This window comes from Rhinatrema bivittatum, chromosome 18 (genome assembly GCF_901001135.1).
Source record: "Rhinatrema bivittatum chromosome 18, aRhiBiv1.1, whole genome shotgun sequence".
In the NCBI taxonomy this organism is placed as follows: domain Eukaryota; kingdom Metazoa; phylum Chordata; class Amphibia; order Gymnophiona; family Rhinatrematidae; genus Rhinatrema; species Rhinatrema bivittatum.
The window spans coordinates 34,890,093-35,011,988 of record NC_042632.1 but is presented as its reverse complement, the minus strand read 5'-3'; the positions used below and the strand labels follow the sequence as shown (position 1 = coordinate 35,011,988).

Below are 121,896 nucleotides of genomic sequence, written 5' to 3'. Positions count from 1 at the left end.
TGAAGAGAAGAGCCATGGGGTGGCTTCTACCTGGTGATTACTACCCTTACTCAATAAGCCTTCATACGGTTAATGCAACTCCAACATTGCTCTCTGCTTCAACGGCAACGGGAAATGTGGAAAAGTGGATTTGCATTCAGACAACAACCAACAAGGACTGAACTACACAGTCTGGGTAAACAAATAAGAGTGGGGGTAGCTTGCTTATTGCGGCGGTTACTACCCTAAACCAATTAAGCCTGATACTTCACTTTGAATGCATATAGAGCGTTGTTCTCTGCTTCAAAGGCAGGGGGAAATGTGGAAAAGAGGATTTATATTTAGACAACATCCAACAAGGCACTGATCTGTGCAGTCTGGGTAAACAAGCATCAGGGTAACTTGCTTGATGCAGCAGTTACTCCCCTTAACCATTAAGCCTTATGCTTCACCTTTGATGCAACTCCAACATTACTCTCTGCATCAATGGCAGGGGGTAGCAGGAATTTCGAATCAAACAGTTACCAACAAGGGCCCTGAACTTGGTGGTCAGTGAAACAGATAAGTATGGGAAAACAAGTGTGGAAGCTTGCTGGGCAGACTGGATGGGCCATTTGGTATTTTTCTGCCATCATTTCTATGTTTCTATATATTATTGCCAAGTGGCTCCAATATTTAACTCTTGTACCAAACCCTGTGTTTCACTAAGGACTAAGCCTAAAATAGTTTCCCCTCTTGTTGGTCCTTGTACTAGCTGCTCCATGAATCAGTCATTTATTTCATCTAGGAACTTTACTTCTTTAGAATGTCATGATGTAACATTCACCCAGTCAATACTGGGGGTAATTGAGATCACAATTACTGTTCTGCTGATTTTGTTAGCTTCCCTAATTTCTTTCTAGCGTTTCATTGCCTGTTTGTTCATTCTGGCCAGGTGGATGTTAAAACACCCCCCACTGCTATTTTATTCCTTTTTTCACCTGGAATTTTAATTTTGCATTTTGTTTTCTGCTGAATTTTTACTCTATTTGACTCAATGCCCTCTTTCACATTTAGTGTCACCCTTCCACCAATTTGATTCATCCTATCATTTTGATATAATTTGTCGATTGGTATCACAGTGTCCCATTGGTTATTCTCCTTCCACCAGGTTTCTGATATGCCAGTTATATCTGCCTCTTCATCCAATGCTATACACTCTAATTTCCCATCTTATTTTTTTAGACTTCTAACATTTGTATATAGACATTTCAAAGTATGTTTTTGTTTGTATTAACAACCTGCTCATCAGTTGACAGGGGTAATTTGGAATGTTTCTGCTCTTTTCTTAAAAAGACACCTGGCCCACTTTGGCATTTATTGAAACCTCTCTACTGGGATGCCCTAATTTCCCTGTTCTCTTAGTATCCTTCAAAAATACTTCATTCTGAACCATGCGCTTCTGAACAACTGTTGGCTTTCCCCATCATCAAGTTTAAAAGTTGCGCTATTTCCTTTTTAAAGATTAGTGCCAGCAGCCTGAGTCCAATCTGGTTTAGGTGGAGCCCCTCCTTTCGGAAAAGGCCCCCCTTCCCCAAAATGATATGCAGTTCCTAGCAAACCTAAAACCCTCTTCCCTGCACCATTGTCTCATCCACACATTGAGACTCTGGAGCTCTTCCTGCCTCTGAGGTTCTGCCCTTGGAACAGGTAGCACTTCTGAGAATGCTACCCAGGAGGTTTGGATTTCAACTTTCTACCTAAAATCGGCTTCCAGAACCTCCCTCCTACACTTTCCTTTGTCATTGGTTCCCATATGCACACCAAGGCAGCCGGCTTCTCCCCAGCACTATCTAAAATCCTATCTATGTGATGCATGAGGTCTGCCACCTTTGCACCAGGCAGGCAAGTTACCAAGTGATCCTCACATCTACCAGCCTCCCAGCTATCAACCTTTCTAAAAATCAAATCACCATCTACAATGGTCATGCTAACCCTTCCCTTCTGGACATGTGCCCTAGAGAACTATCCTCTGTACAAGAGGATACTACAGCACCTTGAGGGCAGGTCCTAGCTACAAAATTGCTTCCTGCCTCATTAAGGTGATGCTCTCCTTCCAGGTGACCTTTCTCCTCTAAGGCAGCCCAGGGGCTACCAGATTGGAGGTGGGACTTCACTACTATGTCCCTGGATATCTCCCTCTTCTTTATCCCTGTCTCCTTTAGCTCCTCCAGGTCTGCCAATCTAGCCTCCAGAGATCAGACTCATTCTCTGAGGGCTAGGAGCTCTTTGCACCTAGTGCAAATCTATCCTGCCTGATAGATGTGCCAAAAAAACAAAAGGTTATTCTGAAACACAATCTTGTGCTACACTCCAAACGTGGACTTTTTCAACCTTTTTCTTTTTTTTTAGCTCATCAGCATAGACAACAATTGCTCCAGCTTGGAGATTCTGACTTCTTCCAACCAAAGTATATTATGTAACTGTATAGTTACCAGCTGTCCCAAAGAAAGAACGACAGCATGAGGGTACCAAATGCTCTTTTTCCTTTTTTAGACTCATCATCTTGTCATGTTCTCAAATGCTCATCGGCCAGAAGCAGTTTTCATACAAAGGAAGATACCAAACATAATTTATTAATTTTTTTTTTCTTTTACCTGCATGAAAAGAATAAAGATTTTTTTTAAATAAATTAATATCGCTGGCGACAGAAATAAAACAATCTCAAAGAGATAAAAATCAAACAGCAGGATCTGTTACAGCATGTGCATTTTCTCAGAACAGCAAAAATATTTTTACATTACATAGGATATTTTCCTTCACAGAAGGGAAACTTTCATGTTCATCGGAGACGCCAACTGTAAACCTTCCCCACTCCAATGCAAGACTACCACCTTCCCGACACAAAAAGCAAGTAGAAACTCTACTATGCTATCCGTCTCTTTTCTCGATACCTAATTTGCAACCATCTGTGTCTATCACAAACAAGTGATCACCTGACACAAGACAATGCACAGTGGACATAGGATATGCTTCGGCGACAACTTCATTTAGTTGAAAGAGTTGCAGGAACTCAGATACGACATGATGCTGAAGGACAGAATGGCAGACAAGTGCACAGCCTGTGCATATCTGTGCGTCTCCTGCTATTCATTTTCTGGCATGGCACGGACTGTCAGGTTCTGAAAAGAGTGATTGTCTAATGCTCATGGCTGAAGGAACGGGATTTTGCTGTTGTAGATGAGGTTCTCCAGTGTCTGATGCTCTGCTATGACACAAGGACACAAACAGAGCCACAGCAAAATGAACCCACAGAAAATGTTAAATAGAAGCTATTTCAACAGACCAGAAGAATGGCTCCCCTTCAATGTACAGCATAATCCTACCACTCTGAATGTAGTGCAATGGTTCACAAGCACTCAAGAAGCCAGACAAGGGCAGTTTTGAATGGTCAAACAAGATAAAACTTGAGTACATCAACATCTTTTTGCATTCCGCCATTATCTATCTCCAAACAGTAACCTCCCCTCAACATGCTCAGTAACTGCATTCAGGGCAAGCTCATTCAGTAACTGCATGGTGGCAACCTAGTCTCAGGACACTAATACAACTGCAGAGGGTCATTACAGTAGTGAATGGGCAGCACTGAGAGTTAACTTCCAGCGTATAATTGCTCAAGCTCTGTCACAATGAAGAGAGGAAACAGTGTTTAATTTAATGGTGTAGCATCTGAGAACTGAATCTTATTATATTAGCAGATATGAGATGTATTTAGGACCAATTACACTCAGCCTGAAAGCATGTATGATGGACAATGGAACATGGCAAAGAGGCAGTCACCTCCAGATACCTTAGATACTAAGTCTCCTGTATCCTGTAGGAGCCCACAGAGCACAAACACTGCTAATAAATGTCACAGATCAAGTATCAAAGAGGATTCAACAGCTGTTCCATCACTTCTTCCTCACCCTCATCCTCTTCTGGGCTGTCTTCAGTTTCAGTCTTGATCTGGGCAACTCCCAGGCGGTACAAAGTGTCACGGATCACAACCTCTCCTGGCTGGCAGCTCTGCACAATCTCATGGATTTGACAGTTGACAATATCCCGGCTGGTGAGGAAGTCAATTAGCCGGTTATAGAGGTAGTAGTGTGTGGCATTATCAAAGGTCACTCCTCTCTGCCGGACGTTGCTGATTTTACTGTCACTGATGGCGGTCAAAATGGCACTATATGGCTCCAGTTCCCGACATAGGGAGAGGGCATGGTGCCGAGCAGTCAGATCACTCTGGGCACTCTGTTCTGTCCCAGCATGAACAATTCTCCTGGAAGCGGATTTGGTGATGGGATGCTGGATAGAGAACTCGGTAACTGTCATGTCCACACTATAGTGTCGATCGAGCAGCTCTGGGCAGGACACGTACTGGAAGAGAGGAAAGCACACGTCACAGGTACCATTATGTTCGTCCGAAAAAGTTTTGACAAATCTAGGCCATGGTTTTCTCTTGCTAATCATAATAAATATATTATAAATACATAATTATCATTGCATAACAAGAGTCTACCCCCATCACTCATTTTATCAGAATGAAGTAGGAAGGAAATAAACTAAGAAAAGGAAACCTACTGAGTTACTGCACATTATAGAACCAAATGCATCACAGCTTTTCCTTCTAAGCACACAATGGAAAACTCATTGATAAATTTGGCCCAAACTCTTAAAAACTTGTGTCATTGTGAAGTGCATTTGCCATGTGTGATTAATGTTACTGCATTTATAAAAGGTGAAAAGCACCGTGTCTTAACATGCGGGAATACATATTCTAAACTACACCATACAGTTTCAGTGTATAGACACATACCATTTATCCACAGCTTTCTGAATGCCAGTAGTTTAGAAAGGAATTCAGCAAGCCTTCTGAAATACTTTTTGCAAGAAAGTTAGGACGAATTTGCCTTATAGATTTCAGATTTCCCCATTCCTTGTTTCTGAGAAATGTCACCAAAAATGTACACACCTTGGGTGATTCTGAGGGGTTAGAAAAACATCCCTGGTTCTTTCCCCACATTTGAGCAGTTAGCTCAGGGTAGGAAACATCGGCACACAGTGCCACCTGTGTGGCCATATCCACTACATAGACTGGAGGCCAATGATGGGAAGAAACCAACAAGTCCACGTGATCCCGGGCACTTTCTCCTCTTACTATGTACTTTGAGCCACATACAACCTGGAGGAGGAACAGCGAAGAGAGAAAACGGCAGACAATAAGTCCTGCACAGTGCACCAGAAAGTAAGTAACCAGTGATTTCAAGAGCCATTATTTTCAAAGGGACTTCAGCAGTAAATGGCCCTTTAGCAAACTGCACAACTGACGTGCACATGTACTGTTATGCACACAGAGCAGAGGGGTTCCAGAGTATGTTGTCTGTGCAGGGTTGGAACTTACATGCACACCTTTTGGATTTTAAAAAGTACGGAGAAATTACTACTTACCTGATAATTTCCTTTCGTATAAGGAAGGCAGGTCAATCCTCACAAGTGGGTTATGCACCTCTACCAGCAAATGGAGACAGAATAAAAGCTAACGACACGGATATATAGCCCCACCCTGATATCAGCCCGCCATTGTTCTCTTGAAAATCCAAATTGTGGACAAACTAGATATACAAGAACATGATTATTAACAGTCAACAGTCATGTTTCCACTCAATCGGGAACACAGAGTTCAGCCAAAAACATTAACATGCATTTATCTCAGGGGCTGGTTATGTCACTTACCGGTCCTTCAATGAATGAACAGAACAATCTGCATTGTCCGCAAGAAAGGGCGAACGAAAAGCAAGTAGGCAGCCAAGGGTAGGTTGTGGATTGATCTGCCTTTCTTAGAGGAAAGTAAATTATCAGGAAAGTAGTAATTTCTCCTTCCTCTGCACTCAGGCAGGTCAATCCACACAAGTGAGATGTACCAAAGCTACTCCTGAACAGAGCGGCAGGCTGCCCTCAGTGCAGACAACACTGCACATGCGAAGGCTGTGCCTTTCGGAGTCTGATCATCCAAGCCACAATGCTTGGGAAGGTGTGCAAGGAATATCCTGTCGCTGCCTGGGAAATCTTAGCAGGAGAAAATAACCAACCCTCCGCACACAATACCGCCAGAGCTCTAGCGGAACGTGCTCTAAGTTACTTAGAGAAAGAAATATCGGCATCCGAGCTATAGCTGCTCGCTTTGTGGACCCCTTTGTTTATCTCCACTATGAAGCATAAACAATCAATCAATCTGACTACCTGAAAGAGCCAGAAAACTGCAAATACCTCATCCGAGGCCACTTGACATACAAAGGCATGCAAAAAATTAGACTCACTCTCATCACTAACCCCCTCCAGCATAGGAAGGGGAATAGAGCAAGTCAACAAACTTCCAAAACCACTGTCATCTAGATGGAAAGCACAGCCTTAAACTGTATCACCTTGGAGTTACACACAAGCCAGCTTATGGCAAAAAGATCTCACAGCTGAACAGATTGCCACAAGCAAAAAAAACTGCCTGTAAAGATAAGTAGCTGCAAGGAACGTCCACACAGAAGAAAGGTGGGACTTGCCAAAGTCAAAACCAGATTAAAGTTTCACAGTGGCACCGGTAGCTGCAAGGGAGGCCAAAAATGGTTAACTCCCTTCGAGAACTAGGATACCTCCGGTTCAGTAAAGATTCGCCCTCTGTCAAAGCAAGAGTTGCTCCCTGAACCTTCAGGTTGGTAAAGACCAAGCCTTTAAAGCCAACCTTCCGGCAGAAAATTCCAAAAGGAAAATAATTTCTCTCTGAGGACACAAGTCAGAGAGATAGAATACTCTGCAGCCCAGAGCAAAGTGGAAATCACTGCAGAAGAATAACCACACTTCATCAACCGAACCCTCTCAAGGGCCAAACCATAAGGCAAAATCAATCCGGATTATTGAGTGGAAGGGTCCCTGGAGCAACCAATCTGTCCTGAATGACAAGCTGAGAGCATTGCTCACTAGCAGCCTCTGGTAGATCAGCAAACACAGCCTCCAGAGCCAATCTGTAGATAACAGAAGTACAATTGTGGTCTGGATAGCAATCTTGTGAAAGATGCTGTCTAAATTATGTTCCTGGTGGGAAGGCTTATAATATCCTACTCCGTGGCCACACCTGAACAGGAGCACCAAAAGTCTGCACTCTCGGTCCACTGACCGAAGAATCACAGTACCTTTGCAAGACTGGATGACCTCAACGTGTGAACAAGAGTGGAAAGGCTTCTGTTCCGCCTAGATGAATGGTATAGCTTCCGGACTGGAAATGCTCAAATGAAGGAGGGTCCTACCTACTAGTGTCACCTCAGGAGCTCAAGCCGCGTTCAAAAATTCTTCCAGCTTCTCTTTTTCTTTCGTTACTTTTTTTTTTTTTTTTTTAACCACAGGCAATCCCCAGTACAGAGATGCATGTCCACCATCTGCTGGAGATGCAGAAATACTGGCGGGCTGATGTCGGAGCGGGGCTATATGTCCATGATGTCCTATTTTACTCCGTTTCCATCTGCTGGTAGAGGTTCATGACCCACTTGTGTGGATTGACCTGCCTGAGTGCAGAGGAAGCATAAACTCTTTTGGCAAAACTTAGCATACCAAATAACAGGTGCCCATAGGACTTATGTCCATATTTACTAACAACTGCAATGTTACAAAATTACACCACTTAAATAAAACTTAAGGTGCCTATCAGAGATTTTTTAAATTTGTTCTCTCATCAGACAGGGATTGCTGAAATGTAATTAAACTTTTCTCATACCACAAAGAGTGGACAATTTGCTCAGAGGACCATGCATGCTAAGAGGTTACTCCAATTTTTTTTTTTTGACTATGGGAAAAATGATTAGTACATTATTATTACATTATTAGTATTTATCTTTTTTACATTATAAACTGATATGATGGTGGTATCCGAATACCGGTATAGAAAATATTTTTAAATAAATAAATACATCTGACAAAAAGCATTAAATAATGGAGTATGGAAAGTTTTGTAACCATATTTTTCAAAAGTACCATGAAACTCTTAATACTTTGGTGCCTGTAACTGAATTAGAATTCAGATCTCAAGGAGAAAGGCTGCTACGGTATACTAACCCATAGTCCATCATCCTCCAGAAAATCCAGTGCCACTGTTGCTCTAGGTGACATATGGCAGGTGTACAGAAACCAAGCTGTGAACCCATTCAACATGATAAGCATCTCTCTCTTTGTACTTATCCAATCCTCTCTAGACTGTGGTCAACTCCGAGCAAGGTTCCCCAAATCAAAGCACTCAACTTTCTATTGACGCTTAGAAAGGAAATGCATGTCACTGAGATAAATCAGGGATCTTATTACTGTGCCATATATAACTGTAGAAAGTATGTGTGTGATAGCTATCTATACCTGGTGTGGGCACACTTTGTAGATTTTTCCTCCCGTAAGATGAGTAGGTGGCTGCTTGGACCCAGTTCCATTCTGTACAAACTCATAAAGGGCTAGAAGGGAGTAACACAGCTCATCCTGCAAGTGGGGTGGTATTGGGAGGGGAGGGGGGAAGGGAAGGGAAGAAGAGAAGGAAGGTGAGAGAAAAAATGCAAAGGACAGAAAAATTAAAAACATACAGAGATCCAGATTCAAAGGCTTTATTTTGGGTAACTTTTCGAGTTTCCTGGACAAAAGCTGAGATTTGAATACTTACTCCCTCTAATTGGCTGAAAAGTTGTTACCTGCACAAAACTTACTTGGATAAAAAAAAAAAAAGGTGGTGTTGGGGATGTTTAAAGTGCAAAACTTAACTTTAGTCAGCTAAAGTTAGTTATGTAAGTCTGGTTGAAAAAAATTGCCGTCCTAAAATTAACCAAGGAATCTTTCCTGGGAATATTCAATAAAACATGTATGTATGTTCCGCTGAATATCCAGGTAAAATTACCCGGGTAGCTTTCAAGTCACAGCCTGGTAAAAAAAAAAAAAAATCATATTCTAAGAATACAAAGTATGGCGATAACAGTTCAAAGAATGCATCTCTGAATCTAGTGTTCATTGCATCTGCCTTAGTTCTCTGATGGAGTCACTGAAGACAGCAGGTAAGCAGAGTCAGAGGGGGCTGAAGATAAAGCTGAAAGAGCACAGACAGTAGCCAAAGTCAGAGCAGGGGTGCTTGCTGCAATAGCACAGACAGAAGGGAACGCAGGCTGCAGAGAGACTGCAATAGCGCAGACAGAAGCCAGGATCCAAAGGGACCAAAGGAGATATTGTAGCAGAAATAATCCAAGAATTCCAGGCTGAAGATCCGGATTTACAGCGAGCTATCATCTGCTGTGACGTACAATACTTTATTCCTTGTGCTAGAGAGATGCCCAAATCCATTTCTCAAGGGCCACAAGCTAATCAGATTTTCAAGGCTTCAGCAATGAATATGCATGAGATATATTTGCATAAAACGGGAGGCAGTGCATGCATGTTAATGAATCTCGTATATGGCTCAATATGAAAACCCTGAAAACCAGACTTGGTTTATGGCACTCAAAGACTGGATTTGGGGACCTCGGAGGGAAAAGACTACCTTTCCTGGCAGAGTTTACCTTTGTGTCTGCTGCACACCAGTGAATGCCGCACAGTGTCAGTAAATGTTGCAGCTCTTCCTTACTGCACAAGTTGATATCTTCCAGCTTGAACAGACCTTCCTGGAGTAGCCTCACCAGGGCACTACCATTCCCTAAAACAAAGTTAGTTACACCATGAAATCCTCATCATAGACAGCTACAAGTGTTTCACTGTAACAAGGATACCAAGCCAAGTAAAGATATCTATGCATAGATCGGTGGTGTGAACTCTGCCTCTTTTCATTGTGAGATTATGAGTTCAAAGTGTATCTTAGGGGTAAGAGTACAGAGCTGTAACGCCTACAGATAAAGCCTACCTGTAATGGGGGTTCTCCATAGACAGCAGGATAAAATCAGACACACTAGTGGGTGATGTCATCCAACAGTGCAGAAACGGACCCAGCTCTCTCAGGAGTGCATCACACCAGTTTATTTCAAAACGTATGAGCCAGCTCCCTGGGATGGGGGACAGATGTGTGTCTGATTTACCCTGCTAGCTACGAAGAATCCCGATTACAGGTAAGTAACTTGCTTTCTCTGTTGACAAGCAAGATGAAATCAGCCACATTTGTGGAATTCCCAATCCATGGATTGTCTCCTTGTTGTTACGATTTATGCTACTGTGAGACACTCTGGAGTTTATATGGTTATAGGGGGAAGTGACTCTTAACCGAACAGATTTTTAGGGGCCGCCTGTCCAAAAGTCATGACCCCTCACAAAATCTTGTCCAGATGTGAAAGTATGAATGGATGACCATGATGCCGCTCTTTCTGCAATTAGGATCTTGCAGAGATATGCCACTACCGTCGCCCTGGATCTCAATTGATGTGCTTCACTGATTCACAGAGTTGCATATCTGCTAGGTTATAGCAGTATGAAACGCAGTCCACCAGCCAGTTAGATAATGCCCTTTTACTTATTGCAACTCCGGGTATGTTGGAGTAGAATAGCTCAGTGGTTGTGTCCTATTTAAGACCACCATGACCTTGGTGAAAGTGTGCGGCGCCGTGGATAGACCGAATGGAGTGCTCAAAACTGGAAATGTTGGCCCAGTATCTCCAACCAAAGGTATCGCTGATGGTCGTAGTGAATCGGAATGTGCAAGTAGGCCTCCGTCAGGTCGAGCAATGCCAGGAATTCCCCTGAGCGAACCGCCGCTATTACGGCCCTCAAGGTTTCCATTCGAAAATGGGGAACCTTGAGAGCTCGGTTGACACGCTTGAGGTCCAAGATTGGACGGAAGGAGCCCTCCTTTTTGGGGACCACGAAGTAGATGAAATATTGCCCGGATCCTTGTTCCTCCACCGGAACTGGAATTATGGCACCCAGTTCCAGCAGTCTGCTTAGGGTCTGGTCGACCGCAGGTTTCTTCCGACTTCCGCAGGGGGAGCTTAGGTGAAGGTCCGGGAGATCTCGAACAAATTCTAACGCGTAGCCTTTTTCTATTACCTCTAGGACCCACTGGTCCGTTGTTATCTTGGCCCATTCCTCGAGAAACAGGGACAGTTGTCCACCTAAGTTTAGACCGGAGGAATGGGCCGGCCATATTTCACTATGAGGAGAACTTTGCGGCCGAGTGTTGTAGGCTATTATCCCAGAAAGGTCGCCGTCCACAAAAGGAATGAGACCAGGATTGGGATCTGGAAGCATTGCCTCTCGGAAAGGAACCCCGTGCTCTGGTTTTATACCTACGTTGACCTCTGAAGCGAGAGCGAGAGGGAAAGAACACCCTAGACTGTTTCGGACTGTCCTCCAGCAGCTTGTGAACTTTATTCTCCCCCAGAGATTTAATAAGCTGCTCTAGGTCCTCCCCAAAAAGCAAATGACTCTTGAAGGGGAGAGCGCCTAACTGTGCCTTAGAAGAAGAATCCATAGACCAATTTCTCAGCCAGAGGAGACGCCTGGCCAAGACCACGGAGACCATGGCTCTGGCTTGCACCCAGAGGAGATCGTAGAGGGCATCAGCCCCATACGCAATTGTGCCTTCCAGCCGGGTGAAGTGTGTGACATGTCCTGTTATCACCATGTTTCCTAATAGCACCATCAGTGAATGAGCTCTTTATTGTTTGCGCTTTTTGACTTAGGAAGAATGCCCTTCCCACTTGGATGTCTGTTAGGGCTGTTATAAAATGAATAGCCTGGGCTGGGGTTATATTGGATTTATGAAAGTTTGTGATGCAGCCCACTGACTGCAAAATGTTTCACCATCTGTACCAACTGTAGGGTTTTCTCGGGAGTTGCACTCTTTGTTAGCCAGTCATTCAGGTATAAAAAAAAATATCACCCATTTCCGGAGATGCACAGCTAACAGTGCCAGGCATGTCTGCAGCACAAAAGAACAATTTTAAAGATGCAACTCAGAAAAATTCACCCATAGTTCAAGTAGGCCACTTGCCAATGGCCCTAAAGTGCTACTCTAACTTTCGAGGGTTGTTCCCTCAAGATATACAGCATTATCTCTGTTTTGCTCCCAGCCCCATAAACCTAAGGAATGAATTACCAAGACCTTCAGAATTACCTGACGCTGGTTCTGCATGGGGGTTCTTGTCTCTCTCTGTGTTGACAACAGCCGCTCCCCTCATCAGTGGGGCAAAGAAGGGAGCAATGATGGAGGCATCAAACTTTGTGATGGGGATGCTGGACGGAAAAGCAGCCTGCTCTATCACTTCTGACTCCATGGTGGACCAGAAATCCTCCATATTCACCTCACTGGATGCCAGAAATTCCGGCCAGGTAAACTATAAGGGAGAGAGAGAGAGGATCTCATTTTTACTAATAAAAACGGGAAAGAAAGAACAGCAAAAGTATTCAACCTTAATATATACTAATTAGGTGGCTCTTTTTTTCCTTTTCTGCCTATCTATTGCCTACAAACTTTAACGTAAGTTTTAGTTTTACATTTGTTTTCACTTCCTAGTGAGTTTAGTACCATTGAAAATCCTCCATATACTGACTATTCAGGTGTAGCACAGAGAACAGAGGTATATACACTCTTTACACTATCAATGTAACCCAGTCCTTATTTAGAGGAATCATCACTAGAGATCACTGAAATCTCAGGACTTTAACTTTGTAGGCTGTGCTACCTTTCACCATTTGCAATTTGAATTTAAGGTCTCTCTGAAGCTGAACTGAGGGCACTAGCCATTCTGCATCCTGTTTTCCATGTTTATGTATTTTTACAGTCTTTTGAAATGTCTGTCATTCTATTGAGAGAGATGGGGAGCTGATACAAATTCTGAATATTCAAAAAAGACATCTTTCTTGACTTTTCAAGAGGTATCTGTAGTATCCAGTTAAGTGACTAAGTCTCCCTGGCTGTATGCCAAATAATAAAGCAAGAGTTTTCCAGCAAACTGAAACAATTGTCCAGCTCAACTGCTGGGAGCATCCTTCTTCTGCTTAGCAGCAAAAGCAGTCTCTGACATCATCTCAACCTCCACTGAACCGAATGTTCTAGATCAGTGGTTTTCAAACCTGGGGTTGCAACCCAGTACTGAGTTGCAGCCTTGTTCCCAATGGAAGCCGGATGTACACTGCCTGTACTCTTAATCATGCTCAGAATACAGGTACCACAGCATTCAAACTTCCTGAAAGCCACGTGGTACCTGTACACTCGGCACTGCTCTTGTGATAGAAACATAGAAACATATGTTTCTATGTTTCTATCTATGTTATGAGGGCCAAGAAGACCAGCATTGCATGGCTCAGTTGCTTTAAGACATGCGGAGCAGAAGTATCAGAGAAAGTGAGAAATAGCAGCTGGTGGGGCAGAAATGGGGTGGGAGGAATGCATAAGGTGGTAAAAATGAGCAAAGGGGGCTGGAAGATGTGAGAAAGAGCTGGGGAGAAAGGAGGTGATGAAAGTAAGCAGTGGATACTGTGGGGGTGAACGTGAGTAACGGAGGTTGGGGAAAATTTGAAAATCACTGGACTGGACAAGCTGATATCAATGCTCTCTACTCGGCACAATTTGAATCCATCCAGCAGCTCAGGAGCAGGTGTTTTTTGCTGGTTTTACCAGAAAACTTTTTTTAACTAACTAACATCTCAGCTTTTTCAGTGGGTTGGAAGTTATTGCTGTCTCCTGAAAGGCCATGCAAACTGTCCTTCTAGCAAGGTGGAAAGCTTCTGGATTTCTTCACATTTCAATAAAGTAATGTGGTTGCCGTACAAGAAACAAAACATTACAAAGTGATACATTTTTACTGAGCTAATATACCGGGTGTTGCATAACCTTTGCCTCTCCCCTCAGCGCCCCATTAGGTTATCATGCTAATATAATTTTTGTACCATTTTGTAGGCCATTCAATTTGGAATTTAACAGTACCTTACACATTACTTAAATGTATTATTTACAGCATCAGATTGACCATATTAAATGTTTTGCATTTCATGAGGAGTGTGTTGCTGGAGCAACCTTTATTACGAAAAAGTGGATTGCCGAAAAATTAGGTCGAACTGAAAGCTGGGTTCAGAGGGCATTGGGCAAGACTGCCAATGAGCATTTTACAGAATTTGGCAAGTCAACCGCTAAAATTGTCTCAAGAAAGCCAAAACAATTATTGAAAATTCCAGCAACAAGCAGAAGAAAAGCTGTTACCAGGTGGTATGAACGATTTTGGATGAGAGGAGGAAATAAGAGGAACAGCTTATATTTATCGAATCAGGGCTGGTATCCAGGCATTTCATGTTATTTTGAAACCATTGGAAATTGAAATACATATCCAAGACGGGCTCTGGCTGACGAATTGTTACGAAATTGGGATGAAGAGGATTTTCTTCATTTAGTGCCTTCTGATGAATTTTTCATTTGGTCAATTCGAAAAACAAAATTTTCAAAATGATCAAGTTTGGTCAAAAACTTTGAATGAAATTAACAATGAGGAACAATATCACCAAATTGTCAGAAACCCTGCTTGCATTGATCTTGTCACGTTCTCAGAGAAGAAAATATTGTGGGTAATCAAAGAACGTGGGGAACCTTGGGATGGTGCCTATTTTCAGAATATGATTTTAGCCAAAAATTTTCTCCCATTTTTTGGAGTGATCCGGAAAACATTCTGGTAGTAGGTGAAGCTATTTTTGTCCTTGATAAAGCACCATGCTTGTGAACCAATGCCTTGCAAGAGCTGCTTAAAGAAAATGGCATTGATTTTTGGGGTAACGATGTTTAGCCAGAGAACTCTCAGATCCCTGGGCAAGACTCTCTCTATTTGGCTTTCTGCCTTGAAAGGACTGTCTCCAGGATTGTTGCCTCCTAACTCCTTGTCTCTGGGCTCCCGTTGGGAGCCTACTCTCACAAAACCTTCTATTCGACTGGAAACAAGAACGCCCCCCCCCAAAAGAACCCTTGCTTCCTTTTGGCTTATCCTCTAGCAACTATGCCCACGATGCTTTTCGAGCTCTTCCAAGTACTCTCCAAATAGAAGCTTTCCTTTGAAAAGCAATGCTCCTAAGCATGACTTCAACCAAACATCCGCCGACCAGTTTCTTAACCAAAGGAGGTACCTGGCTGAGACTGCTGACATCATAATACTTGAAGAAGTTCTGATGAGATCATACAAGGCATCCACGACATAAGCCCACTGCCAAAAGCTTGCGTATCTTCAGGCAACGGATGCAATTTTGCCATTGCTTGGCCTACCTTCAGGCCTGTCTCTGGAGTATCCCACTCCCTGACCACCAACTTCTTCACAGATTTGTGAAAAGGGAAGACTTTCACTGGACCCCTTAGGCCATCCATGATTGAGTCCACCCCTTCATGATCACACTCTTCCTGGGAAACCTTGATCTCTAACTCTTCAAGAACATGGGGAATCAAGGGCCACAGGTCATCCTTATGGAAGATACACACTAGTTTAGTATCATCCCCTTCAGTGACAGGGACCCAGTCTTCATCCGGACTACCAGGACTGTGAGCCCGCCTACGAATCTGATCCCTGGAACTCCTAGGTGTTACCAGGATGCGGTCCAAAGGATCCCCGAGCCTGATCTGACTGCTTCGCAGCTGCTTTCCTTGCCAAGTATGCCTCATGCATAAGCAACACAAATTTGGAGGAAAACACTGTGGGTCCTCAGACTCATCGCTGAAGAGGTCCCACTCTTCATCTGAATCAAGCTCCCTCCTGTTTGCGGAGCTCTGCACTGCTGAAGACAATGGGGGAGGAAGATCCCCTGACCCCTTGAAAGGTAGAGAAGCCCCTTCATTTGAAGAAAACATGGCCGCTATTCCTGCGCCCGGCGGAAGGTATTTGCGGCCTTCAAAGGTGCTCCCACACCTGTCTTCTGCTTGCCCTGTCACTTCAATGCAGCCTCTGCCTGCCTCAATCTTACTTCATTTCATATATATATTTGGCATTGCTTATATTTATATTTATTGATACGTTAAACAGTTAAACTGCTTTATATAAAATATTATATTTCTTTATTTATTGCCAGTTAAACAATTATTACTTTATTTAGCACTATGTTAAATTGTCAACCAGTTAAATTGTCAACCAGTTATACTTTTTCATATGTTCCTCGGTTCCATGTAAAGCTCCGCCCTCTGTTGAGCAGTTCTTCTTTTTATGTAAACCGGATTGATTTGTAGTCCCTACAAGAACTTCGGTATATAAAAATAAATAAATAAATTAATAAATAAATAAATAAATCTGCCTTCTCAACCAGAGAAGCATCGGGAGCAGAGCCCATTGTGCGAGAGTAATGCATGCGCATCGCCGCATGAGCGGCAGGAACTGCTGCATGCCATCAGCCGGACAAGAAGAAGCCATGTAATGCCAGACAAGTAGGCGTGACCGCATGGCTGACTAGCCCTGCCGCCCGAAAACTCCTGCGCCAACAAAACAAAACGTAGCCAGTACCACCCGCAATCTTCCCGGCTGCTGTAACATTTCCTCTCTGCCTGTCGCTTGCTTTCGCTTTCCTTTACCCATTTTTTTTTTTTTTTAATAACTTTTTTTTTTTTAATTTTAAACAGAGAAGAGCAGAATGGGGGAAAAAAAAGGAGGGTACTTCCCTGTGCGGTAGAAGAGCTGCAGGATGCCAAGGGTTCTCCTGGGAGGGAGGGAACTGGCACCACCAGATATCCACCCCTGGCGGCGAAAGGACCAAGCCAAGCAAGGGTCCCCAAGCCCCCTGCTCATCCACCTCAGTAAAAGGAGGTATAGCCCCACCAGGGCCTAGCAACTGCCTGGGAGGAATCCTACAAAACCATTTTTTTTTGGAAGACTGCAGGATTTGCACCTCTACCATCTGCTGGAGACAGAGAAATACTGAGGGACTGCAGGTGGCCCACCAGGTTATGTGGCAGTATCAGTGAAACTTTCTCTGTCTCCATCTGCTGGAAGGGAGGCAAAACCCAGGAGTCTGGACTGATCCCACGTATGAACAGGAAGGAGAGTTTAATTTTGAATGAAAGTGGTCAGGGACATTATTATTATTATGCAACACCCAGCAGGTGGCACCCCGGGTTATATGGGTGGTGCCTTTCAGTTTTATCTCTGACTCCATCTGCTGGAAGGGAGGCATAACCCAGCAGTCTGGACTGATCCTGGTACGTACAGGGAATGAGCAAGTATTTATTTATTTATTTATTTTATTTAACTGTTTTTTTATACCGACCTTCATAGTAAATTACCATATCGGATCGGTTTACAATTTAACAAAAGGGAAAAAATTAGAGTAACAGATTCACGTAAACGAAAGATAACAATAAGTAGGAATAAGTCAAAGTTACAATCAACAGGGGGAGAGAACTTGGAAGCTTGCAACAAGCTGGAAAGAAGATAGGCCGGTAAAAGAAATTTTACCATAGAGTGTACAAGTTAAAAACTTAAGGACGGTGCTTTAACCTGAATGTCTCACAGGATGATATTACCTGACTGTCTCAGAGGATGATGTTACCTGACTATGCAATTGAATTACAAATTTCATTTATTTGCATGAATCACGCTGATAAATTATACCTCCACGTTTTTTAAGGCCAGAACATTATCTGCGTTCCTCTGGGCTATTTCCACCTTGGGCGCAATACCACAGATTCCACAGATCATGTCGTTGTAGTCTCGGATGGTGAGGCACTCGAAGGCCCAGTACCCGCTGCAGAGGAGATCCTGCAGCAGCAGCCGCTCCTCCGAACTCAGCGGCTTTTCTGGAACAGAGAAAGCAAGGAGAGAAGATAAAACGGGGCCAAGCAGCAGAGGTTTCCCTGTGTAAGAGGGAACACAGAGCTGCAATATGTAAAGAAAAGAGAAAGAAAAGGTCAGGTCATGACAAAAATGAAAGAACAACTGAGTGAGTTAGAAAAGGGCAAGGATTTTTTTTAGTATTGCACACTGCACACCTCAACGCAACCCGCAAACGAGCCATAACAATAGCGGGACCCACCCTATGGAACACCCTCCCCACCTGTCTCAGAAATGAACCATCACTGCAAACCTTCAAAAAACACCTAAAAACATGGCTGTTTTTAAAAGCCTTCCCACCCGACCCTTAACCTGCCCGAACGCAACACACCTCATCCCATACTCAGTCTTCTCACCCCCCCTGAATCCCTCACTCCACTACTTCCTCCCACCCCACCTTCCCCCCTCCCTTCCCTCATCCCCCCCACCTCTATTCCTAAATTACCTTACCAACAAGTCCCTAATCCTAAATTTATTTTATCAACAACACATTCATGTACATATGTTATTTTCTATAACCTTTTGTTATATCCTATAACCTTTTGTTCCATGTACCACTGTTATAATATGTTATAATTGTTGTTTTGTTTTGTTTTGGTTACCATGTTATAATGTAAAATAGGGCGGACTACGCCCTATTCTCTTGGTTATCTGGAAACCGATGTGATATCTCGATTGAATGTCGGTATATAAAAGAAATAAATAATAATAATAATAATAAGGATTACTTCAGCTATCAACAAATACACTTCAATATTTTTTTATTGTTAATATTTCCAGAGAAAACAATTACGGTAAGTCGAATCATATAACCAATTCTAAAACTTTCCAGTGATCTGGACAAAACATTCTCATTAATCATTGTATCAAACACAGCCCAAACCCATCCACATAAAAATCTTAATAAGCATTTCTTCTCTCTCCCTCGGGAGCCCATTTAAGATAAATGTGGAATAAATAGTAATTACCTGCATACTTTGGACCCTTTTCACTAAGTATTTATCCCCACAGACACACAACAGGAGAAAACCTTTAATAAATAGGCCCCTTTGTTATAATTCATATTGTGTTTTTTGATGTAGACATCCATACAGTAAAGTAGATCTTCTGATTTCTCTAGCTCAATTATTTTTAATGCATTGTGTGTTGCTGATTTGTTCTCTTATTACCACAAGCCTAAAATGTTCATCTGCCCCGGAGCCCACCATTTTCTATCCTGGTACCTCAGAAAACTTTCACTTTAATTGCTTGTATTTGCCAACCAATGTAACACAATTTATCTATATGTTTAAAAAAAAAACCTATTCTGCTCATATATAGTAAAACCTGTTCAAGGCTGACTGCAAGGATAAAGCGTACATAATCGGTCATAAAACAGAGGGCCAAAATAAACACCATAAAATAATCACACCACAAAATAAAACAGCACGCCATGGGGACATGGGACACAGACCATGCGTATTTTTCACCAGCGGGCTTTGCAGCAAGTTTTAGAGTCACAGCATGAGCACACTTTGGTTTTGAAACTTGCTTTTTTTTTTTTTGAGGATAGGATTTTGCTGAAAAAGTACACATAAAGACTGGAAAAGCTCATTTTTATGCATGCTTTTTCCTTCCTGATCTGAACCACAGGCCCTTGGGAGTGTTTAACTGCACTGGGGGGAGTAATTTGTAGATAGCTGATTAGCGCAGGCAAAAGGCTTTTCACCCATGTAAATCGCCTTGAAAATTGACCTCAGTATTCACAGTGCTCTCTTCTCAATTATGGACAGGTCACCCAAGCAGACTGGATGGGTCTGTCATGTATTCCGTGTGCTACTGAAATATATCTCTGAAAACACAGCTATCAGCAAAGGGATTGATATTGATATAAAGATATTTGATATATTCACCTTTTACTATTTCTTTGATGTTTTCTTTCTCCCTATTATGACTGCTACAAGACAGAAATGTGATTGCAGACTACCCTCTACATGGTCTGCCTAGTTACCAAAAGAATACTAACAGCTCTTAGGGCATGGTTTACTAAGCTTTTCTCGCATAGACACAGAACGGGAGAAAAGCTTTGGAGAGTCTGCTCTTACACTAACCTGTTTGATATAAACCAAATTGAGACAGTCCAGCTACTAAAATGGTCAACAGTCTTCATATTAAAATCATGTGGAGACAGACAAAGAGAGAGTTGCTTACCTGTAACAGGTGTTCTCAGAGGACGGCAGGATGTCACACATGAGTGACATCATCAGATGAAGCCCCAATGCGGAAAACATGTCAAATTTTCTAGAACTTTAACTAGGCACCTTGAGCATGCCCAGCATGCCCTATACCACGCGAGGTCCCTCTTCAGTCTCGTAACATAGAATTCATATTAAAATTAAAAAAAAAAATAGGCGAAACCCAACTCCGCAGGGTGGCAGATGGGTTTCATGAGGACTAACATCCTGCTGACCTCGGAGAACACCTGTTTCAGGTAAGCAACTCTGTTTTCTCCAAGGACAAGCAGGATGGTAGTCCTCACACCTGGGGGAATCCCTAGCTACAGGCTGCTCCCCAACAAAAGAGGGGACCAACAGACACCCAACAGGCACAACACCACCGGTGGTGTTGGTAACAGAGGGAGAGACAGCCTGAACTTAAACAATGGGCCCTAGATGGGAGAGAGGGATTCTACACCTCAAACAGGTTCCAAAGGACAGATTGGCCAAACCTACTGTCACGTCTGCCATCCCTATCCAGACAGTAATAAGATGTAAATGTGTGGAGAGAACCATGTCACAGCCTTGCAGATCTCCTTCATGGGAACTGCTCACAAGTGGACCACCGATGCTGCCATGGCTCTGACAGAATAAGCCTTGACATGACCTCAAGATGCAGTCCCGCCTGGGCATATCAGAAGGAGATGCAATCTGCTACCTAACTGGGACCACTACGGGGAGGCACCAAGAGGGACCTGGTGGTGGAACGATACTGAAAACCGAAAAACCGCAATGAAACACCATGAGAAAAAAAGTTTTCCTCTAGTCCATAAACAGCCAAAGTGAGCTCAAACTATGAGGCTTACAGTTTCGTGGAAAAGAAGAGACTGAAGAGGGATGCCATATGGATGCATGGTTTAGGGCGTGCTCGGTGTGTGTGCCTAGTCAAAGTTCTAGAAACTTTGACATAAACTTTCCGCATCGGGGCTCCATCTGATGATGTCACCCATGTGTGAGGACTACCATCCTGCTTGTGCTCGGAGAACTAAAGATGCATGCCATGAAGGAAAGGGGAGATATGATAAATAGCCCCAAGGGATAAATGCGTAGGAGATTGCCCTGTTTCAACAGAAAGAGGGTTTTAGAACAAGGAGTCATGGGATGAGGATGAAAGAAGCAATCTAAGGAAATATTTCTTTAAAGAAAGGATCCTCCCAGTGTAGAGACAAGGACAGTATTAGAATTCAAAAGAGCATGGGACAAGCACAGAGGATCTTTGAGGGAGTGGAAGGGACAAAGCGGAGCAGGATATGTGGATGGGCTCCATGGTTTTTATCAACCATCATGTACTGTGTTTCAAATTAGGAACATAAAAAATACTGTATTTACATACAGAATGTCATATTTCCCCATTAGCTGCCGGGGCCCATCACAAAACAACAGACATGGCCACTACGTTTGTACACTGTAGCCCCAACTCCTGCCCCATCCCTACTTCTGGCTGTTGTGCAGCATATAGCTCCCTGGCGTTGCTCTCTACTATACTGTACAACTCCACTGCTGCTTGCCTTATCACTAAACTTTCTTGCCATGTCTTGTTCGTCACACTCTCTATATGGCCTCCAGGACTCACTATGCACTAAATATTGGCTGCACATGCAGTGTTCAAGGCTGGGACACGGACAAATTTGAACCGCACAATCTTCCTTTTATATATAGGACAGGATGCAGTTATTACTAACCCAAGAAATGTATTACCTGCCTGCTCCTGTACAGATTCCAAGACACTGCTGACAGACACTTTAGGGTCTTCTCCCATCTTAATATGGTTTCGGATTGCGAAAAGCAGGTCCAGGCTCACCAACAGTTTGTTTCCCACGTTAAAAAGACCTGCAACCCAGATTAATAATTTGTTTATACAGTACTGATAATATATGGGGTGCTGTACATTGTAAAGATAATACGTGTTCTCCATGGACAGCAGGACAAATCAGCCAAACAAGTGGTTGACATTACCTGATGGCACCAAGATAGAAAAGTTCTCTTGGTCTTTCTGAGCATGCTTGGAGGTTTCCCCATGCAGCTGCTACTACACAAGTCTTCTCAGTCTTTATAGCAAGCTAACCTTCCACAGGAGAGGAGGGTGGGATTGTGAGGCTGATTTGTCCTGTTGTCTATGGAGAATGCCTGTTACAGGTAAGTACTGTAATTGCTTTCTCCATGGAGAAGTAGGACAATAATCAGCCACACAAGTGGGAATGCCCAAGCTGAGGGCTGCAAATAAGTATTCATTATATTTTATATTAACAGTGGAACATACAACCCCTGTTTTATTACAATCTAGCAGGAGAGCTGAAGGAATAGGTTAAATAAGCTGTTAAATCCTGCTTGGCCAAAACTACTACCTTGATAGGAAGCATTTTCTAGGTAGCAATGAGCAGTGAAGATATGGACAAAAGATCAGGTGGAAGCTTTGCACATTTCGTCTATGGAAGAAGAGTGAAGATGGGCTAAAGATGCTACCATAGTTCTAAAGTTGACGTGCTTTTATTTTACTTTGATGCTGCTGCCCTGACTGAGTGTAACAGTAAGAAATACAATTAGAAATCCATGTGGATAGAGTTCATTTTGTAACTGAAAGCCCTTGCTTGACTGGGTTGAAAAAGATGAACAGTTGATATGATTTCCTGTAGGCCTCTGTTCTTTCCAAACAGAACAATAAAGTTCTCTTGCAGTCCAAGATATGAAAAGCCTGGTCACCTTTATTAGAATTTGATCTCGGGAAAAGTTTTGGTAGTATAATGGACTGATTCAAGTGGCTGAGTATTCAAAACATAATGTTTATCATCTGGGATACTGATATGCAGATAGGGGACAAAAACGACTGCTTTCTCAGCAAAGTCCAAAAGTAAAGCATATTCAAGCAATATTTTTTTGAATCAAGAAGGCTGCTCACCCAGTAAAACTTTTGCTAGCAATAATTTTGTTATGGGTGACAGTTGCTTGGTTTTGAATGTAAATATTGCTACTCTTAACATAAGGCTTGGGGGGTAACCGGCATGGAGTGGCAGTTACTACCTTTAGCAGAAACATGGGGGTAACCTGCACGGAGCAACAGTTACTTCCATAAGAAACTTGCTGGGCAGACTGGATGGACCATTTGGTCTTTTTCTGCAGTCATTACAATGTTACTTTTAACTTGTTTAATCTGTGTGCAGAGGTTACAGCTATCAAAAATAAAACTTTGTAAGAGAGAAGTTTTAGTTCTGTTATGGCCGGAGGCTCAAAATATGATTTCATTTAGATCCCATGGAGGATCTCTAATTGTAGAATGACGACAATTTAGGTCTCCCATGAATCTGGCAATAATAGGTTGCTGAAAAAGTTCTTTGGCTACCTGTTGGTCCAACGACAATTTATGTGATTTAGCCAGCAACTTGTCAGCTATCTGATTTTGGTTTCCAAGTACATAGACAGCTATCAGATCTATGGTTTTTATAAACTGCTTATCAACCCACTGTCTAGACTGATCTGGGTACGTATAGGGAACTATGGTTTTTATAAACTGCTCATTTCTATATCTTGCAGGCCTCTTGACATAGCTTGAAAAATCCTGTTCCTGCTTCTTTGTTAATGTAGTACATATTAGGTGCTACAACCCAAGAAAGAGATCTAGGTGACATAGTGGATAACACATTGAAATCGTCGGTTCAGTGTGCTGCGGCAGTCAAAAAAGCAAACAGAATGTTGGGAATTATTAGAAAGGGAATGGTGAATAAAACGGAAAATGTCATAATGCCTCTGTATCGCTGCATGGTGAGACCGCACCTTGAATACTGTGTACAATTCTGGTCGCCGCATCTCAAAAAAGATATAATTGCGATGGAGAAGGTACAGAGAAGGGCTACCAAAATGATAAGGGGAATGGAACAACTCCCCTATGAGGAAAGACTAAAGAGGTTAGGACTTTTCAGCTTGGAGAAGAGACGACTGAGGGGGGATATGATAGAGGTGTTTAAAATCATGAGAGGTTTAGAACGGGTAGACGTGAATCGGTTATTTACTCTTTCAGATAGTAGAAAGACTAGGGGGCACTCCATGAAGTTAGCATGGGGCACATTTAAAACTAATCTGAGAAAGTTCTTTTTTACTCAACACACAATTAAACTCTGAAATTTGTTGCCAGAGGATGTGGTTAGAGCAGTTAGTATAGCTGAGTTTAAAAAAGGATTGGATAAGTTCTTGGAGGAGAAGTCCATTTACTGCTATTAAGTTCACTTAGAGAATAGCCACTGCCATTAACAATGGTAACATGGAATAGACTTCGTTTTTGGGTACTTGCCAGGTTCTTATGGCCTGGATTGGCCACTGTTGGAAACAGGATGCTGGGCTTGATGGACCCTTGGTCTGACCCAGTATGGCTTTTTCTTATGTTCTTACATTACTAGGCCTGAATTATGATCACCTTCCTTTTTAGGGAGGGATTGAATAATTTTAAAGCTCTGACAATTGCTCTCAGTTCCAACCAGTTAATGTGGAGCAGTCTTTCCTGTGGAGCAGTTTCTTGTGAATGAAGGTCATTTAAATGGGCTCTCCATCCTTGATTGGAAGCATCTGTAGTTATTGTTATTTGAAATTGAAGTTGGTGAAAGAATTTGAAAGATTCACCCACCATTTTAGAGAATACATGAGGGAGCTGGAGATATAGATTTTATGTGATGACAGTTGAAGGTACTGGTTCCACTGGAATTTCAAATGCAACTGAGCTCGTCTCATGTGGAGACGTGTAAATGGTTTAACATGAACTATTGCTGACATAGAACCTAGAATTTCATAAAGATGTGGATCAAAATGTTCCTTTGCTTGGACAGAGTTGGAATTTTCATTAGATCTTGTATTCTCTGTTGAGGGAGCAATGCCTTGCCCTGTATTCAGGCAAGCCCCTATGAAAGCTACTACATGTGTCAGGATTCATCATCAATTTCCTGAAATCCAATATGCATCTATGAACTGAAGAATTCTATTAGAGAGAAAGTGGATACAATGACTTCCTCAAAGGCATTGCTAGATATGAGCCAATTGATGATGAATCCTGACACATGTAGTAGCTTTCATAGGGGCTTGCCTGAATACAGGGCAAGGCATTGCTCCCTCAACAGAGAATACAAGATCTAATGAAAATTCCAACTCTGTCCAAGCAAAGGAACATTTTGATCCACATCTTTATGAAATTCTAGGTCCTATGTCAGCAATAGTTCATGTTAAACCATTTACACGTCTCCACATGAGACGAGCTCAGTTGCATTTGAAGTTCCAGTGGAACCAGTACCTTCAACTGTCATCACATAAAATCTATATCTCCAGCTCCCTCATGTATTCTCTAAAATGGTGGGTGAATCTTTCAAATTCTTTCACCAACTTCAATTTCAAATAACAATAACTACAGATGCTTCCAATCAAGGATGGAGAGCCCATTTAAATGACCTTCATTCACAAGAAACTGCTCCTTTAGTAGGGATTCCAATGGGGCTCTACATTAGAGCCCCATTGGAATCCCTACTAAAGGAGTATGGCCTAGGGATGTGCATTCTTTACATCTGTTTTGGCGAGTATGCGTGTACTTTACCGACTTTCTAGTACTCGTGGGAAATGGAAAGTATGCGTGTATTTTTAATAAGATACATGCATACTATAAGTTTTCCCACGTGTACTACAAAGTCAGAGAGGTATGTGTGTACCCACTGAAACAGATGTAATGAATGTACATCCCTTGTATGACCTAGTAGTTAAGTCAGGGCGGTGTAGAGTAGCCCCACTAGAGGCCACTGTACTGGTTTATTCCTGTTTGCACGAAAGCAAGTGATCGCTAATTTCCGTGTGGATTTTAGTTTGGATTTCAAGAGAGAAGGAGTCTTTCCTTTCAGTTTTTCCAGAGTAAATGCCCAAGGCCTTGGCTTAGCAGTCTTGGAAGGTGGAAAGAGTACTTTTCTGCTCACATCCAGTGGTTGATGAGACGTCTCTTGTGAGTTTTGCAGTTAAAGTATTCTTAAGTGGATTTTTGTTCCGGAGGAAATTTTGTCCACTCTTCCTGCCCACTCAGAGAGAAAATAAGGGATGTTTCTTGGTCAATCTGATATCACTTAATCTAAAGTCATTCCCTTGCCCATGCACCAAATGTGAAGGAAGGAGGAGAAAGGTTACTCATTCAATATCCACCCGAGGGAGAGGAAGTAAGGGGAGAAAAGAAGTGGTATCCATAACAGTGTTTAACCACAACAGACACCATTCCGATATACAGAGGAGAATCAAGAAGGTACCTAACTGGTAAAGCAGAGAAATACTGCTTTCTGTAATGTTGAGGTTGATTTTTTGTAATTGCAGATGGTTGCGCTTCTGATAGGGTAAGAAGAATAGAGCAGTTATCTTTAATGAAATCTACTGTTTCTTTCATCTCTAAAGAGATTATCTCCTGTGCATGGAGCATCAGCTAATTTTTTGTGATCATCCTTATGAAGGCCTGAAGCTGAAAGCCATGCTAGCCTTCTAGCTCCTATGGCTATGTAGAAGTCCTGGAGGAAATACTGTATGTATCCTAAGCTGATCAAATCAGATGCTTTCCACATTCCACTGTTTCCTGTAATACTGGTGTAAAATGAGCCATAGCATCTGTAGGAAGCTGTTGGTTCATGTCCTAAAGCTTTTGCAATGAATTAAATCTATATTTGACCATGTACAGTGGCCTATGTTGGGGATAAAAATCTTTGTAAAAAATGTGGTTGACTGTATCAGATGACAAACAGGGGTTAAATATTTGGTTGACTGCATCATATAACAAACATTTCTAGAAAGAACTTTATGTTAATTATTCAATTTGGATAAGAGTAATAATACCATTAGATTGCTTATAATTGCTTTCATATGATTTTAAATTGAGTGTACATGCATGGGTGTGATGTATGATCGATATATGGTTGAGAGTTGTTTTTACTGTATCATTATCTAATATTTCCATAGGGTTAGAAAGTATTTTGGGGGTACATTTTCAGGGTTTATTTGTATATTGTAATCAAATGCATAAACTGGTTCCTTAAACTTTATTTTTGAGTTTATAATAAAAGATTGTTTTAATTTTATTATTGTTTCCTTTTCCTATATTTAGTATGGAAAAACCTTTTGCCATATTGTCTAGTAATTTCTAATAGGATTTGCTTTTTTTTTTCAGAGCCGATTCAACCACTGCCGATTCATGTGGGAGTTGCACTTTTTGATGGCCAGGAAATGGTTGTACCTTGAACTTAAGGTATAGCTTTCTTGCTACAGGTAGTGACGATAATGCTATTTGCTACATTCTTATCTGGAGTCCCTACAATACTCTATGCACTGATACTGCCAGCATCTACTTAGGAACTTGGTTCTCCAAATAAATCTTCCCTAGGCTCTGTCTCTTCCTGCAAAGTAAATGGGACGCGTTTTCCCATTTTCTGCAGAAAAGCTGGATAAGACATGTGCTCTGATGGAGATGTACTTCTGGGAGGTAGCGATGAGGGGGTCTGAAGAAAGGCCAGTCAATTTGTCAGAATGGTATGAGAAAGAATCTTCCGATGAATGCAACTCTTGACAGTCCGAAAGTATTTGGTGGCCTATCTTTGGAATATTAACTTGGAGACTTGAAATGTGGGTCAAGGTACAGGATATCATGTTTGGCTTGATATGGCAGAATGATAAAATTAAGTTTCAGAATTTGGGCCCCAAAGATTCCAAAATAGGAGCTTCCAACTGAGATGGAGGAGGAGGAGAATCAGAGATGATGGTGAAACAGTGTTTTACAAAGTCAAGTCACATCTTTCTAACAAAGGGATGGCCCACTGCTGGAGGAAGAGGGATCCCTGTGGAAGAGCTACCGGATTCTAAAACTAGAACTGGCATACATTTCATTGATTCTGAGGGACTAAGATTTTTCATTGATTGGCGCTGACATCTGAGTCTTAGCACCAACAAGTCAATGGCGACAACAAGAACAAGGGTTTTTTGCTTGTTGATGGCACTGGAAAGGCCTTAGTGCCTGAGTCATTGGCATGGACCAGGCCTGTCTCGATACCTACTTTCCTTTGGCACAGAGAGGCACAGTTTCTCTCTGTCTAACAGAGGAAGAATAATGTTTGAGCAAAGACGTCTGCAAGTCATGATGCTTAGCATGAAGGGACTCGGACCTTTTCACTTCAAGCACTGGTCCTCAGCTGGTTGCTTCTTCGCTGTCGTAGAAGTTTGAGGAGAACTTAAATGTTCTTTAAGTGTCAAACTTCTGAATTTTAAAGCCCTGAGTAATATTTGGGCACAGGCAGTACAATTAGGGACATCATGTTTTGGCCTCAAACAACATAGGTAGCAGTCATGAAGTGACATTTTGTAGATACATTTTGAGCACCTCTTGAAGTCTGATTTTTTTGTCCATCATTGCAATGAGGATTGATGCTAAGTCAAACTCAAATTTTTTTGGGAGATTTCTAGAACAAAAATGAAACGGGAACAAAAATTTAACAAAGAAAATAATAAAACAATATCGTCAAGTGGCTTAGAGGAGAGAGATCAATAACTTATCCCTTCACCAGAAGGAAGTAAAGCCTGACTGCATGGAAACCCCCACACATACTCAGAAAGTATTTCTAAGCTCTGCAAGAGCACCATTAGATTACATCACCCACTTGTGTGGCTAATTACTGTCCTGCTTGTGCAGAGAAAACAGTGTTTTACTCACAGAAATAGCCTTTTGAAAAATTGCCTGCCTGATATGCAGGTAAATTTTCATGCATATGTCACATCCATGCATAAGTTTAACCGGACTGAGCAAAGATGTTCCAGGGAGGGGGAAAGTGAGTGGAGGGGCAGAGTGGCTTGTACTTATGTGCATATTTTTGCATTTTCAAATGTATGTGTGTAAAGTTTCCAAAAAGGTCTGCATGCAGTTTAGCAGGTGTAATTGTGTGTGTTGTTTCAGTGGTATAATTTTTAAAGGGAAAACACTTTGAAAACCGGTGCAACATGATGCATGTATTTGCTGTCTGATTTATATGGGCTGTTACAAAATTACCCCCTTAATTGAGAAGTCCTATGGCTTTCTGTACAAGTTATTTTCCTTACCTGTGTAGATATCAGTAAAGCTGTGCAGGGCGAGACACTGGCGATTCAGGCACACCTTCATTTGAGCTGTGACCATCTGCAAGCGGCTCGCTGTCAGGAGCCAGCAATCCTGTGGACTTGCAAGTGAACTGAAAAAAAAGAACTGTATTATCATCTGCTTGCATCTGTATAACTTGCTTTCAGTAATCCAAGCTCCTGCAGTGCCATGTTTCCCAAACATATAACACGGTCCAAGTCTTTAAAAAGGGCAAAAGTCAACACTGAATAGGCACACATGAAGGGAACAGGTCATTCCAAGAAACTTGCTTTTTTTGAGTACTTTGTTGATTCTTTTATTGCCATAAAGTATTTGATTTTTCACTGGAATAAACACTGTTTTTTTTTTACATTGCTCTTGAACTCCTTGTCACTTCTTTAGCAAAGTGAAAGAAAAAAATCTTAAATCATAATTAAATAACCAAGAAAAAATATTTAAGATTGATAAAAGTCGGCATCAAACATAAGTTTCAGTGACAATGAAAACTGAAAACATAAAAAGCTGTCATCATATGCCAGTTCTTAATTCCAAAACAACTTATTTTAGTGTTGCCAGCACTAAAATAAGATGCATCATTGACAGTACATATGTTCTGTGTTTACTTTTCAGTTATATTTTGCTTATGCGACTTTTGAATTATGTATGTTTTTAAATGCACACTGACCCAAACTTTTTTTTTTTAGAGGGATGGGTAAAGAATATTTTAAATAAATAAATTTATCAAAAAAGTGTTAAGTGTTCAAAAAGTGATAAATAAACTTAATTTGAACTATACCATCTTAAACCAAAGTGTCAGTCAATAAACATTCATAATTGTAATATGTCTAAAAACGTTTATATCAGATGAAATCTGTTGCAACAATGGGTTCTTACACCAGTGCTTTGTTGGTGCTTCATGGGATCTGTTCAAAACGGAACTGACATACAGGTCTCATGAAGTGGCGTGTCGAGACTCATTGCAACAAATTTCATCTGAGACAAACATTTTTGGACACTTTGGTTTAAGAAGATGGTATTGTTTGCATGGGAGATGGTGGTTGACATATATAAAGTTGTTTGGGATTTAAGAACTAGCATATGTAGACAGGTGTTTAAGTTTTCAGCGTTCACTGTCACTGAAGCTTGTTTGATGCCATCCTTTATCAACTTAAATTATTTTTCTTGGTCATTTAAAGGAAAATTGGTTCTTACTTGCACAATTTTGTTCCTGTAGTACCACAGATCATTCCAGACTCCTAGGTTTTGCTTCCCTTCCAGCAGATGGAGACAGAGAAAGTTTTGCTGACACTGCCACATAACATAGTCTGCCACCTGCAGTCCCCTCAGTATTCACCTGTACCCAAGCCAAGATATTAACGAGCATAACTATAAGAAAACATGATCACGTCCCACTGAACGAGTAGTAGGAAGTGGAACCTTATAATGGGAACAAACCTTTCCAACCTTAACAACGTGAGAAAACTAACACAACCTGTGCCATTTTTCAGACCAATTACCATAATAGAGCGAGTGGACTCTCCAATTCTTCCCAAATCGACTGGGCGGGACTCTAGACTGATCTGTGGTACAAAAGGAACGAAAATTAGCAGGTAAGAACCAATTTTCCTTTCCCTGTACGTACTCAGGTCAGTCCAGACTCCTGGGTTGTACCCAAGCTTCCCTAACTAGGGTGGGACCGTGAGAATCCTGCTCGAAGTACACCAAAGCCCATGTCCTCCAGAACCTGGATATCTAAATGATAATGCATAGCAAAAGTGTGCAATGGCTTCCAAGAAGCTGCTCTACAAATCTCTTGTGGTGATACTTGCTGACATTTGGCCCAAGATGCCACCTGAGATCAGAGTAGAGTGAGCCTTTAAAACCTCATGGATAGAACAGCCCTGACAAATGTACACCGAACCTATTGCTTCTTTCAACCACCACGCTATGGTGGACTCTGAAGCTTTATGTCCCTTTTTTTGCACCACCTCATAGCACAAAAAGATGATCTGATAGCCAAAAGCTATTATTGACTTTGAGATACTGCAACAAGGCTCACTTTACATCCAAGAGCCGCAACTCTATCGCGTGAGGTGCTGCTGCATCCAGGTTTGGGAAGGCCATACGTTCTACCGATTGACTCAAGTGAAATGACAAGAACACCTTCGGAAGAAAGGAAGGAACTGTAGGCAAAGAGACATCGGAATCTGTAATTCTCAAAAAAAAGGATCCCTACATGACAGAGCCTGAAGTTCCAAAATCCTTCTAGAGAAACAAATTGTCACCAAAAAAAACAACCTTCAAATTGAGATCTTTCATAGTTGCCTTCTAAGCGGAGCCACACACATCCCCTTGAGCACCAAGTTAATGCTCCAGGGGGGACACAACTTCTACACCGGAGGTCGCAAATGCTTCTCCCCCTGGAGAAAATGCACCACATCTGGTTGTGCAGCTAGGGCTGCTCCCTGCACCCTGCCTCTAAGACAGCCCAACACCGTCACCTAAACTCTGAGGGAATTAAAAGCCAAACCCTTCATTAACCCTCATTGTAAGAAGGTGAAAATGTGCGCCACATACGCCTGAGTAAGATCAAACCCCTCCTCTGCGCACCAAGTCTCAAAAACTCTCCAGTCCCTCACATAGGCTAAGGATGTTGAAGTCTTCCTAGCTTGCAGCAGAGTGGAAAAAACATCCTTGGGATACCCTTTCCACCTTAAACGTTTCCTCTCAAAAGCCAAGCTGAGCTTGCTTTTGAGAGCTTGCTGCCTGCTCTGAAAATATGGGACCTCGGTGCAGCTGCTTCGGAAGATGGGCGAGAAACAGTGGCCCCTCCACCACTAGATTGACCAAGTCCACAAACCATGGTCGCCAAGGCCACTCTGGCACCATTAGAATCACCTTTCCCGGATGAATCTCTATTCGCCTCAACACTTTGCCCAACAGCAGCCATGGCGGAAAAAAGTACAGGAGAACACCTTATGGCTATGGAAGCACTATGGCATCGACCCCCTCTGCTCTGTGTTCCCTTCTGCAACTGAAGAAGCGTGGAGCCTTGGCATTTCGATGAGTTGCTATCGGTCCATGTGGGGCATGCCCCATATGCAACAGATAAGCCACATTGCTTCCTCCAACAACTCTCACTCCCCGGGATCTAGCTGTTGACGGCTGAGAAAATACGCTTGCACATTGTCTATCCCGGTTATTTGAGAAGCCACCAATAATTCCAGATGTTGTTTTGTCCAGCAAATTAACTCCTGGGCCTCTTGAGCCACCGCTCAACTCTTGGTACCACCCTGTCAGTTGATGTAAGCCACCATCGTCGCACTGTCTGACAAAATCCTTACTGGCTGGTGTGGACTTAGCAGCTAAGTCCACACCAGCTGAAAACCAGCTACTGGACCAAGGCACTCATCAGAAGGACCAAGGAAATCACCTCAGGAATTCTCAACTGTGGGAGGGACCATTTGGTATCACCACAGGAGAGTGGGGCAAATTTATTTTCTTAATTCTCCTTTCTCAAAATGAAGCAAACCCCAGTGGGGAGATGCACATCCACCATCTCCTGAAGACGGAGAATCCTGGAGACGGAGAATACTGGCAGACTGATGTCACTGCTGGGGTATGTATACTGTGTCGTCAGTTTGCTCCGTCTCCAGGATTCTCCGTCTTCAGGAGATGGTGGATGTGCATCTCCCCACTGGGGATTGCTTCATTTTGGTAGAAGTGCATAACCCACTTGTTCTGGATTCATCTCTGCTGGAGACAGAGAAATAATGAAGGATCGCATGTGGCAAACCAGGCTAAGAGGAGGTGCCTTTCAAGTTTTATCTCTGTCTCCATCTGCTGGAAGGGAGGCATAACCCAGTGGTCTGGACTGTTCCAGGTACGTACAGGTTAAAGGTGGTTTGGGGTTTATTGGTGACTGAGTGTGTACCTAGCAGGCCACAGATCAGGCCCAGATTTAGCCAAATCTAATAGGTGCTGGAGTATTGCCACTGCTGCATACCTCTGTCCAGGTCTGCTTCTGAATCTCTTACCCTCAGTGGAGCTGTTCCAATCCTGTGGCAACAAATTCAGCAATGGGCCCTTCAGCCGGCTGCTGCACGCTCAGGACCCTGCCTCTCACTCAGGTTTGCATATAACAGGCAGCCTGTGCGGGAATAGGGGGCAGGGACTTGAGCGTAGAGCAGCCGGCTGAAGGCCCCAACCTGAACTTCATCTTTAAGTTGCTGCCGCCACCACAGGATTGGAACAGCTCCACTGTAGGTAAGCAGTTGGGAATGGACATTCCCCACCCCCGCATCTTACACACAAAAAGTTGCATTCTGGTATTCACACTTATGGTTCTGTAAATGCAACACAGGACTACATAAACACCAGAGTGTATTAGGATGGCCCTTGATCTGTGCCAGTGTGCCCAAAGCCTCGTGCCCCCATTCCGTTATAATAAAAGTGTGTGGAAACTTGGTACCTAAATGGGTCCTTACTTTTCCATTCCCTTGAAAAGGGGGCTGCTACAGAGAAGGCAATGCATGGCCGGCGACTCATAGTAGTTTGACCAAGAGGTCTGCTCAATGGTAACAGTCTCCTCGCTCACATTGGACAAAATAAGCCTCGAGCTGTTCAGGTCGTGGATCAACGCGAAGACCTCGGCCAGCTCTGACTCATTCTCTGGGATCTGCACCGTCTTACGCAGCAGCTGCAGAGTGGACTGGCGCTGAGTCTCCTTTTCGGACTGGCTCAGGGGGCTGGTGGGATTCAGCAGCTCAGGAGAAGTGGCGAGAGAATCCTGGAAGAACCACACAGAATGGGTTATTTATTTATTTATTTTTTAAGTTAAAACATCCTTTATTGAATTATCCAATTGTAACAGTCCCTCCCCTCCTCCCACACCTTCCCAGTACAGGGAAGAATTGGGACACAAGTCTTTGTTATGGGGTTGTGAAGATGTTGGCTGGGTCCCTTGTCAGAGAGGAATCTCCATGCAGAAATACCAATTCACACCACGTGCCAAGCTGGGGTTCCCATGGACTTGCATTTACTTAAGGTTGTTAGTAGTGAATCCAAACCATCCCTGGATCTACTCCTCACTGAAGTAAAAATAAATGTTGCACTTTCAAATTTCCTGTTTCTAGTATCAAGTAATTATGTGCAGTATAGTCCTCCTCGTTATTCTTAGTTGGACACAATTCCGAAGTTACTTGAAATCATTTTTAGATAAATCACCCCTTCTTCTTTAAAGGCTAAATGTTACTCCATCACCTTACAGGTTTTAATGCTATTCTCCCAATTCGGGTATTCTTGCTGCTTCAGGTAACATCAAGAGATTCCATTTCTTCCGCATTCACTGAGTGGAATCCATTAGAATTTCACTGTCAGACAATCGGCCTATTATTACACCGGCATCCACCTTCTGCCCATCGCAATACAACCTGGATTACCTTTCTCCTCCCAAAACCAATATTTCCTTTCCCCATTATTCCCAGACCTCTCGGGCAAACAACTTTCTGTAGGCAAAATCCTCAGGCAATTCTCCTATTTCTGGTTCACTGCTTAATGACACAATTCAGATGGAGGTCTCTATAACCCAGAGGTTGTCATCAGCCCAGTCCTTGAGACATAGCTAGTCAGTCAGGTTTTCAGGACATCCACAATGAATATGCATGAGATAGAGATGCATACAATGGAGAAAGGGTAAACCTACCTCATGCATAATCATTGTGGATATCCTGAAAACCTGACAGGGTGGGTGTGTCCCGAAGAATGAACTGAGAACCCCCGAGATAGAGAGGCCTCCACCTGAACTGTGTCTAAGCAGCAGACTGCTGGATTCCATCAGGAAAAAGGTGGTCCCCAGTATCTTCCACTCCCACCTAACTTTTCAGGCATCCTGCAAACCACTGCAAGAGGCTCTCTCTCTCTGGAGATCAATTTTTCTTATGCTCGACTAAATTTTCTCTCTCTCTCTCTCTCTCTCCCCCCCCCCCCCCCTCTATTCATCCAGCCCTACCCCCTACTAGAGTGAGTGTTTTTTGAGGGAGGAGGGCTGGGATCCGGTGCCATGAGATTTCATTCACAACAACCCAGGTATTGTTTTCCTTATTTTATATCCCTTTATTTTAATATATGGCATTGCAGTGACAGTCCTCAGCTGGGGGGGGGGGGGAGAGGGGCATGCATGCTGGAGGTCCTTCTGAAGCCTTTTAATCAAGAGCCCTAGATTCTGCCACTAGCTGTCGCCATTGCATGATTACTGTGCTTCCCCCCTCCGGGGCCTGTGAATGCTGCCTTCGCAGCACCCCCAGCCCTGGCCGACCTAGAAAGTGGGAACACCTGAATCTCCAGATCCGCCTGACTTTCTTTATCCTTAGGGTTACAGGTCTTGTTCGGGGCAACTTGGAGACTTGTCTGCGGTGCAGGTCTGCAAGCTAATTTTCAAAGCAAACTCCACGTGGTATTTCTTTTTGAAAATCCGGGCCGTGAGGAGAAGGTGGGTGCTCTGCACCTGTGCTGAAGCAAACGCCACAAAAGTACACGTGTGGAAGTGCAAAGAGGGGTTTCAAACTGAGATCCCTGTGCATTCTCTCCCTACCCTGACCTAACCCCATCCTTTCCCCTTCCCACCAGGGCAGGGGAGTGGCAGATGGGGAAGGCAATTTTCAAACAAGCACCTGTTCCCCCATGTGAAAAGTTTTATTAGATTATATATATTTTGTGCCAGTAACTGAGTGAAAAAAGTGTATGCATACTGCTCTAACAGCAAATACTGGATTGTGCCATTTCAATTGTATCTATCTCTTCAGATATCGATGCAGTACTGCCACCCATGTGTTATTGCTTTGTGCTGGTTCTGAATAAGAACAGGTTCCAGCATTGAAAATGCTGTGTGGTGAAACATTAGGTGACAGCCAACAAAAGACATCCTTAGCAAAAGCCTGCAGCAAGAAAAGTCTGGAAACAAGGTAAATCTGCAGCCTTCCAGGTCTCAAATATTCTGGGAACACGCAGATTTCACATGGTCGGCCCTAGGTGACCGAGCATTAAATCTTGAAGGCATAAGAACTGCCAAACTGGGTCAGACCAAAAGGTCCACTTAGCCCAGTATCGTGTCTCTGACTGTGACAAGCGGCGGGTGCTTGCAGAAAGCGTTAAGTAAAGGGGCGTGCATGGAGCGATGCATCCTCGCAGCTTACAGTAGTGCTGAAAAGGCTGACATTCCTATTGTGTTACACAAGCTGTGATTGATTGATCTTTCATAAACATGTCTAATCCATTTTTTAACCCAGTTATTCTAGTTGCCTCCAGACAGGCCTGTTCAGTAGAGTTCCAAAGGTTAAATGTGCCTGACAGTTTCCATGGGTATCTCCTGGGTCTTTCTATTATTACACCTAGAAGTGAATATTCGCTCTCCATTTACTGTCTCCAGTCCTTTCATGATTTTATAATCACGCTCATCTCTTTTTCACACCGCAGATTCCAAGTTTTTTGAGCCTCTCCTAATAGAAGTTGTTTTATAAGCCTAATCCTCTTTGCTGATCGTCTCTTTTGAGATTTGATAGTCACGTTCTGGGCTAGATTTACAACTTGAATCAAAGCCCCACACCTCTGTTTGAACATCCTTTAGCCTTTGCACAGTTTAGTGATGCAAGTTGTGGCCTTGTGGCAAATTAATGCCGTAAGGCAAAACCTGTACCATTTCAAAATTGCCCAGTTGCAACAGTTTTGTACAAATGTGTTCAAATATCCTCATGCAGAGTAATTTTGGTGGTAATTTTCACAAGGAATTATGCACAAACTCCAGTGCAGTAAATGGCCTTTTAAAAATGACCGGGGGGAGGAGAGGCTGTGCATATAAAATTTCACACTAAAGCAATTTCACATGTACGTTTACATGCACTATAAAAAAAAGAGGCATTCCAGGGGATGGATCGGGATTTACGCACACATTTCCATTTGTCTAAAACATGCGCATAAATGTATATGCACAATGTTACACCTGCTTCCGACAAGTGCAACTGTGTGTGTGTGTAAAACCAGTGCCAACATACACGCACAGACACCCCCACATATAGCACCTATAGCCTATATGGCTATCTGCAATTTACCCTCTAAGTTGGATGTAAGTAGTATGGTAATTAAAAGGTGCATCTATTAGCATAAACATTTAAATAAGATTTAAACTTTGGACAAAGACCTAGAAAAAAAATGCAATTTCTCAGCAAATTTGTACATTTTTCAATTATTCTATGTCATCACATCTCAGAAAAACGAATCATTTCTCAGATACCATTTGTGTGCAAAACTTTAAGCACACCTGAGAATTTATCAATGTTTATTACAAGAACAAAAATGATACTTACCTGGAAAAATGAGGAATCCTTTTCTTCCACTGATCTCTCCCAGTTTTGTTCCTGTTGTAATAAACACTGATAAATTTCAGTTATTGGGACCTCTTCGGGATCAGTCTGATCAACATCCAGCGTGAGATCTACTGGGTCATCCTGATCCACCCCCAGACCATCCCCCAAGACCATCTTCCGGGTCATCCAGGTCCAAATCATCTGAGCCGCCAGGCCCATCCGGTGAAGGAGGTCCCCTGACCCCCAGCCAAGGAACCCTCTGCTTCTTTGCAGCTGGACAACACGGCTGACAGAAATGCCCTTTTATAGCCAGTGGGTTTTTTCATTAAAAAGGCCTTATGCATAAGCAAGACAAATTCTGAGGAAAACTCCACTTCATCCTCTCCCCTGTCTGGCCCAGAGCTCACATCTCCTCCCCCTGACAGGATCGCCAGAGACCACAGGGGAGGGGAGTCCCTGGGCCCCCGGGAATCCGTCGCCTTCCAAGCTGCAGCCCCTCTCCTGCGTTACAGGCTGTTTAAGCTACCAGTATTTATCCTGACAGGGCCTTGGGAAGCTGTGGCTCTCCTACCAGCCTCGTTGTCCGTCCCCCCCACCCCACCGGAGAGCCCCTTCCCTCCAGAAACGTATTGTGGCATATAGTGCCGCTGCATTCAGCTGTCCCCGAGCCAGGCTAGCGGCCTGACAAGCTTTCCTGCACTGGGAACGCCATCTTGTCTCCACGCTGCCAGAGGAACAGAAGCCGTGTGATCGTGGCACGCGGGAGAAGAGGGGGAACATGGCCCAACGCAGCAGCCCAAAGCTGCGAAGAGAAGAAGAGCTACACTGTTCCCTTCCCCGGCCTGGGCTTGCCCAGACGATCAAACCAGAAACAGCCCGAGCGGTTGCGGCTGAAAGAAAAATGTAACACTTTTTTTTTTTTTTAATTGTTCATTTATTTTTAATTAACAGCAGCCACAGCAAAAGAAGAAATTCAAGGGAAAAAAAAAGAATATTTCCCTGCTGCTGGTCACACCTCTGGGAAGGAGCTTGCAAGAGATAAAGAGGGAACCAGGACCCCTGGCTGTCAGACCCCCTGGATCTGCTGCAGGTTACAGCTGATCAGGGATTACCAACCCCCTGCTTACCCGGCTCAACCTGAGGGACGGCCCACGAAGGCACCTAACACCTCAAGGAGCGATTTCTAACTTCTCTTCTTCTGTCCCTTCTTTCTTAACTGCAGGTTTGCACCTCCACCACCTGCTGGAGACAGAGAAATACTGAGGGTCTGCAGGGGGCGCTCTCCGTTATGTAGCGGTGCCTCACAGTTTTTAGTTCTCTGCCTCCATCTGCTGGTAGGGAAGCAAACCCCCTTTGTCAGGGGTACGAACAGGAACTGCTAATGCAATGGCTGAGCTAGACAGAAGATAAAGAGGGTTAAAGTTGTCAAAGAAGGCTCACGGCATTATAACCCTTTTAGAATCTGGCTCTGATCGAACTGAATACTTTAGGGACAACAACAAAAAAAATAACTAAATAAAGGAAAAAACACTCACAAGAGACTGAGTTATTTTCTCCTCTCTATCTTTGGCAAGGCTGTAACCACAACTGGGACAGACCCGTGGCTTATGTCTGTTCGTATATACATATGTACACGATGGATTCTTGCACTTCCCTCGGCCTCTTGAGGTTGCCAAGCCCAAGTTCTGCGGGAGAGACAAAGTATTCAGTTATGAGGCAGCAAATAGATAGATAGATAGAGATACATATTAGATTATTATTTTATATATATATATATATATATATGTAGTCACATCAAAATGTCATTCTGCTCCATTGTTTACATTCAGAAAAAAAGAAAAGGTCTGTCCTTAAAGACTATATTAACATATTCAGTTAACTCAGCTAAGCCATGCTGAACTTAAAGAACTGTCACGCAGTAGAAGGGACGTTACCCGTAAACCAAAATCTACACAAAAGTAGAAAAGGTGCTCTTTGCTATGAATTAAGATTTTTTAAACCACCGTCCAGTTCAATAAATTCCTGTAAATGAATTAAATTTAAAAAAAATAAATAAATAAGGACTGCCTCCCCATGCGACAATTACTGAGCAGCACCCAGGAAGGGCAATTTTATAACTGCATGGGAAAAAAAAAAAAAGCTATCCGTATAGTTTTGGATTTTCAAAACAGAAAAAGCAGGTGCAAATATCTACAAATAGTCTTCCCCAGGAAATGTTCTTAGGAAGAAAAAAAAAAAAAGTCTGCACATTCTTTTCCTTTCAAAATTGGTGCAAAGACCGTGCATAAACATTTCAGGTAACAGAGGTGGAGTTACGTGGGGGGGGGGGGGGGGGGAGGAAGGAACAGCGCACACGGGATTTCATTTTGAGATCATTGCACGGACTTTCTGACCCACCCGCGGCATGTGTGGTTTTTTTTAAACGAGCTGTCAAGTGACCTGCAAGCCACCATGGGACTCTGAAACCTGCCGTTCGGAGCCCAGTGCACCCTAGCCTGAACGCAAAACCCATGCCAGGGTGCCACCCGGGTACTGCCGAGCTACAGTCACTGCGTCTCCTAAACGTTCTTCTCTTGGATGACCAATCAGCTGGCACAGAGTTCACCAGGAACTTTCAAGGCAAGGACCTCCCAGCTCTGAATTCCACTGGCAGACGCTGCAAAGGATGCATCGAGTCAAAGCAGAAGCAGTTCTTACCAAAGTGCAGCTGTATTTAAAGGAGGGGAAAAGTTGGATTTCATCTCCAGCACCTTCAGCTGACGCTGAGATACATTTTCAACCTGCATGTCACACAAACAAAAGAACTTCAATGTTCCTGCTCTGCAGGGGCAGAGACATCCAGAGGTTCAGGGACTTACGGCACAAGTTCTGCATCTCTGCAGAAGAGAGCAGTTTTCTTTATTATTGTATGAGAGAAAAGTCAAGGGAATACATGGAGGTCCATTTTCAGCCGCTGTGCGGCTTGACTAATTAGCCAGATCAACACAACAGGCCAACTAGCCGGGTATATTTAGCGACGCGCTGCTGAATATACCCGGCTAACTTTAGGACAGCCCTACGGGCCGACCAGAGTTAGACGCATAACTTATGTGGCTAACTCCTGGCCACCCTGAAATACTTCCCCTCCCACCCCTTCTTATCAGGCTAAATTTTACCTGGCTAGAATTTAGATGGAGAAGGGCTAAATATAACCGGGTAAGCCTTTTAGACGGCTATTATCTTATCCGTCTAAATGGCTTTTGAATATCAACTTCATGGCTTCCATTTATTATGGGGGCAATTTTCAAAAGCTTTCAAGCAGGTAAATGTGTGTTTACCCGCATGAAAACACAGTTCAATAATCCACACCCCCCCCTTTAGTGCACCTAAAACTACCACGCTTTCACAGCAACATCTACTTTTACCCACGGAACGAGGTGGATGGGAACAGTAAGTTGGGGAGGGAAAGTACACCCAGGTATCAGCATATTCCTGTGCATATTTTAATGCATAGACTTTGTACCTGCTTTAAAGCAGATGAAAAATATGCGGGTATACGTGTACCCATGTTCCCCAGCAAGCCCAAATTTTCAGAGGGAAACTCCTCTGGGCATTTCTCTTTGAAAATCAAGGGTACAAAATAAGTCGCAAGCTGTAAATACCTTACACAGTGGGTTACTGGTCAGAATCAAGAACTGCGATTGCCACCTTAGTCCACTTGGATACATAGAATTAAAGATCAACAAACAAGCTGTAGGTGACACCTTGTTATTGGGAGCAAGAGACCAGGAGCGAGACCTTAGGGTGAGAGTGTCTGATGATTGGGAGGTAGCGAAGCAATGTGAAAAGGTGATGACTAAGGCCAGAGAGATGCTGGGCTGCACAGAGAAAGATATAACCAGCAGGTGATAAGGCCCCTAACACAGGTCTTTGGTGAGGCCTCATCTGGAGTACTGTGTTCAGTTCTGGGGACCAGATCTCTAAAAGGAAAGACAGGACAGAAGTGGTCCAGAGAAAGGCAACCAAAATGGTGTGGGGGTCTGCACCAAAAAGGTTTATGAGATAAGACCTGAGGACCTAAATATATATACTCTGGAGGATAGGCGACATAGGATACAACTGAAAGATATTAATAATGCACAGGATTCAAACCTCTTCCAATACAGAAGGTACAGAACTAGGGGCATGACATGAAACTCCAAGGGGCTAGACTCAGGAGCAACATCAAGAAGTATTTCTTCATAGAAAGGGTGGTAGATGAAAGGAATGGCTTCCTGGAAGAGATGGTGAAGACAAGAACAGAAAAGGAGCTTAACAGGGTATGGGAGAAAACACAGAGGACCCCTACTGGCTAGAAAATGAAAATGAAGAAATGGGGTAACCTGTGTTTACTTTAGATGTAACATTTCTGCATGGATTTAATCTGCACGGAGAGGCAGTTACAATCCTAAACATTTTGCTGGGCAGACTGGATGCATCATTTGGGTCTTTATCTGCCATCACTCATAAGTCCACTTTGAAAATTATTCCACCAAATTTACCTGCCCAGAGTTGCATTTGCTATTATGTGCATGGACATTTTTGGAGAAAATTTACACCGTACTTTTGAAAATCCAGAATTATGCACACACACACCCCCCAACTTCGCCCCTAGGAATGCTGCTACTTAGTCTGGGTACACTCATGTGAGAACAGGCAGTACGTGCATTTACCTACATACCGGGTGGGCAATTTTGTAAAACAGGATCCAACAGGGAGAAGGAAGGCAACTTTTACCTCTTGATTTGGGGGCAAGTATATGCTAGGAAGAAAAATAGCTTTTGAACAAAAAAAACAAAATTTATTTTTAGTTCCTTCAATTATGTAAGAGCATAAAGTAACCATATAGTAGCATTATATAACTACTTAATAAGCACTCCAAGTAAAACATTATTGGGGGAAGGCTGATAGTTACTCAGAAGTGTATAGTTTGGAGGGAGGAATCTCAATGGATATTGGCAAAAACAAGGCAGTTAGAATATCCTGATACAGAGGCTATGGTAATGGTTGAAGTAATCTAGAGGGATTTAAGTATAGATCATTCACACACATGAATGAAAGAATCCAAAGTGCTTGCATTATCTCCTATTAAGCAGGTTGTGAATATGATAAAAATCAGTCTTTAAAATGTCTGTATGAAAATGCCAGAAGCCTGAGAAATAAGACTGAAGAGTTAGAATGTATGGCACTTACTGACGATACGGACATAATAGGCAATTCAAAGATCCAGTGAAAAAAAGGATAATCAATGGGACACTGTGATACCAGGATACAAATTATACTGACATGAGAGAGGGTCAATTGTCTGAAAATATTCCCCAGATCCACATCTTCCTCTGATATTAGTCTCACTTGCAAGTGTGACATCTCCACCCTCGAGGCTCGCCGCTCTGCTCCATCTCTCTCACTGTAGTCTGTGCCACATCATTGCGTACATCCATGGAAACATTACCTCTAGGTGAATTAACTGAGCGCGGATCCTCGGAGAGAGACTCTCTGCAATCTAAACTCACAATGCCCAGCCGAGGAAGAGTAAGGGGGGGGTTCTCAGAGAAGAGCTAAACAATGTCCCCAGAGACGCCAAGGACTCACTGCTTACACTGCTCAAAACATACTCAGAAGAGCACTGGACAAATCAATCCATCAGGCCAATATTGATTTTCCTCTTCATTCCCATATTAATCACAAAAAACAAACCAAGAGAAATAAAGGGAGGCAGCACACCCGATGAGACGTCCACTCTGTCAGCCATCTTGACACTTTCTCAAATAGCAGAAGGTATTTAATATGGACAAGTGCAAAGTGATGCACATAAGGAGAAATAATACCAACCACAGGTACATAATGCTGGGTTGAGGGTTCCTTATATGAAATCACCAGTCAGGAAAAAGGACCCTGGAGCTCTTGTGGACAATAAATTGGAATACTCAGTTCAGTGTGTGGTGGCAGTCAAAAAAAGCAAATAGAATAGTAGAAATTATCTGGAAAGGAATAAAGAATAAAATGGAAAATATTTGGATTTATTACCCACCTTTTGGGAAAGAAACCCACTCAAAGCAGGGTGCAGGATATTAGAATAGCAGCACACCATTTGAGACCAATAGCAGCTTAACAGAATAAGGCGCACATTAATGACTAGAACCGAAGGACTGAACTGGTATATAAGTCTACAGTAACAGTAACAGCTTAACAATAGAAGAGGCTGTAAAATGGTAAGGGCTTGAGCTAGAAATGAATCAACAATAATGTCTAACTTAAAATCAACACGGTGTAAATTTAACATAAACAAACATCGCTACAAAACAAATAAACAGTAGCAGCACATTCAAGGGAGACCAAAATGATAAAGGGGATGAGGAAAGACTGAAGAGGTTAGGGCTGTTCAGCTTGGGGAAGAGACGGCTGAGGGGGGGATATGATAGAGGTGTTTAAAATCATGAGAGGTCTAGAACGGGTAAATGTGAATGAGAGCAGTTTCTGTAAGCTGTTCCCTCCATCAATCAACTTTTACAGAGGGAAGGAGAGAGGAGCTCCAACAACGCATGTGAGATTGCCTGCTGAAATAATCCCTCAATAGAGAACTGGATCTGAGGGAAAATATGTATCCCTGCAAAACTTCCCTATTTGACTACTGGAGAGACGAGAGAAGTAAAAGGTCCGGTATAATAGACTTATTATTTCTGTCAGGAAGCAGCGACAAAATGTCTGCTGATCCTGCCAAAACAGGGGTGCCAACCATCGTCCTGTTCCATGGGCACTACAGTGCTGCCTTCCACTGTAAGGGCCAGAACTCAGTCTGGGGATCCCCTAATTGCCTGCCTGGTTGCCTGCCTACTCAAGCACTGACAGACATGCTGAGCCACCATGACGTACTCCCAATTTTTACAGATCAGTTGCCAAGGAGAAAGGGAGAATCAGTTCCAGCAGGGCTGTTGTCAGAGCACTCTCAAGACTCTGCCTACACTCCAAGAGAAACCTGGGCCTAAATCCTTTCTAGGAGCAGCCTACTCATAGCTGCACTACCAGTCCATGTCAACGCAGAAGAGCTGAAGGCAGCACCAGATCTCTGTAGAGAGAGTGAAGTCAGCTTTGAGCTTTTTTATTTTCTGTCTCCATCTGCTGGACTGGTATGGCATAGATGAAAAAAAAAATGTATTTTCTGATCCTGCTCAAAAAACACCAAGGACCACCTCCCAAAAAGGCAACTAAAAGTGTGTACTTTTAGCCAGACAGCGGGAGATTAATTTTAGAGAGCTTATTTACCCATGTAAATGGCTTTGAAAATTGCCCTTTATATATATTACAGCTTGGAATCCATATTCCCTGTTGCTAAGACTAACACAGGACGATACCCCAGTACATCATTAATCATGATCAATAAAACAGCTTTCCATTTACTTAATCCAAAAATATATTTCTAGGCACTTTTTGGATTTTCTTTTAAAGTTAACAGAAGTCATTTCAAGAGGAAAAGACTTTAGGGGTAGAATCATCATATTTCAGTCATTCCTTCCTTACACCTCCATAGTTTTGTTTCGCTACCCTGACGACGTGGCTAGCCGTTAAAAACAACGTATCTAGCGTTGTCTACTTCAAGTTTCTTTATTTACAAAAAATCCTTTTTTCTTTTTTTTAACCCGCAGACTGCATAGGGCACAGTTTGCGGGTATTTATCCGCCGATTTCAGCCAGAATTTTCAATACGTATTTATGCGCCTAAATCTGTTTTGAAAATTTGCAAGCGCACGTGACTGGTGCCGATATCCATGCACGAAGTTACACCAGTCTGCAAACTTACACGCATGCTTTTGAAAATCTGAAGTACGAGTGCAAGTTCTCTCCCTGTCCTGAATCCATCCCCCCAAAATACCTCTTTGTAGTGCATGGAAAAGTAAAGTACACACAAAATCCTCCCCCACTCCCAAGCAATTTTCAAAAGGCATAAAACAGAGTTTGTAAATCCTTAGGAAAATTACCCCCAATCCTATCTGCAGTTTACTTACAAACAGCAAGGGAAATTCTGGGTCAGCTTCTCGTGTATGTTTAAAAAAAAAAAAAAAAAAAAGGGATCATTTAGGAGGAGAAAGAGATATCTAGCAATACATTATTCTTAAACGGCAATAGGAGAACATCGTGCTCATTTTATACTAAAAAAGGATCCCGGGAGCTTTCTGAGTAGCAAGTGGAAGTCACTGGCTTTGCTGAGCTGACTCCTCCCCTTCCCCCCTTCTGTCAGGCTCAGTTCCACAGAGGGCAGAACTCACCTTGCACTTCTCACTGCTCACAGGCTGCTGCACAGAATGACCCAGCTGCTTCAGCGTGCTGGGCTTCAGGCCGGAGGCTCCCACAGGAGAATGCTTATCTGCAACATAGAAAATAGGTGAAAGACATCTTTAGTCCTCAGCCTTGCCTTTTTCTTCTTGGAGAGCTATAAACGACTTTAACCACTAAAGTAAATGCAGCTAAGTTAATACAAAAGGCTTAACTGATCAAGGGGTTTTCTTAAAAGGGTGATTTTCTAACAGGGCATAAGTCAGCCGGAAAATATGTGCAAGTTTCAAAGGGGACTTACGCACATAATTTTGCTTTGAAAATTATCCTGGTAAAACTATGTATAGTTTTGCCGAGATAATTTACACACTTAGAGGTGGAATTTCAAAGGAGTTACACTTGTAAATGTAACACACTCGCATAGCAATTTTCAAAAGCCCATTTACCTGGCATGTGCACTTAACACAGGTAAAACCTACTGAAAAGACAATGGAATATTTGGTAGCAATTTCCAAAAGCTAACTTACACGGGTAAAGTGCATTTACACATGTAAAACCCAGTTTGAAGCAAATAACCATGTTTGAAAATCAGGCCCATACTTTTTAAAATAAAAAAAAATGTACACATAAGTCCAACTCTACCCCCTGCAACTCCTTTAAGCCTCTTCATGTAAAGCTTTGTGCATACAGTGCGTAATTTCACGTGCCTATTAGTCATGTAGTTTTCTAAAGGTAAACCTGCAGAACTCATAAGAAACTACCCTGTATAAGCTTGATAAATCAGGCTTATACAGGGTTAATGTTCCAACTTTTACTCCTGGGGGAATTCTGTGCAAAAACATTTTTAAATTCTGCGCACAAAAACTGAAAATTCTGCAAAATTCTGCAAACTTTATATTGGTCAAAATAACACAATTTACATGACAATCTTTAAGTAATTACATTTTAAATTATTACAGAAAAAAGTTATTTAAAGTTGCAGAATTTTAAATATTTTGAGCAGAATTTCCCTAGAAATTCATTGGAAGGGTCCCTTCCACATACAAACACCCTCATACAGGCTCCCTCACTCTCTCTCACACACACACACACACACACACATCCCCTCATACAGGGCCCTCTCTCTTGCATACACACCCACACAAGCTCCCTTTCTCTTTCACGCATACATCCTCACACAGGCTACCTATGTCTCTCTCTCACGCAGCCCTTCACACAGGCTCTGTCTCACACATGCACAATCTCTTCACACAGGCTAGCAGCCTCACATACACACAATCCCTTTTTCATACACACGAGCTCCCAATCTCTCACACACATACACACTCCTTCACAATCTCCTCATATAGGCTCCCTCTCTCTGAAACCCACACTCAAGCATCCCCCAGCCCCCTTCTCTTATCTCCCATGCTCTCTCACACCCTCCCCTCATATAGGTTCCCTCTCTGAAACCCACACCCCCTCTTACCAACCACGCTGTCTCTCACCCTCCCCCACACCACCTCTCCTCTCTCACACCTCTATCAGCAAATCTAACATGCCTTTCCAGGTGCTAAGCCTGTCACTGCAGTGTCCTCAGACTCTTCATTCCTGCTATTACCATTTCTAACGAAGATCTGCCTGCAGCCTGCCTGATCCATGCCCATCTTTTGACCTGAGCTGGCAGGAGCTGGCAGGATGGCTCTCATGGGTCTTGCTGCAGCTAGTAAGGAAGGCCGTGTTCTTGTTTTGCCCTTCAGTTCTGGTCCTCTGAGAGTAGGCGAAGAAGAATGCATTCTGGATGAAAAGAAACATTTATTAAAGCCTAAATATCCACATGGGAGGACAAGCCAGGGAAAGATGTTCCACAGAGTAAGACCTATACCCCCTGCCCTTGGCTTTTGACAACATAATTATCCTGTTAAAGCATAAGCACCCCTTGATCATGATGTGTAGGCAGCACTTTTCTGAATACCTAGGGATTCACAAGGATGCTCAGCTGGTACAAATCACAAAACTCTCCATAAAACACTTACCCCACAGATGTCTTGAAGGTGATGGCTGGAAGCTGAAGGGATTCTTTGCTACTGGCAGCCTCTGCAGGAAGGATTTTTCCTTTCCCATTGCTGTCTTTTTGTTCCTGTGTTACATGGCTAGTCTGGGCTGCTATATCCTGTCCTCGCATCTTTAAATCACTTGTAAGCACATAAGCTTCAGAGATGACCACTTCCTCCCATTCAGCATCCTGCAACTGCTTACTGAGAGCCACTGTGTTCAGAAGTTGGCTGATGGCCTCTGTGCTCTCTTGGCTGGATTTGGAGAGGTGTTCCTGATCAGGTGTTGGCTCCAGGACTACTGATTGGTTTCTTTTGGTAACTGGTACCTTTGCAGGGCTACCTAAACTTTGCTGAGATTTTCCCATCTCCCTCTTTTCCTGTAAAGCACACCCCCCCAATTTAAAAAAAAAAAAAAAAAAGAGATGTGTAAGCCTATTATAAAGGATCATAGTATGACAGCTAATGAACATTTAACATAGTCAAGAAGTAACAAACAATATCTCAGCAAAGTGCTCATTGAAATGTTTTGTTACTGGCCACAGTAACTATCTTCCAGCAAAGTAGCAGTTGTTTAACCTCAAGCTTTGCCACAGCATACAATAAACAATATTCTGCAAAATGAAAGTAAAGCAGATGTCTCAAGAATATCTTGAGATGTATATTCAGCAGCCAGATAAACCTATCCGGCTAACTTAGCCTGTATATTCAGTTATCTGGCTAACTTTAGGACAGGTCTACAGCACGACCAGAGTTAACTGGATAAAAGAAAATTATTCCTTACCTGCTAATTTTCGTTCCTGTAGTACCATGGATCAGTCCAGACAGTGGGTTATGTCCCCAATCCAGCAGATGGAGTCAGCCAAAGCTTTGAGGGGGCGTCACCAGGAGTGCTACTACCCCCTCTGCAGGAGTTCAGTATCGAGAATATCCAAGCCCGAGTAAAACAAGAACCCCAACATTGGATCAAGTTTAATAAACGGCAAAAAATCAGCCGAAGAACGTAGACAACAAAACCGTACCCTTCCCACCAACGGGTGGGGGGACGAAAGGTCAGCGTGTCAACCCCAACACAGAACTGTGAAAAGAACAGAGACCTGAGTAATCGTGAGAGACAGCAAGACTACCGTCCCGTATGAGAAAAATGGAGTCGAGCAGGAATAGGACCCAAAATGCGGTGGGCGTCTGGACTGATCCATGGTACTACAGGAACGAAAATTAGCAGGTAAGGAATAATTTTCTTTTCCCTGTACGTACCTGGATCAGTCCAGACAGTGGGATGTACCCAAGCGTCCCTAAACCGGGTGGGGACCTGCGAGACCCGCTCGTAGAACCTGCTCACCAAAGTGTCCAAAGACCGAGGAAGCGAGGTGAAGACGATAGTGTCTGGAGAACGTGTGTAACGATTTCCAGGTAGCTGCCCTACAGATTTCTTGAGAGGAGACCGAGCGGGTCTCCGCCCAAGAGGCCGCCTGAGAGCGTGTAGAATGCGCGACAATACCTGGCGGGGGAGTCCGTCCCACCCCAATGTAGGAAGCGGCAATGCCCGCCTTCAACCATCTGGCAATGGTCGTCTTCGAGGCCTGAGCTCCCTTCCGAGGACCGGACCAGAGGACGAAGAGATGGTCAGAAGTCCGGAAGTCATTCGTAGCCTCCAGATAGAGGTGCAGGGTGCGCTTGACGTCCAGAAGCCGGAGAGACCTCGGTTCCGAAGAGGAGAAGGAAGGAAGCTCCACCGTCTGATTCACATGGAAGGCGGACACCACCTTCGGGAGAAAAGAGGGAACAGTGCGAATCGAAACCCCGGAGTCCGAGAACCGGAGGTAGGGTTCCCTGCACGACAGGGCCTGCAGCTCCGAGATGCGCCGAGCGGAGCAGATAGCCACCAGAAACACCGTCTTTAGAGTGAGATCCTTGAGCGTCGCATTTCGCAGTGGTTCAAACGGAGGTCCCGACATGGCCCGTAGCACTAGGTTGAGACTCCAGGAGGGACAAGGATTCCGCACCGGAGGCCGCATGTGTTTGACCCCTTTGAGAAAACGGAGAACATCCGGGTGCTGTAGCCGGGAACCCCCGTCCCGCAAGAGCGAGCCAAGGGCGGCCACCTGAACCCGGAGAGAGTTGTATGCAAGACCCTTGTCCACCCCTGCCTGCAGGAACTGAAGAATCTGAGGAACCGAAGCCTCAGCGGGACTCGTGTCCAGTCCGGCACACCACAGCTCGAACACCTTCCAGACTCGCACATAGGCTACCGACGTCGAAGTCTTCCGAGAACGCAGCAGTGTTGAGACTACCGCCTCCTGGTAGCCCCGGCGCCGGAGGCGGCGCCTCTCAAAAGCCAGGCCGCAAGACAGAAGAGTTCTGCCTGGTCGAAAGATACCGGGCCTTGGTGAAGGAGGCGGGGGAGATGTCCTAGACGGATGGGTCCGTCGATCACCAGTTGAATCAGGTCCGCAAACCAAGGTCGTCTTGGCCACTCCGGGGCGACGAAGATCACCGGTCCCTGGTGGACCTCTACGCGGCGGATTAGTCGTCCCACCAGTGGCCACGGCGGGAACGCGTAAAGGAGCAGGTTGGTCGGCCACGGGAGTACGAGAGCGTCCACGCCCTCCGCTCCCCGCTCTCTCCGGCGGCTGAAGAACCGGGGAGCCTTGGCGTTTCGTGCGGACGCCATGAGGTCGAGGTGGGGGGATCCCCACCGCCGAACGAGCAGCTGCATCGCCTCGTCGGAGAGGGACCATTCCCCGGGGTCCAGAAACTGACGGCTGAGGTAATCGGCCTGTATGTTGTCCACGCCCGCGATGTGCGAGGCCGCCAGGCGGGCCAGATGCCGTTCCGCCCACTGCATCAGCATCTCTGTTTCGAGTGCGACCTGCGGACTGCGGGTGCCGCCCTGCCGGTTGATATAGGCCACCGTCGTCGCATTGTCCGATAAGATCCTTACCTCCCGGTTCTGGAGGAGAGGTAGGAAGTGTTGGAGCGCCAGTCTGACCGCTCTGGTCTCCAGTAGATTGATGGACCACTTTGATTCCTCCGCGGACCACGTCCCTTGCGTGGCGCTGCGGTCGCAGACCGCTCCCCAGCCTACAAGACTGGCGTCGGTGGTTACCACGACCCAATTTGGAAGATCGAGAGACACGCCGCGGGCCAAATTCTCCGGATTCGTCCACCAGGTCAGACTGTTCCTGGCAAACAACGGTAGTGGAAGGAGCACCTGGTAGTCCTGCGAAAGCGGCTTCCAGCGGGATAGCAGCGCCCTCTGTAGAGGCCTGAGGTGCGCAAATGCCCAAGGGACCATATCGATGGTGGAACCCATCACCCCTAGGAGCTGCAGGTAGTCCCAGGAGGTGGGAACCGATAACGCAGAAAACCGTTGTATGTGTTCCCGCAGAGCTTGCGCCTTGTCCTGGCGTAGAAAAACCGCGCCCAGACGGGTGTCGAAGGTCGCCCCCAGGAAATCCAAGCGCTGCGAGGGCACCAGGGAGCTCTTGGAAAAATTCACCACCCATCCGAGGGACTGCAGAAACTCTATGACTCTGGCCACCGCCTCCTGTCCATGCCGAAAAGACTTCGCTCGGATGAGCCAATCGTCCAAGTAAGGGTGAACTAGGATCCCCTCCTTCCGCAAGGCAGCCGCTACCACCACCATGATCTTGGTGAAAGTGCGCGGAGCCGTTGCCAGTCCGAACGGGAGAGCCACAAACTGGAAATGTTGACCCAGGATCTTGAACCGTAGCAGACAATGATGCTCCCGGCGAATGGGGATGTGGAGGTAGGCCTCCGTCAGGTCCAAGGAGGCCAGGAATTCCCCCCGATGCACCGCCGCGATCACGGACCGCAGCGTTTCCATGCGGAAACGAACCACCCGAAGTGATTTGTTGACTTCTTTCAAGTCTAGAATGGGCCGGTAGGAACCGTCCTTCTTCGGCACCACGAAGTAGATGGAATAATGGCCCGAGCCCACCTCTCCGAAGGGCACGGGCGCAATGGCGCCTATCTCCCAAAGTCTGTCCAGGGTCAACTGCACCGCCTGTCGCTTGGTGTCCGAGCCGCAAGGGGAGAAGATGAAGCGTCCCTTTGGAGCGCGGACAAACTCCAACGCGTAGCCTTGCCCGATGGTATCCAAGACCCACTGATCCGAGGTGATTCGCGCCCACTCCTCGTAGAAGAACGCCAGTCGCCCTCCGATCCTGGGGACGGCGGAGTGGGCGAGCTGAACATCATTGCGAGGACTTGGGCGGGGGTTGACCAGCTGCGGTGGCGGGACGCGCGGGGCGGCGCCCGCGAAAGGAGCGAGACCAGGGCTGAGACCTGGAGGCAGAGGGCCTGGTTGACGGCGGTCTGTAGTTCCGGAAGCGCCGTTGTGCCCTGGCTCTGGTCCGCGAGGACGGAAAAGTCCTGGTGGAACGATACCTGTCCTCCGGCAGGCGATGGACCGCATTTTCCCCCAGCGACTTGATGATCTGATCCAAATCCTCCCCGAACAGGAACTTGCCTCTAAAGGGCAGGGAGCCCAGGCTCGACTTGGAGGATGTGTCCGCCGCCCAGTTGCGGAGCCATAGAAGGCGCCGTGCCGCTACCACCGAGGCCATAGAGCGGGCGAGGACCCGAAACAGGTCATAGGAGGCATCAGCCCCATATGCAACCGCCGCTTCCAGTCTATCCGCCTGGGCGGCCTCCCCAGCCGGTAGGACCTGAGAGGTGAGCAGTTGTTGAACCCAGAGCAGGCTGGCCCGCTGAACCAGCGAGCTACACATCACCGCCCGCAATCCTACTGCGGAGACCTCGAAGACCCGCTTGAGGAAGACTTCCAACTTGCGATCTTGTGCGTCTCGTAAGGCCGCGCCCCCTGTCACTGGGATGGTTGTCCTCTTCGTGACAGCTGTCACCGCGGAGTCCACTTTGGGAACTTTGATGAGATCGAGAAAATCGTCCGGCAGAGGGTAGAGCCTCTCCATGGTCCGGCTGCCCTTGAAGGAAGCTTCCGGGGCATCCCACTCCCCGGTGAGAAGCTGGAGGAAAGAATCATGAATGGGAAAAGCCCGAGCCCTCGGCCTCCGGGCTGCCAAGACCGGATCCCCCTTCCTCGAGGAAGTGACCACCGCGGGCGCTACGGGCGCGGGAGGCTCCGGTGGTGGATCGAGGTCCAACTCCTTAATAACCTGTGGTAGGAGGTCCTCCAACTCTTCCTTCTGGAACAGCCGTAGTGTGTGCGGATCATCGCCTTCTGGAGTGGTGTCCCCTGGACCCGAGTCTGTCGGATCCGATCCAGGGGAAACGGGTCCTGTGCCCGCAGTCCCCGCGCTCCCCGGGAGCCTGGCGCGAGCGGGAGGGAGGGGGGCCCCCACACCCGCCGGAGCGGGGGGGGCCGGGGGAGACAGAGGGGCCCCCGCAGGTAGGGAGGGCCGCGGAATCTTGAGTGGAGGAGGTCCCGAGGGAGGCTCAAGGCTCTGTAGATATGCGGTGTGCAGCAACAGTATAAACTCTGGGGAAAACCCCTGTCTACCGGAGGGGGGCTCCGGGGGGGGGGGCCCCCGGTGGGAACGTCTCCGGGTCTGATTCCGGGAGTAAATGTGGCGGGGACTCCCCCGCATCCCCGGTCCCAAACGCCGTCTGCTCCCCTTCAGGTGGTGCTGAGTGTAAAATGGCCGCCGTTCCCGCCAGGAATGGGGGAGGGGCCGGCCCCCGCCGCCCGGGCAGACCTGCTAAACGGGGGAAATCGATGAGGGGGCGCGAGGTGCCCTCCCCCCCGGGGAGACACCTCGCACAGATGCCCTCCCTCGAGATCCGCGAGCCCAGCTCGCCGCAAGCAGAGCAGCGCTCTGGCCGCGGCATCGGGGCTGAGCAGGAAAAGCAACGCCGGCAGAATAAACCACCCGGCAGAGCCTCGGGGGGGGCCGAGAACGGGAGCGCCGCTGCGGGAGGGGGCCCGGACGGCCTGCACAACCCGAAATGAAAAACAACGGCACCGCGGGGGGGCCTCCTGGCCGCACGACCCGCCGACGACGCTCTCCCTGCCTGCCTCTGCAGCCCACGAGGAGCCGCGAAAATGGCCGCGGGCAAGGGAGAGAAACGCGGAGGGGCCGGTCCTAGAGGCCTCCGCGAGCCCCTCCGTCGAAAATCAGCTGCAAGCAAGGGAAAAAAGCAAACAAAACAACACTCACTTACCCCGCTCGCAGGAGAGAAGAAGAAGAGAGAGCAAGACAGACACCGAGGGAAGCCACGCCTCCCAATTAGCCCTCTAACTTTTTTTTTTTTTTTTTTTTTTAATTAAAACAAACTTGATCCAAAGAGAAGAAGTAGGCAGAGAGAAAGACAAATCAGAGAAGAAATACAAGAACTGCCTGAGGTAATCGGGAGCAACCCGGATTCACTACTCGCATCTGCTGGAGTCAGAAGATACTGAACTCCTGCAGAGGGGGTAGTAGCACTCCTGGTGACGCCCCCTCAAAGCTTTGGCTGACTCCATCTGCTGGATTGGGGACATAACCCACTGTCTGGACTGATCCAGGTACGTACAGGGAACTTGAGTTAGCCAAATAACATATCTGACTAGCTCAGCTCTGCCCCGCCAGATAAAAACGTATCCAGATAAGTAGATATCCAGCTAAGTGGTGGCCGCTGATCCCAGGCAGATATTCAGCTGCCACCACTTAAGCCAGATAAGTTGAACCTTATCTGGCTAAGTGGTGCTGAATATCTGCCTCCCTTTGTTTATATATTTAAAAAAGTATATTCAGTCTTAGCATCTAATTTAGTTAATTACAACAGTTATTTCAAGCTGTAAGTTTGAATGCCACAAACCACTTATCCAGCATATTTTGTGCATACAAATGGAATACATAATTTAAATAAAATGCAGTGGGTAATGGGAGAGGAAAAAGCTGGGATACGGGAACATTTGTGCATGCCTCTGAAATGCATCCACATCAAGATTTTTGTGCCCCATCATATAGAAACATAGAAATGACAGCAGAAGAAAACCAAACGGCCCATCCAGTCTGCCCAGCAAGCTTTCACACTTTTTTTTTTCTCATACTTATCTGTTACTCTTGGCCCTTATTAGTAGCTTTTTGGTTCTAGTTGAAGAAGAATACTTAGATGCTTTAGATACTCATAAAATATTTCACAGTGCTTACGTTTATCCTTCTACTCGTCTTATCACATGGCTAAGAATGAATGGTCTACCAGCTCTCCTATAAAAACATTAATACTTATAATCTCTCATCCTCCTCATGCAGCAATTGTGACTTACAATCTGCTCCCAGATGAGATAGCACTATTCACCACTATCTAACCTCGCACACATTATACACACAAGGGTAACTCTCAAAGGAACTTCTGCAAGCAAAAATGTGCTTTATCCACAGAAAGGAGAAATGTATTCGTACCCGCTAATTTCCTTTCCTCAATTCCAGCCAGACTAGTCCAGACACAAAGGCTTATGCTTACCAACCAGCAGATGGAGACAGCGACTAATAGATTCGCTGACATCACTCCTTATAGGCTCCTGTGCTGACCTCAGCCTGCCACTATATCCTGTAAAAGCTAAGAAATTCACCTCTCCATCCTGAAATCCAGGGGGATTCCAGGAGAATATAGTTTGATTAACCAGAACTGCAGAACAGAAACTTTATAAAAACAAACTTACCACTAACTTAGGGTAAATTTACCAACAATACTTTTTCTTGAAATATTCAATAGCGGATAAACCTGTTTGGCAGAATAATGAGTGTCCTGGGCTGGTTTGGCTGGACTCAAGGAAAGGAAATTATCAGGTAAGGATAAGTTTCTCTTTTCTCTTCATCCAGCCAGACCAGTCCAAATGTATGGGATGTACCAAAGCTACTTCTCAACTGGGTGGAATATTGCCAACCCTGCTCTCCAATCCAAATGCAGCTTGCTCCCAGGCCCAAACATCCAACAGAAAATGCCTTGAAAAAGAATGTAAGAAAGACCAGGTGGCCGCTTTACAAATTTCCAGCGGTGACACTATTCAAAGCTCCACCCATGAAGCCCCTTGAGCTCTCACGGAATGTGCCTTCAGACTCCTGGGCAGAGTAATCCCCTTATCTATGGAAGCTGCTCCAATTACATCCTTTATCTAAAACGCCAATGCCTTCAAGATTGCTTCACCTCTCCTGGTCCCTCCAAGCAAGCTTTTTCCAAGAAAAAACAGTATGCATATAAGTGCAAATCCCACCCCTGAAACTGCGGGTAAAACTATGTGCCTAGATTTCCTATGGGTGTGCTTTCATCTGCCAGCAAGGAGGGCAATTTTCTAAAAGCCCATTTCTGCAGGCACAGCACTGTTTTACTCGTACAAATGGATATGAACATTTACCCTCATAGGGACAATGTTTAGATCTATGCGTTTTGATGCAAAGCCTACAGGTTTGGGTAGACACAAACACACATGCACACACACACACACATGCACACGCACACACACATGCACACGCACACACACATGCACACGCACGCACACACACACACACACACACACGCACGCACGCAGAAAAAGCAAGGAATGGCTGGGTAGGGTGATAACGGATTATGTACTGACAGGATGTTTGAGGATCTAATGAAGAGAAAGGAGGGGAGAGAACTAGATAATTCTTGATTTCATGCCTCTTTTTTCCCCTCATGACGAACTATGCATGGTTGTTAAGGCAAAACCCACAAAAACAGAAGTTTAGAATTGCATACCAAGCTTAAAAGGCATGTTTTATGACTCCATGATCTGGATTTGTATGTCACAGAAGCTCTAGATGTGTGGGGTGGAGGAATGGGGGTTAGGTGTCTGTACATGTATATGGGATGTAGGTCAATAGACTGGAAAGGAGTGGGCAGGGATGGTATATATTGGGGGGGGGTATTTATTGGGGAAATGGCGGGGCACTCTTTCCCCCTTGTACTCTCCAGTTTTTTCACATTGCCTGCCTACCAGGTGGAGGTAGTGGTGGTGATATATATGGGATGGTGGTGGAGATGAAAGGGGGGGAGTGGGAGAGTATGTGTGTGTGTGGTGGAGACACTCTTTTCCCTATGTACACTTCAATTAGTCCAACCCTCCCTCTCCACCCTCACACTCTCCACTTTCCCCCTCTTTTGAGTAGGAGTGTTGTGGGAAGGATGGGATGCACTTTCTCCCTTGCACTGTCTATATTGTCCCTGACCCCATCCTCCCTTCCCACTCTCCATTTTATCACCTTCTCACTCACAACCTTCCCTGTGTTCCCTCCCTTTCATTCACCCTCCCCCTCCTCTCACTCACTTACATGTATAGTAAGCAGGTGTTCCCGAGAATGGAGTTGGGGCAGGGAAAGGAGAGTGGAGCAAATTTATTTCCTTAATTCTCCTTTTCTTTAAAATGAAGCAATCCCCAGTGGGGAGATGCACATCCACCATCTGCTGGAGACGGAGAATACTGGCAAGCTGTCACTGCAGTTTGCTCTGTCTCCATCTGCTGGTAGAAGTGCATAACCCACTTGTTCTGGATTCATCTGACTGGATGCTAAGAAACTAGAAATTTGTACACTGCAAAATGCTAAAAATGTCTCTTTCCCTTTCATTTTTTAAGAGCTTGATTTGCTAAAGGACTTGTGTGCAAAAATCCAGTTTCTGCGTGTAAATCCCTTTTTCAAAATCAATTTGGGGGTCTATGCACGAAACACAACTTTGCGCATACTTTTACATGTATAGTAAGCAGGTGTTCCTGAGAATTGAGTTGGGGACGGGGAAAGGATTCACACACACATTTTCCATTGTTGAAAGTAAGCATCGAAATCCACATGCATAAAATTACACCTGCTCAAGAGCAGCTGTAACTTTGTGTACGCGTGCCGCGCCAGTGAACCTGCGCATTTTCAGAGTGGATTTACGCGAATAAATCCGCTTTGACAATTTGGGTTAAAGCGTGCTGGTGAAAAAGTGCCAGCAGACTTTAGCCTGTGTGTGAAAAATCCCCCTCCCTAACCTCAAATGCCGATTTAAAAGCTTATGTGCATCGAAGGCACCTGAAAGGCTTCTGACTCATGAGGGAAAAGAGAAGAGAGATTAGACTTCAAAGAAAGCAGAAAATACCTTTGGGACCCATTTACCTCCCAAGAAATTCCCACACAGCGGGCACTTGGGTGGCTTGTGCCTGGTGACATAGGTGAAGGAGCAGCCAGCACTGGTGCAGTTTCCACGTCCCCGGCGAGTGTAGGTGGAGGTCTGAAATTGTCAAAATAAATAAATAAGGATGGGGTAACAGCAGGTTAAGGTACAATTCAGAACCCCCCCTCCCACCATCCTGTGTATAATCTCACAGCTGAACAATGGCACTCTACTGCGGAAAAGTTGCTGTCACTTTTAGATATGCGCCAAAACATTGATCTATGTCATCAGTAAATGTAGTGGTCATAAAATATGATAGACTGACAGCATTAACAACCAAGTCCGCTATTATCTACAGACCACCACATCGTAGGCAGCAGCAATATTTCCCTATTAATCATTTACTGAAAAGAGCATCTCTTATGACAGGAAGTTAATTCAGTCTACTCGATGAGTGGTCTCTGCCGAGACTGCCAAGTACAGTACCAAGAAATTCTGATGCTGGGTTGTTTTGTTTTTTTTTATTGACACAGACACCTATCCATAGGAAACCAAACTAAGGATCTCTAAGCAAAGTCAATCAATTCCTTTCCTGATAAAAACCCTTGTTGTATTTTACTTACATATATATTTATTGACCGCACCTTCCAAAGTTCGGGGCGGTTTACAGCAAAATAAGCATAATAAAATACTGACTAAAACATTATCAAATTATAAATAATTAAAATGACAAAATGATAAAAGTAAATCAGACAAATTCTACAGATGGTGCCGACGTACTCAATATAGGAGGCCAATATCGACGAACATCATATTCAAACAAAAGTAAAATCATAGAAAATCTCTGAAAGTTTGCTTGAATAGATGGTGTTTTATAGCTTTTTTTAAATTCTTTTTTGTTGTTTAACGTCCTTATGTGTGGCTGATTTGTTCTGCAGTTCATGTAGAACACCTTTTACATCAGCTATGCTATATCCATTGCTTCCGGTCATTAATAGCTACAATTTTCTTTTTTCAAAGAGCAGGAAACCCTTGTATGTCCCCCACAATTAGGATTTCAATTTGTAAACATCCTCAAGGTCAGAAATAATTCTGTATTACCAACCAGTTTGATGGAAGACGGATTGTCCACAGTGGGGTGAACAAGAGGCAGCATGATGAACTGGGTAGTGGGAACTGCTGTGCCGTTCTCACTGGGCTCCTTAAATTCAGAACAAGAAAAATAAACAAATAAACAAATAAACAAATAAATAAAGAGAACTAGAGAGAGTCAGAGGAAGAGAACAAGACACAGAGAAAAAGCCACAGTGAAAGAGAAAGAAATACAAAAAGAAAACATAATCCCAAATTCCTGATTTGTTTCTGACATTCCTATCTCAATATTCGGTAAAATGGTGAGCAGCAGTTATCCGAGTAAAGTTACCTGGATAGCTTTAGACAAATATTCAGCAGAACTTACCTTCCGCTGAATATATTCAGCTAAATGACCTGGATAAAGTTATCCGAGTAACTCTGCCACTCACCAGTTTACTGAATACTGGATTAATAAAAAAAAAAAAATTAGCAGCGGAGCCCGCCCCCACACCCCCCCCCCACTCCAAATCTTCCAAAAATCTGCGGTACAAGCAGGGACGATCCCCACCATGTGCCTCCCAATGTCTTACAAAAGACCAGCGGGGATGATCAACCTAACAAATGAAGTACTTGTGTAAATCCTCACTTTGGAATCCCCAAAACATTCCCCAGTGTGGAGCACGAGAGCCTTTTACCTCCTCTGTATTCATTCTCCCCTGACTGGGCCCTCCACTGGAGCCACTCATTTCTGGAAGACCTTGGGGGGAGGAGCTTGTGGAGATGAAGGTGCAGGATTGGCCCTTCTTGTGCCACTGATTGCTTTCTTTCAAGAGACTGGATTGGGTGCAGGGAGGAGGGGCGGGATTGGGCAGTAGTTACTTGGCAGCGACATTTTTGGTTTTCTGTTGTTATCTGGCTAACTTTAGGCCCGGATTTTTTCCAGATAACTTTACCCAGCTAGCACTGAATATCATTGCTAGCCAGATAAACTTAAGCCATAGCCCCAGAATGCCCTCACCTCCTGCAACTTTTTTGTTTTTTAAATCTGGCTTTGTTTTAGCTGGGTAGTTACTTATCTGGCTAAAACTTAAGTCGTTTCAGCGGGATGGGATATTTAAACCTTATTCATAACAAACCACAGAGGCAAATAAAATGATATATCATACATCATGCCACAAAATTTTTATTACAAAACATTTTTGAGCTGAACACACAGAGACTAAAACAAAGTATGGTATACAAAAAAAATATGCCTATCGGAAAGAGCAATTTCCATGAAATAATCACTCACATATATACCGGTATATACTCTTAAGGTGCATAATACCAAATGTTTCTTGTTCCAAATATTTCAATCCCATATAAAACACTCCCCAAATAAAATACCCTCAATATACCACCCTTCAAAATCCCATCCAGTTTGTTTTTGTTTTTTTTATAAAATATTCACTAACCTTATCCCAAACGTTTTTCAAATAATTACCAAACTTTACCACAAGGATATCCCTCCCTCAGATTTGGGAGATATTTGGAATAAGAAACATTTGGTATTGTGCACCCAGGACCGGTGCTAGCTTTTTTGCTGCCCTGTGTGAACAATTTATTTATTTATTTTAAAACTTTTCTATACAGTCGCTAAGTTATATACCATCGCAACGGTTTGCTGCAGTCCCCCACCCCACTTCATTCATTCTCTGCCTCGGGCCTGCCAAAAAAAAAAAAAAAAGCCCAGCTCCTTCCGGCAACCTAAACTTTAAAAACCTGTCACCCTCTACCCTTCAGGTCTTCACCCCCTCCCCCAGAACGCATTGCTGGTGCAAGAGTATGAGGTGTCCTAGGCAAATCTTATACCATTGCACCCCGCCTCCTGTTCTCTCCATGTACACAGTTAAAAATGATGCATTTATAATAGATTTTGCATGAAAAAGAATATTCAAAGGACAGTCTTCTGGAGGTAAAAAAAAAAAAAAAATATATATATATATATATATATATATCATAAGTATTTGCATGCACTTCTTTGGGGCCAACCAGAAAATACTACAAAAAACCCCCACTTGGAACCATATGGCATTAGGGCTACTGTAATGCGTGTTAGGTGTGGGTTTGACCCTCAGAAAGCCATGAGTAAATTACAATATAATAAACCTCCCACACCAAAACAGCACTAACTGCCAGCACTTCAAAAAAGTAACAACCCCACACCAGGCCCTAAAACATCAATACACCTCCAATTAGGAAAATAGAAGAAACCAAGCTGCTATAGATTCCTACACACCAGCAGAATATCTCTGCACGTCACACCTGCAGAACATAGGCAGACAGGAAAACGAAACCATAAAATATAAATAGAAACATGCAGGCAAAAAGTGAACAGGAAAACCTCAACAAATCAGACTCTATGCAATGCATCAATGGAAAAACAGAAGTCACCAGTTCTCAGCCATTAAACATTAAAATCAAGAAATAGAATAAATACATCAATCATAATAGTAAAAAACATACTAATAAAAAGAATATTTCAAAACAGCTGGTGAATGGAAGATCCAATAATTAAAAACTCAAACAATTTGTTTTCAATTTCTCACTATATCTTGCTTCTAACTACCAATTCAAGATAAAATATCTTCGTAACAATTGGGCTTAGCTGCAGTTGAGTGGTAAGAATGATCATGAAATTTAGGGAAAAAAAGGCCATGCTTCCCACTAACAATTAACTCCAATCTGTATGGATTATAACTAGAATTCTATCAGTTTATTCAAACATTGAATCGAAGAGATTTATGTAAAGAAAAAAAAAATCTAAGAAAAAGCCAAAACAACACTACAGAAAGGGGAGCCTGGAGTTAATTGACGAAGCATTATAGTTCACTAATGAAGTAGAAACAGCTGGAGGAGTTAAGTAGGATGATCATGAAGATATGGATGTAAACTTGATGTTTATTGTACGGGACTGATGGGAGCTCTCAATGAAGCAAGGTCTTTCCACTAATTCTCAAAAAGCAGGTGGGCACTTTCAACTTGAAAATTACAGCAGGAATAAAAAAAAAAAAAAAACAATCCCCCTGGACTTTTCAGCAGTGTGGGCGGTTTGAGAATTGCCCATTAAGAGGACCAACTTCCAATATGTGGTGTAAATGGAGCTGGGAGGTGCTGTGGCCTACTTCGCTAGCCTCAGCAGCAATGGTCTCTCTGCTTTTTTTTTTTTTTTTTGTGGTCATGCGCTGGGCACAGAACTTTGGCCGAAGGACGCGAGTGAGGCTCCTTCTCATGGCATCCTCCTCTCTTACGTGGTGATTGCGCCAATGTTTTATGGAGAAGCTGAGCTGTGCGCTACTGTAAGTGTCTATGTGTATGTGGGGAGGGGGCTTGTCCCCCATTATATGCTGCTTCTATCCCTTTACCCCTGGGGGTGCCCTATGGCACCTGCTATTTTGTGGGTATTTTTTTCACGGAAAATAAGGTACAGTTTTGAAAATGCAATCCACGTGCATTGTTTTCCTCTCCCCACCTAAATACACCCCCAGCCATGCCTCCTCCTAATGTGGCTTAAAGTACGAAGGCCATGGACCTCTGTGTGCACGTTGAGCCATGTTAAGAACAGCTGGGGTCAGACAGCCCAGGGAAACGGCTTCTGAATATTTATTCATTTATTTATTTTGTATACCGACATTCGATCGAGATATCACATCGGTTTCCAGATAACTAAAGGAATAGGGTGATAACAGCCCTATTTTACATTATAACATGGTAATAAATATAACAAGAATATTTTACATTATAACATGGTAATAAATATAACAAGTTGTAACAGAACTAACAGGAGTACATGGAACATTAGACTATAGTATATAACATATGTACATAAATGGCTTGTTGATGAGGATAAATTATGGTAAGGAGAGCAGGGAGTGTAGAGGGGGGAGGGGAGAGAAAGGGATGTGTGGGAGGAAGGTAGTGATAGGGAGGGAAAGGGTGGTGTGAGATGCTTGAGTAGGGAGGGAAAGGTGTGGGGCGAGATGCTTGTGGAGGGGGCATGGAGTGGATGGTGCGATTGGGCGGGTTATGTGTCGGGTGGGAAAGCTTTTAAAAATAGCCATGTTTTGAGGTGTTTTTTGAAGACTTGCAGTGAAGGTTCGTTTCTATACTGCCCTTACAGGAAAGAGCTCCCAAAATAGGTTTTCTAGTTTATCCTCCTTAGGTAGCCAGGTAGCAAGAAAAATGATTCTCTAGTTTTTCCTGCTGTTTTCTGTTCCGTGTTTTGATGTGATCCTTTTTTTTTTTTTTAATTATTATTATCGTTTCCTATGCTTGACTACTTCAGGTAAAAATTCCTGCTGTGCCCTTGGGACTGAAGGTAAAAAGATTCAGTTGATGATGCAGGAGAGCCCAAAGGTATTGCTTCAGAGTATACAGAAAACGATTTCAGTGACAGAAGTATAGTGAGCAATCCTGTACAATACCACAGTCACTCTCAGCTTTGCAGTCCCATTTCCTTGCTCAGCTCGCCCCTAGAGTATAATCATCCAAGATTTTGAGCTGCTCTGTCTGAATTACTGCAGCGCAAAGACCAGGGTCACTACTGTTCCTATGCCCTGACGCATCATTGTACACTGAGCCATCCGCCCTTCTCTCTCTCGCTCATTTCTTTTTAGGAGGTAATTTTAAAACCTATTTACACACATAAAAAACCTGGTTTTAGGCGTGTAAAGGCTGCTCTAAAAAAATACGGGGGAGGGGGAGGGGGGTTACGTGTACTTTTACATGCACGGGGGGGGGGGGGGGGCACTCATGAGGACAGTTCTCAATTTTAAAAAGCCTGCACCTCCAAACAAGTGCCGCAACTTTAGGTGAGCAAATGGGTGCACGTATTATTTTCAAAATACTCAGTGAAGTCCACATTGTACAATGCACTCAGACTTTCCCGGCATGCAGACTGCTTGAAGCTTACCCTCTTCAAAATTTTAAAATTTCTCTAGCAAACTAGGAAACAGAGAATTCTGAAAATACCTCAGAGCCCTGAAACAGGAGAGAAAGACTTTTTATTTTTGTGTTTTGCAGTTTGAGAGATGTTTCCCTTTGACACAACGCCAGAGAATACCGCAACGAAAGAACAGCTCAGCTCACCTGCTCGGTCAGCACATACATTCCATCTGGGATCTGAGGCCTGGCGACACCACCATTGAAGCTGCCTACCACAGTCTCTTCCACGACAACACTAGCTGTTTGGTATGGATGGCTGTCTCCTAACTCGGGTGTGGCCTCGTCAAGGACGACATCCTCCGTCAGTTTATCAGCCACGGGACCTACATACTGCGAAAGGATTTCGGAGGTGACCAGCTCTTGCACGCCATTAGCATGGCCAAACGATGCAGTCTCCTCTGCAAGCCCTTCAATTGCAATGCACTGCTCTGTAACACTGACATGCCTTGGGACAACCGAAAGGATGCTCTGAACTGCATCCTGGGAGACGCCAGAGGAGCTCCCCAAGGCTGCTCCGCCTTCCAAGTGTTGCCTGCTCCGGTCTTCCTGCACCACAGTTTTTGGAATGATGACGTAGTCTGAACGAGGCAGGATCTTCCGAAAACCTGGGATGTCCGAAACTGATGCTGAACTGCGGTTGGAGTTCTGTTTACAAAAAGAAAAAAGAAAATGCGATATAAAATCTCCCCAATGAATTCCAGATGGCTAGGAGGTCTGTCTTCCCAAAGAAAGCTAACCAAAAACCAGCACTGAAAGCAGTCCCTATCATACCTGAATTCTGCTCTCTTACTAATAAGAGGAAGTTGCAGTACTTGGTTCTCCGTGTAGAAACTGAGTGCAGGATAAAAACCAGGAGTAGTGCTAGAAAATACTGCTATAAGCCCACACTAATTATTAAAACTCAAAATAAGATGTCTCAAACTGGAGAGGCCAAGAGTTTGTGGTAGTGTTTCTGCCTAACAAATCCCAGAAAGGATAGATTTATTACAGAAGAATCCTGCTTGTGATCTTTAACATCTTAGTTCTGGATGAGCTCTAGATACCTACAGTTGTTAAAAGTATTTAAAACGCAGTGTGTGGGGCCAGCCTTGTCACTCAAGCTATTAGTGCTACAGGTGGCAGCACAGCAGCCTGTGTTCAATTCTGCTGTCCAACAAAGCCAGCAGGGTTTAGGATGCATTGCAGAAGTGATGAGCTTGTTGAGCCTGGGAAGGGAGAGAAAAACAATGGTCACTACTGTGAAAGCCACTGATAACCAGAGACAAAGCTGAAGGTCTACATCAGAAGAGACGTACATCCAGCCCTCAGAGCCACCCAGGCATGATATTCGGGGCGAGAGGGATTAAATAATGAGAAAGAAATGGGGAGAAAACGAATACATGGCCTGCATGTATATGCTGTGGTAGTTGGGGGTGCAGCCCTTATAAAGAGAGGGATGTGTGATAAGCTTGAAGGTTATCATAGATACTGCATTTTATAATGAGATGGAGATTCTCCATTAGCTCAAGAGGAGCCAGTGAAATCACTAATTCCAGTGTATCAACATCCATGCCATCTTCTTTCCCAGGAACCGATTATACTAAATAACCAAGATGTATGAACATTTCATGATGCTCAATTTCCTTCTTTGACTATACACACTAACCAATGGACAGGGTATGTCAACCAATAGCAGGGAAGCTTTCATAATGCTCAATGCATCATAATGTGATCTGACCCGACCCCCCCACTGAAATTTCTACTGAACTAAAATGAATCGACCTATTTGGTTCTAAAAAAGCAAATGAAACAGATCTGTGGTGTTGGCACATGAACAGTGAAAGCCAGCAGTTATGGAGTACTCTTATCTGTAGCAGAAATGTGAATGAAATTAGATGAGTGATTCAAAAGATATTACATAAAACATATAATTATTGTTTTCACTAAAGGAAACTAGGCGAAAATATTATTCTGACCCAAACATCAGTAGCAAAAATCCACTAGGCTTCCAAGAAGGCATTGGGGTAACCTGCATGGATTAACCATGCTTCAACCTTTAATGAGAAGGCAGTTATTTTAGAAAATGGTTTTTCTAACTTTAGTGGCTTTTTTTTTTTTTTTTAGAAAAACTTGGTCATAAGACATGGAAGGAGACCCCAGAAATTTTGTCTTTTAATCTTTTTTTTTTCCCCTCTCTCTCCAGACTGCAGGTTTTACACCATCTACCATCTGCTGGAGACAGAGAAATACTGAAGGACTGCAGATGGCACACTGGGTTATGTACAGTGAAACTTTCGCCGTCTCCATCTGCTGGCAGGGAGGCAAAACCCAGGAGTCTAGAATGATCCGTATACGTACAGGGAATAAGGCCTAGAACGGTCTACCAGTACTTCAGCAGATTCTGGACATGCTTGAAAATGGTATAGAGAACAATGAAAGGAAAAGGGTTCAAAGTTCATATAAAAGACATGGGAAGTGGTGGTGGGTTGCACACAGAAATTTGTGCGTTCATCTATCCAAAGTAGAAAAACTGCAAATGGTCTTTTTTTTTTTTTTTTGCCATCATTTACGAGGCTACTAAAAAAATGTCACTGCATTCAGCATCATGATCTATTGTGCACCCTTTGCCTTTATAAATGGTTTTTCAGCCCTGGTGGATTAGATAGCTGGCAGAATGTAGAGACATCATTGTAAGCATGCCACAGCTTAGCCATGGCGTCTTTCAGTGGGCCAGGGAGAGGAGCTGGGCCCAGATGGGGGAACCACTTACTCTTTAGCAGAAGTGGACAAGGGAGCAGCCACTAAAGTATTCCATAACCCAGGGCGTTCTGCTGCCGCCGGGTTCCTATCCAGGGAGAAAGATCACAGCCGTTGCCCACCCAAAGGAAAAGAAGTGGTGAGGTAGGGGAGGGGCATGGACAAAGAAGCCAGAGAATGAGGAGTTGGGAAAGGAAAAATAAAGGCATAAGAACATGCCATACTGGGCCAGACCAAGGCTTCATCAAGCCCAGCATCCTGTTTCCAACAGTCGCCAATCCAGGCCATAAGAACCTGGCAAGTACCCAAATATTAAATGAATAGATCCCAAGCTACTGATCCTTACTGATTAATAGAGGTTTATGGACTTCTGCTCTAGGAACTTACCCCAACCTTTTTTAAACCCAGTTACACTAACTGCTGCAACCACATCTTCTGGCAATGAATTCCAGAGCTTAACTATGTACCGAGTGAAAAAGAATTTTCTTCGATTTGTTTCAAAGGCAAAAAGACTAAACAAAATTAAATAAGCAAATCAAAACATGGAAAAAAAAGATAAGCAAACAGAAATAGAAAAATAGAAAAATACAACAGATTAATGAAAACAGTCACAAACCAAAAAAAAATAGTTGGGTAGAGTGGAATGGAACTTTTTTTCAGCTTCTAAAAAAACTTTTGGCTGGCATCTAAGGTTTTTGAAAAACTTTTCAGCCTTACAATCATGGTGTATGGATTTGGGTCTGTATAGTGTGTGTGGACTATGCCTCTGATTGTGATGTGGTCTGTCTGCCGCTCTGTGTTTGTCTGTCTGGGTGTGTTGTGTTGTGTCTATCCATGGTGTCTCTGTATGTGTTTTTCTGTCTAGGTGTGATGTGCCTGTCTGGGAGTTGGGTTTCTGGCTCTTTGTGGAATATTTGTCTGAGTATTAGGTATCTTTTTCTTTATGTGGGGGCTCTGAGCCACTGATTGGCAGCATGACAGCCTAGTGGATACCCTTCACGTATGTATGTGAGTACACCCACACACACAGTATATATTAACCCATTTTGGTGGGGTCCTCAATTGCATGAATGGAGGGAGGAGGCGAGGATCAAAAGATTTGCTCAACCCTGGAGTAGAATGAGAGAAGGGAAGGCAAAGAGCTACCAACAAAAAGGCACGAGCTACAATAAAATACAAATAAAGAGGTCTTGCATGCAAGGATACATCCATAAAATGGCCACTCACCGGATCCACGCCTTCTTTCTCCAGCTTAGCTTTTTCCAAGTAGTAGCTTTTCTCAGCAACACTGAGCAGTCGCCAGCTCTCGCTTATCTTCTTGTTTATCTCAGACTGGGGCAGGTGGGGGAGCTCCTGCTGCACTTTCAGGTAGATATCATAATAATACAAGAGATAGGCTGACCTGAAACGGCAGAGCCCACAAAAGCTGGGATAATGTGAGCAATTGCAAATCCTAACACTGTACTAATAAGGTACAAAGGGAAAATGAAGAGCAACCGTGGTCCCTTACCCGAGAGGTAAGGAGAGCAGATCGCTGCAATTTATGTCCACAATAACACTTCGCAAAGTACCCCCCTCCTGTTCCTCTCAGGTTCAAACTCCCCCACTTCCTACAGCTCTCTCTCTCTCTCTCCCCCCTCCCTACCAGGTTTAATCCCCGCTTTCCAGCTTGCTATACATAGAAACATATAGAAACATAGAAATGATGGCAGAAGAAGACCAAACGGCCCATCCAGTCTGCCCAGCAAGCTTCACACTTCTTTTTTTTCTCATACTTATCTGTTTCTCTTGGCTCTTAGTAACCTTTGGTTCTATTTCCCTTCCACCCCCACCATTAATGTAGAGAGCAGTGATGGAGCTGCATCCAATGTGTTCCTTGTTTCAACCTTTCTGCCATCCTGCAGCTCACTCTCTCTCGCTCTGCCCCTCATGTCCCTCTCCCAGCCTTAAGACTCCAGGATATTTAAAAGAAAAAAAAAAATACAAACTTCCAAGCCAACTCAGGAAAAAGGGTAACAGCTGCACGCATCAGTTCTGTTGAGTTACTTATGGGTGTGAAACTTTATGTCAAACAGATAAGTATCACCTTTATTAGATTTGCATAAACTGACAGACATGTTTAAGTGCATCTGGAAAAGAGGAAAGATTATATAATAGTGTATGTCAGAGTGCTAAATGATATGATATATGTGCTTATTTATGGTTCTGTCTATAGCCCATTACAGGCACAAGACAGCAGATTCATTCTAAACAGCGTATTTATCTTATATCCACTCTAAAATGAGTTTTTGTTTTAATAGGATTTTATGTTACAACTTATTTTTGTTTTGTGAACTACAGATTACCAGGTTTACATCCATCTGTGTGGGTCGGTTTCCTGGGGTAAGTTTCAAATGGGAAAGGATGCAATATTCTCTCTTTTGAAAATTGGTGCAAAGTCCAGGGCTAAAAAGGTACCCCCAAACTCTGCACCAAGGCAGTGCATACGTTCAGTTTACTTTGAAAATTGAAACCTAGATGCATTTTAACCATTTAAACCAAAACCATGTTGCTTGGAAATTTGGAGACCGAGCAGATTTTGACATCCAAACTGCATGGATTGGGCACGTGACGTAACAGCAGATGCAGTAAAGATACAGTAGTACTAAAACAGAACTTTTCTCACTCTTATATCATCTCCTAGTGCTTGTACCACCACCACCACCACCACCACATCTCCCTAACATCCTACTCCCCGATGCCAGAACTGGAGCAGGGGGCTCACCTGGGTTTCTTAGACTTCTCCCCTTGATCACCAGCTCCTCTGTATTTCTTTTTCTTCTTCGGGGGACCTGGAGATACACAGGTGTAGCCAGTCTCCACTTCCTCTGAGACAACAGTGACCTCTGTGCCATCATAATGCGAATCCATTCCTAATCTGACAAGGAAGGACCGAGACAGGAAACCCAAAGCACTCCATCACTTCACTTTCAGCAAGAAAAGCTCTTTTCAGAACTCAGGTCAAGGAAATTGTACTAAAACTGACACATACTTCCTATGACTAGAAAGGAGACATACTTTTTTTCCCCCCCTAATTACTTTACTGCATTTAGTGACACTGGATACAAAAGTAGGACTTTTAGGCTTTGGATGAAGCTGCCCCTCAATATCACTTTTCTAATTGGGGGTGGAGGAGGGTGTTTCAGTTACAGCCAAAAAACATGGCCGCCCAACTGCCACTCCCCAAGACCAACCTCTTGCAGTCCTCCAGATTACCTACCTCCTCTGGGTCTCTCTCCACTGCTCCCCCACTCATCCGGACTTCGTTCTACCACACTCCTACTCATTATTTTGTGTGGCTTTAAATCAAATTGAACACCGACAGTTCTCATACTTCCTGTGCTCTTCTCTCAAGAACAGCACAGGAGTGTGGGAAATACACAAGCTCAAACTGATTGAGAGCCGTACAGCACAGTGAGGGGGACTAGACAAGCCAGAGCTGATAGTGTGAGTATCAAAGAAGCCCATGAAGCAGAGGTAGAGCTTCAGCTGACAGCAGAGGAGCCCTGAGGTGCAGCAGCAGAGAAGGCCGTAAGTCCTGGAGAAGCTTTGGAGCTGGCGGCAGGAGCAGAGATGATATTGACAGTGCAGCAGGAAAGGAACCCAGAGGGGAGAGTGTGAGTGTATAAAGAGAAATGTGAGCGAGCGGGGGAGGGAAAAAAGAGTGCTAAGGCTGAGATACACAAATGCCAGCAGACTTCCGAAGAGCTCTGTGCACTACTGCTGTGCCTCTTTGGCGCTGCTCCTCGCAATGCTGCTTTACAAAATGGACCCCTGCTGGCATCATCACACTCACTCTATGGGCTGTGAGAGTGCCGATCTGGAGCACTGGTATGACTGATGAGCTAGGGACAGACTAGAGGGGATACAGGCGATAGTCAAAAAGAGTTGCAGGATTAAAAAAAACTATTGTGGGTCAGTACTATGAAGAGTTCAACATATAAAAATAAGATGGCTAAACACTTGATTCTCTAAATCTTTTCTCCCATTCTTTGTCTATGGGAAAAGCTAAGTGAATCATTGCTGCAATGCTTAAATCATGATTTTCACTCTAAAGCATTTTACAAAGCTTTAAAAAGACATGGAAGAGTGTTTCATTTTACATAAAATATTCCATGTAAGAAAACACTGCAAGCAGAACATTTTGGGACATAAACCACAGTCCCTAAAACCATGAATACCAAAAAATACTGATTTTATGCATCCACTTTAAAAAAAAATAATAATAATAATTAGCTGGAAAATAAAACACCAAAATTTACATTTTATAAAAACCTAAAATCAGAAGACCTAAGTTTTCTCTCTCTTCCCAAAACAAGAACACCACAGAGTGGTACTGTTACATTCCTCAAACTACCCTGTAAATATCCCCTTAATCCTGCCCTACAGGAACCACTATTAATCCTGCTAGGATGAATAACCAATGTTCCGAAATGTAACAATGGTTCTAATGAGGAAAGCACTTATTCACCAAGACCCACATTTAGGTTACCAACTCACTGTACAAAAATATCTAGAGAACATTGGCAAGAGCCACAGATGGTTTAGGAGCTAGTGCAAACATTTTTCCTTGTAATTTTTTTTCACTCATTCTGTGAACATTTTTGTTTCTTTTTGGCCCATTTTTGTTTTGTCCTTTTTGTATTTTTTTTTTTACACTTGAGGATTTTATGTTTTCTAGTTGTATTTATTTTAGTTATTTTTTTAGTTGACTTGTTTTGTTCCTGTTTCTCTCTCCCCTTCCCTCCAGTCTCTCTTCTGAGCAGTCAGGCAGTAGTACTAGGCCACAGCGGCTTCTTCCACACCCACTGAGGTAGCAGTGACTTTTCTTGGAGCTGGGTTCCCTATAGTAAAATCAGTTCCTTCCAAGCCAGCATGGGTGCCAATTTTTAGGCATCCATCTGACTTGGCACCTGGGAATTTTCCAACCCCGGGCTACAAAATCACTTAGAGATTTCTGATTAGTGTCAACTTTAAGGCAAGCTTTGAATCTGACCTGCTGGAAAGAAAACATACACCTGTGCCAATGTACTTAGAAAACCAAAAAATAATTTAAACCTTGCTTTTTCCTGGGCACAGAATGAGAGATCGGCTAGAAATCAAAAATGTTTTGTTTTTTTTCAAAAAGCCAATCCTGGTTAAATGTCAAAATGCAAACTCTGGCACTTATGACTTCTATGCTTTGTCGTAATGCAGAAAAGGCCAAGGTCTACTGGCCACACAAAATTTGTGTCTTGGTACCAGCAGCACAAAGGCCTGAGAACTGATGAGCAAACTCGGAGACAGTATTAGTAAGTTTGAACCCTGCATTTGAAAATAGCCTCGGGACCCTTATGTCCATTATATATTCCAATCACCCATGCAAAGTTTAGTGAGACATTATTCTACTAATGTCATAAGCCCAATACACTGTATAACACAAACTCAATTCAACCAAACCATCACATTTTCAGACATTAACCCGAACTCCTTGAGAGTGTGCAAGCATTCTCTTTTCTCCTGTACCTGCAAGATTTCTGATTTAGTTAAGGTTAAAGGGGATCTGAAGTGCTACAGAGGCCATAAACTTCCATAGTAACGAAGAGTTGCTAATACAGCTCCTACTAACCAGAAAACTACAACCATAGTACCTCAGAACCATTTACGTGGGTCCTTTAAGATAGATGGTCATGCACCTTTCATAATAGCTTCTGAAAGAGAAATTAATGTAACACACTATCTAATTAAGATTAGAGCTCTCGGACTGTGCAACAGGGAACCACATGGCAGCAAAGGTGCTATTAGGTCCCCTGTTTCTATGTTGTAACCATTCAATTATTCTTTCTTTCTCCTCAAAAATGCAAATTTATCTTAACCATTATTTCCTTAAATTCACCAGAAAACCAGCATCCATATTGATGAGAAATGGATCTAAAAACAAACTGGAGGCAGCAAAAACTCTCAAGTGCATATTCTTAAGGAATTATGGGATGGAATGGGTCAGGTCAGAATAATGGTGAAATTTCAGAAGAGCCAAAATCTTTAGCCTACCAGCTTGCCCCATTCAAGAAAATTCTAAAAAATTAAAAACAGTGATATAAAGGTCATTCTGTAAACTGCAGCTTACACATGGCTTCAAGTTCTCTGATATGCTTCTCACAGATGAAATCTGGGGCTGTAGTTACCCACAATAGTGGGGTGATGTAGCATACATTTTTATTTTGAAAGTAGTGTCTCCTGAGGAAATTGAAAATTAGATCAGCCCAACTTCACGTTACCTTATTAAACCTCAAATTTCTCATAAAAGATCACTCTGGCATAGGTGTCCGATGAGTTTTAGAACAATCTAATCAGAGCCAAATTATGGAACCATACTGCACACACGTGCCAGGAATGTATAAAATTAGATTAAAAGCATTAACAAGGAAAGAAAAGCCAAGTCAGAAAAAAAAAGAAGAATTACCCCCATAAGGATATGATTATATCTGTTTAAAAAATCTAAGGGATATTTTTTTTTTTTTTTTAATATTGCTGACTTAATGCTCTCAGTCCCATCTGTGCTTTGTCGGAATTCAAGGAAAAAGAAAGAATTATCATGATAATCTACGGCTGGAGTGCAAGATTCAAAATTCTGTTAGGGATAGGGTATTTTGAGCATGAGTATTTCAGAGGTTGGTGGACAGACTAAAGTGCTCTGTTTCAAATTGGTAGGAAGATGGATGGTGGCTGGTAACAAGTCTCTCTAACCTGTAGCAGACTGACATTTCTGCAGTGAAAAAATATGAATGGGGGACAAAGCATAATAGCACACTGGCCTGACATTGTAGGGATGGGGCACATGGTGGATCAGGGTTCTCTGCAGGAGGAAGTGTAGGGAGATATCCTATGTTTAACCACTGAAAGCACCCAATGAATCATAACAGCCAAAGAAGTAGGCTGACCAGAATACAGACAGGCCAGCTAAAGAAAAGAAACTTTGCCCAGATGAGAACTTTAAACCAGAACTGAAGAATACTATCAAGATCTGCCTGTTGGTAAGCTCCTATGTAAATAAAACCAAGGCAGCAGGACAATGCAACGACAAGCTCGTAAGCAGAAGTCACGGACCAGCCAAGGGAAGTCCAGAGGTAAGAGGGACCCCCACCCTTGGATGAAGGGGGAGCACTCTGAAATGAAGAAAATGCTGATGCTGGCATACAGTCTAAGTCCAGACATTGCAGGACCCCCTCACCCCCAAAGAAAAGGGAAGGGGAAAAAGATCTGCAATGTGGAAAGACCCTCCACCCACTACATGATTATGCACGAGCTTATGCATATTTATCAGCTGGGAAGTAGAAAACGGGAGGGGGCAAATAAAGAGAAAGGGAGCGAACCCGAAGCAGCCCCAGCAACCCCTTCTATTGAGGAGGGAGAAGACTAGGTGTGGCCAGGAGACCAGAGAGAGGAGACGCCCTGCCTGGGGTCAGACGGTGGCAAGGATAAGCTTACTGCCCTCCCAACTAGGCCACGTTTCAGACATCAACCGTCTTTCCTCAGGGGATGTTAATCTTCACTCCGATCTGCTTGAGCTCTCCCGAACAGCCTCTTCGGCTTTACTTCATTAGTTCCACGGACCAGACTTCATTTTTTACGTCAAATATTTTGTTTTGAGCTATGAGGCATTTTGCAATGAGTTTTACAACTATAACACCTTTTTGATACAAGTCCTTAAAAAACTATTTATTATTTTCAAATTATGAGCATATTTTTTTTTAGTGCTTACACAAGAATTAAAAAGTTTTATAAATGTCAATTGTTAAAACACACTGAAGTATATTAACACGTTGGATGGAGGTTGGATGGTTGATGATTAAAAAAAAAAACTATGGTCATTACCAGGTAGTGATGCTTGAATGATATGAAACCAGCCACCTCATCCATTTATATATTAATTGTGTCTCGGTGAGGATATGATTGATATAGCACATTTTTCTATCTAAATTCTTTTATAAACAATCATAGAAGTGGGTAGATTTTGAAAGTGTTGGCTTTTGTGGTGAACACTGAGATTATACACCTTTTATCAGTGGTGAATTTTGTATTTTTTTGCTTATAGAAATACAGCCTCTGGAATTCAATACAGAAGTTAAAGAGGGTAATTTTATAATTGTGCACATTCAGATAAATTCTGCACATACCTTTTTACGTGCAGACTTTACCTTGAATATTGAAAGTGAACTTATGTGCATAAGTTTGCTTTGAAACTTTGCAGATAATTGGTCTGATATACGCACAGACTAATTCACACGGTTACATCTCCTCTTCGGAGGGTGTAACCTGTGCAGGTAAACTTGCGCACATTCCTTTTAAAAATCAAAAGCTGGATGCATGGAAATTACAACTCCGGCCCCCATAACATCTCTCCCCAGTTCACATCAAAGTAAATGTGAAGCCGGGTTATGCACAGAGCCCCAGGCTACTTTATGGGCATGAATGGCTTTGGAAATTCAATGCAAAGTGAGGCCTCACTACCCTGTTTCCCCGAAAATAAGACCTAGTAGAGGTTTTGCTGAATTGCTAAATATAAGACCTCCCCCGAAAGTAAGACCTAGCAAAGTGTTTATTTGGGAGCATGCCCGTCACACAGAACACCAGAGCATGCAGCTGTGATTATTTTACCCTGCAGGATTCATAGTTAGTTGTCATCACAAACCAGCATAACCAGACAACTATTCAGAATATGATAAATGTTCATTTTTTTGTTCAACAATATATGTGAATTCTTCTTCATGGAAAAATAAGACATCCCCTGAAAATAAGGCCTAGTGCATCTTTGGTAGCAAAAATTAATATAAGACACTGTCTTATTTTCGGGGAAACAGGGTTGTACAAGGGCAATCTCTCCCTTTTTCTGCTCATGATAACTCTTTATAGATATCGGAGCACACTGTTCCCCATTTTATTACATTGGCCGGCAACCTTCAGGTCATCTGAGATGTTTAGGTTTACTCATAGATCTCTCGCCTGTTTAACAGCTGCCAATTCTTATCCTTCTAATTAACAAGTGTCTAATGAATTTTTGTATACAAGCTGCATGATTTTACACACTTCCAAACGCTTGACCAAGTCCCCTTTCATTATTTTTACACCCCTTCTGATGTGTCCAACCTCTTATATATTTTTGTAAAACGTGCAAACTCCTTCTGCCTTATCACTGATAATGTGAAAAGAACTGGCCCAAGCACAGAGGAGCTTATTGATCATGTGATTTTCAGCACATTGGACTCAACTGACCACCAATCTAGTCTTCTGTTATTAAGTGGCAATTAACAGCTTTCTGGCCTCCTCCCATACTGGCTAGCTTGCTTACCAACAAGGCACAATACAACTGAAGGTAACAGAAAAGTCTTCCAAAACACACCTAATAGGAAGAAGACCATTTAACCAAATTTCCTCCTATTTAAAAAAAAATAGGAAATTGGTTAATGATCTTCTTTGTATACATACCAGCCTTCTATCTAGAAGTGTCAAAAGCCTTACTGAAGCTCAGACAGGCCCCATCCACTCCACCTCCCTGAACCACTGCTTTTGTCACTTCATTAAGAAGGTGATTTTTACACAGGTAAATAGCAATTGGCTCTCTGAAAATTGCCTTCCCTCAGTACTGCTGAAAGCACATGTAGAGTTCCACAGTGCAGATACATTTAGTTGCCTTTGGGAGAGATGCTCCAGGGGTACGTTTGGGGCAGGATGAGAAAATAATGGGCAGACTCCATTTTCAAAGCTATGCAGGATATTTTCCAAACCACCTACAGAAATAAGCCAGGTGCAAAAGCCTGCAAAGTACTTCGCACCCATGGCAATTTTCAGAGGAAAACTTGGTGCCAACTCATGGAGGGCAAAGAAGCTGCGGGCCTTTCCCAGCAGACAGCCCTAAAAAGAGCTTGCCACCTCTGTTTCCTGTTTGAGACATTTGCTGCTGTGTCCCTGGCTCCTGCCTGCCCAGTGTCAGAAAACCCCGCTCTCAACGTCTGACACCATCGCAGGCAGACCATAAGAGCCAGCCCACTGCGGGAGAGGGGGCAGGTGTCTCCCAAAGGAGCAATACCAAAGTGGAGGAATTGTTGCCCCTTGGGGAGCTCCTTCGGGAGCGACAGGAAAAGTTAAGGTATATATTTTTTTTTTCTAGGGTTAGCATGAGAACTACCTTATATTACATTACATTTTACACTTCTATACCACTTTATTTCACAAATGTGAACCCAAAGCAGTTAACAGAACACATAACTACAGTAAAAACACAATAAATACAAAATAGTACCTAATATACAGAATAGCCCTTATCCCCCACTTTCACTGGTGGGCAGTTTCATGGAACCATGTGAAAGAAGTGGCTTCTATATAAAAAGGGGGTTCTGTACATCAAGCTAAGCATTAGCATTACTAAATGGTGGCAAAATTTGAGAAAAGTGCACGTTATTGGTGGTATCACTATTGCAGAAGCTTTTGCAACAAAAAATATTATAAAAATGCAACAATGTTGACCAATGATTAAAAATAAGGTGGAGTGTGAAAAGTGCAAGTGAAATCACACCGTACGATGAAACCTATTATGATGGTCATGAAGCCGAGTAGGTGTAATTATTAATAAGGTTCTTGGTGAAGGATGTAAGCATTAGGACACTGTGGTATTCCATGGGATTTGAGTTATTTATTACCATTGGTCCTACCCAAATGAAAGTAGAAGTACATATCTGTGGTGACTGAGTTGTTTACCAATGCTTTATTTGCCAGGATCTTTCCTTTGTTTGCGGTCCTGTAAGCTACTTGCTTCAAGATGCTGCTCTCTTTCTTTAGTAATTTTTATTAAAAAAAAAAAAAAAAAAAACTTTGCCCACTACTGACGTTAGACAAAAGGGTCTGTAGGTGCCAATCTCCTCCTTATTCCCACTTCTGTAGGTTAGGGCTACACCTGCTCTCCTCTGTCCTGTCTCTGCAGGAAGGAAGGATGAGGCGCATATTACAGCTCCACCCTAACCCTACAAGAATGAATAAATGAGCGATAGACTGCATCCCCCTACCCACTGTATCCCTACAGGAAAGATGTTTGGGGGTAGATAAGAGCCCTCTGCTCCATCTGCAGAATGGTCGACAGTTTCTCACTGGCAGTCCCCCAGTGTTTGCCGTTGTATTTCACATCAGCGAGCAGTATCCTTATTACAGTTGCTTCTGCCTCAGCCCCTTCTCACCCCCCCACAGTCCTCGAATCTTGTGCCAGAAACCCCCAGTGCTCCTTTTCTGACCCAGGGACTGGATGAATGGTTGAGGTGGTAACCCACCTCTCAACCCCCTTACCTACAGCACAGGCCTAGCTGAGAGTCTAAAACATCCCAGGCTTCTCCATGCCTTCCTCCAAGATGGCGGCGTCCTTCCTGGAGCAAAAAGATAAATAGGAAAGCAAAATGAATGTCTTGAGAGCCAGTCGGGTGGCGGTGCTTTAGCCACATGGGATCCAAGGAGAGTGTAGAGGATTAGAGCAAAAAGATATTCATGGAGTACAGTGGTTTGAGAGGGGTTTATAATGCATACTAAAGGGATTTAGCCCAGATGCCAGTTTGCAGCAATTGTGCAGCTCTGGCTCTTACACCACTAACCTCTATCTCTTTACAGCTGTCTTTTTATATAGTGTCAAGAAGAAGACGCATGCTTAAATTATTTTAGTATTTATAAAATTAAAAAAAACAAAACAAAACAAAAAACATGCAATTATTTGTTCCTTTTGTTTATCCATAATATCCTCCGTGTATATATATATATATTTGACAGTATAAAGGGTAGCAAAAGAAGCCACAGGAGTTATACAAAACAACAATACCTTCCAAGTCTAGTATTTTCGGGACTCGCACATTCTCAGAATTGTGAGCATTTTCCAGTTGTTGCATTTGGCATTTTCAGTATGCGTATTTCTTAAGCCCAGCAGAATATAGGGTGTGGGGGCGGGGAGGGTTAACAGTTGCTTCTCCTGCTCTTTTAGCAATATTATGCTAGGAGATTTAACAATCAGCCCATGGATTTGAAGTCTGAGTTCAAAGAATTAAAAGATCAACAAACAAATTATTGGTGATGCTATTGTACTGGACTAACAATATACTGTAGCTATGACTAGCTTTTGAGGGTTAACCTCTTTTCATCAGGTCAAGGTAGTTCTTGAAAGCCAGTCACAGATATATTAAGATACCTTTTTATGGGAGTAACTTAATATAATTTAACATCCCTAACACTTGTTTGTTGACCCTTAATTCTACACATCCAAGTGGACTAACAGGGCAACCACAATTCTTTGTGAAAGTCAGACTTTAAAATCAAACTCAGGTTACTGTTTTCGTATATAGAGGACTGGCCACTGTCAACCAGAACTAATACTGTTGTCTGGTGCAGTGATACAATTTTTTAGCTAATGACACTTATGTTCAACCCATCCATGATGGCTGAAGTAGCTTGAATGGTCCGCTTTGTAGTGCTATAAAAAACATGCATGTATCGCACGTCTTTCAGACACAAACAGTATTCAAAAAGTCGGAAAAGGTATCCATCACAAGGAAACTTTGTATCATAAGTGCCCGGCATTTGGCCCACAGATGCAAAATTGGTGAAGTATCTATATGCATCTGACTAATAACCAAAGCAGAAATGTGTGTATAACAAGTCATGTTTGTGTGCTTGCTGATATATTAGCAAGACTGGAAAATTCCCAGGGGTCCAAGTCGCCTAAAACAAATCAGATTTGATGACCTACGGAGTGAGGAAACTCACTCCAAGATGAGATTTGTGCAATGTTCTCTCAACCTAGCTTGATGGACTCTCTACCTGGGTAACAACAAGCTAGGTGGAGAGAACACTGCACAAATCTCATCTTGGAGTGAGTTTCCTCACTCCGAAGGCCAGCAAATCTTCACAAGAGACCACTGTTCTGTTCGTATGTCTCACGTTGAATGTGAAAGTGGCCCCTAACCCCCTACACTAATACTTAAACCTCACCTCGAGTTACTAGGTGGGCCTCCCATAGGGATACAAATACCTGTCTAGGGAGGAGGTACTATGGTAAGTCTCTCTCTCTCGAAACAGGCGAACCGCGATAAACCTTTACCGGCCTGTAACGCAAATGAAAGAGGTGTAGTTATTGGCCACGTTAGGAGCCACGCTGACAGTGCAGCTGTTTCGCGGCACATGATAAATCCTCCCTACTTTACATTTGCTCCGCCCCCTGAATACGAAATTAAAAATTTGCATTCGCAAATCGCGTTAACTGCTTTTAGCATGGTTTGTGGAATTATCACATGCAGTAACTCCTTGGAAAATGAGGCCCCTAGATGTCAGCCTCCACCAATGAACCCAGCAAAGCCCTCTTCCGGTACGACATGGCTTTTAGCAAGAAGCACAGTGCCTGAACTCCCATGCTGTTCTCAGAATGGGAATTCAGGCATCGTATTTCTCACGCTGTGAAAGACCTGCGGTGCATGAAGATAGCAGCAACTCCTCATCTTCCTATGAGCACCCCACTCTTATCTTTTTTCGCCAGCTCTAGAGAGTGAAATTCTGTACAAAAAGAGGTAAATTCTGTGCCTGGGGAATTCTGCATTGCACAGACTTCCTCCAGGAGTGATGCTGGAAAGCATAAAAAACAAAAATGAAATTCAAAATTATCAAACAAAAAAAAACAAAACACCAAAGTTTAAATATATACAAAACAGAAAAAAAATAGACCCAAAAAAAAAGAGGTTATAAGGAAAACATTTTGCCCTGGTTCCTAAAAGTTTTGGCTGGAGTCAATGTTTTATAAATATTTTTCCACTTCTGGATGTTAGGTAATTTATGTAAGGTCCCGGAAGACTAAGAACTGGAAAAAATGTAGTCATTGTCTTTACATATAAAGGCCAATTTTTCAAACTCTCCATCGACCTATAAACCAATTTTCAATGCAAAACGACTCATGGATTTTCCCTTTGAAAATCCCTGCCCTGGTGTGTACCAGAAGTACAGAGTTTGCAGATGCAAACTGTGGGCTAGGAAGTGCTCACAGGGAGTTAAAAAAAAAAATCTACTCTATACTTTGCAGGGAAAGCCTAGCATCACCTCTTTTCAGCAGAAACAGTGGTGGCACAAACTATTGCCCACACTGGAGATAGTAGGGAGGAGGGACAATTTTACAAAGGGGCCTTTTCTGCTAATAAATACCCATTATCCCTTTGAAAACTGTCCCCTCCCCCCGGTGTACATATTCTGTTTCCTTCAAATTAGAGCTTCTAGCTTTAGATGTTTATTAAAAAATGAAAAATTTAGTGCATATTTTCCAGCTAATTAGGATTTTCTATGAATGCATAAAATCTTTTGTTTGTTTGCTTTTCGGGGACTGTAGATTACCTTTTCTGTTATTTCCCAAAACACTCTGCTCAGTGTTTTCTTAGATGGGATATTTCATATAAAATAACACACGCTTCCATTTCCGTTTAAGCTTTGTAAAATGCTATATGTTATAATAATGTGATTTTATAAAATGATCACTGAAGCATTGCATCAATGTATATTAGGGCCTGTTCACTAAGCTTTTTCCCCCATAGACATAAAATGGGAGAAAAGGGCCTGTTCACTAAGCTTTTTCCACCATAGACATAAAATGGGGAGAAAAACCATGCCTTGGCACCAGTATTTTATATTATTTTTCAATTCTGCAACTCTCCCTGATCACCCCTATCCCAAAGCCTGTCTCCAACATACTAGTCATACCACTGCTTCAGGCCACAGCACACTCGACTCCATAGATCACTCCCAGCACTCTCACGCCCTCCTCACAGACCATCCCCAGCCATTTTACCATTCCCTCCTTTATCAGAGATGGTCCCTGGCCACCTTACCCCTTCCCACAGATTCCAGGCCTCTTAGCCCTTTTCTGCAAATTGCCCCAGAACCTTTACCCTTCCTCCCCTCATAGACTGCCCACAACTCTCTTACCCCTCTCCTACTGATCACCCATGTACTCTTAATTGTCGCAGACCACACCCACTCTATCCCTAGTATTCTCTGCTCCCTCCCCCCACCCTCAACAACTTATTCTCTTCTCGTTCCCTTCCCCATATAAGAGCGGTCAATAGATCAAATAACACCCCGGTCAAGGACTGCTTTCAGCATTTCCCTTCCCGTTAAGATATGTGTACTCAGACTTTCAGACTAACTGACAAGGGCAGCCAGGCACCTCCTAACTTACGGGCTGATGCAATAAAGTGCATGCAGCCTATTGCACAAGTTTATGCGCGTTTTTGGACATGCTAGATGCAAAAAGGAGATTAGTGCATCTACAACACGTACCCAAACAACTGCATAGCCGATAGCGCTCATCATATGTAAATTCCATGTAAATGAGGCTATTAGCTAGTACCCTCCCCCCAATGCAAAAAAATTGCCAGGCGCCCAACGCACTTTATAATGCGGAAAATTTAACTCCAGCCACGGAGCTGGTGTTAAATCAATCGCGAGACAAGGGCTATGGAGACATTTTAAAAATAAGTGTCCAGTATGGTTTCTATCTTTATTCTTAAACACCTACTGCTTGCGGTTTTCAAGAATAAAGATATAATGTAACAGCTTGATGGAAAAAAAAATTCTGGATGCATAATATATTTAAAAAATAGACACGCACCAGGCCGATTTCACTCCTTGCTATTAGACATGTATATTTGGCATCTAGAAATTGACCTGAAGCGTGATAAAACCAGACACTCGTATTGAGCCCCCATTGCAATTGTGGGCGTATAACCACATCTCCTGGGTACCCCTTGCATTTAGGCGCTAGGGTCACATAATTCTTCCCTAGTATGTCCTTTTTAATGCAGCAGCTCATTAAAATATAGCATCAGGCAACCAGGAGTGAATGCATCTTATTGCATCAGCCTATTAGTGCTCGGAGCAGTGGCCCTGCTTGCCAAACTGTTCTGATGGGTGGTACTTTTTTGGGAGATTGTAATGGAAAATGTGACATACAGATATCATGACATTTTCTATGCCAGTAGTTACAGGGCAAAGTCGTTGTCAAGGGCTTAAGAAAAAGTTTTCCTTTGTGAGTCCTGCATGCTCTTAGTGAAAACATTTATATTGCTGAGATATAATAGACAGTAAATGTCATAAGGAAATGACAGATCTTCAAGGGGAATATTTAAATCGAGATCTGTAAGAAATAAGGATACATATCTTTCAGATATAATCTTAGAAATATGCATTCGATGTGCTATTAATTAGTAAATCGTAGCATATTGATTTCGATTTCTTACAGAATCAAACTTTGCCCACCTGGACATGCATATATAGAAGAAACCCTGCAAATAAAACGTGATGGAGGATTTCTAGTAATTTATAGAAAAACACTGCATATTAAGAGGTTTAGTCATGAAATCGAGTCACCTATTGATGCATTAATCGTAAAAATTCAGGATTGGACAGTCTGCCTATTGTATCGATCACCTGGCTGTTTAGGGTTGCTAATGACATTGCCGGCTAAACACCTAATTTACAACTTCATTGCGAAAATGTAATAATAACTGGCGAGTTCACTTTACATGTGGATACCATTACTCCCCACCCAGACTCCTATCCCTCGCCTAACTCATCCCGCCCTGCCGATTACCCCCCAGCACTTCCCTTCCGCTCCCCCAGCATTGATCCCCCTCGCCCACCCCAGCACCGTTCATACCATTACTCGGGGCCTTTCCGTTGCCGTTCGCATGCTCCAGCCTCAAGCCAACTCCCTCTTCCGGTCCTCTCTGTCGACAGCTCTCGCGCCTCCTCAGCTCTCACCGCCGCTGCCAGCCCCGGCGCCTCCCCCGGTGCTCGGGCCCCGCTTATGCGCGGCTCCAGATCTGTTCTTGCTGCTGCTGCTGCTGCTGCAAGTCGGGCCGCCTCGACCCCGGCTTAGCCAGGCGCTTTCGCTCTGCGGGGCTAGTTTGAGCCCGCGCGGCGCCCATATCCGCTGGTCGCGCGAGCAGCGCGGGAGTACGGCGAGCGCGCGGGCTCCAACTTGAGGGAGACGAAAGGCATCACCGAGAGAGCGCGGGCTAGCAGCAGGCGGCAGGAGCTCGTTTCGTGGGTGGGGAGGGAGGGTGTTGCTTGGCTTCAGCCCCAAAACAGAAGTATTGTTGTCCTAGTATGAGACAAGAAATGTGCACAAACGTGAAAAGAAGCAGTGGTCCTGTTACAATTTTAGTCACTGTAAAATGAGAAGGTAGAAAGAATAGGGAAGGAAGCTGGAACCACTGCCTGACACGTTAGCTGCTTGAAAAGAGGACAACTAGTTCGCTAATACATCTTTTAGATGTTATTCTCATAAATGAAACGCAAGGCTCTGTCCATAGGCCTACAATGAGGAGAGACTGACGAAGGGCATCCGCTGAAAGGGGGTAAGCAGAGATATCAGATTTTAACCAGGCTTTATATCCCAAAGTAAATCAAAATGGAGCCCAAATAACGCCAGGAAAGGTGGCTCTGAAGCCCAACAGTAGCTCAGTCTTGACCAAATAAAGTATAATATAAATGGTATTTTCAATAAATAGTTTGGTGCTTTTATTTTTTCCCCTTTTTAATTGTCTGCACTCCCCTTTAAGAAATATGGAACTACAACTCTTAGCAAGCAATGAGGCCTTTTGTTACCTCTTCTCTTTGGAGAAGGCGGGATAATTACAATTAGCATAGCATCTTCTTGTATCCTACATTGTCTCTGTCCCACACAGCTTACAGGCTTAGAATGAAGTGCAAAGAAGATATTATAACAAAGAATTGAAACAAAAAAACTGAACAGCAAATAACTTGTATATGATGTCTCTATGTTAACAATCATTTGAACCTTTTTTGAAAACCTTGTTAACCTCCTTAACCTTGTAAACATCATATTTTTTGTAAACCGTTATGACCGAATGACGGTATTATAAAACTCGATAAATAAATAAATAAGTGAGCTGCTCAAGGTCACAGGACAAGCAGGGGGAAGGGACTTAGGGTGTCTAGGTCCTCAGCCCTCATGCTTGATTGGCTCATGAAAACATCCTACTAGAAGACAGGGTTACAGGAGGAGATCAAATAATAATTTGGATCTGTGTCAAAATTGTCCCAAGAAATAAAATTAAGGCATCATCCAGTCATGTCTAATACATGTGAAATTCAATGGAAGGTATCAGTCTAATTGCCAAATGGTCAAACCAAGAACTCTGTTACATGTAACTCAGTATTGTATAGGCTCAAAAAGGCAAAAACTTTAATCATGTACCATTCCACTGACTACTCAAAAAGTGAAGTGTTACAGTTGAAAAAAAAATCTAAATCTAGGTCCCCCAAAACTATAGTCCATAGAAAATTTCCCATGTTAATAATAATGTAGCCCAAATATAAAGTACTTATCTTATAAATGCACTCAGTGGCATTTTCAGATGTTTACAACAGGCCCAACACTAACAATATATTGGAATGTACACTATAAACAGGTATTAGGAGAGTTTTGGCGATTTTGCCTTCATCAGGGGCATTGAGATTTCTCTAAAAGAATAAAAAATAAATAGTTCATATAACATACATTCAAAAAGAAAAATGAATAAAAACCAAATACTTATTCCACACAGATGTAACGTCTCAGTCAAACAGACCCTTATTTACCATCAGAATTTAAAAACCATGCCAGTATGCTCATACATGGGACCAATCAACTTCTGACACTCCAGTAAAAGATAGACCAATCAATCTCCTTCTTGAAGCCATTAGGGTCTGCTGTAAATCTGTAAATCCACATTGCAAGAATTTAAGATTATAATCACCACCTCTGATGTTTTTGCAAAATAGAAAATGTTAAATCATCCAAAGCATGTTGTTTCTCTATCCAATAGGATAGAGAAACAACATGTACTTCCACTGATTTTCACATGTGTTAGTTATGATTGCTTACTTTTGTTTCTTTGGAGTCACATTGATTTGATACAGATTCATTTTTTATGTGAATTAGTAATTTGGCTTTTCTTTTTTCAGCAAATAATTTGGATCTGTAGAGCACCTTCTTTCCAAACAGGATCCTAAAGTGCTTTACATTCAGAATACTACAAAAATATACACACAGCCACTTCAAGGAAGCATAGCCTAGGACCGCCTTTCTGATTGCTGAATTTTGTGTATTTCCAAAGGGGTCTATTATTTTGACCTAGTACAGGGTCCTGCAAGCCTTCCTATGGAGATAACATTGGAAACTTGCCATCTTACTGAAGTGGGTCACTTCTCTATTTCTGCCAGAAAGAAACATAGAAGTCATTTTTCTAACAAAAACTTTCATTGTTGGTCAGACCCTATCCCTATGCAAACAGCCCTTGAAAGGGGGGGCTAAGATTTGGGCTTTGTAATATGTGGATCTTTGGTGTATTTAGCTGTGTGTCACCCAGTTGGGGACAAGGTTTGTCCCCTTCTGTTGTGTTTGCCTCCAGAGCATCATATTTTGTCTGAGCTTACTTAGACCCAGCCTCACTTTGTGGTCTCCAGGCCTGCTCTTACCTTACACCTTGCTCTGTGGCTTACTCGGATCTTTCCTCGTCTATTTATTTATTTTATTTATTTAACATTTTTATATACCGGCATTCGTAGGACACATCATGTCGGTTCACAATTAACTGAGAAAGGAAATTACATTGAACAAGGGGGGTTTAACTGGGAGAATTGGATAATAATTGGATAAAAGGAACAAGGTAAAATAATTGGATAAAAGGAACAAGGTAAAATAATTGGATAAAAGGAACAAGGTAAAAAGCGTCTAGTGGCCTCAGGACCTTATGCTTAGCAGCCTATGGGCCTTCTGTATCACTGCCTTTGGGCCTCAGTTTCCTTGACCAGTTCTGTCCTGGTCTGATTGTAAAAGGCTGAGTGGTTATATATTATGCCATATAACACACATACACATTCTTGTAAAAGCAAAACTCAGTTTACAAAATTTGATGAATAAGCAGTAGAAAATTGTAAAAGCAGCAAAGACAATATCAAAATTAAATATCAGCAATAAGCACACAGCATCACCATAAGCATTACATAGATTAATCAAGACAATTAGTTATTGCAATAACACAGATAGAAATAAAGAAAAAGAGTTTATACAGAGGTACTTCCCTTATAGGCATTTCCTCTACAACACAGTAGTCCTCAAAACAAAGGCATGCGATGTCGGGATCTCCACAAAATCAGCTGTTCACTCTCAGTCTGTGGCTCATTCAAAGAAAACACTGTCACTGTAGTTCTTTATATTATCATTTTCCTGGCTTTATTCCAGGGTCTGCAAGTTAGATGTTTTGATTTGCACCCACAGCTTTGACATTAGCCATTTGGAACTGACTCCCAAAAGGTTCAAACACAGGCCTTCATCAGGTTTATCTCTTAGAACAACAAATGTAGAAAGAACAGAGTATCCTGGCTCTTATCTTTTAGCTAATTAGTACTATGCAGTCTAGTAAGAAAAACAATTGACAGCATGCTACAGTTTCAGGCCTTCCTTATGCTAAGCTATGTGCAATCTACATATATTGATCCACATTTATCAATTATTGGGGATTGTTTTGATCCATAACTAATCCCACTTTCATGTATAATGTCTTCCGGGAATCTAATAATAACTTTCTAAAATAATCTTAACACACTGCCTTGTCTAGCCCTGCCCTTATCTGGTCTTGCACCGTCCAGTTCCTAATATCCTTTCCTTATCTTGTTATTTTGCCTTGCCTTGCCTTGCCCTAGCCTGTATCCAGTTCCACTTTCTGCTCAGTATCCTGCCCAAGCTTGTGTCCGTATCCAGTTCCAGTCCCTACTCAGTATCCAGTCCGTGTCTGTATATAGTCCCAGTCCCTATTTAGTATCCTGTCCAGTCATGTCCAGCCTGTTTCAGTATCCAATCCTCAATTCCCTGCCTGTTCCATACCCAGACCAAGTCTGTCTCTGCCCACAATGTCCAGCTTGTGCCTGCCCTGCCTTGCCCAGCCTATCCCGCCTTGTCCAACTTCATCCAGCTAAGCCTACTCGTTCCAAGGACTCAACCTGTGGGGGAGGGGGCTGGCTAGGCAGACCAGCCCTTGCAGATCTTGTACTGCAAGGTGCCTGGCTGAGGTTAGGATACACCCCCACAGGTGCCCAAATCACCTGAACCAGAGTTCTGAAAGAACTGAAAAATGAAATTGTAGACCTACTGTTAGTAATCTGTTAACTATCATTAAAATCAGCTATGGTACCTGAAGCTTGGAGGGTGACCAATGTAATACCAGTTTTTACTAAGAGTTCTGGGGTGATCCAAGAAACTACAGACTGATGAGCCTGACATCAGGCATCGCAGTCAGGTGATTCTGGTAGCTCCAGAGTGGCCCAGGAGACCATGGTTTGCAAACTTGATAAGTCTCAGCATAGATGGGTCCCTGCATCTTGCTCATACCTTCAGTTTCCTGCATTAGGTTTGGGTGGATCACTATTGTCTTGCAGCTTGGCTCTTGAGAGGAGATGGTTGAGGATCAAGGGCTATACAGAGGAAGTAATTTTGATTTTGCTTTGGACCAGAAAGGTATTGACTTCCTTAGCTTATGTCCAGATCTGGAAGGTGTTCGAGACCTGGTGTCAGGAGTCAAGCTTGACTCAATTGCAAGCTTCCATTTTGGCAATTTTGACATTTTTGCAAGCAAGCTTGCAGAAGGGTTTTGCACTGAATTATCTGAGGGTGCAGGTAGTGGCATTGTCCTGTTACAGAGATAGGATTCAAAAGACTTTCTTGTCTTCTCATCCAGATGTGATCCAGTTTTCAAGGGCGGTGAAGCATTTGAAACTACCAATTAAGAGATTGGTCCCACCATGGAACCTGAACTTGGTGCTGAAGTCCTTGTGCAAGGTTCCATTCAAACCTATAAAGAGAGCATCTTTGAAGGATCTTACTTTGGAGATGGTATTTCTGGTGGCTATCTACTCAGCAAATGTATTTCTGAATTGCAGGCTTTGTCATGCAGGGACCCTTTCCTTCATTTGTTGAAGGATGGGGTATCTATTGGGCCAGTTCCCTCCTTTCTGCCCCAAGTGGTGTCTTCTTTTCATTTAGACCAATCTGTGGTGCTTCCTGCATTTTAGAGGTTGAGTTCAGTTTCTACAATACTGTCTCAGGAATTGCATCTTCTGGATGTCCACAGGGTCCTTTTGAGATACCTGAAGGTTACAAATAGTTTTAGGAGGTGAGAATACTTCTTTATTTTGTTCGCTGGCTACAGCAAAGGGGAAAAGGCATTGAAAGCTTCACTTGCTCACTGGATTAAGGAAACAATTGCTTTGGCTTACATTTGCAAAGGCTTTCAGGTGCCACAAGGTCTGAAAGCCCATTCCACCAGAACTCAAATGGTGTCTTAGGCCGAGTATAAGTTGGTTTCACCACAGGATATTTGCAGAGCAGCCACTTGGTCTTCGCTACACATTTTTTCAAAGCATTAGAAATTGGATGTCTGTGCCCTGGGTGCCACAAGCTATGGGGCAGGCATATTGCAAGCAGGTCTTGCAGATTCCTTTCTGATTTAGGGTGGGGTTAAATCCCATCCATATGGACTGGACTGGTGGATAATAAGGAAGGAAAAATTGGTTCTTACCTGTTAATTTTCTTTCCTTGAGTCCTAACTAGACCAGTCTAGGATCCCATCCATTTCTTTGCTGTGTATATACATGGTTTGGTTTTTTTTTTTGTTTGAGTCTGGCCTTAAGCAACTCCTCAGTGAAGGGGTGTCATGCTTGTTTTCTGGGTTCACCAAGATTTGTTTTCTCCCCTCTGTTGGTTTAGCTTTATTACAGGGTTACTGAGAGACTGCAATGCTTACAGTGCCAGTGAAGCTTATTTTTTGTCTCCATCTATTGGTAGGAGAGAAAAATGCATCTGTATGGACTGGTCTGGTTAAGACTCAAGGAAAGAAAATTAGCAGGTAATAACCAATTTTTCCATTGAGCTAATCAGCGGCGTTTAAAAGAAGTTTGGATAAGTTCCTGGAGGAAAAGTCCATAACACATTATTAGCCAGGTAGACTAAAGAAAACTATTGCTATCCTTGGGAGTGAGTAACAGGAATTTATGGAATCTGTCAGGGACTTGCGACCTGCTTTAGTCACTATTAGAGACAGGATGCAGGGCTCAGTGGACCTTGGTCTGACCCAGCATGGCATTTCTTAGGTAAGTAGAAATTGAAGATTTGATGAAATCAACTTTACAAGCATTAACATTTGGATAAAACACAGTATGTATGTGAAACTTGATTGGTATTGGATAAACAGTTGATTACCAGCTTTATTTATGGATGGACAGTAAAGTATCATTGACCTGTAAACTACTAATTCAGTCTGTGAACTGATATTGCATACCAACTTGCCTCTGTAAGAACTTGTTGGGCAGTTCTTGCCTTCTGCCAGCAGAGAGCCTTGGTAGGGCCCTTGGACTGTCTAGACACTCTGGTTAATCCTCCCAACTCTATGGCTTATACCTCAGCTGGTGACCATCTTGTTACTGTTTGGATTTAGTTGTATTTGAGCTTCACAGTCTGCAACTTGCAAGAGCTTGATCTTATATTTGGTTCAAGTCATGGACTTAGATTCCAGTCCTGTTTGGCCATACTTTGTGGTCTTGCATTGGTCCTGTTCTTGGGCCTGCTTTTATCTTAGATTGCTTCTTGTATCCCATGCTCCTGTCTAGTCCTAGTTTGCTTCATGTTTCTTGTATACCCACAATGGTCTAACACTGCTGTATCCTGGTTTTGTAGTAGTCCTGCCCTGCTCCTTTGGGCGCATTTGTGTTCCAAGGTTTGAGCTCATCCTTGTCTTTCTGTGTGCCTTGTGTGACCTGTTGTTCAAATCCTGTCAGCCACCAGCACTTGAGGGCTTAACCCTAGAGGAAGGTGAACATCATAGACAGAAGACACCCTGGTCCTGCTCCATTTACAGCCTGCCAGTCTCTTGAATTTGGGGACACATCCTTGGCAGATTATGCCATCACAGTCTGATTTAATTAATAAATAGACATTTTGAGGTCCATATTAATAAGCATTTAGACAGATAATTCAAATGATATCTGATTAAATGATAGTTGGGTGCTTAGCCGGCTGTATTTTAGCTGGCTAATAAGTTAGCTGGCAAAAATTTAGCTGGCTAAGTTAGGGGCGATCCAGGGAGGTCTAACTGAGAAGAGTTGAGTTACACCTGGCTAACTGCAATTTTGAATATCTGGCTAACTCCGATGTTGAAAGATTTGTCAGTTCAAAAAGCTGTCCTAAGATTAGCCGGATAAAGTTAGCCAGCTATATTCAATAGTGAGGCTGCACTATTGAATAATATATCTCCAAAGTTAGCAGGATAAGTTTATCTGCCTAACTTTGCTATCTGGACAGTGATTGAATATGGACCTCTTTATAGAAATCCATAAATTGGTAGTGGCTAAAATTTCTTAGAGTCTGACAACTCCTTGGTAGCCTCTGTGAAATGAACTGACGTTCTCATTGTAGTTTCCAATGAACACACATTACCAAAAAGCATAATCTTGCTTCACATTATTTGGTTGTCTTAAGTGAAAAACAAAATACTCAGCAGCAGAGCATGGATGGTCACCTTATGTGCTTTCCCCAAAGAAAAGGTTTGGCAGCATGAAAGTATTTTGTTGGTTTTATGTTCTCCTGACTTCAATTTCCAGAACAAAATCTACAGTGGGAAATGCCGGCCCTTGAGTTTTGAACATTCTCACGATGCCAGTACAGGGGACCACTGACAAAGGCTTCTCCATCTCTTTGGCTGGTGGAGTCTGAGGACCCCTGTCAGCTACAGTGCTCAGCCCAGAGGTGTCTCCTGCAACTCTTCCGCTGGCAGCCTCTGTGCAGTAATTTTGCAATCCCCTTCCCCCCGCCCCCCCCCCCCCTGCACATTTTGGCGTTGTTGGCAACTGCCTAGTGGTGGATCTGGCCCTGTTGATGAAGTTGGTAGGAGAGAATACTAGAAAATATCTAAAAAGGAGAAGAGTTATTTGCAAAAAGAGACAGTATAAGATTGCTAATGTATAATTTATTGATTAATTTAAAAATATCTTTGACTATTGTCTATTTAGAAAGCAACTTAAAGGTTTTTATTTCTCCCTTGCCTTTGGGTGTTAGGAATATTTGGAACTCTGATATGGATTTTATTTGATTTTTTATGTTATAAATGTGATGTGAGTCAAAAATTGTTCTGTGTTTTTAATTATCATCTGCCCTGAACTACTTGTCCAGGTAAAGCAGAGTATACTTTTTTTTTTTTTTTTTTAAATAAATATGATTGTTTGGAATAAATAGGTATGTTGTAGAATGCTGAGTTGTGCTTCATGGGGCTCATTCAGTTATATAAATAATTTGATAATCTATTCTGTGGTGGAATTGCATTTGTGTATTATGTTTAATAATTTGCTGCTGAATGTTATGCCATTATTTCGTTCTTTTAGACAACAAAGATAAAATTCCACGTGGTCAGGCTGTAACCACAATGCTCCTGACGCTGACCTCTTTCGTTGTGCGGCTATTCGGCTAATGCCCTGAGCCTTATTAACTTGTGCTGCTGCATGTTGATCCTATACATTATCACCTTGTTATATGTAACTGCCTTTTCAGCACCATTGTTATTGTTATGTTTACTTTGCACCCCTGTTTTATGTGAACCAGCATGATGTGACTGCTGTCTCGAATGCCGGTATATAAAAAATCTAAATAAATAAATAAATTAATTAAAATGTCTACAGGTATTCAGGGCAGAACACGATGGCAGCAAGAAGCACCTTAGAGCAGGCCAGCATCCATTTACAGTGAAGTAGCCAGTCACACAAACAATATAAGACAAATTATCTTCAGGCCACAGTGCTGGATTTACAGAATATGGCCATGGGGGGGATGCAATTACATGCTCTACTGCACTTTTCAAGCTACTAATTATCTAACTTTCAGAGAAACCTCTCTGATTCACTGGGGTACAGTGCTGCAACTCCTCGAGATTGATTACTCCTGGGTAATGTTAGGCTTCATTTAACATGTGTTGTCAGCCCCCAGATAGTGAGTCTGGTTGATCAGTCATCAGGTGACTTGCACCGAATTGTGTTGTTTAATAAAACAGAATTTGTAATTTTTGCAGAAAAGCCATGACAGCAATTTATATTTCTATGTTGTAAAACTATTGAGGCAAGAAATAGGAAGGTAAGGCAAAGAAGGCATAGCAAGAGAAGAACAGATAACAGCATGCTTAACATTTTTTGCTAAGCATAACCAGTCATTTCATTTTTAGTAGAAAATCATTCATCAACCTCATTATCTTGTTTTCCATTGCTTCTTGAGGTCTGTGCTATCACACCAAAAATATTGTCTAGTTTCATTCATATGCTAGGTTAAGGGTTACTGTGCTACACATATGTTTATGATAATACAAAAGAAAATGCAGTCAATCAACTCAGATAACTTAGTTATTCATTTGTAATGACAGTCTGGCAGTTGATTCTTTGCCAAGTGAAATATTTTCAGTCCCAAATTCAAATAAATCATTATTGCCTTTCTGCAAGTAGATCAATGCTTTATGCGATGTTCATTTATAAAATATATTTCTTAATTTACTTTTTGGAAAGCCTGGTGCTGTTGGCATAGTTGAGAAAAAGGATGGATCTTCTGTTTACCAGCAGTCTGTTTGATTTGTGTTTCTCTTAGCTTTCAGAAACTCAGATTTGAGTTAGTATATCTGTTCATTTTAGGCCTTAGTATTGCACCAGTAAGAAGGCTCAACCTAGATTTTGCCAAGAATATCAAAAAGTGAACCATTTATTTATTTATTTAATTTATAACCTGCTAATCCATAAATCTCAGTGGAGTACAATCATACATACACAATAAAACTGTAAACAATAACAAGGACAAAACAAAATTTACAATAAATTACAATTACTATAAGTTAAACAACCATTGACTCTAAGCCTACCCATACCTGGTGTTCCTACTATAAAACCTCCTCAGCACCTCAACCCATTGCTAAAGATTTACATAATCTTCCGTGAAAAGAAACGTTTTTAACAATTTCCTAAAATTAGTAAATCCTGTTAACTTTTAAAGATTCTAAAGAATGGGCCCAACCACTGAAAAGATATGCTCCTATGATTCCTTCAAATGAACCTCTTTGATAGAAGGTACCTCCAACAAAGATTTAAAAGCTGAATGTAGAATGTGAGTAGATTGATAAGGATGTAGATAAACTGAAAAATCCTGAGGTACCAAACCATGTAAGCATTTGAATTCCAGCACCAAAATCTTAAACATGATACAAAAGTACATTGGAAGCCAATGAAGCTTCGTTAGTTCAGGTAATATATTTACTCAGCAGGGACATCCAGAAATAAGGCGGGCTGCCGAATTTTGAAAAAATTGCAAAAACCTGTTGATTTAGGAAGGCCCAAAACTATGGCATTATAATGGTCTAGTGTAGTCAATACCAATGACTGGGTCACCAGACGAAAATTAGAAACCTTAAATATGTTTTTAAAGTACGTAATAGCCGAAGTTTGAAGAAAGAACTCCGAATTATAAATTGTATATTGGGCCGCAGTAATGTATCCAGAATCATATCCAAATCTCTTACTTGATGTTGCAGCCGCCGCGGCCTGACAGCTTCACTCCGCCTACCTTTCTTTTTCTGCGGCGACTCCTGCTCCCTGTGGACGTCTGGCTGCCGTGGCATCTGCCCGCCGTCCTCTCCGGCGTCCACGGACTGGCTTGGGAGCTGCCTCCCGCCATGCTCCTCAGGTACCTTAGGGCATGTGCGCCGCGCGGCTCTCATTCTTATTTCCTCTATGGCGCGAACCTCAGGGGCGTCCCCCTGTGATGACGTCACGCTGCCTGGATATTTAAGCCTGTTGTTTATTGCTAGCCTTTGACTTAGCAAGGGTAATTCCTACGGCTGGGATTCGTTCTCCCTACCCAGCTACTCTGCCTTCAAGTTCTATTTGGACTCTTTGCTATTAACGAGGTACTTGCTCCTCGGGGGCCTCTCTGCTTCTTTCAGGTCGCTATCAGGAACTGGTACTCGCTCCTCGAGGGCCCTTGTTCCCTGACTTGCTGCCTGTGTCCATCTCCTCTTCTACTTGGAAGAATTCGCTACAGATACCATCTGTGAGTACTACTACCATCTACTCCTCAGAGCTGTTTCCCTGGAACCAGGTACCCGCTCCTCGAGGGCCTGTCTCCGTTCCAGCACCAGTGCCATCTTCCATGGAGAACTGTTGCGCGAATACTTGCCAACGAGTCTCTGTGCCCAGGGATCTGGTACTCGCTCCTCGAGGGCCAGCTCTCCCTATCTCGGGGCTTCTCCATGCTGGGGACTCTGTGAATATCTCAGTGTACTCATTTTCTCAGTTCTTCTTCCAACAGCACTGCTACCGGAGAAGCCACTGTTCCAGCGCCCTGAGGAATACTAGCCCAGCCAGGCTCCATCTTCTACTCACTACCGCCACCTCTGATGGCTTCATAAACTGTCTAATAAAAGATATAATCTGTGTTTGTGTGTCCGGAGCTGAGCCTGACCTGTGGCCCCTCACAGGACTTCCCCCCCGTGGGCATGGTCAGCTGCCACAGTGACCAAGGGTCCACCCAAACCCTACAAAACATAACACTTGATGTTTAAGTGAAGTAAAACATTTTCATGGACAACAGGATGGAGTTCCTGAAACTCCCTGTCATGATAGAAAAAAAAACTTGTTTTTTCCATATTTAGTTTCAGGTTATTATTTGTACCCTGTGATTAATTATACAAAAGCAATAAGATAGTTTATCCAATGCAATATCAAATGATGGACCGATGGGAAAATAAAATGGGATATCATCTGTGAAAACCTTAAACGAAATATCTAACTTGGACATAATCTCTTACAGAGGATACACGTAAATATTAAAAAGCAAAGGAGATAATGCTGAACCCTGAGGCACCCCATCAAGAGTTTATGAATACCTGAATTAGCATCCCCAATCATCACCTTTATATATATGATTAGATAAAAATAATTGAAATCAAGAAAACACTGCTGCTGTGATACCCAAAGAAGAAAGCTGCATTAATAGAATGGAATGGTCAACTGTGTCAAACGCTACCGACAAATCCAACAGAACCAAAACATAGCGAGTTCCTGAGTCAAAGTTCTGTCAGATAGAATCAAGAATTGAATGAAATGAAATTTCTGTATTATGACGCGGACGAAAACCAAACTGAAAATCATGAAGAACATGATTTTTATCAAGAAAATCTTGACGTTAACTAAGAACAACTTTTTCCAGTACCTTTGCTAGCATAGGAAGGGATAAAACTGGCCAATAGCTTGATAGATCATTGTAATCTAAGCTACACTTCTTCAAATAAGGATGAGCAATGGCTTATTTCAAATCCCCCGAGACCTCACCTTGACCTGGTGAGATGTGAACCAAATCCTTCAAAAATGGGCCAAATCCTCCCATAGTACCTTAATTAATGCAAACGAGCAAAGATTGAAATGACAAAAACTGTCTTTCAAGGCACTAACCATGAACATATTTCAGAAAGAGAAGGAAGTGAAAAATGACTACACCGAACATCATTAATAATATCAAGATGAGAACAATCTGGAATGGGAACAATAGAACCTGTTAAAGCTACAATTGTCTCACGGAAAATAAAAGCAAAATGCTTGCATTCTGCTATTGATGAAATCAACTATCCTGCAGGTGGTGGATCAACTAAAGAGTGGACCATTTGGAAAAGTTCCTGAGGATGTGATATAGCATTATGAATAATAGAGTTGCGTCCGTCGGTCGCAGATGGCTGCGACCACTCTGCCTTACCTCTTTTCTTCCATTTTCCTCCTCCCTGGGCAGGAAAGCTGTACATCATCCGACTTAATATCGTAAAATTGAGCGTCCGTTTTCCAAGCCCACTGACAGCCATCTCTCCTGGTCTTCCGCTGCTAAGGAGGCGCTAGGGGCGCGCTATTGTCCCTAGCGCCTCCTTTTTAGCGCAACCCCTCATTTAAAAATTGTATCACGCGCCCAGGAGAAGTGGCTGGCGTGCGTTAGGAAAGTGGGTGTTCAACACTGAGCCTGTTTTCCACGCAACCTTACTGTATTGGCCGGATTATGATCAGCTGGGATATTTCTATTCCAACTAATAAAAAGTTTGATGCAGCAAACCAGACATTGTGGTAAAGCAGTAAAACACAAGAACGGCATTGATAAGAGAATTGTCAATTCTGAGTGACTATTCCGAACAACATATGGGGAAAGAGAGAAGATCCTCAAGTACCAAATGATGTCATCAGAGACCAAGAAAATGTGGCGGAAAGGTACAAAAATAGTCCCACAAGTATTGGGTGACACAGGCCTGATTAAAAAGAATTTCCAAGGGCACCTTGTTATCTTGTCTATACATAATGCATCTATATTACCTACAACTTGTTTGTTGAGCTTTAATTCTACATATCTAACATGGCCAGCACATTCTTCACTCTGTATGGCAAATCAGGAACTGTCTGTCGGTGGAATACTTTTAACTTGAGAAAGGCCTCTTTGTTTTCTACTGGTTTTGATGGCAACTTGAGGGAGGCAATTAAAAACAGAAAATTGTATATGGCATGAATGAGGTTAGTTAAGCTTTTCTTAACTAACATTTATATAAATGTGCCATAGATTTACAATTTTTGTTCTGCTTTCTGACCGTAGTTGTGGCTCTTTTTCCTACAGATATCCCATAAAGAGATGAACCAGGGTATGGATTTCCTCTTTTTCTATCTCTGCTTACAGTACAATGGTAGCAGCCAAGAGCAATTGGCATAGGCATTATGCTTCTGCACAGTAATGTGAAAACATATGAGGAAAAAGTTAATTAACATGAAGACTACAAGAAGCATAGCAGGGGTTAGAAATCTGTTGATCCTAGATGGAGATTTTCCTTTAATGCAAAGAAGAGAGAATATGATGAGGGTCGGGTTTTTTTTTTTTTTTATTTTTTAAAAAAACATCAGGTCTCTTCATTCTTTATCATGCTCCGTCCTCTTCTGAAATGACTAAAGTAAAAAATTAATTTCACTCAAAGATTTATCAGTGCTGAAAACTTAATGAAGGTCTGAGGTGCCATTGTTGCAAAACCCACTGCAGAATGTGGGAGTGCACTTATCCATTTGTTTCCACTGCAGCAGAGGTTCTAGCTAATGAAAGAGATAAAAAGTATCCGCAGCTGTCACTTGGTAGAGGACTCCTCAGGATAATATTAATCCGGCTTTTTATTTGGATGATGCACTTGCAGTTTCCTCATCTGGCAAATACTGTATGCCAATTTCACTTGTATTATTTTTTATAAGAGAAAAAAAGTGATTTGCATGTAAATGTGACTAGAGTGTTCATTTGCATTTGAAAGCCTTTATATTGGGCATGATCTATGGCAAGGGGTAGCTATTATTGCTTTACATTGATCAAAGCTGCCAGACAAGATTCAAATACTTTGAAACTTATTGTACCAGGCATCCACCTGGTTGGATGTGATACAGAAGAATTAAAGGTTATTGCACCAGATGGAAATGGAACCGAGCAGCACCAAAGCAAATTGCAGAAATAAAATCAGACTTTGCAAGTCTGACAAGCTCTTCACAGTTGCTGATGGCACTATTGGCTTAAAATGATTTGCCACAGCTCCCTTCTCAATTACTGTATAGTGAATAAAGGAACAAGACTGGAAAGGTGCTCTCCATGGAGTACACAATTTCCAAAGACCTGCTTGACGTGCCCTTTCTCACCATCGTCACCCACTTCCCCTCCAAATTCCTTTCATCTCCCCCTCAGCTATTCTTCATCTCATCCCTCCAGACCGTCCTTACCCCACCAATTATTTACCTTGTCATTCCCCCAGTCCCTCCTAACTCCCAGCAAGTCCTCTTCTCTTCCCCTACCAGAACTTTCTCACAAACTCCACAATCCCCACCATCCAATCTTTTTCCCATCCCCCAAGATTCTCCTCTCATTACCCTCCAGACCCTCCTCCCACAGCACCCTCCCACTCAATAGCTCAGGCCCGGCCAACTTCAGTCTTCAAGAGCCACAAATAGGTCTGGTGTTCAGGACATTCTCCTCTACCACATGGGGCTCAGCTAGAACTTTGAACTTCACAAGACACCATACTACCATGCAGGTCTAAGCGCCAGTCAGGCCATGGTTGGTAGAGGAGGAGGACACAGCGCTATTGGAGAACTGACAGAAGTTCATCCTCTAGCCCAGATATCATGGGGTTACTATTCCATGATTGTGTCACCTGAACCTGTATGGAAAGGGATGGAACTTCAAGTTATCTAAATAAGATGTAACCTATATTAGTGAGCTGAGTTTTCATCTTCCTCCATGCCTATTGTGTTGGTCACACCAGCACAATCACCCGTACAGAACCATGTAACTGTGTATATAACGTTTTATTGTTTTTCTATTCCAGTTTTCCCAAGTAAAAAATCCTTGCATGATGCCACATAAGAGTTCTGAGTCATTTTTGCTTCCTGTGGGTCCCTGCTGCTCACACTTGGTTTACCCTGAAGAAGTAGATTGGATCAGATTGGTGCAAGAGAAGGAGAAATATTCCTATCAGGTTAAGGGCCCAGAGAAAGCTGCAGACCCAGAGAAGCAGCATTGATCCATGAAACTGATACAAACCAGAAGCAGGCTATGGAGCAAAACTGATGAAGCAGGCACCCTGCAGTGTTTATCCCATGCCCCTTTGAAATCCTTCACAGTTTTAGAGGAAGTGATAAAGGTTAAAACTGTGAAGTATTTCAAAGGGGCATGGGATAAACACTGTGGATCCTTAAGGGCTAGAGGTTGGGAATACAAAAAAAGCTTGGGGATAACCTGCATGGAGCAGCAGTTACTACCCTTAACAGAAACATGGGGGTAACCTGCACAGAGTGGCAGTTACTACCTTGGGAAGCTTGCTGGGCAGACTAGATGGACCATTTAGTCTTTTTCTGCAGTCATTATTATGTTACTATGTTACTATATTAAAGGGACAATAAGTAAAACAAAAGAAATAACAGAGTACATGGCTTCCAGCACAGACCTCAGAGCTGCAATTACTCTAAATTAAATGCAAGTAATTATCAGGGAAATTTAAGATGAAAATGCTACGGATTAAAGATTTAAATATGGGATGTGATAACTCAGAAGCTATCTAGCTAAATGAATATTTGGGTACCTATCTGGCTAAATTGTAGCCAGATAACTCTTTGGATTTGGCCTGCTATGCAGCTCCCCGCCAGCAGAGGTCATCAGCAATCTTCACTCACAGCCACTCTAGCCACCCTATTGCTAATCTCATGGGGCGGAAACTCCAAGTTTACTTAACCTAGCTGGTCCATTTCCTCTGTGCCTCCTCATCATGTCACTTCAGCTCCTTGTCCTGGCCATCCTGCCTTGCCTTGCAACCCACCTTGGCCTCCTGCCTTGCTCTTTGACATTCCAGGCCTATCTGCCTTGCTCTGGGCCTTTCCAGGCTTTATGGCCTTACTCTGTGACCTTCCAGACCTATCTGCCTTGCTTTGGGCCCTTCCAGGATGTCTGGCCTTGCTCTGCAGCCTTTCAGCCCACTTGCCATCCTCAGTGCTCTCTTGGGCTTTCCTGTCCTACCTTGCAGCCTTCAGACCTTCTAATGTGAATCTGATGTGATCTCCGTGAGGAGCTAACAATCTGTTGTCAAAGCTCTGTAGAGAAAGCTGGGAATTAGCAATCTGTCAGAAAGCTCTGTTGTTAAAGCTGTTATTTAGCAATCTGTAGTTATTTAGAATAGTTGTGGGTGGATCCTTGGACCAGTGGCAGGTGACCATGCCCTTGGGGGAAATCCTGAGAGTGACCACTGGTCAGGCTTAGTGTAGGAGACAGACACACACTAGTTCTTTTATTAGACAATATAGTAAACCACCAAAGGTGGCAGTAGTGAGCTGGAAGCGCCTGGCTGGGCTGTAGTCCCTCAGGTCTTGGAACAGCGATCCCAAGGTGCCTGAGCTGTAGAGAAACTAAGATAGTGAGTGGACAGTATATGCAGAATTCTGGAACTAGTCCTAGATGGTAACACTCACACAATAGTCTCTTAAGGCAGCCCAAGAGGTTGTATACATTAAGCCCTCGAGGAGTGAGTACCTGGACCCAGGGAAAGCTCTGAGAGATAGATGGAAACTCACAATGTTGTAAGCAGCGATGACTTCTTAGCAGAAGTGGTATTCAGGAGCAAGTCCGGGACGTGGGCCCTCGAGGAGCGAATACCACTTCCGGATTGCGACCTGCAAAGAAAAAGAGAAAGCGAGGTCCCCGAAGAGCGGGTACCTCTAGTGAAGACCGAGGAGGCAGAGTAGCTAGGGTTGCGGAGAGCGAATCCCATCCGCAGCGACCAGGAGGAAGCTAGGTAACCAATCCCTTGCTAACTTGTCTTGTTAGTGAAAACTGAGACCTTAAATATCTGGAGCCAGTGACATCATCTCAGGGGGATGCCCCTGAGGTTCACGCCAACACTGGTACATTAGTCGGGCCGCGTGCGTGCCCTTAGGCATCTGGTCAAATGTCGGCTTGCAGCGTCGAGTTGGTCCGGGGACGCCGGAGGAGGACGGCATGGAGACGCTGCCGCAGCTAGCCTTCCATCAACCTCAAAGGGAGTCACCAACAAGGTAAGGTGGGCGGAGCAGAGACATCGGGCAGTGACAGACACAACACCTTCTAGGTTTGCCTAGCCAGTCATGTGCCTTATTTGGGCTTTCTTGTTTCCTATTGCCTGTTCTAGTCTTGTCCTTGTCCAGCCCTCGTCTAGTCCTGTCCTTGTCCAGTCCTTGTCTTGTCCTGTCCTTGTCTTGCCCTGCCCCATCCAGTCCCTTGTACGCTATCACAGACCTTGCCCTTGCCCCTGGTCCCAGCCTGCCTTTGATTTCTGCCTTGCCTATGCTTTATTCCAGCTCCCAGCCTATACCATGTTTCAGTTTCCAGCCTGTGATGTTGTATTCCAGTACTAGCCATGCTTCCAGATAAGTTCTTCCAGCCACCAGGGCTCAATCTGTGGGGGAGGTGTCTGGTATAGGCAGAAGATACAGTCTAGCTTTGTCCCCAAGACTGGCTCTGCTCCTGCTGGGGGAAATCCCAGCTCAGCCTCAAGACAGTATCTTTTTATCTGGCTAAAACTAGGAGGAGCTGAGTTAGCCGGATAGCTTATTCAGCTAACTCTGATGAGCCCGTACATCTGTCCTAAAGTCAGCCACTGAAAATATGGTCTAAGATAGCAGATAAGTTTATCAGGCTAACTAGCCAAGCTACACAGCAGCTGAATACGGACCTCAAAAATATAATTTTACTTCTTGTTGAGGATAAATCAACTAATATATATCTGCAGGTGTGCCACTGCAAAACAGATGTGGCAAAGTCTAAAAAAATTGCATGAGAGCTATAATTTGAACAGAAAACTGTTTCTGCTCTGCTATTTATATAGTTTAAATTTGAAAGAATCCCAGGAAATTCTGGAAACATGTTAATGCCAAGTTTTAAATCACAGAGAGCCTGAGCTGCATGGTGGAGGTTTTGAAGGATGATCATATTTCTGATTTATTACTATGCAGCTTGACTGAATCCTATCATGCACTCATACATGCACTAGAGACTAGATCAGAATGTGAAATAGCATTGGACTTTGTGAAAGAAAAACTCATAGATGAATTTGTTTGCAGAAATGAGAGATTACAAAAAAAAAACCAACCTAAAGGTAAACACCACAAGACAGCTCTGCCTGGGAGAGGGTGAGAAAGACAAAAGATTTTCAAACTGCTCTTGCAGCAGGAAGAAGGGCTCATGTACAAAAACACCCAGAAAAGCAGAAATTTCTCATATGGCAGGGGGTAAGACTTGTGGAGAGGCAAATATAGCTACAGGAAGGGGTGTAGCTGAGGGGCAGTTACAACCCAAGCTATGCTGTCACCGCAGAGAGGCAAGCCACTTGAGGAGGAACCTCCCTGCTTGAAAACCTGATAGCAATCAGTCATTAGCTGATACAATAGAAGCAGCTGAATGTGCAAATAGCCATAAAAACACTGAATTGCTTTGGAAATGCTGTTTAAACTTCTTGAGAGAAGCAATATGGGAGATTGGTGTATTGATTCAGGCAGAACCAGCCATATGACAAGTAATGAAGATTTTTTTCACAGACATTGACTACAGTATGAAAGATAAAGTGCACCTAGCAGATGGGAAATGCATATCTGTGATCAGGAAAGGAGAAGGACAGCTTACATAAGCTCCCACCACAGTGCACAGGCACAGAATACTCATGAAAGATGAGCTATTTATGCCAGTCTCGAAAGGAGTCTATTGTCTATGAAGCACTGCTATCAAGCACTTGACAAGCAAGGGGTTAACCATTCTCTTCAACAATGTATACACAATTAAGAAGGGGACAAGCATTTTGGTACAAGGGGTTGTGAGTAATAACCTGTTCAGAATCATTTACACAGATGTTAAAGCCAAAGCAGCTATCCAACCCTCCACACCAGAACTGCATACACACATAGCACAGACGCTTGTGGCACAGATGCACCAATACAATAAATGACTCACTGAACAAATAGATTATGGCAGATTTAAATATATCTCCATGCACAGAGACACTGACAAGCAGGTGCTGCATGAAAAGGAATGCAACATATTCACCGCTGTCAAAGGAAAAACACAGCAGAGCAAATCAGCCACTGGAGCTGATCCATAGTGATCTGTGTTGACCAATGAAGACATCAATCCCTTCTGGAAATAGATACTGCTTTATTTTCATTGATGATTACTCCAGGTACTCAAAGACCAAACTCCTGAGACACCAAATTGAAAGATCAGAGAAATTGAAGGAGAATGTGGCAGTGACAAGCAGCAAATTTCAATGTAAACCTGGAACCATCTGTATGGATAATGGAACAGAGTACATAGACAGAGCAACTCAAGCATTCCCAAATGACAAGGCATCAAGTATTAGATCATAGTGCCCTTTGTTCCTGATCAGAATTTCATAGCAGAGAGGAAGAGCTGTATTCTCATTGTAATGACCTGCTTTTTATCTATGTTTAAAACCTTAGATGGTACCTTTCAAAGCAGTGCACATGTGCACGTGTTCGTCGGCCCATGTCCAGGGATGCTGCTATTTTATAACATATATGCGTTTATGCGCACGCTATAAAATAGCCTGGCCTGCACGAACATAAGAACATGCCATATTGGGTCAGACCAAGGGTCCATCAAGCCCAGCATCCTGTTTCCAACAGTGGCCAATCTAGGCCATAAGAACCTGGGCTTCTTGGGCTTCCTGATGTCTTCAGGCCATGCAGGGATGAGCTCCACCATGGCCCACTGGCCTTCCTGATTGGGGGGGGGGGGGGGGGGGGAGAGCAGATGCTGTGCATACAAGGGCACACGCAAGCAAAAGATAGATAGAGGTCTTTAAGATCATGAGAGGTCTTGAACGAGTAGATGTGACTCGGTTATTTACACTTTCGAATAATAGAAGGACTAGGGGGCATTCCATGAAGTTAGCAAGTAACACATTTAAGACTAATCAGAGAAAATTCTTTTTCACTCAACGCACAATAAAGCTCTGGAATTTGTTGCCAGAGAAGGTAGTTAGTGCAGTTAGTGTAGCTGGGTTCAAAAAAGGTTTGGATAAGTTCTTGGAGGAGAAGTCCATTAATGGCTATTAATCAATTATACTTAGGGAATTGCCACTGCTATTAATTGCATCAGTGGCATGGGTTCTTCTTAATGTTTGGGTAATTGCCAGGTTCTTGTGGCCTGGTTTTTGGCCTCTGTTGGAAACGGGATGCTGGGCTTGATGGACCCTTGGTCTGACCCAGCATGGCAATTTCTTATGTTCTTATGTTCTTATGTTCTCTCCACCAGCCAGCAGCAGCTTGCAGACTCTCTCTCCTTCGGCTGCCAACAGCCCTGTGGCCTCTCCTGCTGCTGCCGGCTCACCGCCTCCCCCGGGTGTGCCGCCCCGTGCAAATGCACGGTATGCACATCTGGTTGTGCCGGGCCAGCTTGCGCCTCCTCCATTGCAGAAGTAAATTTACACAGCAGGGGAACTTGATGTGCATTGGGGTGCGTAAGTAGTTATCTGCACATCTCTGGTTCACACCCTGAAATGCCCATGCCCTGCCAGGATGACGCCCATGCCCTGCCCCTTTTTGGAAAATTTTGCGATGTGTACGTTGTGGCAGATGTGCGCATAGCTGGGTGGCTTTTAAAATCTGCTTGGCATGCACGAACATAAGAACATTCCATATTGGGTCAGACCAAGGGTCCATCAAGCCCAGCATCCTGTTTCCAACAGTGGCCAATCTAGGCCATAAGAACCTGGCAAGTACCCAAACATGAAGTCTATCCCATGCTACTGATGCTAGTAAAAGCAGTGGCTATTCTCTAAGTCAACTTAATTAATAGCAGGTAATGGACTTCTCCTCCAAGAACTTATCCAATCCTTTTTTAAACACAGCTATACTAACTGCACTAACCACATCCTCTGGCAACAAATTCCAGAGTTTAATTGTGCGTTGAGTGAAGAAGAACTTTCTCTGATTAGTTTTAAATGTGCCACATGCTAACTTCATGGAGTGCCCCCTAGTCTTCCTATTATCCGAAAGCATAAATAACCGATTCACATCTACCCGTTCTAGACCTCTCATGATTTTAAACACCTCTATCATATCCCCCCTCAGCCATCTCTTCTCCAAGCTGAAAAGTCCTAACCTCTTTAGTCTTTCCTCATAGGGGAGCTGTTCCATGCCATTCCCCTTATCATTTTGGTAGCCCTTCTCTGTACCTTCTCCATCGCAATTATATCTTTTTTGAGATGCGGCAATCAGAATTGTACACAGTATTCAAGGTGCGGTCTCACCATGGAGCGATACAGAGGCATTATGACATTTTCCGTTTTATTCACCATTCCCTTTCTAATTTCAATGTGTTATCCACTATGACACCTAGATCTCTTTCTTGGGTTGTAGCACCTATTATGGAACCTAACATTGTGTAACTATAGCATGGGTTATTTTTCCCTATATGCATCACCTTGCACTTATCCACATTAAATTTCATCTGCCATTTTGATGCCCAATTTTCCAGTCTCACAAGGTCTTCCTGCAATTTATCACAATCTGCTTGTGATTTAACTATTCTGAACAATTTTGTATCATCTGCATTCCCTAATTGATGTGCACAACGGACTTTTAAAATTTGCCTTAAACTGAGAAGTACCAGTAAACTGTGAGGGGGGGATTTATAGGGCTTGCCATGTTGCATCATGCAACCTTCAAGGCAAAGATTAGAACATGCCTGAGCGGACTAGTGAGGATCCCTACAGTAAAGGGATTATTTTCCCTAAGTGCTTTTTTTAGTTCTTGATCATCTAACAGTGCAACCAACTTCCTCACAGGCTTCATGCTTAGAATGTATTTAAAAACATTTTTATTATGAGCTTCTTTTCAAATTTTGTTTTTACCTGCCTTATCAATGTTTTGCATCTAACTTGCCAGTGCTTACACTTTTTCCTAGTTTCTTCATTTGGATCCTCTTTCCCTTTTTTGAACAAAATTCTTTTAGTTATAATAATCTCTTTCATCTCACCTTTTAATCATGCCAGCAGTCGCATAGCCTTCTTTGCGCCTTTTTAAATGTGTGGAATACATCTAGTCTGGGCTTCCAAGATAGTATTTTTCAACCATGACCTTGTCTGATGTAAACTCTTAATATTTTCAGCTGCACCTTTTAGGTTTTTCTATTTTCCTCATGTTATCATGGTCTCCCTTTTGAAAATTAAATGCTAGAACACTAGGTTTCCTTCATGTCCTTCCTCCAGTTATAAAGTCACAGTTGATCATGTTATGATTACTATTGCTAAATTGCACCACTTCTATTACCTCTTGCACAAAATCCTGCATTCCACTAAGGATTAACTCTAAAAGAGCTCCTTCTCTCATCAGTTCCCTGGACCAGCTGCTCCATGAAGCATTTATTTCATCTAGAAATTTTACCTCCCTAGAATGTCCTGATGTGACTTTACCCAGTCAATATTAGAGTGCTTTCAGTTGAAATGACTTAGACAATGTCAACCATATTGTCCACATCGTTTCATGTCATTTTATCAAACAAAACAACAAAAAACTAACAAAATAATTGAATCAGTGACTCTAAAAAAAAAAATTAAAATGAAACTAAAGTTCACTCAAGGCCATATTTTAATTGGACCTTAAAGGTATTTTTCTACCAATTTTGAGAATTATACCCATGAAAACAGTGTCTGCATAACTTAGCCAGCAGGGTAGATGATTGCAGTATATACTCATATTGCACTGTAGGGAGCAAGGAACCATAGCTTTAAAATTCAAAACTCTATTGTTTGAAATCACAGCAGAGGTCAGGTTGCACAATTTTTTTTCTCTCGGATATTCCATTTTTTTCCATGCATTTAACAGCTCCTAAATTATGCTTGTTTCCCTTTCAATTAGAGCTTCTTTGGTTTTACATGGCATTGTTAGTAATTGATATCCTTTTGATAAGGTCATGCTGCTTCAGACGTTTCCACTGATACCATCCAAATCCTCTGTCATTATAAGATTATAGTACAGCCCTTATTTTTTTTATTTTTTTTTTTATTTTAGATGAGTGGAGATCAGCATTTCATGGCATGCACTTTGGTTGCATGGACTCTAGTTGGCAAACCAGAGGATTCCTGTCCTATAACATCGTATATCTCAGTTTTACAGCGCTATTTCCTCTCTCACTAAGTATTTACAGTCATCCATTTCTACGATGTTGACCTTTTCTTTATCAATGACTGTGCCAAATCAATTAGTGTCACTATTGATCTCTTTCGCTCCTTACTCCTGACCTTCAAGAATTCCTCCTCCAGTTTTAAGCAGTTTGATATAATCATCAGGGCTTTTAGAAAACGAGATTGCCAACACTCAACAGTTTTTTGCTTTTTATTTAAAAAATACCTGAGAGAGACATAGCAGAGGGTAAGGACTTTTATTTGTATGTTTTGCAGTTTGTAATGCCTCCCTTTTAAACATTATAATAATTTATTGTGGAATAGCATACAACCAAACGAATTTATGATGCGATCCCATCCCTCACCTTTATGCTGACGATATGAGGAAACTTAGATATCTTAAACATTAGTATGCAAAAAGTGTACAGTTCCCAATTTCAGGGAGATTCCACTCATTTCCTGCACTGACTAAAAACACTGTGCCCAATGAGCTGTGCAGATCACCAGTTATAATTATGCTCCTGCGATGGCTGAGCAATTAATGTGACACAATGCAAAAGACAGAAAATGAATACATTTGTGTGCGAGGAGGTGATCAATTTTCATTGTTTGAGATCATTTTCCTTTGTTTCTTTTTTTTTTTTTTAAATTGTCAGCAGTGTGAGGAGGTTGTTAAAGGCTTGCACAGATTACATACTTCCACTGCGGAGGCAGAGAGATTTAGATGGGTTTGGATCTCATGACCTCAACAGATTTGTGAAATGTCATCAATTTGGATGGTTTTCCCTGTATTCGCCCCCTTTCCCCCTCCCCTCCCCCACCACAGCCCCCACCATCCACCGCAAGCCTAGATAAATACTGCATCCTGTGGAATTATAATCAGGCCGATACAGAAAAACGCGCGGGAGAGCTGGCGAGCGTCCACTGTCCCGGTGCACGCACAGGCCACTCTCCTGGGCGCTCGATTCAGGAGGGTGGCCTATGCAAATTAGGGCCTGCGGTAAAAGGAGGCGCTAGGGACACTAGCGCATCCCTAGCGCCTCCTTTTTGACAGGAGCGGCGACTGTCAGCGAGTTTAACAGCCAACGCTCAATTTTGCCGGCGTCAGTTCTCGAGCCCGCTGACAGCCACGGGTTCGGAAAACGGACGCTGGCATAATTGAGCATCCGTCTTCCGACCCGTGGGCTGCGGGCCGATTTTAAATTTTTTTTTTTAAATTTTTGCTTTTTTTTTTACTTTTGAGGCCTCCGACTTAATATCGCTATGATATTAAGTCGGAGGGCGTACAGAAAAGCAGTTTTTCTGCTTTTCTGTACACTTCCCTGGCGCTGGCAGAAACTAACGCCAGCAGTTGGGCAGGCACTAATTTCTGAAAGTAAAATGTGCGGCTTGGCTGCACATTTTACTTTCTGTATTGCGTGGGAATAACTAATAGGGCCATCAACATGCATTTGCATGTTGCGGGTGCTATTAGTTTCTGGGGGGTTGGACGCCTGTTTTCGACGCACTATTACACCCCTTACTGTATAAGGGGTAAAGCTAGTGTGTCGAAAACGTGCGTCCAAACCCGGGCTAACAGTGCGCTCGGCACTGAGGGCAGTTTTCAAAAGATTTTACCTGCAAGGGGGCAGGGGAGGACGGAGGTAGCAGAGAGAGCTTGGGGATTTCCTTTGGAAAATGTACTTGCAGGCCCGCGAGTGAAAAGTACCCTCAGGACTGCAAGCTTGCCACGGGGTTTAAAAATGACGCCCAATAGGGGCAAAACATCAATGTAAATATCCATAAAATGCTTATAATTGTATCCGGATTCACAAAGCTGGTGATGCAAAATGCACGTGAGGAGCCTTGAGAAAAACAAAAAACCCTAAAGTGCCCTTCACCGTTCTTCCATTCCAATTTTGTTGCATTGGCTGAAAAGGACGAAGTAAAGTCTGTTAGGGGAACAAGTGCCTGCTGGCCAGTGATTCTTTTTTCCAGAGACGATTAGCTTGCCCTGTAAAGCAAACGGTCCCTAACAGAGGTTCGGGAGGAGGGAAGAAACTCCAGCTTGTTGAATGCCGTGGCCTCTGGCCGCATGTTTCCAAAATGGTGCAATAGATGTGTTTCTCCATCCAGGAGGAGCGTCAAGGTATTTCTCCCTTGTCTGAAACCAGTGAACCCAGCACTTCCTGAAGAGACGATCATAAGAGTTTGTGTGTAGAGTCAATTGCAACTCTGCCTTGAACTGGAGGCCGGAGACTTTTGAACCAGTCCGAACTGGCTCCTTACACTGCTTGGCTTCCCCATACAGGCAGGTTTTTGGTGGCAGAGAGCAAAACCTGAGACCTTTGCAGAGGTTGGTATCTGAGAAGGGCAGAGAGGGAGAGCGGAGTTGCATCGGGAGATGATTGCATCCAGAGGAGTCATGCTTGGAAGAAGAGAGGGATCCAGTGCCTACGTTAGATCAAGCAGAGCCACAGCCTGGAAGGGATCCAGAGATTCAACTACAAGAGAGAAAACCCATGCAGCTGGTTTTCCCCTACACCAGATCCTGCTGATCTGACTAAGCAGGAGGCTTCTGCCGGGAGATGGTACAATCTGAAGAGAATGCCGGAGAGAAAGAGACTGCATTGGACTGGAGATCATGGGAAAGGGAGAAATTCCTTCCAGCCCTGCTGGAGCCAGGGGATTATTGTTATTCCCCATAGCACACACTCCCTGCCCTGCGGTGAGAGACCCCCCTGTGTTAACTTGGAGTTTTCCTGGAATATGCAGCATTAGAGTGTGGGTCATTGTTGGAAGCACTCGGTGAGATTGAGCAGACGTTGTGCTGGAGATAAACATTTAAAGAAAAGGACTGTGCAATTCACTCCTATACCACCTGGGAACTTTCCTCCAACAAATCCCTCCAGGATTTGGCATAGGACCTCAGAACCCTTAAACAAGGAAGGACTCCCAGCAGTAGGATCTGACTGCAAATGAGCCGCAAATATGGTGTGCACTCCTACAGAGAGACTATTGAGAGGGGATCTTTGGGTTGTATTTTTGCTCTCTGTTGCCTTATTTGAGGAGGTTGATACCCTGTTATCCCATTGTGCTGATCTGATTGTTCTAGTGTGATTGCTGGAAGGGGAATTTATGTGCTGTCCTTACTGTGCTATCTATATTCTGTTATATTCTAACTTAACCTCTTGTTTTATTTCGAGCTAAGTAAATGCTTGTTCTTATTCTTGTATACTGTGTGGGGTTTCCTAACTCCAGTGGAACCCGGGGCTAACAAGAGGATACCCCAGGTTGGGAAGCTGTGGGCACAGTGGCATCATCTATCCCCAGTATAATACCTAGTGGGTATCTTGTGTGCCAGTTTCCCCCTTCCTTGGCTCCAGCTACACTGTAGAAGCTGAGGGTGGACAGATCTGCCTTTACTGCATTGGAATGTTTCTACGCAACTACAATTCTGATACATTTTGATTTGTTGGTTAATGTATTTTTTATCATTTGTATACGCTTTGGGTGGTTTTTTATATGTACAAAATAAATAAATGATATAGAGCAATTTTTCTCTTTGAGATCTTTGTGTTAAAACAGCAAAACAGTCTTCAGACCTGAAAATGGTTTTCTACCTGTTACTCTGAGATGCATTCCTAGGTTTTCCTTTATATTTTTTTATATAATTTTCTAGCATAGGATTATGACAATACCCTAAATTATTTTTGTCTATAATGGCAGACTGGGCAAAAAGGATGAGCTTTTACAAACATATTTCTCTGAAGAAATGCTATTTTATTTTATTTTCATATGCTAAATATTTATTGCTTATGTGATTATGTGTTACATTTTAGTTTTATGAATTTGTTATATTTTGATTTCTAATTGTAAACTGCTTTGGTGTCTTATTTTATGGAAAAGCAATATACTAAGTTTATAACTAAACATAAACAAAAAATTTACAAATAAAAATGGAATCATGATTTCATTTCTTGTGTTTCCTGATTAAGTATATTAAAAAAAAAAATAACCCTGATAGGATAGGATAGGATTGCTTGCATCTGGCAATAAGGTCCTTAGAAATGGCTATTCATGTTGATATATTCTGTGGTTTTCTTGGCATTAGTGAAACCAGAAGAATGAATGGAATCAATATTTTTGACTGAGTTGTTTCTTCCTGCTTCTTTTAGCCTTCCAGCTCTGTCAGACAGCACTATGAGCCTTCCTTTGCAACCACTTACTGGTTTCCCCCCATTTTGTAATCTCTCTCCCATGAAATTTAGCCAGCACAGCTTCTCAAAAGAACCACAGACCATCACTTCCTGTAGAACCTAGGAAACATGCACTAGGACTCTGGCCAGTAGCTATCATAACAGAGCCACAGCTGGGTCTTCCTCTCCTTGAGGCTGCAAACACCTTTTTAGCAGTGGATTCGGCTGATCCAAGGAGCAGGAGCAGAGCTTTGGAATCAAACCTAGGTCGTCTCCCTATCACCAGGCCATTAGGCTGGCCTAAGTCTGAAATGTCTATTAAAGACTGATCTTTACTTGTATCAGTAGTTCTAGCACTCCATTCAAGACTGCATAGCATTCATCTGATCAAGTGAAGACAGAAACTGAACAGTAGCCAATATCCAAGCTCTCAGAGAAGGAAGTATTCTAACTGTTTGATAGGGATGTGTATTCCCTTTTTTTTTTTTTGTTTCATTTTGATTAGTGTACACTATTTCTTTACTGTGCACTATCTCAAATTAATGTACACTAAATCAAAATAGTACACACTAAATGGTCATTTGTACACATTAAGAAATGTAGTGCTCACTAAAAACGAACAAAAGGAAAAAAGTAACAAAAAAAGAAAAAAAAAACCCTTTTTGGAACTGTTGTAGGAAAAGAGGCAAGACATTCAAGAATGTATCTCCTGTGTAATAAATACAGTGATATATTAAAAAAAAAAACTTGAAATATAAATCTGTCTAGATAGCAGGTCTGATTTATCAAGTATTATCTCTCTTTGACTTTGGGAAAAACCCTTGAAAGAATCAGGCCTAATGCAGTTAATGTGTTGTGGTTAAACTGTTGATAACCCCCAACAAAATTCTGTGATGTGAACATATACTAAATAAATCAAAGTCCAAAACAAAATCCACCTCAAAAAACTGCACTTGAGATGCTTACCTTTATAGTGTCTGTACACTCGTAAGCTCAGATAAGAATAAAAGTTGAATAAGCATTGATTTTTCAAGTGACTATTTGAAATGCAGCAAAGTATTCTTTAAAAAAATAGTCTAACTAGAGACCTATGATTATAGTGAGGATCCACTGTAATAGCAAGTGAGCATTCAAAGGTATCCATGTATGAGAGTCTCCTATTATATTTATGATTCTACAGGCGGTAAATGTGTAAAGGTCTCAACATTCAAGTGCAGAGGTAGATTGTGTTTTGGAAATTGGATATATTCTACCAAGTGTGGTTTTTGCAATCAGTGTTGTCTAAATAAATCAAAAACATTTAACCCAATAATAAGAAGAATAACAATGGTCAAATCTTTGAAATGAATCATTCCTTGTGTACCAAATTTTGATCATTGTAAATAAGTAATATGCTCCGAATAGGTATTCAGTAGGAAAATAACCCTGTAAGTGAATCCATTTGGCTGTATAACAAGACTAACTTCCCAGGCATTGGTTTGTAAGTAAATGCTCTTGTTTGGCTTCAGTAGCTGTACTTTGTGTAATGTTTTGTAATTCAGAAGTTCCTTCCTTGACGACATCAGTCCTGTTAGCTGTTTAAACTCATGTCCATCCCTTTTCTGGATGTTGATGTTTTTATCTAAACCTCTGTAGGTGGCTGTCCATTAACAAGTTGGTTTTTAATGCTCCCATGGATTGTGGTAGCTTTAAAGGTGTAGGACTGGCCTCTGATGGACCCTTCTGGGTGGCTGCCCTCAGATTTGTTCTTACAACGAAAGAACAAAAGAAAGCCATTCCTATAGTTTTTATTCATCCATCCATAGAGCAGTGGGTTGACAAAAGTGGAACACATAGCAACCACATGGAAGACAGAGTAGAGGAGTTTGTACTCGTGGAAAACCAAATCCATATCAACGGCAAGCTGGAACATATGAAACGGAAACCAACAGACTGCAAAGACTACAACCACCATAACTAACATTTTTGTTGTTTTTCTTCTCCTTTGCTGACTTTCAGTCCTAGAAGTGGGGCTGATATGGCTTTTCAGTTTAAACCATATCCTGGTATAAGCATAGCTAATGATGACTAGTGGAAGGATGTACTGCAAGATGAGCATTGAAATGCTGTAGATTATGGCATCTCTGCTGTTTCCTGAAGGCCACTTCTCAGAGCAGACAGCTATCCTGAGATTGATAGATGGTATCTCCTCATATCTATATTCTCTGAAAATGGCTAACGGTATTGCAAAGATGGCAGCTGCCAGCCATGTAATGACAATAATAATGAAGCTGAACATCTTAGAAATCCTACTGTTCAGGTGAAAAACAATGCATCTATATCTGTCAAGGGCAATTACAGTTAATGTGAGAGTGGAGACATAGACACTCAGAGCTTGTGCATAGGGAACCAGGTGGCAAAGAACAGACCCAAATTTCCATTCATCAAGCAGAGTATACACTAGTGTAAAGGGCAAGCAGAGGGTGTCCACCATAACGTCTGCCAGTGCCAAGTTAGCTATGAAGAAGTTGGTCACAGTCCTCATGCTTTTGTATTTCACTATCATGTAGACCACTAGGGAATTCCCAATGAGTCCCAGGAGGATGATCAAGGAATAGGCTACAATAAGTATTATCTGTACTCCAAATATTCTGGTACTGTCCATGACTATGGAGCTGGATCCAAAGAGAGCATGACCGGAAGTTGTGAAGCCCTTGCTATGCCAACCTCTAGAAAACTTCCCATCGGCAACTGGTTCTTCTATAAGCACAGTTCTGTTGTCTTGCTTCAGGGTCCCCATGTCAGGTATATAATCTTTGGGAACTGTACCGTTCTTTAATCTGGAATTGAAAAGAGTAAAATGTGAACCTTTCACAAAAGAGAAACAACTTTCAGTTGAGAAAAATCATGCACTGCAGTCTGGCCATTAATCTATAATATATTCATAATTTTTCAGTTTAAAGTTGCATGTCAAGACTTAATTTGGGTGCTGACATAGGTAGAGAACCACTACTTCAGAAGAATACAAATAGGAAGCAAGGGTTTAGTTTAAAATAATTGTAGAGGCATCTTTTTTGCTCCTTTTAATGATTTTCTTTGACTTTTACCACTACTGCTGTTACTACACATCAATTTTATAGCGCTACTAGGCATATGTAGTGCTGTAGTTTGGTCTTTTTTTGTTAGTTTTTAAGCCTATATCTTATATATATCCATATGCAATCATATTAAATCTGCATAGGATGCAGCACATTTTCCAAAAGACTTCTTTCTCAAAATTGCATGCCCCCTTGTAATCATGAAAGCTTCTCTAACGATGCAGGGCCTCTGCACATGACCTTTATCCATTGTTTCACACTCTTGTTTCCATTCTGTTAATAATGCTAATAACATATGGATAACATTAGTGATGTACACAAGGCTGCATAAAATTAAAAATAAATGTGTTTTATTTATTTAAAACATTTCTGGCCCGCTCATAGCAAAACTATTTGCTAAGCAGGTTACAAAGTAAACAATCATAAATAAAAGACACACAAAAACAAATACATTAAAAGCCCATCAGTAAAAAAGGATGTGCCATTTGGATTACAAAGTAAATGGTCATAAATAAAACACACATAAAATCAACAAGTACAATAAAACTTATCTGAACCCCATTTACGGCACTATTATACCTTAAAATTTCCATCAATTAAAAGCTTTTATAAAAAGATGTGCCTTCAAATCATTAGATCAGAAATGGCTCTAACCTCGTGGGACAAATCATTCCAGAATACTGGTCCAATGATTGAAAAGGCTCTGCTTCGAGTCCTAGCCAAATGGACTTTTCCTATTGTTGGAACTGAAAGCAACACTTGTCCAAAAGACCTCAATGTTCTCAGGAGAACATATTGCAGTGTCCCTGCCATAATGATTTTAGAGTCTAATTTTGAGCAAAGGCAGGTTAGGTTATATGATTCGCTTAAGGTCATGCAGTGAATGGTGAGATTTTCAGATTCCCAGCTCTGAGTACTAACAGCTCCACTGGAAGTCCAAGGAAAAGCAGCCTGTGGCTTTTGGACTCTCACACTGTCTGTAAAGAAACGCAACTCTATGAACGTGGGTTTGATGTAAAAGAAACATAACAGGGGGAAGTGTCAGTCTAAATAGATGTTTCTAAGCTATTTTTATCATCAACGTAACCCTGAGTTCTTCACCAAGAGAAGTGAGGGTCCCTTGGGACATGCCTTGGACAAAAGGAAAGTTGGCAGGTCATGGTTTGTATGTGTTAATGAAAGCATGAACTGCCATGGAAAAGATTAAATTCAACCTCAAAGAGTTTATTGATATAAACTTACATAAAACTAAAGAAAACTCTTTACACTAGAAACATTTTAGCAATGGAAAAAAGTAGTCTTCGATATTTTAGTTCTTGACCTAGTTCTGCCCCATTATTCATATTTCAAATTCAGTTCTCCTCTCCAGTCTCCTCTAATATTGTCTCTCCTACCACTGTTGCTTGTGAACTTTCTCCCTTAAGTGTGTAACATCTTGACTGGCCATGGGAAGGCCCGCAATGCTGGGAAACCGTGATTCTCAGCAGCAGCAAGGAAGCTTTCAACGCCTTCTGTTCCCGTGCCTTCCCATAGGTGTGCACACTCATAGCTGCATTACTAGGCCCTGCAGCAGGGAAACCCTTCAGGTACACACCCTGGTGACATCACTAGCAACAGGGTGTTTATGAGACAGTCCGGGCCTGACTCCTCACCTCAGCAACAGGTCATCCTGCCTTGCAGTGTGTGTTGCTATTTCCTGTGTCTTGCCTTGCTGTTCTTGTGCTTCCCTCGTTGTCTTGCCTTGTTCGTGCCTTTGCTCTGCCTCCATTACCTTGCTTCGTCTGCCTTGTTTTGTCCATCTTGCCCTTTCTTGTCCCTCAGTGTTTTGGCCTGTTTCTATGATTCTGACCTCTTCCTTGGATTCTGACTTTGCCTGCTCGCTGCCTGCCCTGACCCTTGACCTGGACCCAGACATCATCTGCTTGCTGCCTGCCCTAACCACTGCCCGTACATGGAGTCTCTCTGATCACTCCTTAAGGGACACTTGCATTAGCCCTGCTGGCCTCTGGAACCCAAAGGCTCAACCCGCAGGGAACGAGGCTGGTACAGGTGAAGTTCCACCTCCAGTTCCAGTAAGAGTGTGTCTGCCAGCTGTCGGCATGGGTCTAGTAGGTTCACCTACTAGGCTACATCAACCGCAGCACAGCTCAAGGGCTCACATCCCTGATACAGTGATGTTACCAATCTTACATTCAAGAGTTTCTTGCAAACTCAGGCCAGAGTGTGCCAAACCATTAATGTATGATATTAGATAAATAGCTGGTTAATGTCTATCAGCTTTTTATTTAGTTTCAGTAGTTTAATCTGTGATTTAGTACAGCAGGAGAAAACAAGGCAAGGTGACACATAATATAATAGGGAAGCAACAGTATGGCATAACTCTTAAATTCTGCATCATTGCAATCAAAGGGGAATTATAAACATTTACTCCTGTTTCTGAATATTCATGAGTAAAACTAATATTTTCAGTGGCATCATTCTAAGGTATAATGATGTGACTTTTAGCAGAATTTGCATTTTCGAAGGGATTAACACCAAATCCAATGTCTGGGTGAACTGAGGGGAGTTCGGGCTGAAGAACGAGGTGGGTCTCGAAGACCTGGGGAAGGACTGTGTGAACTGGTGGAGCAATTGGTAAAACTGCTCATTTCAATTATGCTTGAATGTTATAAAAGCTACTGACTGTAGGATGCACATAAATTCTGATTTACACAAGTCCTACTTTATTTTTGTACGTAAAATATACACGAGTATATTTTTTAAATAGATAGGAAATGTGCACGTGAAACCAAAAATACGCACCAGAAGATGCCAAGGTGGAGGGAGGGGTGAAGGAGGAAAGGGAGGGGAGGGGTAGAATGAGAGGAAAGAGTGGTGAGGGAAGGGAAAGGAATGGCGGGAGGGGAAAGGGGTGCATGAAGTGAATCGGGAAGAGAGAGTGGGAGAGTGAGAGTGAAGAGAAAGGAGGGAGGAATGAATGAGAAGAGAGGGAAGGGTTGTGAAAGGGGCAGGAGAGAGTACCACACCCCCACATATACACACCTCAGGGGCAAAGGAGAGGCAGGGGGCAGATGTAGTACAGTCTCATTTCTTAATTGCACCTCCAGCCCTATACAAAAGGAGAAACTCTCTATGTGGTACACAGCAGTCATTCTCAACCCAGTCTTTGGGAAACACCTGACCAGTCAGGTTTTCAGAATATCCATAATGAATATGCATGAGCTAGATTTCCATGCAGTGCCTCCATTGTATGAAAATCTATCTCAAGCACAGTCCTTGTGGATATTCTGAAAATCTGACTGGCTGGGCATGTCCGAGAAATGGTTTGAGAACCCCTGGTACAGAGCACTCTCCATTTGCTTCCAGCCAATTGGTTAGATCAAGTGATTGATCGGTATCATGCCACCCATAAGCTACTTTTCTGTCAACACAGAATGACTACTGACAGATCAGGAAGGCTTGTTCCAAGATGAAGGGTACGCATAGATTCTATATCTGGGGAGAATCTAGGACAGGGGTGACCAACTCTAGACCTCAACAGCCACAAACAGGCCAGGTTTTCAGGATAGCCACAATGAATGTGCATGCGATATATTTGCATACCATGGTGGTAGTGCATGCAAATCTTTCTCTTGCATATTCATTGTGCATATCCTGAAAACCAGGCCTGTTTGTGGCTCTTGATGACGGGAGATGGCCACACCTGATCTATGACTTTAGGGCTTGATTTCTGAAGCAACTTAACATGCTTTAAACCCTATTTTATGTGGGCACGTGGTGCTTTGAAAAGTAATGAGGAGTTGTGCAGTATGGGAGAAACTCCATTTCACGTGTACTTTTACATGCATTAGCAAGAGGCGCTCTGGGGAGCAGAGCTGGAGCAGGGACATGATTTACATACATCCTTTTGATTTCCGAAAGCATGCGCATCAATATGCATGCACAGAACTCATATGCTCCAGAGCAGGCACAACTTTGTGCGTGTATGTCGGCCCTGACTCTGCGCATATGCACAAATCTTCAAAGCAGAGTTATGCACATAAATCAGCTTTGAAAATGTGGGTAAAGTTTGTGAGTTCAAAGTACCCGTAGACATTAGCCTTACATGGGTTATTATATTATGTTTTTGATGAGCACAGTCCATTACTCAGCAGTCACAACACGCATATTACTCTCTGGTCACTACAGATTTATGGATCTATGCATATACAATAAAGTAATACAAATATTTAATTACTTATATAAAGCCATCCCAAAACAAACATAAAAAATATGGTCATAAATACAATTCTACATAAAACAGCTAACAAGAGAGTGAGCAGCAATATGACAACAGCCATAAGGCTCATTTAGTCTGTGGCATGACTGAACATGTATAAAAGTGATTTTTAACAGCCTCACATAGTACAGAGTTCTCATTTGTACAAAGCATCTTTTTATTTCCAGAGGCCATCATCAATTCTTCCAACTCTCCTCTCTCTCTCTCACTTTCCCTTCCATGTGCTTTTCTTTCTCTCTGTTATTCTGAGTTTTCCCTCTCTTCCACTTCTTCATTCTTTTTTTTTCTGTTTATTTTTCTCTTCCAGCCATGCTCTCTTCTTCCTCTCTTCTTTGCTTTTTCATGTTCATTTCCTTTATTACGGTCTCTCCCATTCCACGCTCTCTGTCTCTGTCATAGTTTATTCTCACTGTCTCCATGCACTTTTCTCTCCTTCCTTCTTTGCTACAGATATATATATTTTTTTTTTTTCTTTCTGCTGTCTGGGTGGATAGATTATTCTGGCTTCAGGCACCAGTCTCATGGCAGGGAAAGGAAAGTGAGATAGGACTCCTCTCAGCAGGGCTTATGCAATCACATTTTGCTTCTGATAATTTTCATAAATTTTAATGTTGACAATGAAGGAACTTGGGGCCATGCAGACTAGCTGGGCAGACTAAACACACGAAGGCCTTTGAATTCTATAGCATCTGCAACACAAGTTTTTTACCAGGGAGTCACGCTTTTCCTTCTTGAAGGATCAAGAGGCAGAGAAAGTAAAGACTTCCAAAAATTGTGGTCATTTAATGAAGCTCAGTGGTCATCTTGTGCACACTGATTTACAGAACAGTAAACTGCGCTCGACGGTGTAGATTCTCAGTTATTCTGAACTTGTGACCATTTATTTACTTTGGTGTATGTGGTTTCCCTTACTAATGGACTGTACTAACTTTCTGGGGAGGTCCAGGGCAGAGTTAGTCACTAGAAGTGTGGGTTTTACTCCCTCATGGGGGAGATGGTGTGCTCTAGCTGTTTATCATCCTCAAGCACCAGCAATCCTGGTGAATTTTAGTTTGGATTTTCTGAAAGCAGGAGCTCTCTGTCACCATACCAGAAAGGCAGTCTATTTTCCCTGTTGTGAGTCAGCCTGAAGCCTGACCTGATTGCTTTTTGCTTTTAATCCAGTTTTGGAGGCCACCATTGTGAGACCCTTATGTGAACTGTGCACAGTGGATCGGGGCGTTCCTGTGTTTGGTTAAATCAAGGGTAGGAAAGACCTGCAGCGTTGCTACTACTCCTCCAGGGTGTAGACCTGACAGTGTCCCGGTGCAGAGGAGTTTCAACTTTAAATTATCTGTCTTTAGTGACTATCTCCTCAGTTGGGAGACAAGGACGTTTTCCCACCATTCCTGTCTCTGATTTTTTCCCTTTTGGAGTTAAATACTATTTTTATTTTTTGGAGCTGAGTGCCCCTGGTACCAGGAACTTGTTGTGTCTTGGTCCTTTGTGTCCATCCTGCCTTGTTCTGTCTCTCTTGACCTGTTTCCTGGTACTGACCTCTTCCAAGGACCCGGGCCACTCTCTCGCCTGTTGCCTGACACTGACCTCTGCTATGGCCACCGACTCCACTTTATATGCTGCCTGCCCCGTCTCTGGTCTGTACCCTGTTTTCTCGCTGTCAGCCCTGATTGCTGCCCATACCTGGCCTCTCTCTGGATATTCCTTAAGGGACATCCAGAGAGATTGATGGAATATAAATGATTTAAATAAATAAATAAATCCTGCTGGCCTCTGGAACTGAAGGGAAGTTGAGTAGCTGAGAAGAGAAAGAGTTCAAGCATTAAGAAATGTGCTTCCAAGGAATTAAGAGACTTTGCTAGAAGAGTAAAAGAAGCTGGAGACCTCATTGCTTCTCAGTGTGCTTTTTGGAAGCAAAAGACTATGATTATTGTTAGTGCTGTTTACAAGGACGGAATGGGACTTGTACTGGCACTGCTGCAAAAGGGCCTTGGAACTATTGTTCCTCCCCACAGGGAGCCCTGAGCGCTCAGTGAAATTGCTATCCGTGGAGAGACTGGGAGAACCGTATGCAGAAAGGATCCATCTCCTCTTTTTCTATGTGCCGCTGGGTGCAGTATAAAGGATCCGTCCTGCCCAAGGGTTACATATATATATATATATATATATATATATATATATATATATATTACACATATATATAGTTATGGCCACTGGAAGAATCAATAGCTATTCACATAGCAGTAGTGCGAGCTGGACTGAGGGGACAGAAGCTTGAAACAAAGAGCTGAGGTAATACCACCCAACTGGAAAATGAATGACTACGAAAGAGGAAGATGTAAATTAAGCCCCAGACTAAGGCCATATTCAGAAAGGACTTTTCCCATTCTGTGTCTATGGAACAAAAGTATTTTTTTGAAGAAGGCCTTAAGACCTGCACAGCCAGGGTCTGTGAGTAGGACGTCTCTTCTTTGCTATGTCTCTCTACGTCTACTGACTGGGTACTAGCCTTCCCGAGGTCCTCTCACCTGCAAGCTGATTTCTCATTGGTTTTATTATCTTTTCATTAACTACCGTATTCTTTCCATGCAGTTTCCATGTTATTGTTATCTAAAACCCTTTCCTGGTCTATGCATTTAACAATTGCATGTGTGGTGAAATAGACAGCAGTAACACCTCCACTAGGCACAACAGGGACAAATCGGGGACTCCGAGTTATAAGAAAATAAGCTCCCACTTCTGGTTCCCAATGCCACCCTAACTGTAATTTCTGATTCTGATTGTACA

General features: G+C 43.0%; 2 protein-coding genes across 4 annotated transcripts; both read right to left on the bottom strand.

The window, feature by feature from the left end:
- Nucleotides 1-2,573: 2,573 nt before the first annotated feature.
- HMGXB3 (HMG-box containing 3) lies at nt 2,574-83,771 on the bottom strand. Of its 3 annotated transcripts, XM_029583463.1 has the most exons (21): nt 83,440-83,769; nt 78,054-78,130; nt 69,466-69,618; nt 67,929-68,103; nt 64,110-64,610; nt 59,014-59,109; nt 57,894-58,025; nt 47,790-48,187; nt 47,375-47,550; nt 45,768-45,865; nt 39,022-39,171; nt 37,487-37,537; nt 33,614-33,915; nt 29,111-29,238; nt 21,731-21,862; nt 17,559-17,743; nt 12,107-12,326; nt 9,567-9,700; nt 8,389-8,505; nt 4,973-5,182; nt 2,574-4,377 (listed from the first exon to the last, which is right to left on the bottom strand). In XM_029583463.1, exons 1-21 carry the CDS (start codon nt 83,470-83,472, stop codon nt 3,886-3,888), a joined length of 3,960 nt encoding a protein of 1,319 aa, XP_029439323.1. In that variant the 5' UTR covers nt 83,473-83,769; the 3' UTR covers nt 2,574-3,885. The 3 variants fall into 3 exon arrangements, with proteins under 3 accessions (XP_029439323.1, XP_029439325.1, XP_029439324.1); XM_029583465.1 differs by lacking the exon at nt 4,973-5,182 and having other exon boundaries at nt 83,440-83,771; XM_029583464.1 differs by lacking the exon at nt 37,487-37,537.
- Nucleotides 83,772-113,377: 29,606 nt separating this feature from the next.
- On the bottom strand, nt 113,378-114,535 carry LOC115079692 (neuropeptide Y receptor type 2-like). The gene has a single exon (XM_029583439.1). It carries the CDS (start codon nt 114,533-114,535, stop codon nt 113,378-113,380), a length of 1,158 nt encoding a protein of 385 aa, XP_029439299.1.
- Between the last annotated feature and the right edge of the window lie 7,361 nt (nt 114,536-121,896).

What these genes read in the sequence shown, in the direction of transcription:
- HMGXB3 (XM_029583463.1), bottom strand. Translation starts at nt 83,472, where the DNA reads ATGCGAACGGCAACGGAAAGGCCCCGAGTAATG. An exon ending in CAGCTAGGCCTGTGCTGTAG is followed by an intron (nt 69,619 to 78,053) that starts GTAAGGGGGTTG and finishes CTTCCTTGTCAG; the next exon opens with ATTAGGAATGGATTCGCATT. An exon ending in CCATGCAGAACCAGCGTCAG is followed by an intron (nt 9,701 to 12,106) that starts GTAATTCTGAAG and finishes ACTTTGTTTTAG; the next exon opens with GGAATGGTAGTGCCCTGGTG.
- LOC115079692 (XM_029583439.1), bottom strand. Translation starts at nt 114,535, where the DNA reads ATGGGGACCCTGAAGCAAGACAACAGAACTGTGCTTATAGAAGAACCA.